The sequence below is a fragment of the Haliotis asinina genome, chromosome 6 (assembly GCF_037392515.1).
Source record: "Haliotis asinina isolate JCU_RB_2024 chromosome 6, JCU_Hal_asi_v2, whole genome shotgun sequence".
Classification (NCBI taxonomy): domain Eukaryota; kingdom Metazoa; phylum Mollusca; class Gastropoda; order Lepetellida; family Haliotidae; genus Haliotis; species Haliotis asinina.
This window is the reverse complement of record NC_090285.1, coordinates 49690373-49834551: the sequence shown is the minus strand read 5'-3', so window position 1 is coordinate 49834551 and position 144179 is coordinate 49690373. Positions and strand designations below refer to the sequence as shown.

Sequence of the window (144179 nt, the reverse complement as noted above, 5' to 3'; positions counted from 1 at the left end):
GCGACTATGCTTGTCGTAAGAGCGACTAACGGGATCGGGTGGTCAGACTCGCTGACTTGGTTGACACATGTCATCGGTTCCCAATTGCACAGATCGATGCTCATGTTGTTGATCACGGGATTGTCTGGTCCAGACTCGATTATTTACAGACCGCCGCCATATAGCTGGAATATTGCTGAGTGCGGCGTAAAACTAAACTCACTCACTCACTCACTCAGAAATCGAAGTTGATTTGTAATATACTCTCCTCTCCCTGGTCTATGTTATAAACGAAAAACCTACCTGAGACGAAAGTTATCGAAACCAATTCACAACTGAGAAATATGTGGGAATAACAAATATTCTCAGAAGATATTTCATTCTTAAAATATACTTGTCCTGATGCATTTTCCCATGTGTCAAGAGCCCCGTATGACGTCACGACTTGACAACAGCATAATGAAATTTCCGTTCACGGATTCCACGGTTTTCTCTTTCAAATAGATGTTTACGATTTGTGGCTTGGTGTGCTCTCAGTATTTTCGTGTGAAGCTTTGAGAACTAAACGTTATTATACATTTACTTCACATGAATATTAATTTTTCTTTTGTGTGTCAACATAGTACATATTCAAAAATAGTAACACAAAGTACCACCAATATCCATTAGCAGACAGGCGCTCTGGTGCTCTGTCCTGATACGCGATACCCCGTAACACCAACGGGCAAGAAGGATAGTCTCGAAACAATGGAGAACACGGCCACCGTTGACAGTTTCCAGCCACAGTGTATGTATTAGGGACCACGGTCCACCCGATGCGTCACAACCCGAGAGATGAAACAACCCGATAAACTCATTGTGAAGTAACTGATATGTACAGAGGGAATAAGCATAGCGTGTCTGGGTACCGATTTCCTTGGTTGCCATTGACTAACGTTGTATTGCTGGGTATGTTTACCCCGATTTCTCGACAGTAAGGCAGGCCCGGTGACAATTTGTTTCTAGGATTCACGTTTTATACTAAGATTTTTGTTAGCGAGTGAGTGAGTTTAGTTTTACGCCGCACTCAGCAATATTCCAGCTACATGTTGGTGGTCTGTCAATAATCGAGTCTGGACGAGACAATCCCGTGACCAACATCATGAACATCGATCTGTGCACTGGATTAAGACGACATGTTTCAACCAAGTTAGCCAGCTGGCCATCCGATCCCATTAGTAGCTTCTTACACACACACACACACACACACACACACACAACACACTTATGATTTATTTACTCTCCTGGCGTTACATTATCTGCTTTATCAATGTGTCAGTTGTTGCTCAAAACAGGAAAAATGGTTCGTGTAAATTGCCATTAATGTTAGCAAAGGCAAAAGAAATTTTGCCGTCATTTCTTTTCATATAGATTGTGAAACAATTAGTGGAATCTTGTCAATATATTCTACCGACAAGAAATAAGGGAACTAATGAAATAATAGCGAATTTGAAACTGCTTTAAATATCCACTAAATCAATTTTAGGCGTCAAGTTCAATATCTGGTGTGTCCACCATGTTGGGCAACATTCACGGCACCTTGATGGCATGCTGTTAATCAATTTCCGGATGGTTGCCCGTGGTATTGCCCGCCATTCCTCTTGGAGAGCTGCACAAAGCTGGGCCAGGTTGGCGGGTCCTGGGTCCCTGGCGTACACCCTTCGACCAAGAACGTCCCAGAGATGTTCAATTGGGGACAGGTCTTGGGACTTAGAGGGCCAGTCCAATGTCTGGATACCTTCTTGTCGGAGATAAGCGGAGACAATTCGGGCCCGATGTGGTCATTATCATCTTGGAATACAAAATTTCGGCCGATAACTCTAGCCAATGGAGCCACAACAGGACGCAATATTTGGTCAACGTATCGCTGACCAGTCATGGCTCCGTTAATGATGACCAACTCTGATCGTCTGTCATGTGTAATCCCACCCCACACCATGACACTACCACTTCCATATCGATCATAGTCAAGAATTGCTGCTCTGGCATATCACTCCCTGCTCCGACGCCAACAACGTTTTCTGCCATCTGTAAATCGTAGGCAAAACCTTGACTCATCAGAGAACATGGTGTAACGCCAGTGGCGCATAGCCCGTCCCTGATGCTGCCTAGCCCATGCCAATCTTTGGCGCTTATGGTGAGCTGAAAGGGTGACACCCTTAAAAGGCCGTCTTGCTTTCAGACGAGCTTGATAGAGTCGGTTTTTAACGGTTGAGGTTGAAATGCATCTTCCAGTGAGTGTGCGGAATTCTCTATTGATGGCAGGGTCCGATTTAAACCTATCGCGTAGAGCAATTAACGTAATGAGACGATCCTGTCGTGGTGTCGTTGATTTTGGTCTACCTCGCCCAGGTCGACGGTACTTATCCCACAGGCGTGAAAGTACACTTTTTGATTTACCCATCTACCCCCCCCCCCCCCCCCCCCCCCTCTTCAATTTCTTGCTTCCCTTATTTTCTGTCGGTAGTATATTATTGGAAAGATTCGGTTCGTGATGAATTCGAGTCGTCAGAAATGTGTTAAACGGTGGCTTTTTCCCCGCGGCCAAATCACAGTCGGTTGGACGTACAGAAACATGAAATGTTGTTCTTATCGAAATGAGTGTTTTATTATTGAAGTTAAGTGCTGCTGTCTATGTTACTTTGATTTTATTCTAGGATCGATGACATACCCGAATGGATACACATTCGCGAGTGAAATAATGTGAGCGGCCTTAACGGTGTACAGTCTACTACATGAACGCGTAACGGTAGGGAGGGTCGATATGAATAATATTTGTCTTGCTGCCGTTTTATCAGGTATGTCGTTTATTTTGTGAATAATTTTGAGTGAATATTCTATTTTGATAGAATTAGTTGTCAAACTGCCTACGTGAATATTACGGAGGGTTGTCATAACATGCTATGTTGTATTGTGATCGACCATCGCTTTCCCCTTGTACAGAAAACCTTTGAAATTGATCTCTTACACCGACACATGTACAAAGGTGACATTTATTTCTCAAAAGTTAAAAATTAGCATGATATGTGTACTTTTTATGAATTAATAGAAAACCCCGACGGTTTAACGGGGTCGATCGGCGTTAGATTTAGTTTCTTATGCTCATAAGGTGAATGAGTGAGTTTAGTTTAGGCCGCACATAGCGATATTCCAGCTACATGGAGGCGGTCTGTACAAAATCCAGTCTGGAGCAGATGATCTCGTGATTAGCAACCAGAGCATCGATCTACGCACTTGGGATACGATGGCATGTGTCAAAAAAGCGAGTCTGACCACCCGATCCCGTTAGTTGCATCTAACGACAAACATCGGTTACTGAAAATCAATTCTAACCGGACCTTCACCGATCTATGCTTATAATAGTACAACAATAGCGGGTAACGGCAAACACATATCTAATAATAGTTGCGAAATTGCAGTAAGGGTGTGGTTAATTAGCTCCTGCAACATTTGTGTTAATCGGCGCCTTTATGTGCATTTGAACATTCAAAACTAATAATGAAATATCTCATATTATATTTTAATGTCGATGCATTGCCATAAGCATGTGAAAATCCCACATATGCCGTATTAACTCTAAAAATAATCGTTCTGCACGGTTGTTTCTTTGATATATGACACCAAGTTCAAATAAGATCGTCTAATCCTGCGTTATCAAATTCAGCGATCAACCGGCTCTACTGAGATAATAGGGCAACCTATGGGCAAACAGAAGGACTCAGTCGATCCTACCAGGGATACTCTACTCTATATAGGCTCCCTGATCCTACTGCCGGTAATGCCTCGCCTGTATAGTAATATCTAGACTTGCTCCAAGGCTGCTGAGTGCTAAGCCCATGCCTGTATAGAAATTCGAGCCCCAGTCTGTTATTGATACTGAGCAACTAAAACGGGCTGTTCATTTATTAGTTCGTCGTTAAATCCAATATTACCTCACCTTTACTACAATGGTAATGATCTAGGTGTACGTGTTCGCGACAAAGCTATATCGAGGTAAAATGAATGGATGCTCTCGGTGTATAAATGAAATAACGCTTCCGTTAATTAAGTTGTACGTATTGGATGTTTCGAATAGTGACACTACTTTCAGTTTGTTCATATTGCGTATTTGAGCGTTTATGTTTATATCTATCTAAAATTGTCATTGTCCATTTAAGCAGTCGTGGTGAACACCCCTAGCAGCCATGGCACGTGCCTGTCCAGCGAGTGCGTGCCCAGCGAAGCACTGTCCTCTGTTCAGTCAACGATGGTTGGAATTTACACCGCAGCAGTGTGTGAGTGAGTAAAACTTGTGCAGATAGTATTCCATACAGTGAGTGAATTTAGTTTTTATGCCGCTTGTGGCACTATTCCAGCAATATCACGGGGCGGAGAACCAGTAACCTCCACAAATCGAACGCATAAGAGGAATCGAACCCGGGTCTTCGCTGTGACGAGCGAACACTTTAACCATTAGGCTACCCCACCGCCCACTAATTGTAGGTGTGTTACAAACCTCAGATGTAGCGACGACGGTGATGATAGTGATGATGATAGTGATGATGAAAGTGATGATGATAGTGATGATGACATCTGTATTGGTAATACATAATGCGAGGAATTCCATTCACCAAGCGAATGCACGTGTCGCTACTTCTGTAAACAAACCAACCAGAAAAGGACCAGTGTTTGCTCCGTGCTCATTCTCGTCTCCATGAGGAGTATACGACCCGAGGTTCATGTGAGGCGCCTTCTGTACCATTTGTGACTGGGTAAACAGAGGCTCATTCAGAACAGTCACCTGACTAACATGTGCATCCTTATTGTTGTTTCCCATGGTTAATGAAAACCGGAGCGAAAGGGTAGCCTATGGTGGAAAGCGTTAACTCGTCACACCGAAGACCGGGTTCGATTCCCCACATGGGTACAATGAATGAAGACCATTTCTGATGTAATATGCTGTGATATGTTGCTAGAATAATGCTAAACGCTGCGTAAAATACTTTTATGTTTTCAGTAATGTCACTCACTGGTGAAAACTGCATGTCATGTGCACGCGTGATTCGTGCTTCTAGTCGAATCGAGTTACTTATTTTACACAACTGGACCAAGGGAGACAACTCCAACTGGCATATAATCATCTTCAATCAGTATTGTTTTAATTGTGTTTCAAATAGTAGATAGATTCGTTAACTGAATACATCACCAGAAATAGCAATATGTGCTGCATTTGCCGAGGCGGTGGGGTCGCTGAATGGTCAGTGCGTCTGTTCGTCAAGCCGAAAGCCCAGGTTCGATTCCCCACACGGGTCCAATTTGTGAATCCCATTTCTGGTGTTCCCCTACCGTGATCTTGCTGAAATATTGCTAAAGGAGGCGTAAAACTAAACTCACTTACTCCTGTATTTTGCACTTAGTACTCTCAACTTTAGATTAAACTGAAGAGTAGGAATGCCCCAGAAACCCGTGTCGTTCTGATTGCAGAGACTTGAAGACCTACGTCCACTGTCTGTCGACGGAATTGCACGGGTGTGTTGGGGAGAGCGAGGAACGAACAACACTGCAGGAGCTGGCAGATAAAAACTACGCCACGATACTGTATAGATGTGGTAGGTTCGTTCGTTCGTTCGTTCGTTCGTTCGTCACCGGAGGATTAACAAATTGTGGTTTCATATTTCAGCGTTTGAAAGGATGCAGCAGCGATCCACATAATCATTTGTCATGTTTTCGACTACGATCACGGTTTTCGGAAAATGATGCGTGAAACAAACAAAACATTTAAATGCCGCGTGTCTGACGTCCGGTATTTTCGAGAGGTACAGGGTCGAGTTAGGTATAGAATGAGTGAGTTTAATTTTACTCCGCTTTCTGCAACATTCCAGCAATATCACTGCGTTCACATAGCAAGATTCACACACTGAACCCACGTAGGGTATCGAACTCGGGTCTTTGGCGTGACGAGCGCAAGCTTTAACCACCAGGCTGCTCCAACACACGAGTTAGTGAGCAAGGGACGCTGGCGTCTAACCTTTAGTATTCCAATACATTTCAACTACTTGTGTTAATATTGCAGACTACTTTGGTGCGAATGGCATCTGCGATGAGGCGGACTGTACGTTTGTGGCAGATCTCAGTAAAGGATATACCAAAAAGGCTTGTGAGTAAGTAACGCCTCAGTGTATGCGTGTGACGTACTGGATACTGACTAACACGTGGCTCAGGAGATGGCTGGGATGCGCGTTCACCGATAACACAAGTCACTGACGAAGGAAACCTAACTATTGTTTTGGATAGGACTAGCCATTGTTTAATCCAATTTCTTTCATTCTGTCGAATAACGAAAACTATGGCAATAAGTTCCCATGTCCTTAAAACATATTTATTCTGCTCCTGTTAGCGTTGATGTATTGAAACGGTAACCAAAATCACTACTGAACTACCTTGTACTGTGGGTCGTAGGGCCTCTATACAAATAAACCCTTCTTCTACATCACTGAAGGTCATTCGGTCGTTCGGTCGTTCGGTCGTTCGGTCGTTCGTTCATATTCAAAAACTGCTCTACGGGAACTCTACCGAATAACATCTGTGTTAACCGATCATTAATAGGTTATAGTCTATTGAAGAAACACGTCCATCTTTTGTTATATGTAAACTTAGTGTATAATCTGGCAGAAGGTATGATATTCAAAATATTTCTGTAAATTATTGTTTGTACTAACCAACCAGTGTTATCTTTATCGATAGATGGTATGGGATTTTAAAAAAATCAAACTAATGGTGCAGTTTGAGAAATGACGATGCAGTTTGAGAAAACAATTGAAATGTCTAATTACGGATTACTTATTTTCTGTTTTGAGTTTTTTGATTGATGCCTTAATGTCATTACGTTGTATAAGTCCCGAACCCGCGAAAATCCGGGTAAATATTGATTTTCAGCAATCCAAGCTTGCCCTAAGAGACGACTAACGGAATAGGGTGGTTAGGCTCGTTGACTTGGTTGACAAGTGTCATTGTATCCCAGTTACGTAGATCGATGCTTGTGCTGTTGATCACTGGATTATCTGGCCCACTCGATTGTTTACAGATCTTCGCCATTTAGCTGTAATATTGCTGAATGCGGACTAAAAGTAAACTCCCTCGTCCACACATGTATACGCCCTGTCAACACTATTGTAGGCGTCATTTGGTATTTTGTTTAATTAGCGAGATGGCGATGTACATTAACTGCCTGAACATAGAGCTGTGGGAATGTGGACCGAAGACTCTGTATGGGACTATGGTGGAGTCTCAGCTGGATTCCCTGACTTTAGACTCGGAACTGCACTGCGGTAAGTGCTCATAAAATCAGCTCTGACCACCAGACCCTTTAAAAGGCTGCATTGGACTAGCGAGAGTTTGACCCTTGAGGTTTCTGAATGCGTGTTAACATTATGAACGCGCATGGATCATTGCTCATGTTATCAACCTCTGGTTTTTCTGGTTCAGATTCGAACACTGACAGACCGACCATCACTGTCAGAACATAAATATTTATTTATGTATTTATTTATTCATTGAGTCATTTAGTCATCTAGTCAGTTAGTTAGTTAGTTAGTTAGTTAGTTAGTTAGTTAGTTAGTTAGCACCTACATAAAATCACCAGCTCTAAGGCAATTTGTTTTCCCCTCGATCATTGGATGTCACTCTCAAACGGCACAGTTATCAATCTCAATCTCAACTCCCCGGGGATCATACAACTCTTGCAGCAGCCACTTGGCGCACCGAGTTAATGTGGCTTTTCCATCCTTACATAATAACAACTGGGTTGGGCGGAGCCTACTGCCTGTAGCAGTCTAAGCGTTCGCTCGTCACAACGAACACCCGAGTTCTATTCCCCACATGGGTACAATGTGTGAACCCCATCTCTGGTGTCCCCGGCCGTGATATTGCTGGAATATTGCTAAAAGCGGCGTAAAACTATACTCACTCACTCACACAATAACTAGGATGATTCGGGCGTATCGTAGAACTTAACTGGCGGCATGTATTGCACGTGCTTTCATACATAATGAACAGTCTCGTTATATGAAAAACAACACGGTGTAATATGAGATGCTAAGCTGAAAACTACCAAAATCTGAGATTAATTAAACGCCGCTTTGAGGGTCATTTCGGTTAATTCATTACGTGTCTGTTTGGTGTGTTTGGTTGGTTTGGCCAGTTTAAAATACACGGTCAAACTATCTAATTGTTTATCTGGTCGGTTGTTAACCTTCAAGATGCCAGTTGGACATAAATGTCAGATGCAGTTGGTATGCCAGTGAGCCCTATATGTCCTCCATTAACCCTCACTTTAAAGTCCAGTGAAATTCTGAACATTCACGCAAACAAAAACAGTTTACAGTTTCGAATTTTGCAGGAAATTCCCTGTTTCTTGATATCATAGAGTTTTATCTTACACAAAGCTCAAGTGCTAAAAATGCCTCGAGCACAACATGTGGTGTCAAGTATTTATACTTTGTGACGGTACTGCCTTACCTTAGTCCATTCTTGACAAGCGACAGTTTTCAAGGTCGCAAATATTTCTTCGGTTTTCAATGATACTGAAAGGATGTCCTTACCAAATATTGAATTAGGTAGTTCTTGATGAAGAGCTGGCTGCCAGCTGCAACAGCTGATTATTCCCCACACAAATGCCTACACACATGTTTTCGTCACATATGGTGTCATATAATCGACATATTGATGGACGCTTTTCCATCGCGTGTCTTTGACAATCAGAATTAGAAAACTGACATTCTCGTTGGCATGAAAAATGGCCAACGTGTTTGCTCTAAATACAATGCTGTGAAACTCTACGGTGTCATATTTAGGTAGATACAATACAAACCTATGGGTTTAGACACAATTCAAGGTACGTGTGTGAGGTTTAAGTTACTTTTGGCGGCCGATTCAAATCGGACCGATCAGAAACAAAACACTTTTGATTGAGGCTATGTTGGGAATGGAGAGGGAAAATGACTTCAATTTATCGGACCAGTTATTGTTACATCTGGCATTTTGTAACATTGCAAAGCGGTATTTAGACAGACATATAGAATTCCCAGAAATTACTGATAACGTTCTTTCGGCATATATATAATACGTGTATATAAACTATAGAGGTTTTACTGAAATCAATATGTTGAGATATAATTCTCTTTTGTGAGACCTCCTCGTTCTGTATTAGGTGTCAGTAGTTCAAACGAAGGCACAGTTCTTGTCACGTGTCTATTCAATGTTTTAAGTTCATATAAACAGGCTAGTGCTCGCTGATTTCATTTGATCTTTGAAGTAAAGCCCACTATATGACGTGCTATGTAATATCTTTTGCATTGAATGTGTTGCCAGGAACTATTTACTCTGTTTTTTGTTAATATTTTCTTCTTTTCTTAATATAATCAATATACAATGGCAAAAATAATATATCATGATGAAAAATATTAAACTCAACTCCTATCTGCACTGCACACGAATTGTAAAAACATATATACTGAACAGCGAAAAAAACGCAAGTTTCGAAAAAATGAAGTCATATGAAAAACAAAAAGTAAGGGTTCATGTTTATGTCTTCTATTTAAAAACTTGACGAAGAAAACAGTTGCGTTTCTTTTGCTGTTTAGTATATATCATGCAATGCACTTCTTTGGTCATAGCGGACATCTGCATTCAGATATAATCATACTAAAGGAGCAATGTTTGTTTTTATCCATCATTGTATAATTGTGAAGAGAAATTGCCACAAAATACCGAACAAGGGTGTGTTTTAGACTGATAAAATATTTGTGGTGTTTGACATAATGTGTGATTTACGTGAAACTTCTACCAAACATGTGCACATGTTGTCCACATTAATGTACACGGTCAAACTATCTAATTGTTTATCTATTCAAGGGAGAAACCGTCATTTCAAGTTTGAAAGAGAATCAAATTCTGACTGACAAAGCGAGATATTTGACACTGTGAACGGACATTAGGTGAGATATATACTAATCAGGATATCTTCAACATCAGTCGGGGCACTGTGCTTTCACTCATATCTGTATACCAATAAAAGGCGGAGAAATGTCATATTTTTACAACACATAACAAAATTTCGGACATCACTTGGCAGTGTCAGCTTACATAATTGCACCTGGGTGTACACCAGTAGGATAGGACACTGAATATTCTATATTCGCGTGCAATTTTACAGCCGTTGGTAGATCCAATGCCCCGCTATCAAAATTCTTGTGCAAAGTTCACTTTTCGAAATTGAAAATGTGCGTCGAGATGAAAAAAGCTCGAAAACCAAAGCAACAAGATAAATAAATAAATAAATAAATAAATAAAAATAAAAAAAGAAGAAGAACAACAACAAACAACCCCCCCCCCCAAAAAAACAAAACAAACCCAAACAACAACAACAACAACAACAAAAAACAAAACAAACTCAGCATTTATTCCAGCTTCATGATATACATATGGTGAAAAATAACCAGTGTCATATATGCCATATATACTGGACATAATATGTTAGGGGTATAGGTATTTTTACGACTGATATTTAATCAGTATGTCAATGAATAAATGCATAATGTTTCATTATTTCAAATTTTACAGATATCCCTGACTATTAACAGTCCAGTATATATATCATCATTAAACAAAATTGAACGCGACACCAATTTGTACTGCACAAATGCACATGAATAAAATGGATACTAAAGTAATTATTACACTCCAGCAAGTGTGCAATATGATACATTTGCTCTTGTAATAAGCTCTATATAATATATAATAACTATCATAATTAATTTATTAAGCGCCTAGTTTCCAGGCATAGCCAGCTCAACGGCGCTGAGAATAGCTGCATAATAAAGTTGTTGGAGGAATATATTGAGAGTTAGTAACTGAAAAGGTAGGTCTTGAGGAGTCGTCAGCAGACTTTATGTTGATTGGCAGGAAATTCCATAGTTTCGGAGCGAACACAGAGAACGCATTTTCGGCAAGCCTAGTTCTTGCGGATGGCACGTGAAGCAGACACTGGTTGGATGGACGAAGAGTTCGTTGAGGCTGGTATGTAGTGAGGAGATCCTTCAGATAGCGGGGAGAGGTCTGGACAAAGAGTGCAGAGTACGTGAGGAGGAGCTGCTGGAATATAATCCTTTGCTGAACTGGAAGCCAGTGGAGCTGTTTGATGACTGGAGTAATATGATCAGTTGGTTTGGTGAGGGAGATAACTCTGGCGGCCTTGTTCTGAATGCGCTGGAGATTGGAGATGACAGTAGTACCGGACAACAGGGCATTGCAATAATCCAGTCGAGAAGTAACAAAGGAGTTGATGAGAATTTTTGTTCTCTATATATGTCAGCGATCTGTGAATAATGGAGTCTGGACCTGGTAGTCCATTAATCAGCATCACTGGCATCGATGTACGTTGTTGAGATACGATGGCATGTGTCAACCAAGTCAGCGGGCTTGACCACCCGATCTTGCTAGTCGCCGCTTACGACAAGCGTGGGTTGCTGAAGATCAATTCTAAACCGGACCTTCACGAGTACTTGGCGTGAGAGGAGGGTTGAAAGTAATGTTTGTTATTTTGTGTCCTAGCTGAAATGTTCCCATAAGCGGGGCCATACAAAACGTACACCATGTAGTGGGGCGCGCTGTCGAAGACGAGAAGCTTGTGATCCAGCGAGCTTGGAGTTTGCCGCAATCGAACCCACCTATTACCGGGTGGAAAAACCTTGGCGTCAACTTAGTGTGCAGACTCTTTCAGTGTTATAACAACCCCTAGTATACAAAACACAACCCTCCGCACTTAAAATAACCCACGAGTCCCATGGTAGATAACAAGATGTTCAAAAACACCCATTTGCGGATTTATCACAAATCACACACAAACTTCGGTAAAGTATTGTGACTATGTATTCCAGTCCACTTATCTGTGAATGGGTACCGCATTGGGATGCGCCAGTTAGGTTGCTCGGAGCGCCATTCATGCAGTTAGTGTTGTATCATCCCCAAGGAGTTGAGGTGGGAAATATGATGATTCCGTTGAGATGGACATTCAATGATCGAGGACAAACAAGGTGCCTTTGAGGAGTTGAAGTGGATGTTAGCTCTATACAATGCTCCAGATATGCGTAATAAGGCCCCTAAGTAGGTCACGACACTTCGCGGGACCTTAGTACTTCGGGTGACAAACAACATACACTTGGTCCGGACTAGTAAAGTCATGTTTGGCGGTCGCGCAGTTTGGAACCATAACTGGTTCTTGAATATACGCATGTCACCGGATTGTGGTGCAGGAGGTATGCTGGACCCCGTCTCGCATATCGCAAGCTGGCACGCTCATGGGGAGCCGGATTATTGAATTTTGAAAAAAAAGTCCTGTTAATGATCACTGATATCAGTTTTCCATCAAATCACCAATGGTTTTTCTGGAACGTTGCCGACTAACATAGAATGGGTTAGGATGCTTCTTTTGAAAATACACGTAAATACATATAGCTGCGTTGACCGGATGTTACATATGTGTTACACATATGCTTACTGCATCCTCACAGTAACATATAAACAAAAGGTCGGTGTGTATGAAACGGAATTTTCATATTTGTTTTCAGGGTCTACTAAAGCAGGCGTGGTTCCAGTCGTGGTTGTAATCCTCCTAACTGTGGCAGTTTCTGTCACTTAAAGCTGGAAATCAATTCTTCAAATTGTTATGTTTTCTATGCCTAAAGAGCATCTGGTTCTGATCACGGCAAAACATGCACTCAACACGTAGAAACCGGCATACATATGACGCAACGCAACGCAGCGCAACGCAACGCAACACAAGAGTCAGTCTTAAAAGAAAACCTCATACTACAAGATTAGACTCACTTTGACTCAAAGTGGCTACATTTATACTTGTGAGCGTAAACGTTTGATGGACAGTGTAGTATAACACGTACGTTAGTTGGTGTATTGTAGTGAGCTTTTGGAAGATTCTAAACAGCTGTCACAACCCGAGTCATAACTCTTTCAAAATTTGTTTTACTGCACCATAAAACTCTACATATATCTCTGCATAGCCATTTATCATGAATCGTGTTATCATCCATACAAGGTATGGATAATTACTGCCAGCCGAATTGTGTATAAATTTACTCATGTTTTATTCAAAACATACTACGAATACAAGATGAACCAGATGTCTGTGGTCTGCGAACATGAGTTTAAAGTAGGATTGTGTGGTACAAAAACTGTTTTGTGTTCATGTAGATTTTCCAACAAACTCACTACAACATATGTTTAATATATTCATAAAATGAATTGCTAACTCACGTGCTGCATTGTTACGCTGTTAGCCATATCTACCAGTGTGACGATATCGCTTTGCCTTTAGGTACAATGACACGCAATCAGACATATCTAGTAGCGAGCGAGTTTAGTTTTACGCCGCACTCAGCAATATTCCAGCTATATGGCGACGGTCTGTAAATATTCGAGTCTGGACCAGACAATCCAGTGATCAACAACATGAGCATCGATCTGTGCAATTGGGAACCGATGACATGTGTCAACCAAGTCAGCTAGTCTGACCACCCGATCCCGTTAGTCGCCTCTTACAAGCATAGCCATCTTTTTATGGCAAGCATGGGTTGCTGAAGGCCTATTCTACCCAGGGACTTTCACGGGTTCATATCTAGTAGGGTTGAGATTGCAAAACCATTCGTATTGCAATATATTGTGATGTATGTTGGCGTATTGCATCACGCTTTGCAATATACTGTGAAAGTGTAACACGTGGTTTAAAGTATTGAAATTATTGTTTCCTGTCTTTTGAACTATGCCACTGTCCACAGTCAAGAACCAGATGCGGTTGTATCAGAGATCAACTGATTTCTTTTTTTCCAAATAGAAGGCTTTGTTTGGAACTCGAGAAAAAGCGTCTGCAGTGGCTTTTACCATGTTGATTTATTTATCAGCAAGAGCTGGTGCCAACCTTTTTATTAATAAGGTTTAAAAGGCACGCAAATGCAGTTATACGATCAACAAACATGCTCAAAACTACTAATGTATAACAATATAAAGGAAATAATCACGAAAATTGCAGATCATGGTCACGGAAATTGCCGACTGTGAACCAGTTCGTGTAACGCGATATATTGTATTGTTAAGTTCGAATTGCTATATACCAGTTAACCGGTATCATCGCTCGCTTCTGTTATCTAGCAGTGTGACCATGTCAGGTTGCTGGAGGTACAATGACATGCAGTCAATCATATCTACCAGTGTGTCTATGGCGGATTGCTGGAGGTACAATTACATGCAGTCAACCATATCTACCAGTGTGACTATGGCAGGTAGCTGGAGGTACAATAATCTGCCCTGGAAGTGCTTCCTCCATCACCAGACCTAGTAAATGCTGTTGCCATGGCAAGGTTTACGAAAGGCCAAAATATCAAACTCCACCACATCACCCCAACACCCATTCATGTGCCAAGTTTGGTGACAGAAAAAGTAAGGCTTTCAAGATATGTTCGAGAAAAGAAATACCACGGACTGATCGGGCTGTGACTCTTATTTAAAGAACATATCTCCCTGACAAACGCGTTAGACCAGCAGTTTAAGTTCAGGCATCCAAAACCTAAAGTCATAAACAACGATTCAACAAGTTCTTGACGTACTCGGCACCACGTGACTGAGACAACAGATATTCATTATGCATAACCCGGAGTTTGCAGTAACATTTTGAGTGTGATAACCCATGTCTGGCTTAAACTGGAGTTGACTGTGGCCCTGTTACATCACCTGAAACACGTTTCGTGTAGCCGGTAAGCTCATTCAGTCTAAATGTTTCACATGTGTGGTATTGTTTTTCAAATGACATTTTCATAATCATTTTAACAATAAGCATCACACGGGTTATATTTTGCTAAAAGTATATCTATTTATTGTATGCATACTGTATAGTTACGCCTGATAAATATCAACTGATGGTTTCGAAACCTATGTAGATAGAGATATATTTGGAATGGCTCGTTGGAATATGAAGCTTGGTTCTGATGACACATACATTATGAATAGTACGCAGGTATTAATCTGACTGCGGTGTTTTGTGTAACAATTAGCAATTCCTATTATGATGAGCATTCAGTTCCCATGTCAAAACATTGATTACAGAACAGTCTCGTTTCCTGTTTACTTGGTTCTGTCCTATTGCGCAACTTAATGCGATAAACAGTCCAGTATTTTTAGACTATGTCAATTAACTGGATGCATAAATATTAATCAGTTTAAGTTGATAAGTCTGCACAGTTGTATATTGCAACACTAAGCTCCTTCTAATCCTAGTAAATACGTCGTACGGCTTGCTATGTCGTACAGCGAGCTCTGATAAACAGAAACCTGGAAATCGTGGAAATATCAAAACGAGGCTCTGCCGCTAGAAAAGTTTGGCGGTCTCTGACGGAACTGATATTACATCAAGCTCATTGTTCGTTACAGAACTACGCTCAATAAGCGCAAAACAACACATAAGAGGTTTAACCAGTGAGCCAGATGCATTGTAAATCGTTTTACGACCTCATCAGACAAGGGCAATCTGTGATTCCATAGTTAAGGTATGCTGCCTCAACCTCGACATAATGTAGAGAATGACGGTGCAATTAAAGTTTAAAAGTGAAATTCATTTGTAAATACCATTTTCTTATGAAACAAGGAATTGGAATTCAGTTTAACCAGAGTTGTTTGTGGTGTCAATTTACACTTTCACACGAGAAAATTCGGATCATCTGAAAAGTAGGTCATTGTCTGAATAGGTTAATGAGACATACGTTTCGGTATGAACAGAAGTAAATTGACGAATGTTGTATTAATCAGTCAAAGTCTAACACTGTGATTAAATGTAATACACACTTGGTATGTCTTTTTTATATCCTTTTATTTTCACATAATACTAGTCAGTTATTTGGTATAACTGTACATTGTTTCACGTAGTAGTTTAGTCTACTGGTAAACACATATAAGATGATCCACGACCTGACAAATGACCCCAATTTGCATACTTGGGAACGCCCCACAGAACGATCCACTTGAAACAAGAGGGACACAGGTTGTCTGATAAATATCGAGAAGTTCATTTTCCCCGTGCGTTTCACGCCTGAATTGTTATAGCACACTCGATTTGGGAACAGGTACAATCCCAACGAATTGAATAAACACAATATACTGAGCAAATATGTTTAGGACCACCGATCCATTTCACGAAGCAAATGACATTTTCCTGGGGTTTTTTTGACAAAATTGTTGAATATCTAAAATGCTTGTCAATGCCCCAATCATCTTTTTGTCTTCGTCTTAACTAAAGATTAGCGTGGAATATCAGTATCTTATGCCTGAAATTACAGTCTTATCATTCGAAGGAATATGCGGTGTTGTTTTAATGGGTAAAGTTGACTTTTCGTGTGCTAAGTATGAAATAGATAATAACTACATATAGTTAATTGTGTTTCATTTAACTTTTTAATATGTTAAAGGCTACCTGTTACTGAATGGTGGTGGCTAAATCAGAGTAGCAAGGGGGAAATATTTTTATCCCATAATTTTGTTCCTATTTCTCTGTACGGGCTGATTTTCGTCCATAATTCCGCTGCTGATCGACCGGGAATACGTCTAGGAAATTTATATAACCGGTTCAAGAGAAATGGTTAGTATTCAAACAATATTTCCAAATTTCTGTCATATTTTTATTATGGTCACCAAAATTGTGTACAGAAAACTGAAAATACCTTTTGACATTGATAAGTCAGTGACAAATATCTTTGTACACAAATTTGTTGGTTTGGGGATTACTCAGTACCAGATTCAGTAGATTTATCAGTGACTAAGAAAATGTAAAATACAGACAACTCACCAAAGATTACTCTTTTTTATGACAAAGTATGGGAACAGCAAAAACCTGATATAGTATGTGTCAATTATTATACAAGACACAACAATGCTGGAAAATTAGGCGGACTTACTGATTTATGCTTTGATTATCACTCTCTGAATCAGTCTCGGTGTCTGAATCACTTGCAAGTCCTAAGTCAATCACTAGTCTGCCAGTTTCCCTTTCTACTGCGATTTCGCATTGCCAGTAACCATCTTCAATTGTTTTAACATGTTTACAACATTCCGACCATTCTTTTGCACCGATTGCAGACATCCTTTCATTTATGGCAACTCCTAAGGAACTTTTTGTGAACTGCAAGTTTTGTGAAGCGACATAATTTTTCACATTTGCCCAAATTAACTCAATCGGGTTTAGTTCTGCGTGGTATGGAGGAAGACGTAGTGCATCATGACCATGTTGCTTCAACATCGTGTCTAGTCTGTAGACAGGGCCCGATTTGTTGGATTTTGCAAGAAACAATAGTTCGGCTTTAAGCATTTTCTCATCAAATGAGATATTGTGCCTTTGTAGCCACGCATTTATTTCATCTTTTCTGTTGGCGGTTGTCCACTTGCTTGCTATGATATGGTGCATTATCCATAACGATGACAGAGTGCAGTGGAAGGTTGGGATCAACTTTTCCTGGAGCCATTTGGAAAAAATATCAAAGTTCATCTCGTCATGATAGTCTGCTGATTTGAGTTTGGAATAAAAAACAAGCAAAGCATTTGGAACAAAACCGTTTTCACCCCCTGCATGAACCACAATAAGCCGAGGTCCGGTGCCAGACGGAGGTTGAACCCCATTTATTACGACTTCACCCTCAAGTTGCCAACACTTTGGGACAATGTGGTGTACATGCAGCCATGTTTCATCGATAAAGATGAGTGTTCGATTTTCTTCTCTGTATTTCTCTATTGCACGCAAGTATTGCAAACGCTTGGAAACAATGTCTTTACGTTCCATTAAAAGTTTACGGTTTGACTGCGTTTGTCGCAACCTAAACCCCATGTCTTTGAGATTTTTTCGAAAACTTTCCTTAGAACACTTGTAGTTCAGCTGGCACTTTGCCATATCATACATCGTATCCAGAGTGGGTAGTTGTGGTTTTTTTTACACCATATAAACTTTGTACAAATTGACGGACTGCACACCGGTCGAAATCATCAATTTTGTAACTGCAAGTTTTGGGTTTGCGCAACTTGGTGGGTCTGATAAATGTAGGTCCACTCGCACTCCTACCACCTTCTGCCTTAATGCGCTTTAAAGTTGCTGTTGAGAGTCCAATAGCAAGGCTACTTTGTAAAAGAGTCTGCTTTGGTTGCACAATTTTGTCCATATACATGATAACATTGTATGCTATTTCCCTTGCCTGAGGATGAACTATTTGCCCATGTTTTCCGAAGTTGGACATTTTTTACTACAATTGAAATCTGTTTAACTGTATAGAGACAGGTGTTCCACAGTAGCGAGACAGGTGTTAATCAGTAGCGGTGTTGATTTAATGTCACGGTTAGCATGTATTGCACGTGCATAATCGTCAAGCTACCTGTAGCACCCAAGAGTACTCGCCCTCTCTTGTCACAAAGTGCGCAGGATCATCTAATATGTGTCTAGAAGTATTATTTGATCTTAGTATAATTTAGAAGTATTTCACGTCTGATACTGGATTTTGTATTTAGGTCAGTTTTGGATCTCGGTATAATTGAACAGGGTTTCACGTAGTATTGGGGACGGTTACTGGATCTCGGTATAACTGAAAAGGGTTACATTTAGACTTGGACAGTTAACTGAGCTTCCCATCTAACAGTTTTTTCAGGTTGTTTTAGTAGAAACATTTCACAGAAATATCAAAGCAGGGGACGTCGGAAATGGACGTCACACATTTTACCCATATGGACAGTCGAACCCGGGTACAACCACTAGGTAACTGCATGTTTTAACCATTATTAACTGCTGGGGAAGAGTAGGCTGTCATCGTCACTACGTGGTTTAGAGTATGGTCTTACGTCGCTTTTAGCATTATTCTTACAATATCACGGCAAGTGTTACCAGAAATCCGTTTCACACATTGTACACTTGTGGGGTTACCAGAAATCCGTTTCACACATTGTACACTTGTGGGGACTCGAACTCCGGTCTTCGGCGGAGGAACGAACGTTTTAAACACTTGACTAACCCACCGCCCTGTTAATTCATAAGGACATGCTTATCACGTAGTCGTCAGACGATCCGTTAAAATATGTTTCTTACCAGAAAACAATCTTATGATTTTGAAAGCGTTCTTTTGCTCGTTTCCCCAAAATGACGAAGGATGACATCGGCATCCCGATAATTGGTTGATATGTTGAATAACGCCACATTCAGCAATATTCAAGCTATAAGGCGGCGGTCTATGAAAAATAGAATCTGGACCAAACAAACCAATGATCAACAGCATGAACACCGATCTAAAATGGGATACTGTTACGAGTGTGTGAGAATTGATGTTATATTTGTGACCCATTATTTTAGATTTCTAGTACAGCTGCATTGCACTAGAAACCTCGATTGTGAATCATTGTATTTTGCTCTTTGGTCATTACACATTATTGAATACTTTAGACTTGTCTTCGTTACATATTGCTGGTTATGAGGGGATTTCTTACACCTTTTGTCACGGCAAATTATTACCCGTAACAATACGATGACATGTGTCAACCAAGTCAGCGAGCCCGACCTCTCGATCCCGTCATTCGTCTCTTTCGACAAGTATGGGTTAGCGAAGATCAATTCTAACCCGGATTTTCACGAGTCCGCAGTCCTGATAACGTTTATAACAGCAAACATACCACTGACATATAACATACACAAACACGATGTGTACGTGTATATGCAGGAAAACTAGATGTCTGCATTGAGCAAATGGGTTTAAATTGGATGACTAATGCGTACTAAGTGACACGTAGTTCAGACATACACAAATAACGCAATTCACTTCTTCCATTTGTGAAAATCAAGCACAATACAGTGTCACTAATAGGTGTACCTGCCAAAAGGTGCGCGTTCATTTTATCTCCATGACAGCCTTCTAGAGAATTTCAGCTAGTGCAGTCAAACATTAAGTTACATGACATAGGCGGGTCCAGAGGTGTGTGTGTGCAATAGTGCCCATGCCCATCCCTTCTTTGTGTACTGAAAATTAATTATAACCATTGACACTCTCGTGAAAACGTGTGAAAATGGACTGTACTGTATTAAAAAGCTGTATTCGCCCCTACATGATGTTTATTACAACAAAAGATTCATGAGAGGAGAACAAAGAGATGGAAAGCTATTTCTACAAGCAGTTTATTATTATAAATATAAAACCGATAGAGTACATGCTCTATTTTCATATACCGTATATGTTTGAAAAAAAACACACACATGGTCCTTACTGCATAAATATGTTAACAAAGGCAACGTCATCATAATCACTGTAATCATTGCACAGATGGAAATACTTAACATGTTTAATATATTTGGAAATCACGAAAACCTTTCGAGATCTATGATGATATGTATATGACGTATACACGCAATATTATGACAGTTCTAGTTTATATGTACAATATAGATATCGAAATGCACGATGTTCTAAACAAAGAGGCATGACTTCATTGACGCAGAAGCAAGTGTAACATGGTTGACAGAAGTCGAAACACATTGCGGAACATTTGGGAGTATGTCCCCTGTCAGTATTGTATATATTGCTTTTGTACAACTAGCTTTTTGTACTTCATATGTTTATCTTTGTTTTGTTGTCTCAGAGTAAAAAGTATCTGATTAAAAGAATGTGACACATCTTCGTAAATACGGAACAGGTTGTGAAATCAGAACGAGCGGTGATGTATGGACCTCTTTACACGTCATGGCAATATGAAGCAGGAACTATTTTTCTAAAACCTTTTCCATCCAGACAAAATAATATCATCTTGTCATTCCTGCTATTTCCTTTTTACCATATGGATCAATACATTAAACGATGGTGTTTTTTTGAGACATCACATACAGTAGAAGCTATTTAAATCGGCACTCATCAGGACTGAAGAAATAATCCACTTTAGACAACATGCTGGATTGTAGAGCTGAAGATAAATGTACAAGCCACGGACGTGACAGATTTTACGCCAGTGCTGACAACGTGCCCTATTGGGCAGGTGTCGGTTTTGACAGCTTCCACTGTATATCATTTCGAAGACGACACCTTAGTATTCAGTATTCTGGATGACACGTGTCCATTTAAAAGCACTATATCACACCACGCTTCTCCAAACGTAAAAATGCTTTTCTCTCTGAAATACTAACTATCAGCCCTCAGGGAACCTACCATTTGATTTATTCCTATGATTTGTTTAGACTACAATATGAAATTACAAATTTTCAAATGAATTGCCATAAATCGATTCTCGAGTCCTCTACCGAAAGAGCATTATGTCAAGCGAACTACATAGAGTTTGCAAGAATTCTACCCACAACTTGCAAGCACCGACAACACTGCGCGCGACACTTTTCGATGTTCGGAGCATGTTTACATTCCACACGTGGCAAGTGTACTCTGCTTGGATGCCGTTCACTTTGAAGATTCATGTATCGATTTCAGTCAAGTCGTAAGGGATAATATATGTCCTATTGCTTCATTTGGGAGCTAAAGTGAGTGCATTTGTCCTAATATACATAATATAGTAAAATATTGTCGAAAATGTGTGATATTGTGCCTTTGATGGAAATTCTCAAATGAAGGGACAACTAATGCTTCTATATAACAAGGGGTTTATTAGTTTTCAGTACAACGGCGTTGTACAAGACTTCTTTCATCAACTGGAAGATTCATTGTCCAGAAACATGGATGGAGTACTGTATAGACACGTGTCTACTCGGTTTCAATTCAGGTCCAGTTGGATAGTCTACACGTCCTTCGCGATGGTGACCTTTGGAGGCAACACCATATCCTCTAGGGTTCCATATATGTCTTCGCGGGTTCAATACATGGATCTCTGAATTAGCTGAGTATCTACCTGGTATCAGCGTATGTTTGGGGGGACTTGCCACGCCGACTCTTGGTCTGAATAAACGTATGTCTGGACTCATGTAGACTCTACCGTTCCTGGGATAAGCTATGTCGTTGCCTGGAAAAAGTAAATTACTGTGGAATATTTCTTGAATCACTAAGTAAGATAGATTACCATCTATGCAGTTGGTGTAGATCTGTGACTACGATTTCAAGCCAACACTTTAGTTTCCTTTCAGACATAAGTGATAGGGTTCTGTATTACGTCATTCCGAATACTGAACACGACTGAAAATTCTGAAAGATGTTCATCAACAACTGTCAACCATTTTACCACCTTGATGCTGATGCTGGCATCAGTCATATCTCGCCTCCGCTAAAAAAGAGAAACCGTCAGGCATATAGTGTGAATAATATATATATATATATATATATATATAATAAGCCACATATATCACTGGGGCTTCTAAAGTAAAGTTTATTCGCGGACAAAGCCACAAAGCTGTCGTTGACGTAGCACTCATAGCAATGTTATGTCACATGCCATCAACATGAGAACAAATCAATATCAAAACCTTTCCCTTAAGCCAAAATTTCTTTCAAGCTTCACGCACACAATTATTTGCACACTTTTATTAATGTAGACCATCTTGCACCCATTTAACAGACACATTTATCCATATGTGTGAATTCTCAATATATTGGTTCTAGATTGGAGACAGTCAGAAATGGAATTATCACACTCAGGACTGTACCCAAATATCGTATGGTTCCAGAGGTGATAGGCGTGGTTGACCGTGGTCGACCTTCAATACCACCTTTGTCGTTTTGACCTTGGCCTCTGCTGGTAGACCAAAAATTAGGATCAGTGGTGATTGGAGTTTCGGAGTGTGGAAAGCGATCCAGTGTCTTTGGTACGAAGGAATTCCAGAATCTCATTCTCTCTGGCCAAAGATCTCGAAGAGCTCGAATAGTGGGCCCGAGGTCGATGTAGTCTTTTCTCGCGACGTCGAACTGTTCCCACTGAAGATGCCGAGATTCGGGGGTGCCGTTAGGATTCCTGAAATGGGAGAAGACTGTGTCAACTGTGCAGAGTAAGACACTCAAGGACTGAAAGCTAAACACTGTCCGTTACACAGGACCAAAAGTGGTGTATTGCACTATTGAAATAAACGGAAATACAGTGCAAGGACCGGATTTTTGTAAGTTTCCCGATATTGCGGATGAGGACATTTTTGAAACAGTGTATATTGGGTGGACAAGCACTTTTAATGTGTGCTGTAACCGGATTTGCAGACAACTCACAAGTTGATACTCAGTAAATGCCTGACCATTTCTAAATCTTTCCAAAGTTTATTAGCGATGCAAATAGGATTTAGAATATGTCCTTAGGTGGGGAAGCGTGTGGATGGGTTGGGTTTACTTTTAGCAGTATTCCAGCAATATCACGGCATGTGACACCAGAAATGGGCTTTAGACGTCGTTGGATTGTGTGGGGAATCGAACCCGGACCTTCGATGTGAGGTGATCGTAAATCCCATTGATCCGTGAAGAATTGGAATTTATCTTCAGTAACCCATGCTGGCCGCAAGAGGCGACTAACGACATCGGGTGGTCAAGCTCGTTGAAGTGGTTAACACAGTCGTGTTATCGTATCCCAGTTGCGTCGATCGCAGCCCATGATGTTGATCACCTGACTGTTTTACAAACCGTCACCAAATAGCAGCAATATTGCTGAGTGCGGCGTAAAACTAAACTTACTTACTCAAGTAAGTTTTACTTTTAATACTTATTATTAAATAAATTCAGTATAGAGAGTCGAACTCAACTATCTGCAAACTGTCTGTGGAAATGATGGTCTCCATGTCATGTGTTACCAATTCTCGCATAGCGTCACTGACTTGGATGCTGCGAGCTAACGAGGCATTGGTGGTAATATGAGTTATATTTCCGAAGCATTGAAATAAATATGAGTCACTATGGTGATAATTCATTTACCCAAGGCGAGCATTGAGGAGTGTATATGGTGTAACCAGAGTGCCAGATGCATTGTGGATGAAATACGACCTGATCAAACAGGGACAGTATGGGACGTCTTAGTTAAGGTCATGCCAGCTACACCTCGACATAAAACATAGAAATACGGCGTTACTGAAGTTTATGATAACATGTATTTGTAAATAATATTGTCTTATGGAACAAGAAATTGGAATTCAGTGTAACCAGAGTTGTTTGTGATGTTTGTTTTCACACTAGAAAATTCGGATCGGCTGAAAAATAGGTCACTGTCTGAATAGGTTAATGAGACTCATGTTTCGGTATGGTATGTCACGCACAGTGAGATTGATATAAGATCAATTCCGTACCAGATTGTGACAGGTTTTCACGCCACAGAGCCTCGTTTTGAGATTTCCACGATTTCCTGGTTTCCGTTTGTCAAAAATCGCTGTACGAGAGAGCACGCTGCACGAAGTGTTTGCAAAGATTGGAAGGAGCGTAGTGTTGCAATACACAAGTGCTGAGATGTATCAGATCATACTAATTAATAACTGTGTATCCAGTTAAAAAGAATTAGTGTCTAAAAATTCTGGACTGGATATCGCACTAGGTTGCTCAATAGGACGGAACCCAGTCAACAGGAAACGAGACTGTTCTGAAATGGGTGTTTTGACTAGTATGTCAATATCAGCGGTGAGGTAACCTCGTGGTTGAAGCGTTCGCTCATCACGCCGAAAACCCGGGTTCGATTCCCCACGTGAGCACAAAGTGAAGCCCATTTCTGGTGTCCCCCGCCCTGATATTGCTGGAATATTGCGAAAAACGGCATAAGTCCAAACTCATTCACATAATCAATATACATACCCGAATTTAGCGAAGTTGGACCAGTACTTCATCATCTGCAGCGACAAGGAAGGGTTGATGACCCTTCTCCCAAACACATACGCCAGTTCAGCTCCATGTCCGGCACCTACAAACCACCGTGGTCGGGCGGTATTGCTGGGCTGTTGGGAGAACAGATATAGGTAAGTGGAACGGCCATTGTTGTTGCGAGCGTGGATGGTGGTGGACAAGACTGTGGGGGCTACGAACATCATATCTCCGTACAGATCGACCACTCTACGACCTTGTTCTACAATGCTTCTGTTTGTGGAGTACAGATTGCACATTTCTTTGGCGATTTCCGTAGATCCGTTGAGATAATCATTGGATAAGCTTGGAGCTATATTTTGGCAAAGAACTCTGGTTGGGATGCCATCATCAATGTTGAAATTCAACTTCCTTTCAAAGCCCCGGAGAGGCCCAAAGACGAGGTTCCCTTCGGCGTTGTTGACCCCCGCCATGAAATCTATATCTGGCATTGGGTTGTAGAAATCGGTGTTCTCTCGGCTTATTAGGAACTCGGGACGTCTTGAGATCAACTCTCCGTCTACGGTAGGAGCAATCTCCAGTCTCCACACAAGGTCATTGTGACCTCTGGCGCGACTAGAAGCTGCGAGGATCTGCCAGGTATTCCTTCCTCTGAGACACGCCATGAAGGAGGTGGTGTTGAGACTGCCATCCCCGTTTAGAGTCGTGCACCTCAAGTTGTCACTGAGTCTTCTTGTAAAGTTGACGGGATCGAAGGCTATGGCTCGTGGGCTGAGGCCGACCCCGCTCTCACATATGACTCTTTGGAAGAGCCCCTGGCTCAAGGGGGACAGGGCGTGGAGTCCAACGCTGTATCCACCACCCGACTCTCCGAATATGGTTGTGCTGTTTGGGTTGCCTCCAAAAGCGGCTATGTTGTCTCTGACGAATCGCATTGCCAACTGCTGATCCCATAAGCCGTAATTCCCTAGAGAGCTACCATCTCCAGTACTGAGAAACCCGAACACATCCAGTCTGTAGTTGATGGTAACCACAATGACATCGCCAGTAATAGCAAGATTGGACCCATCCAACGACCGACCCTGTCCATTTACGAATCCACCTCCATGGATCCAGATCATCACTGACTTCGAAGCGTTAGGGGAAAGTGTTCTCGGAACGTATATGTTTAGCAAGAGGCAGTCCTCGGTTGACCTCTGGTTGCCCAGTTGAGCACATGGCGGACCAAACCTGGAAGCGTCAAGGGTCCCGGTCCAACGCCCCCTTGGGACCGGCTTCTTGAAACGGAGACGGCCAACAGGTGCCACGGCATACCTGACTCCAAGAAATTGGTAGACGAAATTGTTTCCAAACCTCTGAACTCTTCCAAACATTCGTCCCATGTTCGTCGAGACTATTGGGTCACCTTGATCTTGAGTCGACGTGACGACCACGACGATGAACAGAAGGACCCGTGTGACAGACGGCCACGTCATTTTGAGGGTTAGTATTATGCTGATAACACCTGAAAGATGAAGAGATCTGTGATTAGAATGTTACAAATTGTTCATCAGGTATGTGTATTTTAAATGTTTTCCGGTTATTTCTAACTAATCCAGATGAAATTTTAATAACGGTATCCACTGGAATATGGCTAAATATGGGCTAAAACCATATTTACTCACTCGCTGGCTCCAGATGGAAAGTTGAATTTAATGTTGTCATTGACTTTGATTACCCAGTCACAATCCAGTATTAACTTAAGTCATGGTAAAATGTGTTGTTGCTGATTTCAAAGAAAACATATATTCTTGGACGGAAATATTGGACGCATGCCGAGTGAACGGTGGCAATGCTTACAGGTCAGCTCTTCGTTTGTGCATCGACGTCACAGGTTGAAACAAGAGCCGCGACGTTAGGGCAAAGGGTTGCGAAAAGGTCACAGACCCCCGGTGTCCACATGGAGGGCAGGACAGAGAGCGAGGTGTTGACCTAAGGATTCCAGATGATCGGCCAGTGATTGTTTGTTACTTCCTAAGATGGCCTTCCAGTGCTGGCGTTAAACGCTGTATTTTCTTAGGAAAATACCATATTAGTTCGCTTAACGAAAAGCCAGCGTGAATGTAACACGACAATATTGTCCAAAACATGTGCCTCTTCTTATTTTATACTATATTTCCTCCGTTAAGAACTGTAGGGGAGTCCTGTTGTACAAGTAAAGACGCTTGTGATGGATGGGTTTTGACAGTGCATTGTGTTTAAACGTAGCCACCTTGGCCACAGTGGTTACAAATAGTGTTTTATTAAAGTTAACAAAAGATGCAGAAAATAGTAATATTCTTAAGGAAGGCTCCCTTTGATGTATCTTGTGCTGGTGATGTTGGTTGGCTGGTTGTACGCTATGTTGTTACTGTGTTGTAATCCAAGATACTCGCGAAGATCCGGGTTAGAACTGGTCTTCAGTAACCCGTACTCGTAAGAGGCGACACAAGGGATCGGGTGGACAGGATCGCTGACTTGGTTGCCATATGTCAACTTAGCCTAGATCGACGTGTATGCTGTTGATCACTGGAGTGTCTGGTCCAGACTCTCCTATTTACAGAACACCACCAAGTGGCTGGAATGTTGCTCAGTGCCACATAAAACAAGAAAACATCTACTGGGTCACATAGGTGTTCCCTGTTGGGTGAACTGAGTGAAGCCATTCTTCTTGTCTCATGCTACTAATTCATATTAGGAAACGCGACACTGAAATATATAGAGAACCTCATCCGAGTGTCTTTTCACAGGAAATATATCACCACGAGTTGATATTTTTTTACTTTATCGAGCATTGATATATTTGATGTCAGAGGACACAATGATGATGTATTTATTATCAAAACTCACTTTTCATTATGTTCCTGTGAAATATGAAATCTCTGAACACAGTACTCCTTTTAGACTTGTAGTGCATTGTGACGTCATCAAGTTCATGACGTCATAGCATTGTCAGGACATTGATACCACAAGCAATATCTCCTGTGGATAACAGTTTTGAACGATATGTACTCTTAAAAAAAGTAGGGGAACTGTACTTTCAGTATACGATTGTCGAAATGGAGAGATATATGAGATTGAATCAATGTCCATACAATAACAATGGATGTTTTGAGAATGCATCACCACATGGATTTAATTCAAAGCAAAGCTGTTCGTTCAGTTATGCCCCTTGTTGGGTGACAGGAGTATGACATGAAAATTTCAGGTTTACAATTTTCAGTCAGTAGTGTGTGATTTGACCCTGAAAACCCTGACCATGCACAGATGCAAGAAAATTATCGGAAAAATGGTCTACAGTGATTTATCGACCTGCCTGAAAAAACGTCAAGATTCATAATGACACAGCATGCACGTGTAGGAGGCTCCCACGTTGCGCACGTGCTTCCATGCATTGTGCTTGCGCGTGGTGATAACGTGAAATGATGCTGCATGCACAAGATGAATGCTATTGTAATGTTCCTCAATGGGTTTTCTTTCTACCAGACTTCAAAGTGTTGCATATCAAATCATGCCTGATTAATATTTATGAATCCAGTTAAATGAATTAGTCTAACAATTCTGGACTGGTTGTTACACTAAGTTGCACAATTGGACGGAACCCAGTAAACAGGAAACAGGAAACGAGACTGTCCTTTGATCAATGTTTTGACTTGTTTGTTTCTATTCGCCTTCCTTAAAAGAAGGAGTATGAAAAGTAACGAAACGAAATGAATGAAAAGTAGAAATGCTTTTTAAACACTTCGTGGTGTGACATTGTATCGATGTCACCGTCTATGTCACGAGGAATAGAACAAGTAAAGCACGATAGATGTATTTTCAACATTTCGTGGTGTGCTGTTTTACCGATGTCACTGTCAATATCACGGAGAATACAAATAAAGCACGATATATACATTAAAAACATTTTGTGGTGTGCTATTTTATCGATGTCACTGTCTATGAAATAATGAATATAACAAGTAAAGTGCCATGCATATACATATATTTAAAAAAAATCATAGTGTGCTATTGTATAGATGTCACCGTCCAAAGCACCAGGAATACAAATAAAGCACGATACATATGTTTCAAACTTTTCGTGGTGAGCTTTTTTATCGATATCATCGTCCATGTCACAAAGAATACTAAAAGTAAATCGCGGTGCATATATTTCAAACAATCCATGTGATACCCATATGTATTACACACACGACAATATAGTAATGATACAGAGACACTGAGGCATGATTGGGCATACTCCGTTTTAATAGTGCACGAGAATGACTGTAGAACCCACAAGTCAATGGTGGCACGGAATAAACAAAAGACACCCTCTCTTTTCATCTGATTGTTTCTTCTGTAGTGTTTGCTTCAATTTTAATACTAATGCAAGCACCGTGATTACGTACACTGCCTACCAAAAGAAACACCTATGTTTGATGGTGGGTAAATACCCGTGAAAGTCCCGGGGTAGAATAGGCCTTCAGCAACCCATGCTTGCCATAAAAGGCGACCATGCTTGTCATAAGAGGCAACTAACGGGATGGGGTGTTCAGGCTCGCTGACTTGTTTGGCATCGGTTCATGTCATCGGTTCCCAATTGCACAGGTCGATGCTAATGTTGTTGATCACTGGATTGTCTGGTCCAGACTCGATTTTTTACAGACCGCCGCATATAGCTGGAATATTGCTGAGTGCGGCGTAAAACTAAACTCACTCACTCATACTCACTGGCGGTGGGTAAAACAGAAGAAGAAAAGAAATAGTCATTCTATAGGGATAAATTTCATTTGGGTGAATGAGTTCAGTGTTAATTCGTACGCTTTCCAACATTTCGGCGAATGTTTCCAACCATTTGTATGACTTATAAACTTGTGGTCATTTTTTTCATAAACTAGATCTACGATAAAGCATGAACTTTTTTTTATTTTCATGCTTGTTTATTGTTAAACACCTTACTCGAAAATAAGCTAGCAATGTGACTTAGGCATATAGATAATGGATTCTCAACCAGACAATCCAGTGACTGTTATGAGAAACGGCTGATGTTCTATTTCATTTCATGTGTTATATGTTATATAATATGCCTCTTAATAACATTACCTTGAATATTTAAAGAAACGATGAGAAAAGGAAAATGTTTCTTTCTCTACAGTTCTCCATCAGCATACACGGGCAGATTAATTTGAAGGAAAAATACATTTGAGCTGTTTCCTTATGTCGTGATTTAACATTGTTTTCCCGAACACAAAGGACGCAGATAAATAGAATGATAAATAAATATGGAAAACTGAAACATAACGTATACCTGTATCAAATGCATCACAATATATATTTCTAATTCATTTCAGTTTTAGCCTCTTTCAACGTGCGTGTATGCTTTCTTTCGGCGTTTACGTAATAGTGTTACTGGTATGCGATTGAAGAAACTCTTTTCTGGTATAACATATACTTTATAAGAAAACGTTTGAACAAAACTAAGCATAAGAGCATGAATATCAACAAGTGTGACTACAAGAATCGTAATCATTATAATGAACGCTCTGTAAACTTTCGAAATATCCTGCCTCACCTAGCGTATACTTTAATAGTATGTTTTATTTGCCTGTGAGTATATCATTGTTTTGGTGTAACCACATTCGGGGATGATGTAATGATGAATCCTAAAATATTGATCGTAAACTCATTACATTATTGATTAACTTCAGAAAACGCTTAAATGATTAAATGATCAAACTGTATGTATGTATGTATGTATGTATGTATGTATGTATGTATGTATGTATGTATGTATGTATGTATGTATGTATGTATGTGTGTGTGTGTGTGTGTGTGTGTATGTATGTATGTATGTATGTGTGTATGTATGTGTGTGTGTATGTGTTTGTGTGTGTGTGTATGTGTATGTGTGTGTGTGTGTGTGTGTGTGTGTGTGTGTGTGTGTGTGTGTGTGTGTGTGTGTGTGTGTGTATGTATGTATGTATGCCCGTCCGTGTTTTATAATCATATGGAGAACCGATTCTGATCAATTTTATTATGTCATAAAATATTCCGTATCATGACATGAGGATAATGATAATAATAATAATAACAATAATTTATTTACATGTGCATAAAGAACTAGAATTATATTTGTCTTACCTTAGAAGGTGAGTCCAGTTTGCACAAATAAGACAAAACAGAACGCTCACAAATATGTCCTTGCTCAAAGTGATGTCCTTATCTTAAACATATCGCCATCTCAGTGGTTGCCTGGTGTTTGAAACATGTAGGAAGCTTAACAAGGCCTCTGTCCCTTATAAACCACAGCCTGTAGCTTCTAAGGAATTCCTACATCACAGAAGCCCAAGGGAGGTAACATCGCCGACATTTTCCAGTTAAATGTGTCAACACAACAACCTCATATACGATCTTAACAATACGTTTTGCTCCGCCTGCAGGGCGATGGCCTCCCTTGCTTCCTTAAGGTGGTGCGATGTTAGCGCGATTTTGGAGAAAGTTTTGTTGGTGGATTGTAATTGTTAAAAGCTGTGTCAATGTTTCATGTAAGTCTTATACTTGTTAAAACTATTTCAGACATTTCCTTTTAGAAAAAAAACATATGTTTGTACATCTTTGTGCAGTCGAACAATTAGAATTTCGTCATTTCCCAGTCTTGCTGCGATGTCGAAGGATATAAGACTCATAAAGGATTGTGACATTTTCTAAATTGCAGTTAAACCAGTAATTTTATCAACATATCAAATACGTTAAGTATATGTAGGGTGTGGTCCACACATGTACTTTATGAACTGGCGAAAGTGTATACAAAAGTTCAAAGTTCAGAAATCAAAGTTAAAAGGTCACGGGTAACTTGGACTTCAAGGGATGAGGGTAGGGGTCATGACACCGAATATTTCTTTAAATATTCTTGTGACAACTGGCATGTATGTGAAAAAATGCTGAAATAGAGTCCATACGTGAACATCACTGGTCTTCGTGCTGATTATCTGAACGTTATCGTGAATAAAGCAGCATGTTGACTTTTAAACTGTAGTTTTGAGGGGGTATTTAATTGTCAGAGAGTGTGGTCTTTGGACATTTAGCAATACTCCAGCAATATCATAGCGAGGGACAGCAGAAATGAGCCTCACACACAGCCGTCAAGAATCGAACCTGGGTCTTCAGCGTGAAGGTCAAACACTTTAATCACTGGGCCACCCCACCACCACTGAATATTTAGTACTATTGTATATTTCGTATGTGTTCTGTTCTCTTAATCTGGTTTATCTTGGAAAAATATACCTGCACGCTTGTGTCTAAAGCTGAAGGGTAGATACTGTTGTACATCATTAGGGCACTAAAACGATATTCATGAAACTGTCACCGTAGTAAACCTGCTAAGAGACAAGTGTCTGAAAATTTCAACATAACCCCATTCTCACATGGGAATCGGTAAATGCGAAGCTAATCCTAATATTTGTAGATAGTTTGTATAATTAAGAATTGTCCTGAATGTATCTGATAAGAGGAGGGAGGTGGGGTAGTCTAATTGTTAAAGCGTTCGCTCGTCACGCCGACGACGCGGGTTCAATTCGCCACGTGGGTACATTGTATGACGCTCAGTTCTGGTGTCCTCTGCTGTGATAATGCTGAAACGTGGCTAATAGCAGCTTAAGATTAAAACGAAAAGTGACTCACTCCTATAACAAGGCCAGTTAAAAGTAACGGTTAAGTTGTAGATTATTGCACTGAAAACAAAGCATAGCTATGAATCGCAATATGAAAGTTCTCTGCAATACCCACCCCTAACACCCAACCCCTCCTCCAAAGACTTGGATTCCCTCACTTGCCCACATACTCTAAACTCTCACTCAGTTGAGATCACATTACGAAAAATCAAACCATACCAACCTTAGACACACTAGTTAATAAAGAATAACACTGTACTTAAATGTGTCAAAGAAACGTGTTTCAATAAATTAACAAAACATGCAGTAAAAACAACTTTCTTTAAAAATAGCACCCCTTGTTGCTGAACAGGCGGCGTCTTATATGCAATGTTGGTACTGTGTTCTGATCTAAAGTACCAGTGAAGAAAGACCACTTTTGCGGCAATATAAAATCCTTTACAATTGAAAGGTCACAACACCACACTACAAACAAAACTGATCAAGGCATCCACACGTCCCAACCACACGACGTGGTAAACATTCAACAGCTATTCCCGCAGGGAGAGCTGACACCAGGCCCACGAGGTCCGCCACAAACGCCCCTGCTATGCACCAGTAGTGACTTACCCGAGTTCGACAGTTCCTTCTAATTTTCCTAATCATCGTTCGAGTGGGCGAGGCAGTGGCAATAAACGACTTGGATACGGAAGGTGGAAGGAATTCGAACTGTTCTAGCCGTGACTTAAACGAATTAGAAAGTCTTTAAACTGCAACGGCGATACACTGCACGGAACCTCGGACTTTAAAACGTTTGAGGTGTAAATTTGAAAATCGGTAGTAATTCCTCGAGTGTATAACTGTTACCGATGAGGAGTTTTGTGTTGTGAGATCCCCGTGTCCACGGTATTGGCGAGTGTTAATATTCTAATTTGGGGGACGTATGGAAGAAAGCGCTTGTGAACGAGTAAGCGAGTTTTTTGACGTTGCTTTTAGCATTTTTCCAGCAATATCACGGCGGAGGACACTAGAAGTATGGGTGAAGTATTTGTCCCCATGTCGGGAATAGAACCCGGTTTTCGACTTGACGAGCGAACACGTTACCCACCATGATACCCTACAGTCCTTTTTGAACGAGACATAATCCATGAAAGAAGAGTGCATGCTTTCCACGACATCGTAGGATTATTTCGGATACAAAATGAAAGAACTGTTTTAATGGCTATATTTAGTTGTTTGGATTTTTTAAATTTAATGTATTTCGTGGAAGTGATACACTATTTTTTTTCCTTTTCTGTAAGTGTGCATTCATGTTGTTTTAAATCAACAGTTTTATTTAAATTAAAAGGGATGTATCTATACGGAAATAGAGAGAAAAATATATACTACGGACATAGCTAACATTTTACCGCTTCCTGCTATGACGTTTCAAGGTAACTGTGTGCATGTCTAAACGCCGAATAACCTGTACCTTAAAACCGCTCAAAGCAGGTTTCATCTATGTAAGGTAAAACGTGACAAGTTGAACACAACATCATCATCATCATCATCATGTCACGCAACGTGCTGTTCTGTGCTGGACAAACACATGAAAATCAAAAATGATACAAGTGTTCGGATAAACGGGGCACGACTGTATTTTAGTATTATTTGCATGTATATGTCCTTGTTGTTTAAAAATAAAAGAAATTATTAAACCTACTGTTCCCTGGGTGAAAATATTATGAACTGTTTCCTTGTGAGTCAATCGTGAGTGACCATGGTTTTACGCCGCTTTTAGCACTATTCCAGCACGGCGGGAGACACCAGAAAGGGACTTCAAACATTTTAGTCATGTTGGGAATCAAACCCGGGCCCTCTGCCTGACGAGTGAAGGCTTTAACCACAATGCTGGAACATTGATATTGCAAGAATATCACTCCACTGATCAACAGCATGAGCATCGATATGCGCAAATTGGACAGTATTACGTGTTTAGCGGAGAAGAAGCCCGTGTTACAGCAGAGATGACATTCTAGTCCAGAAAGGATTGTAGCGGTTCCATTAATACTCATATTTTGATTTAAAACTGTGTGATACATGCAATTGTTGTATGAATGTTTAAATTATTATGTCAAACATTCTATTGTGGAGAGCAATGCAACATTTCATTTCACTACAAAATGTCTAGAATGTCTATACCACACGTGTAATGTCTGGCTGAAAGATAACAAAATTACTGTATGTGTCACATTTGGCATCTTTCTATGTTGGTCCTTATAAATATGTTTATTAAGGAAGTAATCAAAGTAATCAACATGTCATTATTACATTCTGATGACTCTGAGTGAGTGAGTCTAGTTTTACGCCATATTCAGCAATATTCCAGCTATGTGGCGGGGTGTGTGACTCCTTCCTCCTTTTGTCCTGAAAGTTTGATAAACCATAGAAGGATTGACAATCAGTCTCAGGTGAAAATGAACTGGAGACACCCCCACCTCCACACCCGTTCTCAAAAAGCTGTATCTTCACCTGTTGACCACAAAACTTGGTCAACGACTTTCAATGTAATTCAGTTCAATTTCTATCATGGATCAGCGACTGTTTGTATCAATTCAGCTGGCCAAGTGGTTTAGGTCAGCTTTTAAATGACTTGTCTGTGTTATATCAGAAGTAAAATCGTTATACTTCTCCAGTATTTGAATATGTTGGCCATGAAGTAATGAAATTTGATATAATTTATAACATTTTTTCTTTTGCCCTTCTATGAGTACAGCAATTTCAAGACATCACACGTTGTTATCTGAAATCTGAATTTTGAACTTTCAGAAAAGCTAGTTTTCACATCAAAAAATATTATTTTAAGTGTTTCACATTGCTTGGCGGATATTTGATTTTATGAACACAGTTCAAGCTATGTGTAACACCACTGGTGATAAAATCTGGACAAAACTTTGTATGTTCAAAGAGTGAGTAAGTGAGTGAAGTTAGCACTCAGCAATAAGGCCTCGATCTGTAACTAGTTGAGTCTGGACCAGACAATCCAGTGATCCTCAGCATGAGCATCGATCTATATAATAGGGATACGATGACAAAGTCGTATGTCTACTCTTACAAGCATGGGTTACTGAATATCGACTCTAGTAATAAACTTTCCAACGAAGAATTATGTGTCCACACAGGATATATAGTTCGTTGTTTTTGTCATTTGAAGGCAACCACAGGACAGTTCTATTGAAGTTGGAAATGAATCATTGGAAGACATATATACGTAAGTAGACTTGTCTTTGACTGATGCTCGTCCTGAACACAGCATTACAAAGAGATGGTCCGTCTAAACAGTGTCATATATTAAAGGAACGCCAGTGGAGTTTACGAATTGTAGACCCAACCATTTTAAATACAACCATACCAATTTCTTGTGTTTCAATGAACATTTGATCATTTTCTATGAAGTGTATGATAATACATTATTATATTAATATCATACTCTTTAAGTGTGAACGGAATTTTTATGATATTTCTGGTTACTTTTTTTCACGAAAAGGTTCGTACATAATGTGACCTTTATTCCACCATTCAAAATTGTAATGTGTAGAGCACAGTTTATGTGGTTCCAGGTGTTGCCATCTTGGTGCTCATTTCCTCGATCATTGGTTTGGTGGGGAAGGCTGCATATATATGTAAGTAGTAACTAGCCTTGAATAACAGTATCTTGATACATATGAAGCAGTAGAGCGGTACAGCACAAGCAGTTGAATGGTACATCACAAACAGTACTAAGAGAAAGCGAGATCCTTTGTGGATAACAACTTCAATATTACATAAAAATATGATGCGACCTTTGGGTATACTTCCTCATAACTTTGGCAAGCAAGAGTGAAACATTTCAACACAGAACGGACTTAAATACATCAACGGGGATTAAGGAAAACCTACATGTAGGTATGCATCAAAGTGCAACAACAACAATGGATGATGGTAATAATGCAGCGCCAATACGGGGAAGTCAACTTTGTCCATGAGGCAGAACGGCGGATCCAAGACAAATTCCGTTATGTTGAAAGCGTCTCCATAGAGATGAGATCGTATGTCGATGAAAGTGCGGAGACGCTGACCTTCTGTGTGTCGTGGCATGACATACGCACAGGTGAACGTGTTTTAATCAACAGTTCTTCAGTTTTCAGTACCAGTTATGTGAACTTCAGATTTCAAAAAGAATGCAAAAAGTGAGTTCATTGTGTACAAAGTGCACGTGCCACGCAATATACGTGACATCAAATTTTATACAGAAATTATTATTTATATTTATGACATTTCAAATAAAATATGCAATTTTATGTTATGCAAAGTTACTTAATTCCGTTAGTATACATGAACAAATTGTCACTTATTGAACACTGCATAATTAGACTGCCATGTGAAGTACCATTGTGAGATACCCATACATTTCAGCTCGGGGTGAGAGTCTTCGCTTTGCCGCTATACTTGAAGGGTATGCAAAGAAAACTAGGGGTATGTACACGTTAACTTCCAGAGGCTGCGGGGCGGTGGGGTAACCTGATGGATAAAACGTTCGCTCGTCACGTCGAATTCCCCACGTGGGCTACAGTAAACCCATTTCTGGTGTCCCACGCCGTGATGTTTCTGCAATGTTGTTTCAGACGGCGTAAATCTGAACTCACTCCAGTAGTTGAGGATAACATTCCCAACGAAATTTTCTGAACCGTTAAGTCGTTAATGAACTAAATATATTTATTTATTATATAATCTTCTGTACAATATTGAGTTCTGATCCACAAAATGACTTTTTTCGATATCCGCTGTTAACAACACGCCTGATTCTTGGCAATGCCTGATGTTTTCCGAGGTAACATAACAAGGAAACAACCCATCGGCTACGCTTCCCTTTCAACCAAAATTACAAACGAAATTTGTTTAAAAACCGCAAAGGTGGACATTGTATTTCGCATTGTTTAAGTTAATGAGTTTTACGCCGCTTTTAGCAATATTTCTGCAGTACCACAGCAGGGGTACACCAGACATTGTACCCGTATGGGGAATCAAACCCAGGACGTCGACGTGACAATCACACATTTTAATCACTATGCTTCCCCACCGCCCCATTGTCAAAGACTTTGGCAATATGTGAGGACCAATGATTGGTTCATGTCATTCAAATAAAGACATCACCATATGATCATGATTTATTAGTTACGTTATTTGTTTGTAAACATGCAGGCACTGTTTATTTTTGAGGCAAAATGTCATCTGGTTCTACTTGAATGTTAACTTTCATGGTCAAACAGATTTACAACGTGCTGGACAATGGAGGAACAATCACGTGAAAACATGTGACAAGGAATCATTTCCAGGTGAGTCGGGCTTATTTTGACTATTCACACTGTCAGTATCGTGTTTGCAAGTATACGAAAGACGGAAAATAATATTCACTCCTTGCAGGGAAGGCCTGTGTTCGAAATGACTGTCCAGTACCACAGGCCACAACACTGGAAGAAAACCTGAGAAGTGTCCTGTCCACCATGTCGGAACGAAATCTCTTGGATCTGGACATATTAATGAGACGGTTCCAAGAGCCCCCTACTGGCAAAAGAACAATGTTTGTCACAGCAACATCCAGCAACCACTTCTACGAGTCTCAGGCCTTGATCCGGAACCTCCATAGGAATGTCTTCCCTCTGATTAATAACTACACATTTGTGCTGTATGATCTGGGACTGGCGGTCTCTGAACGAACGCAGGTGAAACATAATACAAAAAAAATGACATAATGAAAACACTACAAAGACATCATGAAAAGGATACAATGACCTAGTGGACATAATACAATGACCTAGTGGACATAATACAATGACCTAGTGGACATAATACAATGACATAATGATGATAAAACAAGATAATGTAATAGTGAATACGCAGTTACATAATGGGCATATTAAAAAATAATTACAATATGAGCATTATACAATTACATAATGAAATAATGCGAAACAATTACAAAATCGATATAATGCAGTTACATTATGAACAAAATACAAATAATTAGATAATGAACATAATACAATTAAACAATGAATTAATGCGAAACAATGAATGAGTGAGTTTAGTTTTACGCCGCACTCAGCAATATTTCAGCTATGTGGCGGCGGTCTGTAAATAATCGAGTCTGGACCATACAGTCTAGTCCAGTGGCAATAACATGAGCATCGATCTGCGCAATTGGGAAGCGATGACATGTGTCAAGCAACTCAGCGAGCCTGACCACCCGATCCCGTTAGTCGCCTCTTACGACAAGCACAGTCGCCTATTATGGCACACATGGGTTACTGAAGGCCTATTCTACCCCGGGAACTTCACGGGTCGCGAAACAATGGCATAATAAACTTAATGCAGTTACATAATGAACAAAATACATAATAACATAAACAATATGTACACGCTATATTTTTGACTCCTTATATACGCAACATATATATTATCACCCATGCAATTATCTTTCAGCCAATAGGAATAATGTCTAAACTGTAACACACACATAAGATATTAATAAGCGTATATAGCAACGGATATATATTGTAGCAACGGATATATATATTTACTAGTTACAATCACAAGGGTTTGTATCACTTAAAACATGTATCAATGTATATACTGTCACTGCATTAAAGGATGTGACGAAAAAAACAGTAACAGTATACACCTTGATGCACGTTTTGAAGGCGTTACAAGCCCCTGTGGTAACAATGGCTCACTTGGAATGGCTTTACATGTGTTTGTGAAGTGTGAAGCAAATTGTCATCCATCATACAAGGGATCCTTATCATGTGAACTGCATGTGTTTGTGGTGCGTGAAGCAAGGTGTCATCCATCATACAACGGAACCTCATAATGTTTACTGTGTGTGTTAGTGATGAGTGGAGCAAGGTGTCATCCATCATACAACGGAACCTCATAATGTTTACTGTGTGTGTTAGTGATGAGTGGAGCAAGGTGTCATCCATCATACAACGGAACCTCATAATGTTTACTGTGTGTGTTAGTGATGAGTGGAGCAAGGTGTCATCCATCATACAACGGAACCTCATAATGTTTACCGTGTGTGTTAGTGATGAGTGGAGCAAGGTGTCATCCATCATACAACGGAACCTCATAATGTTTACTGTGTGTGTTAGTGATGAGTGGAGCAAGGTGTCATCCATCATACAACGAATCCTTATAATGTTTACTGTGTGTGTTAGTGATGAGTGGAGCAAGGTGTCATCCATCATACAACGAATCCTTATAATGTTTACTGCATGTGTTTGTGATGCGTGGAACAAGGTGTTATCCATCATACAACGGACCCTTATGATGTGGACTGCATAGTACCACAGACTGCACCTTTAGCTACGATTTATGGAAATTTCTCTGTCTTTCTTTCACAGATGGAGAAACATTGTCGTTGTGAAGTCCGGAGTTTTCCGTTGGAGTACATGCCTTCAAACTTGCGGGATCTTAAATGCTTCTCATGGAAACCTATTATTATACAGGTATTTTGGTGAGAAAGTATACACCATGTATTGAATGATACACACAGACACACACAGAGACACACACAGACAGACACACACACACACATATATATATACACATATTTACACACACACATATTTACACACACACACACACACACACACACACACACACACACACATATGAAGGCTTTGACTTCGACACCAGCAGCGTGGAACGTCAGGAAGAGATCGAGTGACCACACCGCCCAGGACAGGTTCACAACTACATCCTCTATAGTGCAGGACTCTGGCTATCTCGGACAAAACTGTCAGGAACCGCCATATTCCGTAATAAATCACGGTCTGGTATATGCTCTGGCATGTGTGTACAGACAGCGTCATGAATGGCATTCTCTCAGTTGCGGACACAATGTGTACAGACAGATTTGGTGACAAAAGTGTTATGGCTTGGGCAAGCAGAGGAAGAACCGACGTTATTCACGTCCAAATCAATGTTACAGGTGAAACGTCATTGTGATAACATCAGAGCTTCTGTAGTTCATTTGAGGAACAGTTCGAAAGTCTTTTTCAACCATGACAATGTTCATGCATGTTGAAAGTTTGTACGAAACAAAACATTCTTACACGAGCCTTTGACGTTTCACAGTCAGTAATGGGCAGCCTGCAAATACGATACCGAAAGGCAAGTACCTTGGAGCAGATGTCGATCGCCTACCCCTACCCCTACCCCTACCCCTACCCCTACCCCTACAAGCTGAGTTGACACTAAGTGTTTGCCTCTTCAAAGGTCATTTCATGAAAAACAAATTATCTCTGCAACCCAACATCCCTTTCCGGCCACTTCCTGCTCCGTATCACTGGCGGTACAGCCGGATGTGACAAGATATATCATAATAGGTCTCCCAGAGGGCGGAAGTCAAAAGACGTTTCTCTAGAAATCTTTGTACAACTATGACGGAACATGCGCGTGTTCATGACAAAGTCGAAACACTTCAAACAGTGAGGTGAAGGTGTTTAGATACAATGCAACAATTCCCGAAACTGCTTTCCAATACCATTAGGATGTTGCGCCGTATTAAATTTGGACAAATGTATTTTTTAAATGAAAACAAGTTTGACGAAACACACCAGAGGCGACCTTATTTGTCTTTTAGTTGCTGTCGTAGTTCTCATCACTTTTAAAGACTTTCTTTTGTCTAATGAAAATATTTGAATTTCAGGATTTCTTTCTGAATCGTATCCTTCAAAATGCAGTGCTGTTAACAGAGACAGGAGATTCAGTCATTGATAAATGTTGTTGACATTTACCAAAGAATACAATATGAAGATTGATCACTTGAATTTGACGCAGTACGTTGGTCTGTTACGTATAGGTTAAACTATATCATTTTCCATGCTGTCTTCTAGATATTTCACTCGTTCCACGGACCTTGGAGGCAAAGCCACGGACAGGGAAGATCATAATGAAAGTCCATAAATTATTTTTGCATGTTCCTTTTGTGCTAAAGCAGGGTATTCACTGACCACACTCTTTCTAAATTCATGACTTGAAACTGAATTAATTGGTTTAATCTGAATTTCATTTAAAATCATGAATTGGCCTTTGTAGGTTTTAAGTAATTGCTGAGGGATAACCCTCAATTTTACTTTTCAGTGGGTGCCATCTAAACAAAGGAGAAATTTAAGTTTGTTTTTGTTGTGTTTGTTGTTGTTGTTGTTGTTGTTGTTGTTGTTTTTGTTAGACAGGGCATTGCTATAGATACTGCGATACTGCTATCTGAAATTACAATGACTGAAGGAATTAGAAGTACCTTTGTATGAACATTACTATGGCTGCTGCAATTTAAAACGTATCATTGATCAAAGAGAGTGTTTTCAAACGTCATATATATGATAAATTAATGCATCTATAACAAAACGACCAAGAGTCCGATGTGGATCGTGCCCACCTTTAACGAACGATGATCACCTAGTAACTTACTGACTGTACCATCTTAGGATAGGTTTGCATCCAGTTGTACTTTCAATCTAGCCCACATGTGACAGACAAACTAGTGTGGATGAGCGCGTCTGTATCATCTTAGGATAGGTTTGCATCTAGTTGTTGTACTTTCAGGCAAACCTACATAAGACAGACATACTAGTGTGGGTGAGCGCGTCTGTACCATCTTAGGATAGTTTTGCATCTAGTTGTTGTACTTTCAGGCAAACCTACATAAGACAGACATACTGGTGTGGATGGACGCGTCTGTGAGGTTCTCCAACAATATCATCAAACCCCTGCTAGATGATGTAGAAAGACGAGGCTTGGTCATACGCTCAGGCACTAACTATGTGGGACAGCATACTCTACAGGTTACAATGAACTACATGAAGGAAGATGTCTGCACCTTAGCTCCTGTGTTTGAGCATGAAGCAACATTCATCATGTTTCACAACAAGCAGTGGGTACGAGAGGCTGTTGTGAAACCATGGGCAGTTTGTGCCGTGAGTGCTAAATGCATGTGTCCTCGGGAACCTAAACAAGTCATATACTGTAACGTGAACATCCGCAAATACCAAAAGTGTCATCGTTTTGATCAATCAGGAATAAACATCATCCTCGCCAAACTTTTCCGGGACCACACAAGTAGTTTTATTTCGACACACAACCATCGTGTTGCTTTGAAGCGTGACGATACATACAAATATTTTGATGAACTTGAGAAACAATAATCCGTTGCCGAAGGTCTCCAGTACGTCCAACTGGAGCGACGCTTGCTAGCACATTGTAGCAGGGGCAGTGTGGAATATTTCTGAGTGCGGCTTGAAACCACAAACAACCAACTTACTGTTATTTAGCAGTGTTGATCAACATATTTAGTTACGATGAAGTAGTGAGGTAGTCCCTATGTTTAGGAGTACAGACATCCGGAATATTCTAGTGTAGTCTAACCTTGATGAGAGAGCCTAGTTTTACGCCGCTTTTAACATTATTCCAGCAATATCACGACCGGGGACACCAGAAATGGGCTTCACGGATTTGTACCAAAACGAGGTAATACATTTAACCTGAAAGGGACTCCCAATGAGATGGGAGATTTTGTAAACACGAGGGGAGTCCAGACAGATCTGATTCTGAACACCTTCACAACAACGATGTTGTAGGGGTATACTATCGTGAAGATCCGAACAAGAATTTGGCTTCAGTACCTCATACCAGAGTCAGATACAACGTTTTGAGAAAGGGGTGTGCGGAGGGGATGCACACACCTGTGGAAAGGGAAGCACACACTTCTTTTTCACCTGTTTTCAATGGTCTTTTAGTAAACTTTCAGGATAAAATGAAGGTTGGATAGCGCCCCTACACACTCCCTCCTGGATTCGCCTATGTATGCAGACCCGTGAAGGTCCCGGGGTAGAATAGGCCTTCAGCAACCCATGCTTGCAATAAAAGGCGACTATGCTTGTCGTAAGAGGCAACTAACGGGATCGTGTGGTCAGGCTCGCTGAGTTGGTTGACACATGTCTTCGGTTCCCAATTGCGCAGATCGATGCTCATGCTGTTGATCACTGGGTTGTCTGGTCCAGACTCGATTATTTACAGACCGCCACCATATGACTGGAATATTGCTGAGTGTGGCGTAAAACTAAACTCACTCACTCACTCACTCACGCCTATGTATGCTTGTCGCAAGGGGCTACTAACGGGATCAGATGGTCAGGCTCGCTGACTCGGTTGACACATGTCATCGTATTCCATTTGCGTAGATGCTTTTGCTGTTGATCACTGGATTGTCTGGTCTAGACTCGATTATTTACAGACCGCAGCCATACAGCTGGAACATTGCAGGGTGCGGCGCAATACTCACTCGCCGTTGAGTCTGGTACACCCATAACTACACTAACCATTGCAAGGTTGTGGCATAGGATATACTCATCAGGATGTATAGGGAACTAGCAGCACCCAACGCAGTGAGAGGAGAAATGCGTGTGTTCCTACAACGATGATGTGACGACAAAGAGAAATGATCTTAAGTGTAATTAAAGTAATTGGCTGACGTGGTGTCTGTTTAGTTGACTGTTTTTAACACAACAATCAGCATATTCCGTGTTCATACTGCGGTCTGTTGCCAACGAGCAGAAACAAAATGGTGATTGATATTACGAGCAGCGTCACGGGGCAGTTGAGGCGATGGACTTGCTTTCCGCTTCAAGTGGGTTTCATGATTCGTGGTAGCCCTGCGCATTTTCATACTGCATGGATGGCTCTAGGTGAGCAGCTTCTATATACTGCACAAGATCATATGAATATTTTGATAAACTTTAAATATTTAAAACTCAAATCACAAAATTCGTAAGACAAAGTGGCATGTGTGCCAGCAGAAATGACCATGTGTTGTGAGTGAGTGAGTTTGGTCTTACGTCGCTTTTAGAGGGGGACACCAGAAATGGGTTTCACACATTGAACCCATGTGGGGAATCGAACACAGATCTTCGCTTCAACCACTAGGCTACCCCACAGCCCCGTGATGCGATGGAACCTTGGAATACCATGTCCGTTCAGGTGTCTTTTATGTCAGTGAATGGCGGCAGAAATGCGGATCCTGCCCCAGCATGGATTCCAGGGCCCAGATTTTCGAAGCTCTCTTATTATTTACCAGCTCTCTGGTCATTATTTACAGATCGCCGCCATATAGATGGAATTTGCCGAGTGCGACATAAAACTAAACTCACTGTGACATTAGTGAAAACAAATACCATTAAATTTTAGTTTATAGGCTTAATTGGCAAACAGGCTTCGTAACAACTAGCTAGAATGCCACGTGGAAACATCAGTTGAACCAGGGAGCCAATATATAGAGTTGTAAATTATCCCTGGTTGAACCGACGTTTGTAGCTGTGAAGACGTCTGTTTAGTCCTGCTTCGCAAATGCCTCAGTTGATTCACGTGACTGATCACATGATCTCTACACATCGTAATTGTAGATGGCGCTGGTGTTCAATGGTGGCACTTGCTGATCTCTGTGCAAAACTGACTCAGCAGTCGTTTCTGGACAGCATAATAAGCGATTGTGACAATACTGGTTCGTTGATTTGATTACCTTAAAGCTGAAATGTTATTTTATGTGAGAAATGTTTGTGTTTCAGTCTCAACATTTCGTGAAAATTACATTTTCTTAACGTGCGAAAAATTAAATCTGGCGCCATTTTGCTTGCTCCGAAGACGATATGACCCATGGAAGTAAAGATCACACGGTGTGAGAAATCCACGTGGTCTGACAAGTAACAGTTATTCCACTAATTCGTTGTTTGAGTGTAATATTTTTCAAGACGATCCTTTACAAGATTCTCATTACATAGCATCAAAATATAAAGGTATAACCATTTAGACGGATAAATACCGTGTGTTTATGAGACAAGTGATAAAGGACTGAAGGGATTGTTCAACACGTGCGCTTACATTCACAATGAATTGTGTCATTAGCGGGCAGTGTTGTCTGAATTGTAAAGATCAGAAAGAGGTTTGTTCTGAGCCAGTTTTGTAGAGAGTCAAACGGCTGTTATAGCCATATAGCACTTTGCCGATGGATTTCATTCATTCATTCAGTATCTGAAAGGAGCAGTTTATTTTCAAATTACTTGTAAACACTTAAACACCTTTCTCTAATTGAAATAACTGATTACAGCCTAAGTGTTTCGAAGGTTTGCTTGGAGCCACATAGACATTGCTATTGTAAAGTTTATTTTTAGCAGAAATTGTAGTTGAACCTGCTTGGCCAGATTTTTTTCTGTGAACATGAATTAATGTTTGATAATCGCAAACAAGTGAAGCAAGGTTCTTGCTGTCACTCCCAGGCTACCAGAGACCTAATATGCATGTAGATTTAGACAATGAGAATGAATGTTCTGTTAGATATCCTGAATGGTTCTAATAGGATTTTCTATTAGAGGCATGATGTCTGTTTGAGGCTGAATATTATTCATGGATTACTTAGCTTGCATAATGTCATTAATGATAACTGGAGGGCATGTGTCAGTGTTGCTTGATCCACAAATTGAATGCCAGTGAATTTCACTCTTTAACAGTTGGGTTGTTCCCATTTTCATTGTAGGGATAAGGAAGCTCCACTTATGTGCACTCAACCATTAATTAATGTGTTTCACAAATGGGTAGGTACTCATAGCTCAGCTAGGAAAACAATGACTCTGGTCACCAACATCACAAACTTCAGTTCATTACGCTTAGCTCAGCTAGTATGGTTTATACAAGCATTCATTAGTCTGCTGAAAACAGTGCTTAGCTTAACTCAGCTAGAGTAATCTATATAATCACTCATTAGTCTATTGAATATGATGCTACAGGTCAAGTTAAAGATTGTAGGGCTGAAAGGTTTTGCGAAAGAGTGTTATAAAATTTTATTGAAAGGAACATTTTATTTTTTTGACAGAATAATCCTGGCTAGATACTTGGGACCAGCCATGAAGTATATTTTGGTGACCGGTGGTGTCATTAGTGGAGTGGGAAAGGGTGTACTAGCTAGCAGCATAGGTACCATCCTCAAGTCCACCGGTGTGAGAGTCACTTCCATCAAGATCGACCCCTACATCAACATTGATGCTGGCACCTTCTCACCTTACGAGCATGGTGAGTTACACATTAGAGAGTGAGTGAGGTTCTTGGTACTTGGGACCAGCCATGAAGTATATTTTGGTGACCGGTGGTGTCATTAGTGGAGTGGGGAAGGGTGTACTGGCTAGTGGCATAGGTACCATCCTCAAGTCCACCAGTGTGAGAGTCACTTCCATCAAGATCGTACCCGTGAAGGTCCCGGGGTAGAATAGGCCTTCAGCAACCCATGCTTGCAATAAAAGGCGACTAAGCTTGTCGTGAGAGGCGACTAACGGGATCGGGTGGTCAGGCTTGCTGACTTGGTTGGCACATGTTATCGGTTCCCAATTGCGCAGATCGATGCTCATGTTGTTGATCACTGGATTGTCTGGTCCAGACTCGATTATTTACAGACCGCCGCCATGTAGCTGTAATATTGCTGAGTGCAGCGTAAAACTAAACTCATTCACTCACTCACCCATCATGATCAACCCCTACATCAACATTGATGCTGGCGTCTTCTCACCTTACGAGCACGGTGGGTAACACATTAGAGAGTGAGGTTCTTACTTTTATGCTGCACTCAGCTATATTCCAGCTATATTGCAGCGACCTGTAAAGAACCGAGTCTGGACCAGACAATCCAGTGATCAACAGCATGAGCACTGATCTACAAATTTGATGTATTTGGCTATTGATGTAGATAATGGAGATTGATGATTTTTAAAGGTCACATGCAATGTAAAACACAACTTTGCAGATACTGATACATTTCGGTATGCACTTACCGAAACAAATCATAAAAAATGCCAATTCAACCTATAAAGTTGAAAAAAAACACCATGAAAAAAAAGCCCGCAAAATCAGACTTCAAACGATTCACTAAATTTCCCCCAGCGCTGAGGAAAAAGTTGTTTCAGCAGCTGCACTGCGCCCATAACGCATACGCAGTGAATAGATACATTTAGCTTGAAACAGTATGCATGACCAGAGTATGAGGTCAAGAGCAGTAGTCTTATCTTGGTTGTGTACACAAACAAGTAAATGATCTACTTGTTACATGAATAAACTTGTTGATTGTGGTAAGCAGCCTCTCAGAGAAAGCTCAATGTCTGGTTTATTGACACCTATATGTCTGCCTGCCTGCTGCTAAAGACAATATGCAATACACAGCTTCAATCATTGACCACATACATTTAACTTAACACCTATCAGGCTATACGCCATAAACAAAATAAATAGATTATGACTCGTGCACCCAAGTCCTGTCTCTGCCACATTATGTAATTAGGCACACATAACATGTTTTTATTCTGTGGGTTGCAAACAAAGTATGTACATCCATTTTTTTTTTTTGATGACTGGATCTGACGGAAAGTGGTGCATACTCGTGTCAGTTTCAAGTCAAGCTATGTACTTGGACGAATGACAGTTTCTAGCCACTCGATAGTTCATCTCTACTGAGATCATTTTTGACTGGATCGAATGCAAATTCAGAGAACTTGTAGTTACAAAACCTAATATCTCTATATACATTCTTTATGAATAACAACTTCTTACAGATTTTGATTTTGTTTGGAAACGATATATGAATCCATTCTGAAACGATGCATCAAGTACAATAAAAGAAGTTGTTATCCATAAAGAATCTTACTTTCTTGTGACTCACCATACTTCTGAAATGCCCATCAAACAGACCATCTTTCTGTACACACAATGAGCCCTCAGCATGTCAGCAAATGAACCAGCCAATCGGAGGCTGTTGTTACACTTGAGTGCACACCCACCCGCTGTGACTGGGTTTGGTCTCCTGAAGGCTTCTTTTTGAGAGAAGTACAAAATATTGTACTTTTGAATCGTGATTGTAAGCTTATAATTTTGTTTATGTGTTTTTTACAAGCAACAATGTATATTATATGTCATGAATAAGTGAAAATTGTGTTTTAATTATGTTTGATTTTTTTGTTGCATGTGACCTTTAAATGGAAATCGATTCATTATTGATGAATATCAGAGGAGTTACTTTAAAAAATAATTAACAAATAAGAAAGCAATCAACAAATTTCCCATCAATGGTTTGTGGTGACATATTTGGGCTTGGATGACGAGCATCCTGAACAGCCAATGAATGAAGATCTAACTAATGTATTTTGTGAGTAAATTTTGAAGTCGTTTCATTGCGATACTCCATTTACGATATTATCAATTGCACAATTTTCAAGTCAGTGATCATTAGTAGTGATTCCCATTGACCATATTTCTGATTATCAATCTTTTCAGGCAGCCAGCCATTGTTTATCCTATTTAAACTTTGAAGTGGTTAATTTTATCAGAAAATATGTGTGTAGTATCACTGAATGTTTTTTTGCAGATGTTGAACAATCACAGTTGATATCCAAATGAAAGTGCCGTGCTAAAGTTGACTCCCCAAAACATGCCCATGACTCCTCTCATGACTCCGAAATTTTCATGTCAAGGCCAAACACAGGGCATATGCATATACATTTTTAGAATGGTATATTATGCATGAATAAAACTATTTGACTTGTGGAAGCAAATGACAAGAAAGACAGCACTGTGAAGCATCGGTGAATATAATGCTCTTTTGTTGTAGGAGAGGTGTTTGTACTTAATGATGGTGGAGAAGTTGACCTTGACCTTGGCAACTATGAGAGATTCCTGGATGTGACATTGCATCGGGACAACAACATCACGACAGGGAAGATCTACCAGCATGTGATCAACAAGGAGAGAAGAGGCGACTATCTAGGAAAAACTGTACAAGGTTTGTGTGTCAGGCTTGTAAATTTTAGGTTTCACTGCATTTTTGAAGATCTGTGTGTTGCTGTCAGGGGACAGTGGTGGAGGAGTTGCCTAATTGTTGTAGCGTTTGCTCGTATCCCAAAGACCCACGTTCGATTCCCGAGATGGGTACATTGTGTGAAGCCCATTTCTGGTTTCCTTGGTTTGCTCACTTTCTCCCTTTAAGCGGCAATATTTCACCCCAACCCTCCTGACAATATCAGAAAAGTGATACCTGAGTTTGAAAATGTCCTTGTACATGACTATGTTTGTGGTCTTTAATATGACCTCACCAATAAGATGGCACATCTATTGTAATAGTATCTCTGTGATGTTAGCTATAAATATTTTTGGTGACTCAGAGATGAATGGTTGTGTGATTGATAGTTGCTACAACCTATGATAGCTTGATGAACTGCCTTTTATTACATTGATATTGGGACTATTAAAGTTTTGAAAAATACCAGGATATGTCAATGAATGCCAGGGATAGGTAGTTTGGAATAATAGATATTCTGTGTAAGGGATGATGGGGCACCTTAGTGGTTAAAGATCTGTGTCGCTGAAGACCTGGATTCGATTTGCCACATGGGTACAGTGTGTGAAGCCAGTTTCTGGTGTCCCTTACCGTGATATATTTCTGGAATATTGCTAAAAGCTGTGAAAAATTGCTCAAGCAGTCTTTAGTCAAAAAACAAAAAAGAAATTGCCTTCAAATCTGAATGCTGAGTTGTTTTGCCATACGTACAGGTTTATGAATTGATGAACCTGTGAAGATCCAGGATGGAATTGGTCTTCTGCAGACCATGCCTGTTATCACGATAATATGACATTACTTGCTGCCTTGGTAGATGCATGTCACTATGTCCCAGCTGCGTTTGTCGATGTCATCACTAGATTGTCTGATCTAGACCCTGTTACTTATGTATCGCTGGAATATGCTGAGTGTGGTGTTATACAACAAATAAAACAAAAAACAGGATGAATGTACCATCCTCACTGAAGATTTTATCTTTTCCCTGCAGTTGTGCCACATATCACTGATGCTATTCAGGAATGGGTAGAGAGGGTAGCAAAGGTACCTGTTGATGGGGACAAAAAGACACCTGATGTTTGCATAATAGAGGTGAGTGAAAGTTAACAGTGGAGTTGCTCCCTTGATCTACACATTGTCTGCCATTGGTCAGTAGAGTGCGTTCCAGTGGAGATATAGAGGATACTAATCGACCTTCCATGTAATACTCAGAGCTCCAGATAATTTTTCAAGCAACTGGGTATTTACTCCCATGTCTGTTTATGTATGAGTAATTGCATTTTCATGAGGAGTAACTAGCATTTTGTGTACTAGTTACAAGAATTGAGTACTTTTACACGGAGTTTCTTATCCTTACTGGGTACTCATCTCTTCTAAATAAGTAAACAGGGTACTTAACTCTACCAAATATGTATATATAAATACAGCTCAATGGTCTTAAAGCTCTTAGTAATTGTCATATTGCCGAACATTCGGCAGCCATTTCTAAGTACTCAACATGGAAGTCATGTGACTATTTGAGTAACCCCGGACAGAGGCTTCGTCTATAATAGTATTTGTTTATATAAGCATTGCTTACCATCATCTAATGGTGTTTTAGAGTCTGTGCGTCGCAACAAATCATAGTTATGCCAATTTAGTTATTTGAGTAAAGTACACTGGGTTTTAGGTCTTTCTTATGTGTTTTTTGTACATCCAGATTTGCAATTAATGGAGTAAATGTCATTTTTATTGGGTAAAATATGCAAATACGTGCATTAACTGTAATTATGTATCTGTATTTCATGGAAGCGAGTTTAGTGTTCTGTTTATTACCCTCAAACATAATTCTATAGAAATTGCAACGACATTGGCTACCACAATGACTCTCGGGTTTCCATGCATCTAAGACCATCGCAAGATCTAACACCATTGTGTCTTTTGTGACAGAGGTAGCATTGTGACATCATTGTAAACCAGTATCACATCATACGTGTAGTGGTAACTGGTATTACACTAGTGTAATATTGACAAAAAAATATTGCACTGCAGTATCTGCCACGGGCGAGTAATAAAATATGCTAATCAACTAATGGGATAAAACATGTCTGAATGAAAGGAAGTCCAGAATGGAAAATGTGTGTGAGCTTTTATCACAGTGAAAGTGGTTTTAACTTTATCGTTTTGTTTGATGATATTACAGCTTGGTGGAACTATTGGTGACATTGAAGGTATGCCATTTGTGGAAGCTTTCCGACAGTTCCAGTTTCGAGTTGGGAGAGACAACTTTTGCTGTGTCCATGTCAGCTTAGTTCCACAGGTAATTCTGACAGGCTGTGCTTGTGTGGTATTGCCTGAAGTGATGTATTTGCCTACAGGGTAAAAGTGTAAGGGCTTAAGCAAGCATTGGGGGTATGAAGGTGAACACAACGTAAGTAAGGACTATTATATGATCTCTGTGGAGTCAAGGGTCTCCTTTCATGAAGCATTAAGGTCATCGTAAGTCACTAAGGTAACCTTAGTGTAATGTTAAAGAATGGGAGTTAGGTTAATGTTGGTAAAGGTTGCTTCGTGATGCTGATGTGGTTAGAATTGGTCTTCAGCAGCCCACGCCTGTCATAAGAGGCGACTAATGGGATCATATGGTCAGGTTCATTCAGACCTGGTTGACATGTCATCGTATCCCAGTTAAGTAGATTGTGGATCACTGGATTATCTGGTTCAGACTTGACTATTTACAGACTCATACTAATTTGTTAGTTTGTTCACATTTTTGTGTGTTAGAATATGCCTCTGGTAGTCTATCCGACTGAAGATGGGTGAAACTGCTGATTGTATCAATTTCCGATGCCTGACCCATGTTTTTGATTAACAAACCCAGTGATAAATGACCTTTCCCTAGAGTAAATCTGTTCCAATATGTTTAAAATTATCATCAAATAAACCTGGGGATTCTGAGTTCGAATAGAATGATATCACACGACAAAAACTTTCAAAACTGCAATCATTATTACAATCATTATTATCCAGCTCATTTTGAAATGGCATACACTGGGTATGAGATAAAATGCAATCTAAATTCCCAGGGTCACACCTTAACAGGTATATGAACAAGTGACATCTTGGACCAGAATATAACAGCATTTCTACTCAAAGTCGATGCGACCCGTGAAGATCCCGGGGTAGAATAGGCCTTCAGCAACCCATGCTTGCCATAAAAGGGGATTATGCCTGTTTTAAGAGGCAAGTAACAGATCGGGTGGTCAGGCTCGCTGACTTGGTTGACACATCATCGTTTCCCAATTGTGCAGATCGATGCTCATGTTGTTGGTCACGGGATTGTCTGGTCCAGACTCGATTATTTATAGACCGCCACCACATAGCTGGAATATTGCTGGGTGCGGCGTAAAACTAAACTCTCTCCCTCGTTCACTCAAGTCAATGCCACTGTTTAAGACTACACATTGTTTTGTAGCCACGGACAACAGGGGAGCAAAAGACCAAGCCCACACAGGCTAGCGTAAGAGAGCTACGTGGCTTGGGACTCTCTCCAGATCTGGTGAGTAGCACCCAGTTGCTTCCAGTGAACTTACAATATGTGTGTTGACAATGTAATTTCTTTCTGATGCTGCAGGAACTGTCTGTGGAAGGGCCGCTTCAAAATTTATGTTTTGGTTGACACTGTTTCCTGTTGAAACTTTGTATGCTTGTTTTATGGCGAGAGTGTCTTACGAAGTAAGTGACAAGACCAGTCATGGTGTCTGTATGTTTATTGAATTGTTTCATTTTCTGCAATATTTTATCATAAACTGGTTGACCACAAATAGATAAGACAGCATTTATAAGTAACATGTTAGTAGTGATCATCAATCAGTATACTTGTTGGTGTTATTTTTATTTTAAATTCAGAGACTTAAGAGAAAACCCATATGTCAGTGTCCTTATATATTATATATATTTCCTGTAGTATTGAATGAGACCCTTTTCTTTCCATCAGATTGTTTGTAGAAGTGCCAACCCCCTTGCTAATGAATCGAGGGAGAAGGTGTCACTCTTCTGCCATGTGGCTCCAGCACAGGTAGGTGGACAGTTCACAACACAAGATCCAGTGTCACCAGGAGGTATAGTGTTTGTTACATCTCAAGTAGTGTAGGTTACTGACATAAACTGTCATCATACATCTAGTGATCCCAGGTGGTATCAGTTATATACATCTAGTGATCCTAGGTGGTATCAGTTATCATACATCTAGTGATCCCAGGTGGTATCAGTTATCATGCATCTAGTGATCCTAGGTGGTATCAGTTATCATGCATCTAGTGATCCTAGGTGGTATCAGTTATCATGCATCTAGTGATCCTAGGTGGTATCAGTTATCATGCATCTAGTGATCCTATTTGGTATCAGTTATCATGCATCTAGTGATCCTAGGCGGTATCAATATCTACAATTGTCATACACCTAGTTTTCTCAGTCTTAAGATCAATATCTGCTATTTCTATGTGGGCATGAGAACGTTTCATTTACATGTTGTATTTCATCACCAGACTTTAGTCAAGCTTGTCGTGAAAGGCGACTAACAAGATTGGGTGGTCAGACTGCGTGACTTGGAAGCATCATCGTGACTGTCGAAGTTGCCCATCAAATTACCCCTGTGATCCAGTGTTCCAGTCCTGTATCTGAAACATTGGTCCCTTCTACCGTGTCATAGTGTGTTGTTTCATGTTATTCCCATGGGATTAGAATGGATCTTCTGTAACCCTTGCTTGTTATAAAAAGTGACTAACATGATAGAATGTCAACTCCAAGACATGGTATGTATCCCATTTGCTGAGATTGATGCTCATGCTGTTGAGCACTGGATTGTCTGGCCCAGACTTGATTAGTTACAGACCACTGCCATATGACTGGAATGTTGCAGTGTGCAGCATAAAACTAAACTCACTCAGTGTTGCTTGTTACAGGTGATATGTATACATGATGTGTCGTCCATCTACCGCGTCCCTCTTCTGCTGGAACAGCAGGGTGTACCTGACTTCTTCGTCAGCCGGCTCCATCTTCCAGTCCCCCGAGTTCAACCTCAGCGCCTCCTGTTGCGCTGGAAGGAGTTGGCGGACAGGTACGACAGACTACTGAAGGAAGTTACAATAGTGTTGGTGGGGAAGTACACCAAGCTGGAGGACTCCTATGCTTCTGTTGTCAAGGCTCTCAAACATGCTGCTCTTGCTGCTAGTCACCGACTTGATCTCAAGGTTCGTAACAAGCTAGTAATATTTTAGTATTTGAATTGCCATGTGTTAGTATAACAGTGCTGCGACCAGACTATGTAATTGCATTGGTGCTTTGTTTATAAATGTATCTTTTTGCAGCAATGGTGCATATTTATAATTTTTTACACATTGTTATACATCGGGCACGTGATTAATTTCAAAATATGACTATTTCCATGAGGTCATGTCAAATTTTCGGAAATCAAAATAAAAATATTGAGACTTTCTGAATTCAGAATAATGCTTCCTAGTCTCTGCACATAGCTAGTGCTTGGTACATCTAGTTGCATACAAAACTGTATCATTACAAGGAACTTGATGTACAGAGTTTATCATTAAATCATTTTGGCTGTCAACATGTCAAAGAGAAGGACTGCAGACTTTTCCACATTGGGTTATTGGCCCACATTTCCTAAAGTTAGAGGCCAAGGAAATCCAGGCTGCAGCACTGGTGTTACAGTGGAATGTTTTCCATGGTTGTATTTCACATATCACTTTCTCTGATTAATTTTGTGCTGTGTGTTTTAAATGTTTGTAGTTATTAAAAAATGTTTATACGGTTTCGTACAGTATATAGAAGCTGCTCACCTAGAACCATCCATGCAGCATGAAAATCCACAAGGCTACCACCAGGCATGGAGAGAGCTGGTTGGAGCCAAGTGAGTAACTCAGCACTGATTTTTGTCTTTTGTCCAAGCGTTGTGAAAATTAAATGTTACCCGTGAAAGTGGCACTTAAAATTTTAGAATTGATCTTTGGTAACCAATGCTTGTAAGAGGCGTTCTCTCTTCCTTACACCTCCTTGCATCTTCTCACTCACTTACGCATACATACACACGAATTCGCGCAAGCGCATGCATGCACACACAGAGAAAAAAGGGAGAGAAAGAGTCCCTTTGACAAGCATGATGTAACTCCATACATAAAACCTTTTTTTTCAGCGGTATCATCGTCCCAGGTGGTTTTGGTAGTCGAGGCACTCTAGGAAAGATCATGGCTGCCAACTGGGCACGGACAAGGAAGGTCCCATACCTGGGTAATAGTTACTGGTGTCATGCATATGATTATCTCCATGTTTCTACAGGGATGTGTCTTGAACTGCAGTGTACTGTCATGTGTTGTAGCTTGTCTTGCATTACCTCCATGTTTCTACAGGGATGTGTCTTGAACTGCAGTGTACTGTCATGTGTTGTAGCTTGTCTTGCATTACCTCCATGTTTCTACAGGGATGTGTCTTGAACTGCAGTGTACTGTCATGTGTTGTAGCTTGTCTTGCATTACCTCCATGTTTCTACAGGGATGTGTCTTGAACTGCAGTGTACTGTCATGTGTTGTAGCTTGTCTTGCATTACCTCCATGTTTCTACAGGGGTGTGTCTTGAACTGCAGTGTTCTGTCAAGTGTTGTAGCTTGTCTTGCATTACCTCCATGTTTCTACAGGGATGTGTCTTGAACTGCAGTGTGCTGTCATGTGTTGTAGCTTGTCTTGCATTACCTCCATGTTTCTACAGGGGTGTGTCGGGGACTGCAGTGTTCTGTCATGTGTTGTAGCTGGTCACGCATTATCATCACCCCGGCATGTAATGCAGGGGGATAAAGTCGATGCCTCATCCATCCGTAATCATTTTGTTTCTGGGGCAAAAGTCAGAAACCGTTCACTATTTTAAAACCAAACGTGATGGATATAATAATCTGAATTTTGCTATTTACAGAGTTTTGGCATTTTTATTTTTTTTGTTTTTCCATTAACATTTTGGTGTTAGTCTAATGTTGGGGTGGGCTTCGTTTCTGGAACAGAATTAAAAAAACGTTCAATATTTTTCTGCAAAACTTGGTAGACATATCAATCAGAACCTGAAGTGGTACTGCTTGCTATTTACAGGTTTTTGTGGTTTATTAATTTCTCGGTTTCCATGGAAATGTTTCGGACTTTGTCTCAAAATGGAAGGATGGGCTTCGTTTCCGGAGCAGAACTCAAGATCCGTTCTTTATTTTTCTGCAAAACTTGGTAGATATACCAATCAGAAGCTATAATGGTGCCTTTTTGGCTATTTACAGGTTTTTGTGATTTATTAATTTCTTGGTTTCCATGGAAATGTTTCGGACTTTGTCTCCAAATGGAAGGATGGGCTTCGTTTCCAGAGCAGAACTCAAAAAACATTAAATAATTTTCTGCAAAACTTGTTACATACATGAGTCAGAACCTAAAGTGGTGCTTTTTGGTATTTACAGTTTTTTGTGATATATTATTTCCTCGGATCCCCTGGAAATGTCTCAAAATGGAGGGATGGACTTTGTTTCCTGAGCAGAACTCAAAAACTTCTAACTATCTTTAGGCAAAATTTGGCAGATATGTAGGGGATACTCTAAAGTGGTGCCTTTTGCTATTTACAGACTTTTGTGATTTATGATGTTCTTGGTTTCCATGGAAACGTTTCAGACTTAGTCTCAAATTGGAGGGATTGACTTTGTTTCTGGAGCAGAACTCAAAAACTTCTATATGTCTTTCTGCAAATCTTGATAGATATGTAGGGGAGACCCTAAAGTGGTGCCTTTTAGTATTTACAGACTTTTCTGATTTATCATTTTCCCAGTTTCCATGGAAACAATTCTGACTTCTCAAAATGGAGAGATCAGCTTTGTTTGTGGTGCAGAACTTGAAAACTATTCAAGATCTCACAGCAAAACTTGGCAGATATTTGAGGCAGACCACAAAGTGGTGCCTTTTTCTACTTACAATGGTGGCACCCGTGGCGAGCCACCTCCTCGTGGTGGGTGCTGGGTAACGCCAAGAGCTCGCCGACATCCCCGTAGTGGACCCGGGAGGATATTTGGTCCACCAACCCGTTTGCCGTGGGTTGCAGCCCTGTGTCGGCGGAGGAGGGGATCCTGGTGGTTGAGAGCAATAGGAGCTTGCAACCGTGTTCCTGTTGCTCAATACACCACTTCGGCCCTGACTTCGCCTAGACGGGTGGTCGAATAGGCCCGGTTCGACCAATCGGCTGGTCATGCCAAGCCCTGTGCATGGGGCATTATTATTTTTATCAATGCACATATATCATTTGGAATCGTTGTAAATTTGGACTTGACTATATAATCTAAAACATTTTGAATTTGAAGTATGTTGTTCTGTAATTTGCCTAGAGTCCTATGCCAGAAGGCGGTGGCTCATGGGCCAATCTGGTAGAATTATTAATCTCTTAATTCTTCTGCTGGAGTATATCATCCGGGTATCCTTGGTGCTGCAAGCTGGAGGCCCGCTTGCTTTAGCATTGTCCTTGTGATACTCCATGGTGGGTGGGGAGCTCGGATGATGAATCATATGACACCAATCATGGCTTATGAAATACCCCCCAAAAAAACCAAACGTCCACTTGAAATTGATCCCGTTGATACTTCTCATAGACCGTCTCTATCGATTGAGTATTGGCCACGTTTCCTCGTTATTGAGACTCCGGACAAGACACCATTGAAGTTGAACCCTTTCGCAGTATCTAAGGGCATTCAAGGTATTGCTGGGGATGTCAAGAACATTAGACGCTTGCGTTCGGGTGCATTACTAATAGAGTGTAGCAAGAAACAGCAGACAACCAATCTGATGAACATTGAATCTTTTGTGGGCATTCAGGTCACGGTCTCTGCTCACAAGACCTTGAACACAAGTAAAGGTATCGTCAGAGATCGTGATCGGTTGTTTGCTGACATGTCCGAGCTTGATATAGCATGCGAAATGAAGGATCAAGGTGTGCTGTATGTGAAGCGCTTTTCCACCCGAAAAAACAATGAAACAATCCAAACAAATACCTATCTGTTTTCTTTTTCATTGCCAAATGCTCCCAAATCAGTAAAGGCGGGTTACTGCAATATCCAAGTTGAAACCTACATCCCCAACCCGCTCAGGTGTTTTAAATGTCAGAAATATGGACACGGTGTATCTACCTGCACATTGTCTGTTGTGTGTGCTCACTGTGGTGAGAAGACACACACAACAGAAGATTGTGACAGTGACTTTAAAAAATGCACTAACTGCTCTGGCGACCATTCATCTTCGTCAAAACAGTGTCCAATATGGAAAGAGCAAATGGCGATTAACAAAATAAAGTTCACCCAAAATATCTCTTTTTCTGAGGCAAAGAAACTGGTGAAGAGATCTGACCTTCTAGAAAGTTATGCTACAGTAGCAAAATCATCATCTGAATCCAACTCTAAAATAACAAAATCATCCACAGGATGCCAAACTACCTTGACTTGGGTCAGTTCCGACTCCCCACAGGTTTTATACCCTGCTATATCATCCCAGACTGAGGAATCACTTCCTACTACATCAAAGTCCTCTGATCATAAGTCATCTTCACAGTCACGCTCTGAGTCTCATTCAACAGCTGATAGACAACAAATTGTTAAAACTAAACCCAAACCTAAGTCTGATGCTTCAAAGCAACAAAGTGGCAGAGCTCCTAAGGGGTCACAAAATAAAATTCAATTGTTTAATAAATATGGGTCTCTTGAAGATATGGACGTTTCTGAAAACGTCCATTCTAGGGCACATAGCTTGTCGCCCTCCAAAAGAGTGCGGGGTAGATCCCCAAAAAATCCCCCCAAAAGATAGTTTATTCCAACAATATTGTACAATGGAACTGCAGAGGTTTGAGGACTAATTTACATGAATTACAGCTATTAGTCCAAGATTTCACACCTTCAGCGTTATGTCTCCAAGAGACATATTTAAAACAAACAGATGCATTTGACCTTCGCCATTTTAATGCATATCATTCTTTTTCACCTCCGGGTGATAGAGCCACTGGCGGGTCATCCGTTCTAGTCAGACAAAACGTTATTCAAAGCCCTGTATCACTTAATACTAATATGCAGGCTGTTGCTGTGAGAATTACTTTACATGTAGCGTTTACGCTATGCTCGCTGTATATTTCGCCGTCTTCGACGTTTGCCAAAACTGATCTGCAAGCTCTCTATGACCAACTCCCGAAGCCCTGTATTATAATGGGAGATTTAAATGGGCACAACCCTCTCTGGGGTAGTGTAAATATAAACGCTAAAGGTAAGTTGTTGGAGGACTTCTGTTCTGACAACGATTTATGTATTTATAATGATGGCTCCAATACGTATTTACACCCTGGGACAGGGACCTATTCTGCTCTTGACCTGTCACTCACAAATTCAGAACTACTTAATGAATTCGAATGGTCAGTCCATGATGACCTCTGTGGAAGTGACCATTTTCCTACTATATTAAAAGCTGTAACTCCATCCGATGTTCCTCCATCATCAAGACGGAATTTTAAAGAGGCTAACTGGACTTTATATGAAACACTGTGTGCTGAAAAGCTTAAACCTGAACGTTTTACTGACGTTCCTGATGCTATTAAATGTTTTTCTGATGAATTGAACTCCATAGCTGATGAGTGTATACCAAAGTCCTCTGCAGTTCCACACATAAGAAAACCATGGTTCAACGATGAATGCAAACAAGCTAGGAAGGCAAGGAAAAAAGCAGAACATTATTTCCGTCGCCATCCTATGGTGCATAATTTGAATAAATTTAAAATTTTAAATGCTAAAGCACGGCGTACTTTTAAACAGAACAAACGCCAATCTTGGCAAAATTATGTATCTAAAATAAATTCTCGGACACCCATGTCCAAGGTATGGAATATGGTCCAGAAAATTAAAGGTAAAGGTACTAAATCTACTGTCAATCATCTTAAACATGGAGATCAAGTACTTACCGATAAATCAGATATCGCAAATAAACTGGGTGAAACCCTTGCTAAACACTCTTCCTCTTCTAATTATTTACCTAAATTCCAGCAGTATCAAAAACAACAAGAAAAGAAAACTATTAATTTTAATTCTGATAATGGGGAAGATTATAATGAAACTTTTTCTATTCATGAACTCCATACTGCTCTTGATCAAGCTCATGATACTGCTACAGGAGCTGATAACATACATTATCAACTCCTGAAGCACTTACCAGAATCCTGCCTAGAAACTCTCCTAAATATTTTTGATGATATTTGGACATCGGGTAACTTTCCTTCATCATGGCGTGACGCCATAGTAGTACCCATACCTAAACCTGGACGTGATCATACCGATCCATCCAATTATCGTCCGATTTCGTTAACTAGCTGTGTTTGCAAGACCATGGAACGCATGATAAATAATCGACTTGTTTGGTACTTGGAAACAAATAACCTTATAACTGATATACAGTGTGGTTTCCGTAAAAACAGAAGTACTGTCGATCACTTAGTGCGACTGGAATCATTTGTTAAAAATGCACTGATTAATAATCAACATGCTGTGTCTATCTTTTTTGATCTTGAGAAGGCATATGACACAACCTGGAAATATGGTATTTTAAGAGATTTACATGACTTCGGCTTGCGAGGTCGTTTGCCTCAATTTATTGCCAACTTTTTAAATAACAGACAGTTTCAAGTTCGAGTGGGTTCTACCCTGTCTGATCATTACAATCAGGATCAGGGTGTTCCACAAGGCAGTATTCTGTCTGTCACACTTTTTAGCATCAAGATAAATAGTTTATCAAAAGTTTTAAACGATTCAATTGATGGATCGTTATTTGTGGATGATTTTAATATTTCTTGTCGTGGGAAAAATATGCATACCATTGAACGGCAACTGCAGCTTTGTTTAAACAAAATAAATAAATGGTGTCTTGAAAACGGCTTCAAATTTTCTAAATCGAAAACTAACTGCATACATTTTTGTCGTAGATATAAACCCCATAAAGATCCTGAACTGTCTCTAGATGGGACGCCCATTAAAGTTGTGAAGGAAGCCAAGTTCTTGGGTCTAATCTTTGATTCACATTTAACTTTTCTACCACATATTAAATCACTTAAAACTAAATGCCTGAAAGCACTTGACTTGTTGAAAGTTGTTTCAAATTCAAAATGGGGAGGGGATCAAGCTACCCTTCTCCATCTCTATCGATCACTAGTTCGTTCTAAACTTGATTATGGCTCAATCGTTTACGGGGGAGCCTGCAAAAGCAATCTTAAACTTCTTGATCCTGTCCATCATCAAGGTCTGAGACTTTGTCTTGGATCTTTTAGAACTTCACCTATTGACAGTCTCTATGTTGAGGCTGATGAACCTTCTCTTGAGCAGCGCCGTATAAAGTTAGCTTTACAATACATTACTAAATTATACTCTAATCATTCTAACCCTGCATATAACTGTGTTTTCAATCCCCTTTATGAGGATTTATACAACAAAAAGTCTTCTCTTGTCCCGCCTCTGGGACATAGAATTACACCTTTTCTTTCTGCTGCTGGGATTGAGCTGGAAAACATAGCTCCCTCCCGTCTTCTTTCTTCTCCTCCCTGGCAGTTGGTCAGGCCTCAAGTAGACCTAACATTGACCACATTTAAAAAATCAGAGACTAATGAATTACAATATAAGCAAAAATATAATCAATTAAAACATAAATATAGCAATTATAAATCCTTATTTACAGATGGGTCCAAGGATGGTGGCGCTGTGGCTTGTGCCACTGTCATTGGATCCAGAACAATATCTTCTCGATTACCAGTTAGTAGTTCTATTTTTACAGCTGAAGCTAACGCCATATTAACAGCTCTCAAATATATTCAAAGACACCCTAAACGTAAACAATATATAATCTATTCAGACTCTCTTTCTTGTCTCCAGGCGATTAAAAATTTATCATGTAAACATCCACTTTTAATTGACATTATTGAATTGTATAATAATCTTGCTACTGGCCAATACGACATCGTCTTCTGTTGGTTACCCAGCCATGTAGGCATTTCAGGGAACACAATGGCCGATCTTGCTGCCAAGGCAGCACTCAACAAATCTGTGACACCGCTTCTTATTCCCTACAGTGATTACAAAGCCACCATTAGATCTTATATCCGTGATCTGATGCAAAAGAAGTGGGACACCCAAGTGGGTATAAATAAATTACATGAGATAAAACCTTACATTGGTTATACCCACTTGGGTTGTCAATCCAGATTTGAAGAGGTCATACTACGACGATGTCGTATTGGCCACACTAGATATACTCATGCATACCTGTTGAAAGGTGAGGATCCTCGATTTTGCATCCCTTGTGATGAGAGAGTCACGGTCAAGCATATTCTGCTTGACTGTGTTGAATTCTCCATCACAAGGGATAAATATTTTACAGTTAAAACAATGAAGGATCTTTTTACCAACGTTAATTCTCATTTTATTATAGGTTTTTTAAAAGAAATTGATTTTTTGGGTGAATTTTGAATAGTATGTTTCTGTAAATAGATGTATCTTAATGATTGGTAGTTTGAATTAGTAACTTGAATTGTTGGTGGCTGTACCCTCAAAGGGGGTTGAAGTATTGTAAAATTATTGTCCTCCTGAGAGGGTACGTAAGTCCACAAACATTCACAGTAAATTTAAGTCTGCCAGGTTTTTAATTGTAGTATTCATGTTGTTTTAATTTTGGCTAACCTTTCGTACAATCGCCAGCAGCTGAGGGGATGATGTAAATCCAACTAGGGTCCATGCAGGTAGCAAAGGTACTGTAAGTCCCCATGGTCCCTAGTGTGGTGATCTACCTTCAGTTGTTGGCGATCTATAGTCTGTTTTTATTATGTATTGTCTAAATAGTGCTATTAGTTTTAACTTTCCATACTAGTTTTACTTAAAACTGTGATATGCTAGTTGTTTTACTGTCCTCCGTTGACAGATTTTTCCATATGCATATATTTAATTTAAATGTTCTCGTCACGATATGGCTGAGATATTGCCGATGTGACGTTAAACATTAACTCACTCACTCACTTACAATGGTTTAGCATTTTTATTTTTCCTGGTTTCCATGGAAACGGTTCTGACTTAGTCTCAAAATGGAGGAGTAGGCTTCGTTTCCAGAGGACAACTCGAAAACAATTTGAAATCTTGCAACGGATCTTGGCAGATATATGAGACAGATCTAGAAGTGGTGCCTTTTGCTGTTAACAGATATTTGGCGTTTATATTTTTCATGAATTCCATGGAAACAATTCAGACTTGGACTAAAAACACAATAAGTAACTGTCGGATGATTTGTCCTTTCAAATATGTGTGGGCCGGAGGGATATGTCATCTTCTGATGACTCTTGTCTTCATGTTTCTACAGGGGTGTGTCTGGGACTGCAGTGTGCTGTCATAGAGTTTGCCAGGAATGTGGTAGGTTGGGAGGATGCTCAATCTACAGAGTTTGATTCAAAGACATCTAATCCTGTGGTAAGTATAACTTATGTCCATGCTTAATTCAAACATTTGAAAAGGCGCTAAAATGACATGTCATGTAGCAAGCCTGACCACAAGATTCCATTAGTTGTCTGTTATGACAAGAATGGGTTTGCTGAAGACCAGTTCTCACCTGGATCTTCAATTGTTCCTGTTAATGACAATTCCAGGTGATCGAAATGCCTGAGCACAACCCAGGCCAGATGGGAGGAACCATGAGGCTCGGACAAAGGAAGACTATTTTCACAACAAAGGACTCGTTACTTAGTAAGTTACAAAAGTAATAAGACCACTTACACAGCACTGAACACCCAAGCTGTACAGAAATGATCTAAGCACATACATCATAACCAAATAGCCCAGGTAATCCAAGCTGCTTGATGGGTGTTTAAAGGTTAGTCATATGCCTTATTTCAAGGAAGTGTCTGGAGTCAAGCTGCCAAAGACAGCCAATTAGCCAAGGGGTACATGTGACCAACTTTTTTTAATGTCAGCTGATTTGGGTGTGTCTTTTCTGCCTATCAGTTATGTTCATCTGCGTCCTACTCAATTGTCTGTGTCAGCAGTTGATCCTCATGTATTCATACATGCTCAGAGACTGATATTTGGCACCAAGTCTGCAGCAAATGTCTATGAATATTTCCCTGAGAGAAATTTCTTTTCCATTTTCATGAAAAGGAAGTCATAAAAGCATGATGGCTTGTTAAGTATTCCATTGATAACAAGACCAGTGAAAATAAGGCTTAATTGTATCTCACCTTTTTTTTAATCTTTCAGGGAAGTTGTATCATAACAAGGACAGTGTTGACGAGAGACATCGGCACAGATATGAGGTGAGTCATTCTTAACAATAAAACAAAACATTACTCCACCTAATTACACAACCAGCTCAATGCACATCATTTCACTCTTAACTGTCAGTGGCATAGGAATGACAGGTCTTTATGGATAGACAACTTCTTTATTATGTGGTAGTGGCATTTCAGTATAGATACCTATACCGTCTTTAAGCATGAGGTGGAGAATGGATAACGCAGCAAATATGTAGGGTAGATGAGGCCTAACACTGATGATTGATGATAAACAATATGATTCACAATGAAAACAATCCGAGGCCATTAACATCAAAATGGATGTTGGAGGGGGTGGTGTGTTTTGTTTTTTATCTCTCTCTCTCTCTCTCTCTCTCTCTCTCTCTGTGTGTGTGTGTGAGAGACAGACAGAGAGAGAGCTGTGTACTGTCAGAGGTTGCTGCAGTGACCTCCATGCCGATATCTTTTGAGTATTTCTAGTGTATCAGATTCCATGTAATCAAATTGGTTATATGATGTGGCACATCTCATATACTGTAAACAGCCAAATTTTTGCAACCGTTTATGCTTTTTCATAGAGATCCTCCTTGGGGTACTTATAAGCATTTAAATGTTCTTTAAATTCTTGCGACAGCTGTAGCTATATTTTTTCAATAAAATATATACAAAACAAAAAACATCGTTTTTGTCTTGTGAGACCACCCCTACAGGGCCCCTGGCCCAGTGACAGCCAAGAGCAGGTAACTCTTCAGACGATAGCCTCCAGCAAAACACTTCCTTTTCTGTCGCCCGCCCTTGAAGACGTGCTACAGCGTTCAAGAGATTCTTACTTCTCAAAGACAAAAGACTCAAACTGTATGTATGGTTTCTTTATTAGACGCATGGGCGCATTAGGAATCATTTTTTACAGTTTACTTGTCAAAATGTTGTTACTTTTTTGCTGTCCCTGTTGGTAGCCACGTGGCTAGCATAATGGTGGAAGGCAAGCCTTTTTTCCCGCCAAAACTTTTAAGTTTTCAGGGCGGTCTTTTTTAAAAAATAAGCTTTAGTTAGCTATACTTTTTATGTATTGCATTCATACTATTCCATATTTGTATAAATTTGTTGTAAATTTTGGTGTAGTGGCACTTAGCTTTTACCTTAACTACGTGCGTAGTTTTAGTTATTTTGCTTTGCGCCCATGCGTGTTTTGTTTCATTTATTGTTTCATTACACAACACTAGGGGTTATTTGTTGTTTTACAGTTTAAATCCTATTCAACATGCAAATCCTCTATTCCGGCCAAGGACCTTCACGACGTTTGTCTAAGGTGCCTAGTTGAATGTCACCATGATGACCTGTCATGTGAGGTGTGTGCGGGTTTTACCCCCCAAACAAGAAAGTCAAGACACGCCGAGGGGGGTGGGTGGGGGAATTTGGGCTCAGGACCCTCCATCTAAGCGTTCCCACAAAAAGAAAGGCGCAGCTTCCTCTTCAGAGGGGTCGGCTAAGAAGGCCAGGGTGTCTAGGGACCCTTCCCCTTCTCCTGCCACTGTATCCTCTGCACCTACCCCCACTTCGCAAGCACCATTAATCTCTGTTGATTCAATTAATGCCTTGTTTCAGCAACAGTCGGGTTTCCGAACGGAACTTGACACCCAATCTTCATTGAGCGGTCATGGTGGTTCACTTGAGGGAGGCCGCGGCCCGAGTTTAGGCTCGGAGAACGCTCCTCCCTCTGGGCAGCCGTCCTGCGCTTCGGGCGCTCGGCCTGCTGCCCAGCTGCTGGGGGCATCGACACCCCTTCCATTTCCTGGGCTCTCGGGTCACCCTCCGGTTGGGGGCTTGCCTCAGTTGCCCAGACGAAATATTTCGCTCTCTGGCAGGGGCGAACCTAGTGGCTCGGCCCTTCTCAGTCTTTCGGTTCCTTCGAGTTCCGTCTCGGTAGTGCCCTCGACAGGCTCGAGGGTTCTCTGTCTGAGGAGCATGAGGGGATGGATATTGAGGAAGAAGGGATTGGGGAGGAGTGCGAGTCGGAGGTCACATACTCGTTCGGTTCGTCCCTCAAACAGGTTAGAGAAAAGATTGCCGAGGTCTTACCTCAGGTTTCTATTCCTGTGTCGGAGCCCGACCCCTTGGAGTTTCGGCTTCCAGGGGAGGTGTTCGCGCCTACAAAGGTCGCCGAGGTGAGGTTGCGCCTGCTCCCATCACAGGTTGGGGAGATAGTGAATCCGCTCCTTTCGGGTACCCGGTCGCGCTTTGATCTCTTGGCTTCATTTGCTGGGCACTATGGCGGCTACAGTGGACGTGGTCTGGCGTGCGAGGTTGAGGATGCGACCCATTCAACAGGCGTTAGCCCAGTTGTGGTCCCATGCGGAGAGCTATGAGACTGTGCTCGAGACTCCCGCTTGGTTGATTCCTCACCTGCGGTGGTGAACGGAAGTCGGAAATCTGTCCAGGGGGATCCCCTTAGAGACACCGACACCTTCCCTCTCGATTCAGACGGATGCTTCCCTCACAGGCTGGGGGGGCGAACTATCAATCTCGGGCTGTTGGGCCGAGGACGAAGTTACCCTACACATCAATGTGTTGGAATTTGAGAGCAGTCCGCCGGGTGTTCGAGAGCTTTGTGGAGTCAGTGCGGGGTCAAGTGGTTCGCCTAGAGATGGACAACCAGACCGCTATGACGTATATCCTGAAGCAAGGCGGCACAGTGTCTCCGTCCCTCCTTCAGGAGGTGTATCAGTTTCTGCTGTGGTGCGACCAGTTCGACATTCGGGTACTTCCCGTTTATCTCCCGGGCATAGACAATGTCCGCTCGGATGCGCTATCGAGACGTATACTAGCCCCACACGAGTGGATGCTGCATCGGGGGATATTCGGGATTATTTCCCAGTTGTTCGGGTCGTTCCAGGTAGATCTGTTTGCCTCTTGGACGACGAATCAGATTTCTGTGTTTTGCTCAAGGATACCGGATCCGAGAGTGATAGCCAACGACGCCTTTCTGCTCGATTGGACAGACAGAGTGCTGTGGGCGTTCCCACCAGTTCCTCTGATCTCACGAGTCCTCTCTCAGCTGACCGCACAACCGGCTCGGCTACTTGTGCTTCTGGCACCGCTTTGGTCGGCTCAAAGCTGCTTTCCAGTAATTCTCAGGTTTCTGACTCAGCCTCCTGTTCTATTACCCTTTCGACCGGACTTACTATCCCAGAACCAGCGCGCCACACCCCAATCCAAGGATTCAGTGGGTGGCTTGGCCACTGTCCGGAATCGCCTCCATGCGAGAAGAATTCCTGCACCAGTTGCAGACACAATTCTGGCTTCGCGGAGGGATTCGACGAACGTTCAATATGAGGATAGATGGGCCTGTTATGCGCGCTGGTGCGTCGACAGGGGGATTCTCGATCCCTTTTCTGCAGATCTAGTATCTGTGTTGGAGTTGTTAAAGTATCTGCTCATCACACAACCTAGGTCTGTTCCCCACATGGTACAATTTCGAAAGCCTGTTTCTGGCGTCCCCGGCTGGAGTATTCCCAAAAGCAGTATGAAACCATACTTTTCTGTTTCTTGTCCATTTAATCATAAGGTGATATGCATGTGATTTTTGCCTCTGTTGATGTAAGGTTAGTTCTCAGGTGTACTTGTTTTCTAGGTGAACCCCTCGGTGGTGGAGGAACTGGAGAAGAAGGGACTGATGTTTGTGGGACGCAGTGAGGATGGTGAACGAATGGAAATCATGGAACTTAAAGGTTAGCAATAATTCACTGCTGAGTGCATTCATAGCACTGTGAGCACATTGAAACTGCAGTGGTCATTAAGGGAGTTAACTCTGCTGGCCTGATGGAAAATGATACTTGGGCCCAGGTATGAATCTGAAGCATTTATTCAGTCAAATAAAACATTTGCTATGGTTGAATGGTGTATCAGCGTCTCATTTCATGTACAGTTTTAATGAAACTGTTCATCTGCAACCAGTTTCGTTGACTTTTTAAGGGTTGGCAGTATTGTTGCAGAATACTTTAGTCAGCCACGGAGCATTTTGAAATAGTATCTTTCTCTTCCATGATACAGGGTGGTAGCCTAGTGATTATGGCGTTCACTTATTGTGTCGAAGACCCGGGTTGAATTCACCAGATGGGTACAGTTTGTGAAGCCCATTTTTGGTGTCCCTGTCATGTTATTGCAGGAATAGAGCTGAAAATGGCATAAAACTATACTCAATTCACTCTCATGAAGATGTCACTGTTTTCAAAGCTGCTGCAGTAATTTATGATTTTACATTTATGTCATTGTACAGTGTGTGTAAACTGAATATACAGGTTAGAATTGGTCTGCTGAAACCTATGCTTGTCAAAATGGGTTGGTCAGATTCGCTCACTTACTTGGTGCACGGCAAAATACCCCAGCTATGTATGTCAGTCAGTTGCCTGATCCATATTTGATGGTTTGTGTTCTACAGACCAGACAATCCAGTGGTCAACAATACCAGCATCAATCTACCCAAGTGGAATACAATGATGTGTGCCAACCCAGTCAGAGATCCTGACCACTTGATCCCTGTTAGTCGCCTCTTCAATCATGGGTTGCTGGAGACCAATTCTAACACTTGACCTACAGCTAGCATATTTCTGAGTGCATTTCTATCAGCAGACAAACAAGCCTATGCATGTGGTGGTTGTATGGCTTCAGTACTGAAGTTTTACATTTCAGATCATCCTTACTTCATTGGCGTGCAGTACCATCCTGAATACATCTCCCGCCCAATGAAGCCTTCTCCTCCATATCTTGGTCTTCTGCTGGCAAGTTGTGGACGTTTACAGTCTTTCGCTAATCATGGCTTCAGACTGTCTCCTAAGATGTCCTATTGTGAAGACGAAGATGAACTTTCTGATGAAGAACTCACCAATATCACATCACAGATGAACTTGGACACCTCAAACTCAAACTCATCTTAGAAGTTGTTAAGTCCAACTTAAACAGTTTTGTGCGTTCTGGAGGAAAGTAGGAGACTCAGTAATGTAGGTCTGAATAAAAGATTACAGAGAGTTACCATGACAGCATCCTTGATATCTCCGGAGTATACATTCCAATAAATTTCCACCATAACCTGGATTAATATACGATGATTGTATTATATCCTTTTGCTGGTTCAGCATTCTCACAGCTAAGCAATTACAATTGAACTTGCCAGTGTCAACAAAGATAGCGGTTGCATCTGCGAAGGTTTGTTCGCAGTGGCTCAGATTTTGAGGAAATCATACAAATTGTCAGGTCTGAAACCTTAAAAATATATTTGCATAAACTTATACCTCGTATGTTCCTCTGCATGATTTGTGTTGCCAAGTTTCATCATTTAGATAATTTAAAAAGGGAAAGTGAGTTATGATTGGTCCGCTCAACTTCCAAGCATAGACACCTGATTGGATATAAAGCCAGGCATGGGAGGTAATAAAATTACTGGGATAAGCCGTAGATGCATCCAGGGTATAGTGGAGATTTATTGGAATGTATTCCCTGAAGATACTGAGGATGCCATGACAGGTGCTGTGAATTAGGGTTGGTGTCACTCTGGATTAAAGCAAGGAAATTAACTGATTTTCCGCCCAGTCTAAGTAAGTTTAGGCTCCGTATTATTTGTTACACTGTAATACAGACTCGCACAAACTCTGGTGGCAACTGAACTATTGTTCTCATGTTATGGGTTTTTGAAAGCCAAAGAACATCATTTGTTTTGATGATCACATGAACAATTTTAGTACATATCTCTAATTTATTAGAAACAACATTATCTTAAACACAAGCCATTGTCAGAGTATAACAATAACTAATAGCATGAGGAAACACTGCCATCTGAAGAAATGTGTGATCCAATGATGTAGTCCGTTAACTCCTTGTGAAGATAAACGTACGATGACAGTGTTATGGTGACTGTGATGTTTATGTGACAAGGTCAAGGACAAATTGCCTTCATATTTTGTTGAAACATTTTAAGTGTAAAGTGTACCTGTAGTGGCAAGCAATGACGAAATGTTATTAATGCTCCATGAATGTTTGGTTCCTCTGAAGTCATTCCATGTTTCCCTTCCGTACATGTACAAATTAACGATTGTATTCTTCGAGAGAAAGTTTTGAACATACATGGATATGTGATAGATTTAAGACATACTGTCTGCAAAATTGTTTTTTCTTCTTAGATTGTGCTATATTGTGTGTATATTGTAGTCTTGATGTTGTAACCTATCTGTGTTTAGTTTTATGAGTGGTTAGAAAGAATTAAGACTATATACTATTTGTATAAATATCTATAACAGATTTCATGAACTGGTATTGTGCCATAAGGGAACAGATCTCGGTGTTGAAAGAATGGCGTTGTAGAACTGGAATTTGTTTCCAGATGTAACATGATGCTGTCCAGTGTATTCTGTATATAATTCCATGCATTTATTCTTGGTTTACGCTGCTTTGAAAAGTACTTTAGTTATGACTTAGCTATCTGGAAAAACATTTTATGAATCGGTGATTCAAAACCCATAAGTATACTGGCAGCTTGTGAGTGAAGTAGCTTGGACCTTACAGTGTTATTGAATTAATATATTTTTGTCCAAAACCTGCATAATGAAGGTGCTCAGTATGGTTAAAACAAATATATGTTGTTAGAATGCACAGAGACATTTCAGGGAATTAAGTGTCAAATCAAGTATATGAAGACTCAAGAATGAGATGTGTTAATGACTGTTAGGTTCTTTCATGTAGACAGTTATTCTGTTGATCTGTTATTTATACATCCTCGATATCTCCAGGGTATGCATTCTGATAAGTCTCCACTATACCCTGGACACATCTACAGGTAATTTCATTACCTCCCTTTGCTGGCTCTGCATTCTCACAGTAGCCCATCAACTAGGCTGCCTTTACAACCGAGCTTGCCAGTTTCAATAAAGGTAGCAGTAACAACTGCGAAGGTTCTCAGTGTGACTCAGATTTGGGGGAAATCATACAGATGTATTTACATGTCTGAAACTTCAGAAAAATATATGCAAGGACTCCTACCTCTTTCAGAAAACCTCTGAATGGTTTGTGTTGTCAAGTTTAATCGGTTAGATAATTTAAAAAATGAAAGTGAGTTGTGATTGGTTCTGCACAACTTCCCTGCGTAGACAGCTGAATTGGATGAAAAGCCAGGCAAGGGAGGTAATCAATTTATCGGGTTGACATGTAGATGCATCCAGGGTATAGTGGAGATTTATTAGAACGTATAACCTGAAGATATCGAGGATGTTTTCTGTAGTAATAACAAAGAAAAGAGTGTTCTGTTACTTATTTGTTTTCTCCCCTCAGGTGTTTATTCCAAAGTTCATCTGACCCATGTTTGAAATGATTGTTTTGTGATGAAACTGGTCAACTTCAAAGTGTTAGATGAGTCATTAGGAGCAAGATCTAGTTTTGTGTTCACTTACTCTAATCTCAAAGAAAACTAGTATGGACAGTCCCTGTGCATACATATTTTACTGTTTTTATGGTGGATCCCAATGGTACCCCTAATTCATTGTTGGTATATATACCCTTAGGTGTATATATTTGTATTGTTGATGCTCAATTTACTCCCATCATGTGTTCACACTGCACAAACCATCATGCCTCCACTTGTTTCTTCCCCCTCGTGTTTAGACATGTGTGTTTTAATTTAAGAAATAATCATTCACATGATTAATGGTGAAATATAGAAAAAACACATTTTCCAACAACTCTTGACTCCTTATAAGCCTGCTTACTTTGTATATGTAAATTTATGCCAATAAACTGCCAATTAATTGTGTATTATACACATTGTCATCCAGAAGATTTGTTAAATTGTGTTGTGTCTGTTTGTGGCTAACCTGACTGAAAGTCAGGTGAAGGTTTTAGCATGTAGCCGGTGTGATTTGTTGTTGGTTTCTTTAACAACTCTCAACAATATTCCAGCTGTATGTCTGTGAATATTCAAATCAGAACCAGACAATCTAGTGATCAGCAGCATGAACATCAACCTGTGCAATATTGTTATACAGTGGGTTAATCAAGTCAGTGAACCTGACCATGCAATCCCGTTAGTCGCCTCTGAAGACAAGCATGGGTTGCTGAAGATCAATGCTAACCCAATGGTGAGCTCAATTTAGAACCAGGAAACAGTGCATAGGAGGGCTTTCCCCAATACAAGAATTTATGACATGTTTTGTCAACAGGATACTTTCAATTGTAAACCAAAAGTCACTGTGTAATCTGATTGGTTGAAAAAATACATGATCAAATGGTATTTGATTCCCAGAGAAACTGCAATACTGTACACTGCGTATTGACACATAGAAACATCGCAAACAATTGTTTTGTTGTGTCATCAACAGTGGTGACGTCATTCAAATCATATTGTGACAAAGAAACAGGCACCTGATGACACTTCACTGCTGTACTCAATGTAAACGAGAGCAGACAGCAAAAGCCTTTGGTTTACAATGTCAATAAACGTGCTGGCCAATTTCAGGGGGTTATTGGGTATTTGAAGCGCGGGAATATTTCATTTGAAACCTCAAGCTAACGCCGTCGGTACCAAATGTATTCCTGTGCTTCAAATACTCAATAACCCTCGGAAATTGGCCACCACATGATGTTTGTCTCCTAAAAGTACAATTCTGGAGGCTGGTCTTCTAAAATGACAAAATGTTAGAAGATATTTTACTTATGCATGACTAATGATTCTTCATTATGATGTTCAAAAAGTGTTGGTTCTAAAATTATGGAAACAAAAGCCTGTCAGTATTGACATTAATGGCATATTGAGATTCAACCCTTAACTGCTAACAAATAACATTAAAAGAATACTGAAAGGAGGCCAGATATAGGTGTACATTAACCACTTGTTTTTGTTGGGTTTTTTTGTTATTTATAACATTCCCCTAGTCTAAAAATATCATATTTGGACCAACTTATTTAAAAAGATAGACAATGTTCATGTTCTGCTGTGAAATACTTTCTTTTAATAAGAAGTTTAAGTACAGTCAGCCTTAGCTTTGGTTTCTCTAAATTTGTGAGCAAAGGGGTTAATGTCTAAAATGAGATTTATCATTTCCCAGATGAATGAAGCTCCCTGCACCAATTCAGACCAGATACCATGTTTCAGTTTACTGTTTCTCAGTAGGACCAATGTGTTAGATCAATTTCCAAATCTGACCAGTTGAAAGTCATGGCTATCTTAATGTGTGTCTTACAGCAGGAACAACACACTTTCAATGATTATTTTGTTGTATGCAAGCTTGAAAGGTCCTTACCAAATTCTCCAACTGCAGCATCTAGATGCAGGGATGCCAACCCCAAAATGGTGCAGGGTTGACTTACCATATTACCAATATAGCCATCAAAGAAGCCATTCACATCCTATCCACTAGACTGGAAACATCTCTACCAGACCTAGACACCAAACTCACAGCCCAAAGCATCGTCAATCTCGCAAGTAAATGCTTCGAGACTTCATATTTCAACTCGAATGGCCAGCTCTACCAACAGATCCATGGATTGCCAATGGGATCCCCTCTATCACCACTACTGACAGAAATATACATGACTGCCTTTGAAGAAACTGCCCTGAAAATAGCACCATTCACCCCAAAGCATTGGTTCCGCAAAGTAGATGACGTCCCAGCCCTCCTGGACGTCAACCAAGATCCAGAAGCCCTGCTGCAACACTTGAATTCCCAACATCCAAGAATTCAGTTCACAATGGAAGAAGAGACACACCAACACCGTCCCTTCCTGGACATCCTTCTCCACCGACGCCAACAATCCATAGCCGTTTACCGTAAACCAACACATACTGATCAGTATATTCATCACCAGTCTAACCATCACCCCAGATCAAGAAAGGCATAGTAGCTACCCTGGCACGAAGAGTAAAAGCGGTCTGCAGCCCAGACAGCCTCCACAGCGAATTAAAACAAGAGAAATCAAGCTTCCAAGACCTTAACGAGTACCCACCCCATCTAGTCAGCAACACTATCACAAAGACCCTGAAAGAAACTTCTAAGTCAGCTAAACCAGAACCTTCCCCCATCAGAATTAACATACCATACCATGGCCAGATAAGTCATTGCATTAGCCGTCACGTCAAGAAAACAACAGCAATAGGCGTCACCTTCTGTAGTGAGACCAACATGAAAACACTACTATCAGCTAATGGACACGGACCAACAAGACCTAAATGCAACAATCCAGCAGGATGCATCTACCAGATTCAATGTAGTTGTAAAGAGACATATATTGGAGAAACTGGTTGACCACTGGCTGTCAGGTTAAAAGAACACAAACGATCAGTCCAAAATTTGGATCTGAAGTCTGCTGTATGTGAACACATCATGCACAACCCCAATCATAAGACTGTTTTCGACAACACCTGGACATTAGTTAGGAATGCTAATGACTTGAAAAGACGAAAGCTCCTAGAAGCCATTGCAATCAAGCAGAACAAGCCCTCAATCAACAGAGACGGTGGTGTTTACCCACCCAATGTATGGAACCAACATATCCTCAGTGACTAACCTTTATCTAAACATCTTTACCTGTAACTCGTTAACCTAATCAATAGAAGCCTGCAAGTCAATCTGTACATCAGTAGAAGCCTGTGCATCAATCAATTGAAGCCTGTACATCAATCAATAGAAACATGTATATGTTGTTGCCTATTGTTATCTGTCAACTGTTGTGTATATATACTACTTCTCTTTAGTTTCACCACCACTTCACCTGAAGAAGAGACGAGGAACTGTCTCGAAAAGTTGTGACCTTGTATGATAAAGAAGCTGAACCATAAAGCATTTTTAGTTTGATTCCACCAACTTGTAAATGCCTTTGAAACAAGTAATTGCATAATGTGCGTCATTCTTTTAAAAAAGTAACTTACTTAGCCAATAGTGAGCAGTCAGTCAATGTATTGGCGGTTATTCCTTTTAAAGAAGGGTGTTGCTTTTACACAGACACAGACACGACAGAGTGTATTCAGTATAGATTAGTAAATGTACATAGATAAACACTACCTTTAGACAAATCCCCATTTAAAACCGCATAAAGTAATTAATCAATCAGTGTGTTATCGGTTAATCCTTTGATCGATCCAGACACAAGAAATGCCAAATAGGGACCTTTGTCGGGTAATCTAAGTGCCGTGACCACTAATTATACCTGTTATAAATTCATTAACTGAGCATCAAGTGAATGATGACAAATAACGCGTAGATTTATACCACCTAACACGGATTACAACCTAGCGACACCAAGTGATTTTGACAAAATTGTCTATGAAAACAAGGGTTGTAACTCAGAAACTAGGCAAAGCAGGAGACAAAACTAAATGATAGTAGATTGTGAGAATATATAGCTTTCATTTTTCACAACAGCTGCCGCGATTTCAGGTTTGTACAAACCTGTATATGAAACAGTTTACCCCCTAAAATGTAGATGAATTCTGCATAGACCCTCATATCTATACCTACTATTACGTCACGGAGACGCGCGGCTCTGATTGGTTGAAATTTCATGTGCGGCTGAGAATTGTGCACTGTTGTCAAAAAGGTCGATTTAAGGTAATTATAGATCGAGATGAGCAGTTTTAATGACGGGGTTTCATTTAGAACGATGTCAATGAGTGATTTATGCATTTGCACCCCGTTGAGTATACGTGATCTTTAGAACATGTAACCAGCCCCATATTTCATATTGGAAATTGAGATAGGGTGTTAAAATAATGTAATTAATGAATTGATGTGTGATTCTTACATACTATGAGAAAGGAACAACACTGTTCATTGGCTGAAAGCATTCTCTAGACCAGTCACAATTAGTGTTAGATAAAAAGCTATATAGGGTATATATGGTAGGTTTTTCTGTGGAAGTTACGGTTTGATTGATCATGAGCTGAACAGACATCATCTAGCTTCCACATTTGTAAATTATTTCCGATTATTATAGTCAGTGATATGGTCACACGTATACCTTTGGAAAATGTATTGGCCCACAGGACTGGCTATAAAATAAAGTTGTACGCCTGCCAAGTAAATAGGAAGCACCGAGCCGCCGGGGAGATGCTATTTCAAACTGTGACAGGGATTCTTATACAACTGAACCAGTTTACAGTATAACTTTTTTATCCTCATCCTCAGTTTTGAGTGCTCGACAGTAGTGTTTATGAATGTTAAGTGACTATAATAAATCCATGCCCTGTTTATCAGGCAGCCTACTCAAGTTGAGAACTTCCATAAATAATGTGTTGCTGTTATTTAACTATCATTATTTATAGTCAAAGATCATGCCAGCCCTCCAGTTAGTAAGACTATGGAATAGTCATATTTTGGAAAAATCAGAATGAATTTGCTTTGTCGGGATGGTGAAATCGGTATGCATTTTTTGGGAGGGTTTGCATCTCTGTAGATGAGGGAACTTCAGGTAGAACACAATTCCATTAAGTGAGGCAGATTGCACATAAAATTTACAATTTTTCACAATCGAACAACTGTTTTAGTTTTTCAAACACTTGACAATGGAACCCATCTTAGAAGTTGTCAGGGCCTGAAAGTGAGTTTAATTCTAAGAAAGGTCACTTCACTCACTGAAAGTTGCTAAATATAACAAAACATGTTATACTTACCTGCAATAACAAATTAAATAGGTGAATTCTTTGTGATGATAGCCCATTGGTAACAAATGAATCAGTTGTGAGCTTTCAGCTGATTCCCAACACTAATAATAATCCATTCAAATATGGTAAAACAAAAACAAATATCATGTGCATTATTTATTGATGGACAATACAGGATAGCAAGAGCAAGGCAGTTGTTCAGGCAGAAGAGAAATACACAGACAGACTTTTCATTACAAGCAAGTTTAAAAGATTTTTCTACAATAGATGTAGATTGCCAGTCCCCAGTTGGTGGGAGCTGTATACATTTCATATCTATTATTTGCAATTACATATTTACACAAGACCAACATCTATTTCTGGTGTACGTTGATGCACTGAAGGGGTGCTCGGACTTTAATAGCACCAGCCTCCTGCTTCGTGCGTGTAGGTTTCTCCTTGACACTGACTGCTGGCTGGGCACTGTCTGGGCAAGGTTCAGAGGAATGAGACCTAATGATAGGCTGGTCCTGGAAAATAGAAAAGACTTTGTCACATCATGAATAAGTGCTTCAGGAAATGAACAGAATCGCCACACTACAAACATATTTTAAGAAGCATCTCTCGCATTACAAATGTTGCCAGTCTATGTAAAACAATGGGATGAGTGAGTTCAATTTTTTACTGCACTCATCAATATTCTAGCTATGAGGAAGCAGCTTAAAACAATCTAGTACAGACCAGATAAGCCAGAGATCAACAGCATGAGCATCGATGTACACAAACGAGACACACTGGCGTGTCAACTAAGTCCGAAAGCTGACCCCCCAATCCCACTAGTTGCCTCTTATGACAAGCATGGGTTACAGAAGATCAACTCTTACCTAGATCTTCAGGGGTAACCATGGAAGGAACATTAACTGTACTTCTTGACATGATCACTGTTTTTAACCGCTGTCACTGAACTACATTGGCAAATTTTAAAAACTTAGTTAAAAATAACTTTAATCTTTTGACTTTTATCAAAGTGAGCGAAAAGGCTTACAATTGTGGTCATTCAAATACATAATTATTATTCATTCATGAACAGCACCTGATTGTGTCTGTTCAAAGGTAGATGACACTGGTGCAGCCACTGCTTTCTTTCTATGTGCTATCTACTCTGAAGATACTTAGTTTTCCTGAATACCATACAGCAATGAGAATAAACTGTAACAATCTTGTAGAACTATTTGTATTTACCGGTGTGAGAGGTTTGCTGGGCAGGGTACTCAGATCGATCTTTCCTCCAGTCTCCAACTGCTGCAGTAGTCCCTGAAACATCATGATGCATGTAACAGCACACTGGCAGGGCAACAACTAAATAAGTGACCATGCTGAATTCAATACTGTGAATTCTTTGCCTGGAGGAATTTGTCTAAGTATGACGGTCTCCTCACAGGAATAGAATATGTTCATCAAAACCATAATTTATTGTGACACTGTATTTCAACACAAATCATACACATGCTTCACCCCTAACAATATAACAATATGTACTGTTTAGTAAGCTCATATCTACAGAGAAAAACCTAAGGCAATTTGTACATCAGAAGATGACATATCCCCCTTGTCTCCCATCTGTTGAAAGGAAAAGTCATGTGACTGTTACTTGATGTTTTTTCACACTAAGTTCAAAACGTTTCCATGGAAATCATGAAAAATGTAAATGCCATACATTTGTAAAGAGCAAAAAGTACCACTTCAAGATCTATCTCATATATCTGCCAAGATCTGTTGACAGATATAAAATGGTTTTTGAGTTGTGCTTAGGAAACAAAACCCATCCCTCTCTTTCGAGACTAAGTCCAAATCGTTTCCCTGGAAACTGAGAAAAATTTAAATGACAAAAATCTGGAAACAGCGAAAGGCACCACTTTGAGGTCTACATCACATATTTGCTGAAAGATATTAAGAAGTTTTCAAGTTGTGCTCCAGAAACAAGACACATCTCTCCCTTTTTGAGACCTAAACATTTCCACGGAAACCAAGAAAATAATGAATCACAAAAATCTGTAAATAGCAAAAGGCACAGCATTCGGTTCTGATTGATATATGTACTGAGTTTTGCAGAAATATCGAATGGTTTTTGAGATATGCTCCAGAAACGATGCCCGTTCTCCCCTTTGAGGCTAAGACCAAAATGTTTCCATGGAAACAAACAAAAAAAATAAATAAAAATGCCAAAAATCTGTAGCAAAAGGCAGAACCTTAGGTTCAGTTTATCAAATCTACCAATTTTGCTCTAAAGATATTGATTTTGATTCATGCTCCAGAAACAAAATGATTACAGACGGACGGACGGACAAACAGACGAGGTGTTGACTATATCCCCCTTGCATTGCATGCCGGGGGGGATAATAATCATGCCTCACTATAATAAATGCCCCAGTAATGCACCCCGCTGATGAATATGACAAAGAACTGTGACTACGTGTCCCAGTCCACCCAGCTGTGAATGGGTACCTTGAAACAATGGGTAAGCCACAGTAACTCACTGCGCCCAGTGGTTGCAAGAGTTGTATGATGCCCAGGTAGTTGAGATTGATAGCCAATGATTGAGGGGAAAATTCCAGCACCTTGATCATGGAGTAGTTGTGTGGATGACTGAATGACTGAATGACTGAATGGATAAATACTGAGAGATGTTTACCTGAGTGAGAGACTGTGCACTGCGGGGCGAGGCATTGGAGATCTGCAGTAGGGCATCTTTCATAGCCTTGGTCAGGGCTAAGGGGGCTGTTAAACAGAGAAAAGAGTACAGATTGGTCCACAACACCACCAAACTTCTGAATAAGTTGGAGAATGAGAGTGACGGAATGCTATTTTATCTCCCTGCATTAGGGTAAGAGAGTCTGACCCAGGCATATCAATAAAAAATAACATGAGGAATGGACATTTTGTTGGAGTGAGATGACACACAATCAGACAGCTATTGAGGTCATCCAATCCTCATTTTATTTGTGCTGCAGGAACCCTTTTGACCTCTAATCTCCACAGGGTTAGAAGAGTATATTAAAAATTCAACCATTCCAAGGCTGCACAGACATTATATGGTCAAACAAGCAAGTATTGGCACAACACAAATATTGGCATTACCGGGGCTCTTTTCTTTCTCCTCCATCAGGTACGGATGGGCCAGCAGCTCCTCAGTGGTAGGTCTGGACTTGGGGTCTCTTGTCAAACATTTCTGAAACATTATAAATGAAACAGTCACAGTCCAATGTAATGTAAGCAAGAGAACCTGCAATGAGATAAACTACAGTATACATGTTGTATGGAATTATGGATGCATTCTTTACAGCCAAAATCAAAAGGGATAGAAAATGAAAGTTGGCTGTTTATCAAAAGCCACTTTTCAGGACAAGAGTTTTTCCTGAAAGTAAACTGGCAGTATGAGTGAGTCTGGTTTTGCATCACTTTCACCAATATAAAAGCTCACAGCAGTGTATGAAATAAGCAAAAAACCTAACCAGACATCAGGGCTGGTAGTTTTCAAAATATTACCAGCCCCAAATGGATTAAACCAGACCAGACGCAAAGATATGGTGAATATACTCGGAAGTATGGAACATATATAACTTCTACCAGACTATCGGATCGACTAACTGTAAATGTAGACCAAATTCAGAAAATCTAGCCCATCTCTGTATGAAAAGCATACAATAGTCTCACTGTTTACAGCAGAGGATGTATTTTTCTGAATCATACCTTGAGAACATCTAACAGATTCTTGTTGGCTATGTCTGGGAACTCTATCTTGTGCTGTGGGTTTGTGATGGCTTGTAGTTTGCCCAGCTGGTTGCGGATGTGTTGGAAGGGTGTCTTGCCGTATACCATGTTGTACAGGATACAACCGAGGGACCAGATGTCACTCCTCACACTGATCTGTAACAAAAGACAACATACACCACTGTCTACACAATAGGATGTCTCCTCTTGAACTAACATTCGGCATTATTTTAGACAGGTGATAATATTAGCCCAAATTCTGGCTGTTTTCAGAATTTCAACTTTAGCTGCAAAACAAACGTAGTTTGAAGGTCTTTAAGTATTCCCCATACCTTGATACTGAAGATAAACATTAACTCATTGATGCCTCACACTCTGTCTGGTTGCTGGTTTTTGATTGCAATGGACAAATTGCTCAGTCATGTCCCAGGTATTCATAGTAGGAGAGAGACAAAGCTAGCTGTTACAGCTCCTCGACTAACCACACTGATAATTAATGGGACATTCTTCTTACCTTATATATGGGTTTCACCCTGTCGCCAGCACTTCCACCATCAGATCCTTCAAAGGACTCCATAATGGCTTCTGGACTCATGTAGTTGAGAGTCCCCATGGGTGTGTTGAGGAAGATGCTGGTCTTGTCCTGCTGTACGGCGTTAGCTATTCCAAAGTCAATCAGTCGCAGATTGCCGGCCACCATCATGAAGTTGGCTGGCTTCAAGTCAGAGTGGATCACCCCTGAACAATACATCATCAGCATTACGAAAGTGACAGAGTGGCATTTTCTAGTTTCTTGCTAGGGATACTGAAAAGATGTTCCTTCATACACAAAACTAATTGAGTATCTGCATCAAGTTGCATGAGTCATATCTCCTGCTATAGTTTTAGACTCAGAGGTTCAAGACAGAAGTATGCAGTTAAGGACGGAGCGGTACCAAGCATACATGCACACATGTATATTGGTAGGATGAGTGAGTGAGTGAGTGAGCAAGCATAGTTTTATTCCGCTTTTAGCAATATTACAGCAATATCATGGTAGGAGACACCAGTAATATTCTTCATACATCATGTACATGGTACCCACGTGTGGAACTGAACCCAGTGTGACAAACAAGCACTTCAAACACTGGGCAACCCCACCACCCATCCGTTAATGATGCTCAGCTGACTACTCAAACCCTCTGCAATCTCACATACCTTCTTTATGGAGTGCATGTACAGCTGTCAGCATCTCCTTCCAGTAGAAGCGAATCATGTGTGGTTCTATCCCCTCACCACTCTGGATACGGCTCTTGAACAGTGTGGCCATGTCGGTCTCCCCAAAGTCCATCAGCACAAACAGTTTGTTGAGCTCCTCATTATGCTCACTGCAATCAAACAAAGATTCAAGTTGATATGCATAACTACTTCTTTAACCTATGAAAATTAGTTTTGCATTTATTGGATCTTGGCCAACCCTATATTCTTCAAGAAAGGAATAACCCAAACCTTTGAGAAGACAATGGTGCTCAATGTGAAAGAGACCTTATAATGTTTACTCAGTATTGGTATGGTATGTCAACACATAGGGAAAAATAATTCCGTTTTGGAGCTTATGACGATCGAAAATTAATCTGCAATCCAACAGATAAACAACAGTCATCAGAGGATGACGAGGCATTGACTATATCTAAAGACCAAAAGAGCTAAAAGCCACTATTGAGTGTAAGGAAGTAAAGGAGCATGTGAGAGATGGTAACACTCTTCCTGATCACAAGTCAAAACAAACAAATGTTTTACTTACAAGTCATACATCTTGATGACACTTTTACAATACTGAAGTTTCTTCAAAAGGCGCACCTCGTTCTTAAAGCCATTGACCACAATCTCATTGGCATCCTCCAAGTCAACACACTTTAAGGCCCTGGTGTTCTTCTGGGTGTCAAACACCTGGTATACCTACAGACGAAGCATCACCACGTAGAATTTTGTTTGAGAAGTACAGCTCTCTGTACCACCATGTAATAGTGTAATAAAGCTTTCACCCTTATTGTTTTAGTTAAAGCATGAGTACGCTTGTGCAAACTACATCTCTTTTCTAAGGTGCCAAACTTTTTCTAAGAATAATTACGATTAATCTGAGGCTGAAAACAATTAATTCCGTTCTGTGTCAGCTTCGAGTATTATCATAACAATGGACCTATGTGAAAATTGACGAAGACTGCATTAATACAGTGCCTATGTTTTATTGACACGACTGCCTAAGTGAATTTGATGAACGCTAAAATTAGTGATGTCAAGAATGGCCTTTATAAAATATTGGATAAACAGTCATGATCAATAAGTAATATTTCTTGAAGACATGTTATGTAATTATAGTGATATACTTTATTTTTCTTTGTTGAATCTGCTAACTGTATAAAAACAGATGTTGAATCATGCTGAAAGTCTGCTTTTATTTATGTACAGAAACAATGGTAACCCACAAATATGAGTATCAACACAATGTACAATCCTTACTCGTGACACATCAAAATTGTTTATCTCATTACCTTTGCTGAACCCCCACGTCCAACCAGCTTCCAGATGAAGTACTGCTGACCATTGACCTTCACAGTATCTACAGGGTTCTGTAAGGGATAACACTATTAGTGGCATGTCTCATTACATACAAGGTGGGCAACTGAATGAACACAGTTTTTGCATCCAGGCAACGCATGGAAGGTCACATGCAACATAAAACACAACTTTGCAGATTCTGTTCTGATATCTTTCAGTATGCACTTACTGAAACAAATCATCAAAAATGCCAGTTCAACATATAAAGTTAAAAAAAAAAATGCGATGAAAAACAGCCCGTGAAATCAGAGTTCATACAATTCACTAATTTTCCCCAAGGCTGGGGGGAAAAGTGGTTTCAACAGCTATGCTGTGCTGAGCATGCAGAGTGAATAGGTTTGTGGAGCTTGAACCAGTATGCCTTCCTGGAGTATGAGGTTGTGAACAGTAGTCTAATCTTAGTTGTGTACACAATCAAGTAAATAATCTGCTCATTACATTAACAAAAAAAAAACCCAGCATGTTGATTGTGATAAGAAGACTCTGTCACAATACTGCACTTCTGACAAGCGACTATATGCTCATAATTTTGATTATTTGTTTTTTCTTAATCAGGATTGCATTTTGTATATCATGAATAAGTGATAACTGTGTTTCAATTATGTTTGATTGTTTGTTGCATATGACCTTTAACCATGTTTAACTAACTTCTTGCCTACAACTGAATTAAGAAGGAGCATTATTTATCATAACATCCCTGCCACGTTTGAACAGCAAATATTTGTTGAACTGAGGGTGAGTAAATATCAAAAGTTTTCAGGTATCAGCATGGCTGTAGCAATCATAAAGCAGAGTTGTGATACAGAGTTTGATCACTGTAGCTTGTATATAATCTAGACCAGTTATACTAATGTTTGAAAAGTGAGTTTGACTACAGTGAGCAAAGATATGCATTATCCAGGCATGACAGTTCATATTGACAGTCAAATATATGAGCTGTTATCTGAAAACATCCAGCATGTAGTGTCCCACCAGACTCACCATGCTTGGTGTGAGTGATGCCATCTCTTCCACACGATTCTTCATGCAGGGTGTGGACACCTTAGACACAGCATCAGCATCAGCAGCACTACAGAGGGAAGATGAAACACATCAGTGCATCAGATCGTATCTAAGAGGTTGTTACAGCCTGAAAATGTGCTTGAGTCTTGAAGACTCAGGGAAGTTTAAGTCCATGATATAGATAGCAGTCATCATTTTGAAGTCACATCATTTTAAACTGGACATGAAATTTGCAATTTCCACAGCTTCTAAATAAAACCAAAAAAAAAAAAAAAGAAACGACCAAATTTATAATCTTAAAAATGATGCCAGAGCTCCAGATAAGGCGAGTATTTACGTATTTTATGCAATAAAAATCACATTTACTCAATTAATTACAAATCTGGGAGTACAAAAGATGCTTGAGAATCACTTAAAGCCCCATAGGTCTATAATACCTTTCATACTTTCCTAAATAAACTAAACTGGCCTGCGTATGATAATTTGAGGCACACGAACTCTACAACAGTGTTAGCGAATGTTAAGCAATGTCTATATATACATATGCTATTACAGCCCTAGCCACTGTCCACAGTTTACTGTAGTATTTATGTCACTTCCATGTTGATTGTTTAAAACTGGCTGCCAACAATTTGGCAATATTAAAATTATTATAAACTAGGTCTATTGAGAAGCATTTATTTCTATATACTTAAAAGTGCTATTTACCCATTAAGGATAAGAAACCATGTGCAAAAGTACTCAATTCTTTAAACTAGTGGGAGAATACTAAATGCTAGTTTCTCCTCAAAAAGTGCCATTACTCATACATAAACAGACATGGGAGCAAATACCCATTTGCTTGAAGAATTATCTGGAATTCTGTGACGTTAGCCTATTGTCTTCGATGATTGCACGTTAGTGATGAACCAATCATGAATTGTGAGATTTCAACCAATTCCCAATACAATCAAGACAATTATTGATAACTCACCCTGCACTAGCTGGAGTGGGAATGTTGGGGGTAGGCAGGGAGGGTGGCTGAATACGTGGTGCAGGGGGATCCTTCTCAGAAGATTCTGTCTGCTGTCCAGCACATATTGAATCACTGTCTTTTCTCTCAGTCACTTTCTTATCACACTCAACGGAGGACTTGGCACACTCAGGTGGTACAAGACGTTTCTTACAGTCTACACTAGACATGGCTGGCTTTGCTTTCTCTACTATACTAAGGTCCATGAAGCTTGCCGGCGTCACCTGGCTTTCAGGTTTGTCTTTGATGTTATGCTGAGTGGAAGATGCCAGCGGAGTCCGGTATTTCATTGGTTCCTTGAAGTCACATGACTGGGCAACCTTCCCATCTGTTTCCATGGGAACTGTCTCATCGATCTGTGACATTGACAGGTAACCGGAAGTGTGAGCATGGGAGCCAAAAGTCTCTGAAATAAGTAGCATTTGATTCAATGTAAAGGTCATGACTAACTAAGATTTAACCATATTAACAAAAAAAATACACTAAATATGTTTGAAAATCATACTGTAGTAACTTTCCAGTTGTTACAAATGGAAATTTTAACAACCCTTAAAATTAACTGGTCAAATGATTTGTTTGTATGTTTGTTTGTCTGGTTGGTTGATTGGTTGGTTGTTGTTTAAAGCTGCACTGAGCAATATTCAATGTGTCAACTAAATCAGCAAGTCTGACCACGTGTTCCCCTTAGTCGCCTCTTCCAACAAGCATGGGTTGCTGAAGACCAAATCTAACCCAGTCATGGGGCTGGTCAAATGAAGAAAAACAATGTCACTCTACTGTATTGTTGAGAAAAGGTGACATTTCACTGTCCTTTCTTTATGACAAAACAAATTTACTAGAACGCCAATAGAAAGTGTATATATTCAAATATTCAAAACTCAGAATAATTATCTGTAATCACATTGTTAACTCTTGCTTGCTGATTATATGTAATTATCTGAATAAAACTGATTCTATGCGAAGATAGTGGAACACTTGAAATCCCTTGAAGTTCCCTTCAATTTGAAGTGGACGTACAATGCACTCACCCACCGGAGGCCTCCCTTTCTCATCAATACCGTCACATGACTTGCCATACCTGTCACTCTCTCCCAAATCTCATAAGCCCAACACGAGAATTACTGTGAATTCAGCGTGCATGAGAGGGGTGGTTGGGAGGGCTCGACACCATGAGTCAGGATAAGTATAAAATATCAATTTTATTCAGAAAATTTACAGGTTTTTCCTTATACTGGCTCATGCTTCTTGTGCTTACAGAATCTGATGGAAACAGTGGTGGGTCAGGCCACATTGGATTCAGCTGAAGACAGTTGGTGAGGTAGTACGAACTGGTCCACACTTCATCTGTAATGAAGATGTTGGTACCAGAATCGCTTTGTCTTCCAATTGTCAACACTGTAAGTTGTGAGCAAGGTGTCCTCCATATGAAGTCTCACAGACATCCTTGAATACTGCCAAAAACACTATTTTCAGTGACTGTTTACTCACCGTTGTCATGGTTGTACGTAAGCCGTGTGCATCACAAAGTAGCAAGCGTAAGCTAAATAGCCTTTGGAATTGTTCATGTACGAACCTTTTCGAGATAAAAAGTTCAAAAGGTATGTGCGAATGTCCACTTCTGCGATTTGGTAAGCTGTGTTCTGATTGGTCAATGTCAAAGGTTATCTGACGCGACCTCCCATAAAGTTTTGTTAGTCTCAGTAGTGGAGTGTAACGAAAGGTACTGAGACTAAGTTTACTTAGACTGAATCTTCTGGCTTCAAATGCCAAATGTTAGTATGTAGATTCTGCATGCGTCAGTCTAGCAGAATAGTTCGTATTCCACGAATGCATTTGAGAATGCATGCATGCTGCTGTGAAGAATGTAGATCGGGGAAGCCTTCCTGCTGAACTGTTGTAGGTGCTTGAGTATAACCACCAAATCGATTGTAGAGTAAATCTCCGAGCGTTGAAGGACAGGATCTGTTGCTGCTGATACTTTGTTGCAGTATGACAAGCCGTAGTATTTTGTCTGTAGGTATAGGCGCAAATGGAGGGAGGGTCAAGATGTTGAAGTCGTTGATCATCTTGTAGACAAGGGCATCTTTGGATTCCTTCAAGTTCAATAGTGAAGTGAGGTCTAGCCCAGTCGTAATCAAAGATGTAGGATTAATCTCTGAGTCCAGTCCAAGAAGACAACTTTTTTTCCCTCCGATGTAGGCTGACAACTGTCCGATGAGTCATCTCAAAGCTTCCACATATTAAATGCGAGTGACGAAAAGGTCGTCCCTGCACCGAACGTCGGAGTGATCTTCCTGTTTGTGTGCACCCCTGGAAAGGTTGTCATTTCGCGAATGCTTCCATGTAGACTTGTGTGTGGAGTCCACATCCACTACAGATGACGATGTCTGTGATAATCGTGGGATGCAGTTGGTGAATCCTTGTGGCTGTAGTGGGATATTGGTATGCATGCACTCTCCAGGTCAATGCACGGTACGTCCTCCAAACTGCATCGAGATGATACAGCTGATGGTGATGATCTTAGAGAACAGAAGCGTTCACACAACGCATCCTCTTTATCCGACAAAACTATGGTAGCTGCCGAACCGTAACGCAAGACGACTGAAGTTGACAACTGTAGATTCGCAGAAGATGTATCTGATGAAGAGGAAGAACAACGACAATGTTGCAATGTCTCCGATGAACGAGGAATGCAGACGACGAATGTTGTGGCTGTAGTGGGATCCAACAATAATTACATATGACAATGATAAATACAATCCAAAACTGAATAAAACACAATTTAGTTAAGAGGACTGAAAAATAAGGAAAACTTTTCCGCCATATCAGCACTTGCAGTGCCGCCAACCATCATTGTAAGGCGATAAAGGAGAGAGTGACAAGCATGGCTGGTCATGCGACCACCCACTGTGAGAGCGGGAAGCCTCCGGTGGCTCCCATGTTGTACTTGTCAAGGGATTGACCGTAATACATTTATCGAAGCTAAACCACAAGTATTTTGCTATTCCCAACCTGAAAATGATATACATATACTTCACCACGCACCATTCTCCTGTGGATGTGAAGGAAGAGGCTTGATACTGTCAATATTTTTCTCTTCTTCCAGATCAATATCATCTTCCTTCTTGCTGAAAGGTAAACTCATCTTCTTCACTCTCATTGGTAGCCCAATTTTTGACGATCCAAGTGGCCTGTCAAAATCAGAACTAGTGTTTATGTATAGGAGAAATCACACATCCCAACCCCAAGGGTTTTACACTGAGAGATTAAAATAAACCTGATGTTTAATGATTGTTTAAATCATTGAGGTCACAGTTGGAAGATCATCTCCGGTGGTGAATTCAACTAGCCGCTCTAATACTTATCAGAGCATGTTTATTCAGTTTGACTGGCTTGACTACGTATCACAATGTCACACTCAGGAAATAGACAAGTTGTGCACAAAGTTTATTCATATTGTACTTCCAAACTTCTAAAATGGCACTCAAGTCAAAGATGTCTAGGACACACTTGTCCATCAAATACCTGAGGGTTTCAAAAATAGAAATGAAACAGAGTTTACCTCTTCCAGTTAGGGACTGAATCGGATGTCTTGGTCATCTGACGACACTCTGGAGTACTCTGAGAGTGTCGGAGAGGTTGCTTGCTAGCACTTTGTATGACCGACTTTAGATGAGACAGACTGGCTGCATCAGACGTCAAGTTACCATTCGGAGTGTCATAACTCGTAACGCATGAAGTGGTGTGTGACCTGTCGACAAATAGCATTGCAGGCCACTCGAGACATATTTAGATGATATAGGTGAAATAAACATGCTTTGCATGATCCCAATTTTCAGTTATCTACTTAAGTCACATATTACAGGGATTGTAACAGGTGAATTTCAGCTGAAAATCAACTGGGGGTCTGGGGGCTGCAGACCACTAACCGGGACCAGAATTGATAGACTTATATTTGAATCCACTGATTTCCACAGATTTGCAGAAAACTGCCATCCCTTATATGACTGGTGATGATATCAAAGGCATTATGTCACACATTATGCCAGTATATTTGGCCTATATTATATATAGTGGTGCAAATGCACTCACTTCCTATTGATGCAATAAATGACTTATTTTCCACTACAACTTGAGTGAAATCAATACATCAAGGCAAAGGGCTTCCAATCATGGAACAATCATGCCATATATGGAATGTAAACAATTGCTCTGTACACTGAAAACTGTTGCACACAGTCTGGTTAGTGTTTGCCAGACTGGTTTCAGTAACAAGTTGTGCGAGGGATATTCATGAAGAGTGCTCTATGGGACATAACTACGTGGATCGCTTAAAATAATGTTCAAATGTTAGAGGGCATGAGAGGCAATTTAATGCACAGTTGCATTCATTCATGAGAACTTCTGACTTTAATAAAGTATAATGATCTAAATACGTAATACTCTTATTAAAAAATTACAAGGTAGCTTCACTGAAGGCTGGCAGTATTACTGAGAGCATTGCATTATGTATCTTTTGACAAGTATGGTGTGATATATAGTGCCTTTCAGGTGTCTCCTTGAGGAGATATGAGAGGGCTGAATTGGTTAACTCCATTAGTGAAGACCACAATGAACAGATTAAACAGTGGGTGAATGTTGTTTTCTACAACAGTCAGCAATATTCCAGTTATAAAACAGCTGTCTGTGAATACGCAAGTAAACCAGTGGTCAATGAGTGATGATCCATTTCATCTTGGCATAATGATGCACAATCAGCCAAAGGGTTCATACATAATGGACACTAAGAAAAACAAGGGTCAGTGGGTAAGTAACCATGGTAACTATTCTGCTTCAACATCCTAGTAGGGATGCTGATACTGTAGAGGAAAACCTGGAGTGTGGTGCCAATATATAATGAAGTAGTGAACAGGGTTTCAATTATCATCAGAAATCTTCACCACTTACTGTGCTGACTGGTCAGATTTGGTCACTTTGGCTAGGAACACTTCATCTGTGGCATCCTTACTGTTGATGCCACTCTCCACGCTGTAGTGCTGGTGACTGTCAGCTGGATACACAGAAAGACCAAACTCATGATTAAAACAAATATTGTGCACCCTTCAATACAAATTTTCAGCTGTAACAAAAAGGCCCAGCATTAGATATATATTCCTTTAGCTATTTACATCACAAACCTTAAAATGTTCAATACCATTTACAAAACTCTGATAGACTTAGTGTTCAAAAACAGTGTCCATGTTTTTCTCCTTAACTTAAATCTGGGGAACTCCTTAGTTTTACACCAAACAGTCATAATGGTGAAAACATGACACAAAAGAGTTAAAAATTTCAATGGTCCTATTAATGCCTGGGATAGCGAAAGGAAAATCAGATGAAAACTAAATTTTGTGTCATCAAAAGGAGGTTCAGACAAATCACAAAATTGATCAGTTTGAAATAAAACCTTCAGAAAATTGCAATCCCTGTAATGCCTTAACTGTGGGCTAAGTTGGCAAAGACTAGTGCTAATTTCCATTTCTTTTTGGACCCAGTTCCTGACTGTCCTAAGAACCATGACACATTGCTTTTTTGAGAGAAAAGATTGTGACCATGTCTGAAATTCTATGTTTGTTTTCTAAATCCTTATCCTTTTGTAACAGAATCTGTAAGTGCAATGGAATGACTGTTTAAACTGAAATGTATAGTGAAGCAGTCACCTGGCACAGTACTCTCCACAGACGTCAGTTTTGTCTTCCCATTTTCTAGGTTCTTCAGAGCCTCTCTCACTAACTCCTTAGGTTCAGCTTCTATAAGACGAGCCTTCTCCAGAATCTTTTTGGCTTTTGATACATTGCCTAGAAATGCACAACTCACAATTAGGGTGATCTGTGTCTGGAAACAAGTCATGCCTTTTCATTTTCAACAGATAAACATGTGGAAAATGAAAGAATTTTGAACTGTCTCATTGTACTTGTATGTGAGTGTCCTAGTCTAACCCACCTTGTTTCACTTCAAACTCTGCTGCAGCTGTATGTACAATAGCAAATCTGCGTACAATTGATCTCGCATACGTCAACAATGCTTCCGCCTCGTCTGGGCTGTATTCACTGAAAACCAACAAAACAGTCATAAAAACATACACTTACACCTTACCGACAAAATGAGGAACCAATAAGCATTAGTTTTTACTTCAAACGATTTGTTACCATCACTACTGAAATTTTTCACCCTTCAAACTCATAGCATCTTTTCTCAAGGATTTTTCCTTGATCCATAAAATTTGGAATAATCCAGAAAAAATTACACCTTGATATTTTCACCAAACAAGAACTAAAAGAGCAGGCATTCTGCTTACATAAGTTACAATAGTTTTTCAGAAGACATTAGCGAAACAGCTTTGATCTCTACCATGTCTATTTACTATCAACTAACCTCTTGACTTGAGCATAGTCCAGGAATAGTCGGGCATAGGTTTCATTTCTCTTGTTATCTGCAGAAGATATGGCCTGAAATGGAGAAATACAAATCTCAAATAAAAATGACAAAATAACAGAAAGCCATGTTGCATTCAAATATTACTCAAAGGTCACATGCAACCAAAAAATCAAATATATCTAAAACACATTTATCACTTATACATGACATACAATATACATTGCTGCTTTTGAAAAAACAAATAAACAAAATTATAAGCGTACAATCGCGATTCAAAAGTGCAATATTTTGTACATGGGCTTACTTCCCCCGAAACGAAACCCTCGGGAGACCGAACCCACTCATAGCGGGTGGATATGCACTCAAGTGTAACGACGGCTTCTGATTGGCTGTTTCATTTGCTGAGATCCTGAGGGTTCATTGTGTGTACAGAAAGATGATCTGTTTGATGGGCATTTTAGAAGTATAGCCAGTCACAAGAGAGTAAGATTCTTTATGGATAACAACTTCTTGTTGTGTACTTGATGTGTCGTTTCAGCATGGATTCATATACTGTTGTCAAACAAAATCATATACACTAACAGAAGTCGTTATCCAGAATGTATATAGAGATGTTGGATTTGGAAAATTCTCTGAATTTGCACTCGGTCCAATCAAAAATCATGTCAATGGAGATGGTAAACTACTGTGTGGCTGGAATCTGTCATTCATAGAAGTACAAAGCAGGACTTGAAACTGACAAGAGTTTGCAGCAGTTTCCGTCAGATCCAGTCATCCGAAAAAAGTGAATGTAGTTTGTTTGCAACCCACAGACATAAAAACATGTCATGTGTATCACACGTGCCTAATTACATAATGTGGCAGACACGGGACTCAGGTGCACGAGTCATAAATCAACATATTTTCTTTATGTCGGATTGTCTGATAGGTGTTAAGTTCAAATTGCACGTGGTCAATGATTGAAGCTGTGTATTGCATGTTGTCTTTAGCAGACAGGCAGGCAGACATATAGGTGTGAATAAACCAGACACTGACCTTTCTCTGTGACAGAGACTGCTTACCACAATCAACAAGTTTTTTTCACGTAACGAGTAGATTATTTACTTGTTTGTGTACACAACCAAGATTAGACTACTGCTCACAAACTCAGACGCTGGGCATGCATACTGTTTCAAGCTCTGCGAACCTATTCACTGCGCATGCGCTATGGATGCAGTGCAGCACAGCTGTTGAAACCAGTTTTTCCCCGTTGCGTTTTATTCAACTTTATAGGTTGAATTGGCATTTTTTATGATTTGTTTCTGTAAATGCATACCGAAAGGTACCAGAATCTGCAAAGTTTTGTTTTACGTTGCATGTGACCTTTAATGATGACTTGCATACAAAATAAAGTTAAGATCAAGGACAAACATGGACACAGTTGTGAGCCAAAACAAATAAGAATCTCCTTCATCTACTGTCAAATAATACCTGTTGTATCAAGTCACAGATTTTGACTATAAACTAAATTATCCTGATAGGGTGCCACAATTCAGTGTGAAACAAATGTAAGTGATATGAAAGTTGTCTTCAGTGACATTGCAGGGACATAATTCATAACAGCTATGACGAGTAAATTGTCGGGTCAGTGCTCAACTAATACTTGTTTGCCAGTAACTTGTCAGGAGTGGAAACCTAACATTTTGTCAGATGACTTCCTTGCTTCAGGAAAGTGTGAACATCTTAGTATGTATTAACATACATAGGGAAATGGCAGATATGAAATTGAAATACCATCATCTTATTTCTGTTACTGTGATTACCTTAAAGGCCCTGTCATATAAACAGGAGAGCAAATTATGTCTTGCAACAGCATCCTTCATGCCAACTTGTGACTTAACTAGATTGATATAGTCATACCAATCCCTAGGCTTGTTACCAGCTTCTCCTATTCGGTTTATCCAGCTGGTGTGATCTGAAACAAACCAACCATTTGATCCATGAGAAAGGATGATGTGTCCCTTAATTACAGCAAAGGGAGGCAAACCCAAAATTTAGGATAATAATTCACCAATTTAAGAAATGTTGCGTGATCTCATAGAACTAAAAACTAAAATGTAATTTTCTGAAGCACATTGATATTTTATACTTATTCTGACTCATGCTTATTATGCTTATCTCTTCCCTCTATGCGAAGATAAAGGAACTAATTGAGGTGGACGTACAATACACTCACACATCAGAAGCCTCCATTTCCCGCCAATACGGTCACATGAACGATCCTCCTTGCCACCCTCTCCAAATCTCATAATCCCAACACAAGAATTACTGTGAATTCAACGTGTCTGACAGGGGCGGTTGAGACGGCTTGACGCCATGAGTCAGGATAAATAGAGAAAACTATGTCCCGTGTAACATCATATCTATGAAAAGAGCAAATGGTTTGGTATCTAACTCGCTTTCGCCCGTTATGTACCAAACCCTTTACTCATTTGCGACCCTTCATTATGTACATGTAAATGGTTACCGATACCATTCACGGGTTTCATAAATATGGTGTTACATGGGACGTAGTTTAGTATTTTATTTATTACTCACCTAATGTTAGCAAAATAATATTGAGCGAGAAATCTAAGAATTCAACAAGTGTGGTGACAGCTTTCGAGACACAATGTGTAATAACTTTGTAGAATTAATAAACAGTGATATCTTCAACGAGTGAGTAATGAGCATAACATATCAATTTTATTCATGAAATTACATATTTTTCCTTATCCTGTCTCATGTTTATTATGCTTACAGAATCTGATGGAAATGGGGCTGGGTCAGGCCATGCTGGATTCTGTTGACTGCCATATGAATACATCCAGTACTTCCCCCTTTGGGAACTATACTCATCGGAATTTGAACCCACACCCTCAGAGTCAGGTGCCTAATCCCCAGCGCACAAAGTCAGCAACTTAATGCTTAGAGTGCTGGCGATTAGGTGCCTGACTCTGTGGGTGTGGGTTTGAATCCTGGATAGGAATCAACTCAGCAGTACTATAACTTCAATAAGGAAGTGTAATCCCAAATATAACACGTTACATTTGACCACTTTCTAAATTGTATTGTGTAATCATAGCTTTTGGTCTTGGGAGCCATGCCAAATAACACTTACCAGAAAAGTACACAAAGTACACAGTCTAGACTACCAGTTGTCCGACTTTCATTTTTGTGAAAGTCACAGTGGCTGAGCAGGTTAGGTGGTTGACTTTGTGTGTGCTAGCAATTAGGTGCCTGACTCTGGGGGTGTGGATTTGAATCCCGGATGGGTCTCAACTCAAAACAGTACTAGAATTTGTACTTTACTAAGGAAGCGTAATCCCAAATAAAACATGTTACAGTTCAATCTTAGCAGCGCCATCGGTACAGTGGCACTAATAATTTTGACCCCTGTGTTCATTGTTCTGTGACAAGTGGCCTGAAGTGTTGAATGCCACCGACGTCCTCCATGGCAATGTCCTGTAGATAGTAGTTGGCAAACACCATATTTGATTTCCAAAAGCAGCCCTTCATTATAGTTTTTAGTGATCAGTTTCAATGTAGTGCGAGGGTTGACGCCAAGACTCTCACTTCTGGAGGATTGGAAACTCTCAGACATTGGAGTCCTGCTACTTTGTAGACCCTCAGTATAACGGCTCTCATCCATACTAAGATATTGGTGCAGGATACTTCCATAGGTGCCTAAGTAGATATTGGGATGAATGTTGTCTCCTTGTCTTAGTACGTTGAGATATTTTTCAACTGATTCTGACTGGGCATAATGATAAATCCTGTGTATTGTGTGGCCTGAGGACTGTAAATAATCCTGGGACGTGGAATTGTCTGTACGATTATACAGACAGCTGACTTTTGCCGATGAAATCCCATTTCAGTCCTAGATGTACAATCTCACGATGATTGGAGTCAAATTGTGTGCAATTGAAGTCCAGAGCATGTATTTCTGACATCCATGCTGTTGTTGCTTGGGCAAGTAGGACAAGCATTTTCAGTGTGAATAATTCAAGCGATGTCTGGTGTACTGATTTGTAGACATCACATGTTAGTTGTTGTACAACATTCAGATCCCAAGCTGGAGGCTTAATTCTGTATCTTGGTCTTCCAGCTAGAACGATCATAGTGAGGCGTGTAGGATAAATAGGGATCCAAATGTCTGACTGATCAGTCGAAACACCTCTCAGTTTAGCATCCATTTGGCTGGAGATGGTTGAGGAGGGCATGACAGCATGTCGGCCAGGACGTTGCATGCACCTGCAATGTGACATGCCTTCATGGGGAAATTCAAGTCATCGACAATGTCGAAGAGCTGAAATGTTAAAATGTTAGCTGTAGCAGTGTGTGAGATTGAGTTGGTCCCTGCTTGTTTCTGTAGAACGTTAGTGTGGAGTTGTCTGTATGAACCATCAGTACTTTGTGCCTCAATGCTATCGACCAGTGCCGTACTATGTTGATTACAGCTTTCATCTCAAGGTGATTGACATGCTGAATGCTTTTGTTCTTCACCAGGTTCCTGCTGCCACCTCGTTTAGGTGAGTACCCCAACCTTGTAGTGACACATCTACGTAGGGACGGTTGTTGTAGACCGGCTCTAGCAAATAAGTTCCTGCAGAGAGATTTGATCAGTAAGTCCACCATAACAGATATGGTCTCAAGTTGTCTGGCAGCGCTATCTGATCCAAGGTGTTGAGGTGCTGAATCAGGAACCGTAATGGGTATAGTTGTAAACCTCTTGGTCTGGTCTAATCCTGTGCCTATGTGTGGAGGGAGTAGAGCTTGTTCTATCATGGCTTGAATTTTGATGCACCGATCCTCTGGGATGACAATGCCAAGAAACTGAAGATCTTGTTGGGACTCCAAGCCAACGAGTTGAGTTAGCAGCCTGATGGTGAAGTTTAACTGTAGTCTAAGTCGACTTGTCTCATGATGAGCTTGAATGTTGTTGTGTAGGTAAAAGGCACTGCGAAGTCCCTGCTGACGTAGGCAAGTGATGATGGTGACCTGTGTAAATAGCCACTGGACCGAGGAGTGCTGACTGTTGAATAGTAAGCAATGATGCTTCCTGGAGTCCGAATGAATCAGAATGTGCAGCTAGGCATCTTGTAGATCGATGCTGGTCAGATAATTCACTGGACAGATGAGATGTGTGGTAGATGGATCATTCTGAACCATTCTGGTTTCAGTAGATAATCCTAACTCTTTCATGAATTTTTTTTGGGTACCAGAAAGATTGGGGAGTAAAATTTTTCAACTGCACCTATTCCTAGTAGATATGATATGGCATTTCTGGTGTACATGGGTCTCTTGTGAGGAGTGGTATTGTCTGTAGCAGGACCTTGTAGCTGTCTTGTAGGATGGTCATGCAGTAATCGTTGTTGAGAAGTCCCCAATTCTTCCAAAAGCGCTGTAGACATCCACCCACTCATGACTGTTGTAGGGGAATGGCTGGGGGTGGAAGACTCCAGTCGTTCCGATCCTGATCTTTAGCACTTTCAGCACCAGAAAGGCTGGTGATGGTAGATATCGGCACAATCAGCATAAACAGAGTGTCGATGTCCTCGTTAACATCTTATTGGTTTGAGTGTTGGAGTCCTTTAATCTGTTTGTAATCCATGACCTGACCTCTGAGTCAAAGAAGAGGGCTTCCTCCGGTGATAGAGATCGACGATCTCCATCTCCGTCCTTCTGCAAGTGCATTTACAAGTGGGAGCTGATGTCCATGCCACGAGTGTCATCATAGTCCTCCTGACTACATGAATCCCTGGAATGAATAACATTCCATGAGTGTCTACGCTTATGCCTGTGAGAATCTGTATCTGATGAAGATGAAGTGCTCGACAAAGATGGGAAGTAGATAGGGAATGCTTGGGGCTGTATTGAGATCCATGAGTGCGGGTACTCTGCAAGAATGCGCATCATCCATACTGCGATGTGAAGATACAGTGGATGGCGATGGTTTCCATGAACGGGAGCATGCACATAATGCTTGCTCTTCATGCGACAGACCCTGTGCAGTCAGTGAACCATTACAACCAGGGCGACTGTAGTTGTAGCTGCTTCCTCTTCAAAACAGTGTTCCATCAGGTTCATCATATGAGAGGTGAACTGTTGCATAAAGAGGCTGGTGTCAAGTGACTGCGCTGCAAACAGCGGCAGTTGACTTGCAGAAGCATCTGACATGTAAAGTGTAGACGTAGATCATAGATTCTCTTGAAGGATACAGCAAAGTTGTCGACATAGTTGATGAAGGCCTAGTAGATGTTGAGCATGACAGCTGACGATCTGTACCTCAGAAAGTAGTAGTGGAGGTCCGATATGACAGTCGTCGGGAGAGATTATATCATTGCTGAAGGACTTTGCAGAAGCTGTGGAGTGTAGTTTCAGCGTAGGTGTAGTAGCTGAAGACTTAGTCTTTGATGATGAATACTTCAACTTATTAGGTTGATATTGTCCCGATTCTGATGACGACCTCTTCTGTGATTTAGACGAAGTCCCATTGGTATCTTGACCATGCCCACGGGGTATGTCAGGCTGATCACTAAGTAAAATTATGAATGTTAGCTGTTAACAACTGGCGGGAAAGGGAAGCTTCCAATGAGTGAGTGTACTGTATGTCCACTTCAGTTAGAAGGGAACTTCAAGGGATTTCAAGTATTCCATTATCTTTGCACAGAAGGAGAAGATAAGCATTATAAGCATGAGTCAGGATAAGGAAAAATTGTCAGTATTTTCAGTCATCGATTCGCTCTTAGTCTTGACTCTGATGAACTACAACAACAGAACAATAGTGAGTGAGTGAGTCAGTCAGTCAGTGAGCAAGTTTAGTGAGTGAGTGAGCTGTCAACATCACAGCTGGCTTCATACGTTGTAACTACATAGAGAACTGAACTTAAGCCATTGATCATGTTGGTGTGACAAGCAAACACTATAACCATGAAGCAAACTGGTGTTAACTGAAGTAACAATTTGGATCATCCATGCTTACCAACCTAACGCATCCAACAGAGCAATGAGTAAATGTTTAACAGTGAACAACACACATCTGTTACACACCTGTTATGGTAATACTGTCTGTGTCATTTTTTTCAGATTTGACTGGACATGAAGTGGTATGGGTCTTAAGTTTGTCAAACTGAGACTTGAAGGCAGTCCAGCTACTCATGGTTTAACCTGCAAAACAAAGTCAAATATATTCAGTCATTTGTAAACTTGCAAGGATGGAAATTTGCACTACCCAAGACACTACCTACTTACCCGTTGTGAGTAACTGCCATTCAACAACATGGATAACTTTATGCCATAAATAACAAGTTCTTATCCACTAATCTGTATGTATGCTTACCTGAAGTTCATTTTGCTTGTTAAAAATATCTAAATGGCAGATAGCCTTTTCAAATTTTCAAGTGGGCATTCCCGTATCTTACCACTGTTTAGATATTCAAAATCAATTTCTGTCCCTGCAACCATGGTAATGCATAAATGCAAATATCATAAAATAGTGATTACTAAATATCAAGTATGGTTAATGTTGCTGCCAAAGCCAGTTAAATATATTGAAATGAGTTGACTGTAACTTAAATAATATACAGTCTAAATATAACTTAATCTCAGTGTTATTCGTTACATTCCAAAGCCTAATAGAAGGTCACGCTTTGAGTGACCTATGACCATCCAGTCAAAAGCGAGATGGTTGAATAGATTTAACCAAAAAGACAATGGCTACTACTTAGGCTACTACTTACAAAATATTCAGGTCACTGACACAGATCTCTCCACAAACAAAAATCCGCATATAACACAGTTAATTGACCTGCAGTATATACGCTTTGGGGTTTCTGTCGACATGGTTACCATTAGCTAATATTTCCACAAGATAACATATTGAATATTGTCAAAACACTATTTTCAGTGACATATATAAAAGAAAAGCGCGCGAGAGCGGGCTGATCTCCGTTAGGAAGCATTTTAGACGAATTTAGAGGTCATTTTCGTGTTTACTGGCAAAAGTTTAGTTTAAAACTTCGTCTGAAAGACGAGAGTTTTAAACACGAATTTTAGTAATACTCCAAAACATTAATCCAATCGTTAGTAATCAAAGGGAAATCCTCATGATGTTCCTTTTCTCTGATTGGTCAAATGTGGACACACGTGTCGAATGTTCCAAATAAGGTAGTGGGTTACTAGGAATGCCACAACTTAAATGAGATGGGATATGTGCATGCGACAGTAAATCATAGTAAGGAATTTGTGAATGCAGAGAATGGTGTGTGCACAAATAAAACTGAGAGTACGTGGAGAGTGGTGAAAGCGTCCCTGCCCAGGTATGGAACTGCGAAAGGATTGTTTGATAGTTCATCGTGAGGTAAAAATATTTACGTTGTTTTGATGATCCTTTTGTAACATTTCTTGCGTTTATCCGCCGTGCGTTTGACCCCCCCCCAAAAAAAACCATGCATACTTTAATGATTGAAATTGAAAAAAAAGAAAATGGTGTTCAGGATTCAGATAAATTTAGTGCAAGCGGAGGTTTGTTCTTGTAATGTAAGTGAAGCGTTTTGATATTAGACATCAAATAAACTTACCTCTTTTTGTTTATTAGGAATAGAAAAGAAATGATAAGTAATATGTAAAAATAATGTAGGGGGGCATCTGCCCCCTAAAACCCCCCATTCTGTTGAAATATGAGATTGCAAAAAAATCATACATTCGGTTAGCACTGGGAAATTGTATCGTGATCTTAAAAAATGAATAAACACTGCAATTGACAATACCATGACATAATACTGACCCTAAAATAATGTTGAGGAATGAAGGTCTTGAGCTGATTCTCGATTATAACCCAAAGGTAATTTAATAGGTCAAACAAGGCCATAAAACAGCGGCAGTTACTCGCCGGAGTAAACAAAAAATGGCGTCAGCGTTAGTGCTCGCTTCGATGTAAATAAGGCTTCTGCGCATGTCTGTCACGTACACTTCCGGGGACCCGTAAAGTGCAGTTTACCCTTTTATTGTTTACATTTCAAACAAGCGCAGTCTTTCATGCACAGCATTCGTTTTCATACCCAGTATCTTTCGTTTCATTTTTCTAGACAGTTGGTAACGGTGACAAAGAAAATTTGTAAATTGTAATTTGATTCTAAGATGTGTGGGGAATTCAATGATGCATTTGTACAGCTGACTATGAAATATATGTGACGTAATATAGGCGTCTCAATACCGGCCTTCTTGAAACAGGATTTTGTAAACACTATCCAATACGATGGAAAGCGCATTTTAGCTTTCATGTAAGTGTATTTTAGAAAACATCCCAACCGATTCTGGGTTCATCAGCGACGTTTCAGAGGTGGTGGTGGTGGTGGTTCTTGAGTGGGGGGGGGGGGGGGGGGGGGGTCAAGTTTTACAATGGGAACATCAAGAGGAGGCGATGAGTTTTCTTCTGTTAAACATGTTAAATGCTCAGTTAAACGAAATCGTCGATATCCTGTTGTTTCCTGTCCCCTGTAAAGAGCTGGTATATCAAGCTGACTAATTTGGCTTGGACTAAGTTGGAGACGGCATCGCCTGTCGGGAACACTAAGTCCATTGACTACTAATATTAACTGACAAATGACAGACGCATTAAAAATACAGTAAACTGAGGTGTACTTACTATGATCCATCAAGGGTAATTCCATATATTCATTTAGTAAGGGTTACAATCTAACTCTTTACATAAATATATCGAGACAAATGTTTTGAAAATACTTCTTTAAAATGGCCGCTTCTCATCAAATATGTTAGCATCAATTTGATTGGTCTACAATGAGCTCATCCCTAAAGAGCGATTGGATGGTACTTCTGAGCTCCGTACACGGGTATCGCGAGTTCTAACAAGTACATTTAATGGTGTTCAGGCAATGTTGTTAGTAATTCCCTTTCCAAGTTTATTTCTATTTCCTGGAAATCCCGTTTAGGAGGTTTGCATGCCTTCGCGAAATGAATGTTGTCAAAGAAGTGCACGACTCACAAACCCCTACAAGATCTTCCCTGATGTCCCAATTTACGGATACAGCTTAATGCACAGATTTCAGGTATTGTCATCTAAGTCTGGTCTAATATGTTCGTTTGTTGGTGTTAGGCTAAACGGAGAAAACGACTTTCTATTTGCTGTCTGCCTAAGTGCCTGTTTGTCAACGGAATGACTCATGGTCACCAAAATGATCTTTGGTTATGTTTTGTGGGAACATGACTGATAATATTATAGTTACTTCGTATCGATATCGGTGTATATAATCACAGCTGTGTTTAAAATAATGAGAAATAACTCCAGGAAGAAAGTACTAAACTTGCATCATGCGTTTAGCAATGGCATACCAGCATGATTGATTATATACACCTGTATACAAGTGTAAAGGACGTAGTATGATGATAAATATACCAGGTAGGCCATTATAACCTGAACCGTATTGAATAGCATTTGATCCTTGACTTTATGAAGAAAATTCAACATCTTTCTGAAGACATGGAGGTGTGTGGTATGTTCAAAAGAAGTGACATGTCATGGAAGGACTATAATACTATTTGTGATAGACATCAGGAAAACATTCAGCAGTGTTTGTGATCACAGTGCTCATAGATGGAAAGGGGTTTTTGAATTCAGGAGATGAAGGACTACATGTTTAAGAGCCTTGTGTCAATGGCATTTTGTATGTATTTATTATATACTGTTTGAAATGGTGTTAACCCAGCTCTATCATTCAGTCTTATTTAGGTCAGCATGATGTGTTATGTGAAGTTGTGTGATTTTGTCTGTGAGAATAGTGGTCACCGACAGCTTGATTCATCTTACATTAAGTATTATTAGCAGATGAAAATGTAATGATTTTTCAGCAAACAGTTCAGCTTTCTAGAACTTTTAAGTGACTCCAGTAGTTGCAATGGCATATTATTTAAAGATCTAGTAACTGTTGACCTTTCTATCCTGCAATATGACTTTCATGTCTTTATCTATGAAATAGATGAATATTCTTGTACTTGTGAGTTAATCAGTAAAACTTCAAAGCTTGGCTGCTTGAGTGATCTCTTGTCGTTGAAATGCGTGATGAGGCAAAATGGAAATATATTTGTGTGGTTTCTTGATAGTTAATCATTGTGTTTAAAACTCATAATGATGCCATTTCAAATGCAAAATAGAGTGTTCGTCTCATAGGTGTGTAGTTCTATCAATAATAAAATGACAACAGGGTTGCAGATATAAAGATTCCTCTGGGCAACACATAATCATAAACATCACCTCTGGGAAGTTCTTAATCTTTATACCAGGGGTTAAAAAATCCCATCGCCTGACGTCCGAGACAAGTCAGTTTTCATTTCGGGCAATCAAATAATGGTATCTTACTTGCCTGTGGACTACTAGATAATTTCCAGTTATGGTTTCAAACTGCAAATAATCTTGGATTTCATTTAATATCTGCTCTTAGTGAAGCTATTAAATGTCACTATAATAACAAAGTAGAGCTAGTAGAGAAAGAAATTGTCACTCTTTCATAAATAGCAAATAAACATTAACATCAAGCATGGTGTCATAAAATCAGGGCAAGTGGAAAATTAGTCAGGATAAGTTACTTTCTTGAAGTCACTTGCTTTGTGGCAAGTGCCTTTTCAACATATTTTTGTACCCCTGTATACAGGCATGATTCATCGTTGCAAAATAAATACTTTCTGTCATATTTGACAATGTCAGAACCAAGTTCTCTTTATAGCCAAACCAATTCTACATTTTAGGTAATTGAACTTGCAGAAACATTTAAATAAGAAAAAGATTCTAGGTTATTCTCCATTCTGGGTCAGTTTTGAAAAATAGTTATTAGGAAGAGCTTTAGCCTGTTTTTGTTGCTGAGCCGATTTGTGAGGTGTACGTAAGATCATCCGGCCGGCAAGAAAGGGAATTACCTGGAATTGTAGTCATGTGACCATGGCCTGTTATCTTCTGTTGACACTGTCAGGGAATGTAGGGCACATTATGAAATTGAGAGGCGTTTTATGTCTGAATGAATCAGCAAATGTTTGTGTCCATTTTCGTAGGATCCCCTTTTAAATAACTTGACTGACATATACAATGTGGTAAAATGGTGAAGATAATTTCGACATGTATGACCTTTTTCTTGGAACAAACCAGCAAAATTGTAAGAATAATTTTCATTCTGAAATTATTTGAATCCAGCATTTCCTTAAGACATTTACTTGCAGTAAAGAGGTGTAACAGATTGCACATAATTCAAATTCATGAGCAAATTTCACATCTCTGTGGGTTGACTAGTATGTTGAGAACATAAGTATCCTGGAGTCTTTACGATAAATATAGTCAATACTTGGAATGAGTTTGTAGTGTGTATGAAATGTAACAGACAAAACCAAGTTTATGAAAAAAAAGTTGTTAATGCACTCAAGTGTTCCAAGATTCTTTGGATTCTGAGAAAACATGATCGATTGCTTCATTGTTGTGACCAATCTTTGAATATTTCAATCAGCTGGAACACCACTGTCTATATCTGTTGGCACCAAGTTTTGGTGTGTTTCTGTTTCTAATGCCTATCATGAGAATTGATTGACTTGCCATTGTGTTATATTGACCCAAAGGCATAATTAACATAAATCTATTCAGCTGAGATGGCATAGTGATATATTCGGATTATGATATTAGGAACATATAATTTATGGATGAAAAATATTAGTTTCACTATAATCTGTATTGAAAGACACCAGTCCAGATTAATAAATACTCGTCTCACAGACATCTTATTTTAGAATGGTATCAATTACGACTAAATTGAATTGGTATTTTAGATGTTATATTAATAGCCTAAGGTAAGGAGGACTCCTCTCTTAGACATACTTTTTTCACATTGTCCACTAAGATTCCTTGATTTGTTGAATAAAGTAAACATGTCATCACCTTTTTGTTGGAAGTCTAAAATTATATTCATATATTTGATAATTTATCTTGAAATTCTGTGGGAATCTTGACCTGACAGATCTTTTCATGAAGATGCAAGTTTTGAAAAAATGAAATTTCAGAGTATATAAGTGTTCATGTTCAAGTTTTCTATTTAAAAAGCTGACGAAAACACAGACCTGGACTTCTTTTGTGTTCAGTATATTTGCTGATCCATACGGGAATCTGTTGGCAATATGATACTCTGTCACCACTACGCAATATTGGATGTTTGCCAAGTCTAGTACATATTTGGAATAGCGTGACATTGATGCCCATTGATTCTGCAAAACAGAGCTATTTTGACCATGACTATGAAACTGTATTGCTATTTCCACGATTAATGTGGGCTTTTCTGCATTTTTCTGCACAGTGGGAAAGTTTTCTTGGGTTGGCGTGTGCAAGTGCAGTGGAATAGTGTCACTTTGAGTTCATACAAATATGGAAAGTGTTTGAATTGGGGGGATATAGTCAACAACAACTCATCTGTGTGTCCGTCAGTCCGTAATCATTTTGTTTCCGGAGCATAACTCAAAAACCGTTCAGTATTTTTAGACCAAAATTGATAGATGTAGACCTAATAATCTGAACCCATGGTTGTGCCTTTTGCTATTTACAGATTTTTAGCATTTTTATTTTGTTGTTTTTTCATGGAAACATTTTGGACTTAGTGTCAAAATGGAGTGATGGACTTTGTTTCTGCAGCAGAATTAAAAAACCGTTCAGTATTTTTCTGCAATCTTGGTAGATATATCAATCAGAACCTAAAGTGGTGCCTTTTCTATGTGCAGGTTTTTGTGATTTATTATTTTCTCGGTTTCCATGGAAACGTTTCAGACTTTCTCTCAAATTTCAAAATGGAAAGATGGGCTTCGTTTCCAGCGCAGAACTCAAAAACTTCGTAATATCTGCCAGTAAAACTTAGTAGATATGTGTGGCAGACCCCAAAGTGGTGCCTTTTGTTATTTACAGGTTTTTGTGATTTATCATTTTCTGGGTTCCATGGAAACGATTCAGACTTAATCTCAAAACTGTTTGATATCTTTCATTGTAAACCAAAAGTTACTGTGTTCTGTAATCTGATTGGTTGAAAAACATGATCAAATGGTATTAGATTCCTGGAAACTGCAAGACTATTCACTGCGTATTGACCTCGCAAACAATTGTTTTGTTGAGTCATCAACAGTGGTGACGCCATTCTAATCATATTGTGACGTAAAGTCAGAATGACATCACAAATGAGCAACTAAAGACGCTACCATGGGAACCAGCTGAAAAGGCCTGCTAATGACACTTCACTGCTGTACTCATACTCGATGTAAACGAGTGCAGACAGTAAAACCCTATGGTTTACTTTTGTGTTTACAATGTCGATAAACATCATGTGTTAGCCAATTTCCGGGTGTTATTGAGTATTTGAAGCACGTCTGACGCCGTCAGTACCAAATGCATTCCCGTGCTTCAAATACTCAATAACACCCAGAAATTGGCCAACACATGATGCTTATCACCGAGGTATATCTTGGCAGAAGTCTAATAAGACATCAAGTAACTGTCAGATGATTTGTCCTTTCAAATGTGTTGGGGCCGGGGGATTTGTCATCTTCTGAGGACTCTTGTTTATCATGAATTTGCAGAAATTTCATTGACAGTATTTCAGAACTGCTGATATATGAAAACATTGGCCTACATTTGACAAAGCTGACGTTGCATCTTATCATCAGTTGGATTTCCGTGTACAGTGTATTTCTTATTTTCTGTTGTGAACAACATTAGGCCCTGGTCAGCTAGTTCCTGTGTACCATTTCCCATTCAAGATGCACTTTAAGATGAATACAATTGTCCTTGGTTGCCCTAGGCAAACTGTAGCACACATAGGGTTATGCAAGAGAGAAAAAATGATCAGTCTTCTTATATGTTAGCGAAGTGAGCAATGGTTGGCATCATACTTCCCTTGCTTCAATTCGAGAAATATTTTTTATATCAAAATAAAATATTACAAGCATCAAATGTACACACCCATTTTTTGCTTGGTTGTGCAACACATGAAAATATATTTTATTCAATATTATTAGCTCCACTCATGGTATATCAGATCAGTCGTTGCCTCCATTCCACCTGCCAGCTGCCGGTTCAACAGAGTGATGGAACAGGGGAGTTAAATCTAAATTTGTTGAATTACAGGTCTACCATATGGAATACTTGTGTGTTTACCTCCCCTGCTTCATTCACCTACTACGCCAGAAGTGTTTTTATGTAAGATAAATGTTATGAAAATTCTGACAATAACAATGGCAGATAACAAAAAATAAACTCAACAGTTTCATGGTATAATTAGGCAATATGGTATTTCTTTTTAATTTCTGCTTATTCTTTTTCAAATTTGGTGAACCATTGAACCAAAAGCTGGCAGGGGAAATTCAGGTGAAGAGCTATCTGACATACCACAAGTGGTGCATAATATGTTGAAAAAAATATATTTTGCATTAGCAATTTTTAAGTATGGGGTTGGAAATCTGAAAGCACAACCCACTGAGGAAATGGGTGTGAACCTTTAGTTGTGGCAATATTTTATTTTGACATGTAAAATATTTTTCGAACTGAAGTGAGATAAGTAAGTTGCCAGACTTTGCTCACTTCATACGCAAAATTGCACTACAGTTTGCCTGTGCAACATCACATGGCTGAAATACTCTTCACATCAGGGATTTACCTTGAGTCCTGTATTTGAGGGTCCCTGGAACTCATGCTTATAATTTTCAAGGGTCCTGGGCAACAAAGTGGGGGTCCTAGACGCTTAGATGTTATTGATAATACTGTTATTGTAATGTGTATCAGGATTGTCACATTGTTACAGTAATGAAATTGCATATGATACCATAACCCAGCTAGTAACAAACTCTGAGATAACTTACTTGCTATGTGATTGGATTTTTTAAAATAAGTATTTGGACTTTTACAGTAAGTATTTGGACTGATAAATTTCATTGCATCAACAATCGTTTTTTTATGCATATAGGACACAGGAATTCGCATCCTGTAAATCCCGACATATACTGATCAACATGACAAATCCTAGTCTTACTACATAGCCTTGAAGTCAGTATTTAAGGAAGCTTTAATTTATAAAATGGAGGGGATTGTTATCATGATAGGGTCAGTGACCTAAAGCATTGGTTTTCCGTGTTGTTTGTGCAGGCATCCTTGAGACTGGCTTGTCTAATCTTGGCAGACATCAAACAGAAGGAACAGTGGGCTGTTTGTATCCTATCACCATTGTCTGCAGGTCCTAGTTTGACTGAATTCCGTTATTGAATACATCAGTGTCGATTTATTGGTGGTTGTGGTCGTAAAGGATGAACAATATCTAACTTTGTAGATATTTCAGGGTCTGTGCCGACTGCTTAAGAACAGTAGGCAACCGTTAAGTGTATCATCATAAGCATGTGCCTAATATCAGATTCGGATCTTTCTAAATGCTGCATTTACAGGAAAAGGACATGTTCATAAAAACTGCAAGTATTAAAAGTAATTCAGAAGTTAAAAGTAGAAATAAGAACATTTGTATCATATTTTCGAGACATTCTTTTTACGTCCCAGATGTGAAATCACTCATGTCACCACCTTTCTATCAACACTTTTAACAAGTTCTGTGAAGTTAGAACTGTGATATATGATCACTTCAAAAGTGATACATATCCTAGGCAGTGTGCTTGGAATGCCTATATAGTTATGAATATGCTCGAGTGAGTGGAGTGAGTGAGTGAGTGAGTGACCCTTTTAGCAAATATTGCAGCAATATCACAACAGGGAGCACCAAATATAGGCTTCACACTCTATACAATTCTACAGGTCTAGGCAAGACAAGCAACATCTTTAATCTCTAGGCTATATCAGACCCCCTACCCTTAAAGGTCACATGCAGCATAAAACACAACTCTGTAGATTCTGATACCTTTCGGTATGCACTTACGGAAACAAATCATCAAGAATGCCATTCAGCCTATAAAGTAAAAAAAAACACATGATGAAAAAAAAAGCCGCAAAATCGGAGGTCAAACGATTGACTAAATTTCCCCCAGCACTGGGGGAAAAAGTGGTTTCAACAGCTGTGCTGCGTTGCGCCCATAACACATGCACACTGAACAGGTTTGCGAAGCTTAAAACAGTATGCATGCTTGGAGTATTAGGTCGTGAGCAGTAGTAATCTTGGTTGTGTACACAAACAAGTAAATAATCTACTCGTTATTTTAAAAAAATCTTGTTGATTGTGGTGTCACATAAAGGCTCAGTGTCTGGTTTATTGACACCTATATGTCTACTTGCCTGTCTGCTGAAGACAATATGCTTCACAGCTTCAATTATTGACCACATATCAGGCCATACGCCATAAACAAAATAAGTTGATTTATGACTCCTGCACCCGAGTCCTGTCTCTGCCACATTCTGTAAATAGGCAGGTGTGATACTCGTACACATGACATGTTTTTATGTCTGTGGGTTGTAAACAGTCTACAACCTAATTGAAGCAGAAATGATCTAGTAGTCCATGGACAAGTAAGATACCATTATTTGATTGCCCTATATGAAAACTGACATGTCCCGAGTGATGGGATTTTTTTCTAACCCCTATATATCAGCACATCAGAAGGTTTTCAGTTGAGAAATACAAGCAATAGCTTGGATGATAGTGTGTAAATTCATTTGCGAAAATAAACGGTTTTCTTAGGTTATCACTATAATATCAGACATGTTAATTTTAATTTCTTACACACGCAAGTTTGTTACAATTTTACATATGCATGATATGCCATGATCAAGCAGTTAAGTATTGACAATGTTTTGTCATTATGAAAAGTTCTGAGACATTTTGGTTTCATTTCAGATTGATGGCGTCTTCTCATTCTCACCAATGTGTAATCAATACCTGGAGCCACAGCCTACCTTCCACAACATTTAAACGTAAAGGAGACAGCAATATCATGGAGCACCCATAACTAGCTGCAATTAGGACCATCAGAGAGAGTCGGAATGTAGAGTGGGATTATGTCTGCTTCGGAGGAGGATGGTCCTCCAAGCTACATTTCCATTGATGAAGCTGATGCTCATGTCCTGTCATTTGAAAACAGCAACCTTCAAAGAAACTTGACCCAGATACCTCATCAACTTGCAAGAAACCTAATATCTGGGAGGCAAGCCATAGTTAATCCAGTGCTACCATTTCAGCCCTGTTCAGCAATGTCTAATGCTGTGTCTACTTCTTCAGGACAGTTGGATGTCCCAAACTGTGTTAAGGAAATGTTGAATGATGACATACATGACCAAGAGAATGCCTCATCGGACAATGCGACATCAGAATATTATAGTGAAGAAAATGGACACTGTTTGTCTCATGGGGCTGATGAAGATGATCAGAATATGACTCAAGGGAAAACACATGGTGATGAAATGGGTGAAGAACAAGTAGATCAGTTCAGAAACAGAGGTGAGAGTGTTTCATCCCAAATGCCAAGGTCATCTGTCAGTGAAGATCTCCAATCAAAAAGGGCATCCCTATTAGAGTCGAAAAACAGGTACTGCTCTGTTGAGTACGACCCATCAAGAAGAGAGTCAATACCTGTTATTTCACCAAGACCAAATCTTTGTCATGATGACAGTGTCTTTTCAGACGATCAGCCGGCCATACCAAGAAGGAAAGTTTCCAGGGAGAGACTGGTGAAACAGTGGAGTAAGAGTGCTCCAGATCTGCCTGATTTGTTACAGTCCGTGAATCCCCCTGAGGCTCTCTCACCAGACATAGTGGAGTGCTCAGGACCCATGTTGAACACTTCTAGACTACGGGCTCACTCAGAGGAGATTCTGAATACAGGAGCTGGTGATGATCCACTGTTCAGTTCCAGTAGCAAGGAGGAAATCGAGGGGAAAGTGTATGATGGCAAATCCAGAAAGCACAGTTTGAAAAGGTCTGTCAGCTTTCAGGACAGCCCATTAGTTTACAGCATCCCGCAAGAGAAGAGTGAAATGCAGAATCTCTTCTCACCTCAGGGTGAAGAAGCTCGAGAGTTTTTTCGCCACAGGTCGAGTGGATATGGCACTGGAAGCTCATCTAAAGGCTCACTACAGTCTGAACTGAGTGATCAAACTAACTTCAGTGACTCTGTGATAACAGACAATAGTGTAGATCAGGAGGATGAAGAAAATAACCACACATTGACCAGTGAAAATCAAGCAGATCTGGTGCCTTGCTTGAGTATTTTTCAATCAGAGTCAATAACTCAAACATTTTGCCAGGTTCTGAATCCTTCATTACATGTGGATGGTTTGGAAGACTCCATCAAGAACAACTGTGAAGGTGAAAAGAAGGGTAATGTGCCAAATTTTGATTTGCTGGAGACAGGAAGTGTTCAGTTGCCCTCAGATTTGCCAGAAGGACTGACTTCAGAAACAGCTGTAAAAGATGTAACTCGAGGTGCTGAAGGGGGATATTTGGAAGATGTAACTCAAGGTGCTAAAGGGAGATATTCGGAAGGTGTAACCCAAGAACCTGAAGGGGGATATTTGGAAGATGTAGCCCAAGGCACTAATGGGGGATATTTGGAAGGTGTAACCCTAGAACCTGAAGGGGAATATTTGGAAGATGTAACCCAAGGAGCTGAAGGGGGATATTCGGAAGAATACAGTCCAGCTGATAAAATTCAGACCAACCATAAAGAATATGCGTTGATGGTGCTGGAAGATTACATCAAAAGGAATGACCCCAAAACATTGTCATGTGGTCGTTCACAAAATAATTGTGCCACCTCAGCATCAGGTAGTCTTGGACTTTACCGAAATGAACCATCCCAAGAGCTGATTCATCAATACTTGATGACTCTGGAAAATCATTCTGATATCGACTCCATTCTTAACCATGTAAGCAATATGATAATCCCATCTGACAGTTCTTCACCATCTCCTAACCTTCAGACAAGGTGGACTTCAAGTAAGTGACTCGGTTGAATCATCCCATGAACATCTTTCTGGGTTAGAATTGGTCTTCAGTCACCAATGCTTGCCGTAAATGATGAATAATGGGATTAGGTGGTCGGGATTGCTGACTTGGTTGACACATGTCATTGTATCCCAGTTGAGTAGATCAATGCTCATGCTGCTGATTGCTGGATTGTCATGTCCAGTCTTGATTATTTACAGACTGCTGCAATATAGCTGGAATATTTTCTGAGTGCAGCATTGAGCAGCAATCTGACTGGATATTGTCCTTGGTGTGATAGTTGTGGGGGATCTGGGTAAGAATTGGTCCCCAGGAACCCATGCATCTTCTGATTGAAACTAACAGGATATGGCTGTCTTATTCATTGATCCAGTTGATGCATGCCATCATGTGAAAGTTTTGTAGATGTGTTCTCATAATTTATTTCACTGAATTGATCAGGCTTGCTTATAGATTTATACTTAGAAAGGAAAGTGCCAATATAGGCTGTCTGGTAGAAAATTTTTAAAAAGAACCAACCCCAAGTAGGTGTACAAGATTGCTGTTGTTTGAATGTAATGGGAACAAATTTCCTTCTCAAGTCATAGTGTGCATTTATGAGATGAAGTGATGCAACTGGAAATCAAATGATGACAGCTGTAACAGGGAATGGTCAGGACTGACAGGTACTTTTATTTATGCATAACATTCGACTCATCAGAATTTCACTGAATCATAATTTGGTTTAGAACCTTTCATTTTAAAAACAAAAACCAATATTGAAATATCTTTTACATTAAACAGAGTATATGCGCTTTTGGAAAATTAAAAATCAGAAATGAGATAAGGACAAAACTTTATGGATGAACAACTTCTTTGACAACGATACAAGAAGCTGTATCGAAACGTCACTCCACCCAAATAAAGAAGTTGTTCATCCATAAAGTTTTGTCCTGATTCACCAACTTCTAAACATGCCTCTCAAAGAAGTTATCAGAAATGAGAGTAACATGGTCACATGATTGTCATCAGATTGCTGGCCCCAACGGAAACCTCGACAAACTTGTAGCCAAGGGTCTGACTAAACGTTCTCTACAGTACACGGTCTGCTCGATCAGTCCTACTTAGTTTAGTAGTATATTGAACAGGATAGGAATAGCATTTTTGCTTTAAAGAGCAGTACCATTACATTTTTGACATCATTTCCTTTAATTATTATTAAATCAGTTACTTGATGAACCTTCTCTAAGTATGGATTCGTCTTCCCAATTATTTCAGCCTAACATATCCCTAGCATGACATGTTAGTTTTGAAATAGACTGCCCCTGAACTTTTTATGCTGGGTGTATTACTGGAAGGTTGCTTAGGGTGCAGTGTTAAACATCAACACTATGAAGATCATGCAGCGAATAATAGTATTATTGGTATGTCTGCTTGTTTCCTCATGAAAACATTTCCTCCCATCCTCGATATCACCAGGGTATACGTTCCGATAAGTCTCCACTATACCCTGGAGCATCTACGGGTCGGCTCAATAATTTTATCACCTCCCTTTGCTGGCTCAGCATTCTCACAGTAGCCAATCAGCTAGGCCACAATTATAACCAAGCTTGCCAGTGTCAACAACGGTAGCAGTCACAACTGCGATGGTTTGTACCGAGTGTGACTCAGATTTTGGGGAAATCATACAGGCAAATTTATAGGTCCGAAACTTTAAAAAGATGTATGCAAGAACTCCTACCACTTTCAGAGAACCTCTCCATGGTTTCTGTTACCAAGTTTAATTGGTTAGATTGTTTAAAAAGTGATAGTGAGTTGTGATAGGTTGGCTCAACTTCCCAGCATAGAGACCTGATTGGATAAAAAGCCAGCCAAGCTGTAGATGCATCCAGGGTATAGTGGAGACTTATTGGAACCTACACCCTGGAGATATCGAGGATGACTTCATCCATTGCTCGTCATGCTTAACACCTGGATTCATTTCTCCACATTGATTTGATGCTATGTATGATGCCCATTCTTGGTGTCCCATCCTGCCATTGTGTTGATGCAATATGGCATAAAGTGGCACTCTTTCATTATCAAGAGGCCATAATAATCTACCTTAACACTTGTAATTGCTGATTGATGAATATTATGAATCTTAAGCTTTTTTACAGCTATTTTTTTGTTTATCAGCGTTTATGAATTGAACAGCTCACCCATGATAATGTTTTCGATGGGCATAAAATATGGGTTTTTCTTATTCATACAGTTTGATTTACATATTGTGAGTGTCATTGATTTCTTGGATATTTCAGATTTGCAAAGCCCTGATGTCTTCAAAAGCTTTTTCCCAGTTTTGTCCAATATTAAAGAGCAGGTACGTCTTTGAAAACATTCCATACCTTATGGCAAGACAGATGTGTCTTAATCCTCCCAAACTTGTGGCTAGACAGATGTTCCTTAACCCTCCCATCCTCTTGGCTAGACAGATGTCTCTTAATCTTCGCTACCTTGTGGCTAGACAGATGTCTCTTAATCGTCGCTACCATGTCAGAATCTTCTCTTGAGCCATCCTCCCTTGTGATCTCACAGAAATGTCTCTTGAACCCCCCAACCTTGTGACTAGTCAGATACGTCTCTTAACCCTCCTTACCTTGTGACTAGACAGATAGATCAAGACTTGCCTACTGCACCCCTTGATATGGTTGGCTGTTTTGATAAAAGGTGACTCTGCTTGTCGTAAGAGGTGACTAACAGGATCGGGTGGTCAGGATCGCTGACTTGGTTGACACGTCATCGGTTCCCAGTTGTGCAGATCGATGCTGATGCTGTTGATCATTGGAGTATCTATCCAGATTGATTATTTACAAATCGCCAACATATAGCTGGAATATTGCTGAGAGAAGTGTGAAACTAAATTTAATCACTCACCCACTACAACTGTAAATTTTAAATGCTGATTATCTCACCTGATGCAGGAGGAGAGCATTGATCAGAAAGTGTTCCAGCATAGCAAGCCACCTATTGACTGGAGACTCATAGAGAAGCTGGAGAGAGCATCACGGTGCCAGGAGGATCTGTGTCAGGACAGAGATTGCATGAGGGTATGTCATGATAGAGATAGTGTGAAGGTATGACATGATAGAGATAGTGTTAAGGTATGTCATGATAGAGATAGTGTGAAGGTATGACATGATAGAGTGAAGGTATGTCATGATAGAGAGAGTCAAGGTATGACATGATAGAGAGTGTGAAGGTACGTCATGATAGAGATATTGTGAAGGTATGTCATGATTGAGTGTGAAGGTATGACACGATAGTGATAGTGTGAAGGTACGTCTCGATAGAGAGATTATGAAGGTATGTCATGATAGAAATAGTGTGAATGTATGACATGAAAGAGATATGTTAAGGTATGTCACTACAGAGATTGCATTAAGGTATGTCACAAAAGATATTGCATTAAGGCATGTCAGGATATCTTGACACAAAATCATCTAAATACTTCATGTGAGATGTAAAGAATGCAAACAATATATCAAGGAATTCCAGGTTTGCAGTACTGTTGCTGAAATTGTCTGATAGTGCAAATATATTGTTTTCAGTCCAAGAAGATGCTGACAACGTTTGAGAACAACATCCAGCTGCAGTCAAGTCTAGACAAGGACCAGGAGACAATTCTATTGGCCTTGAGATGCCACGGAGAAAGATGTGACAACATCAAGTGCCCTATGCCATACTGTGCCTTGCTGATTGATGTGTATGTAGCCAGTTGTAACCAGGGTAACACAAACTTGGAGACTAGGAATTATATATTCCTTAAGGAGAGATGAAAAGGAGATTCAGAAAATCACAGTGGAAAATGATTAAAAATTTGTGCTTGTTGTAAGAGATGACTAATGGGATCAGGAGGTTTGGCTTCGGTGGTTAGATGACACATGTCATCATCACCCAGTTATGTTGATTGATGTTCATGCTGTTGATCACTGAATTGTGTGGTCCAGACTCAATTTTTAACAGAGTGCCATAATATATGGATTATTGCCAAGTGCCACATGAAACAAACAAACAAGAAAACAACCAGTTATTCACAGGGAAATTAAGCAATATGTTGCCCCATATGTGATTATGAGATGCATGTGTACCATATGTTGACTGTTGATATTGCAGGGAGCCATGGGATTCAATAGAGGCTATATCTCGTATCCGTCAGCAGCTGGACATCATCCTGGAGATGACTGATAACAACACAGAGCCGGGACGATTCCTCCGCGTGAGTCCATACCTCACTCTGATATGGCATTGCAGATACTGAAACTGGTCCATAGTCCTGGAGTAACTGATTGAAATATCGCTCAATCAATCTATCTCTTTTGCAAATTAAACTTTAGAAAGTATTTTTTTTTGACAGACAATGCCAATATTCATATAATATACTATTATAAGTTAGCAACATATTTAATACTTGTTCGAGCCATGAATGATTGTTCTAAAGTGGCCCCAAACCCACAAGATGAAGATGTAAAACAGCCCGATATGCACATGGCAGCAACCTTGATTGTAGTATTAATTGGTGACTGTTTTCTTAGCACAATGTTATGATTGTCTTCTTGTTGACCACTTAATAAGTTACAATGAATTCTTGATCGATTACTGATTATCGATCTGCATATTGTGAGCGATAACCAGCACTAATAGTCTGTATTCCATATCCATCCATTCTGGGTGTAGCACCATGAACAAATTACTTATTTAAAGGAAATCTACTGAAAAAAGTTCAAACAAAATTGAATTCCTTCCTTTTTGATTTTTTTGTTGATACTGAATTACTTTTTTTAATTTTTTCATAATGATTTATGGCAAATAGCTAACTCTTAATAACATGTTTTATGGCAAATGGCATAGTCTTTTTAACATGTTTTATGGCAAACGGCATACTATTGTACTGATATGTTTTTGACCAACCCTTTGTTGTCTTGTGGAAATGCAGCAGACTCCTACCCAACACTGAAAAATTTGCCTCCCTAATCCGTGAGGAAGTGGTGGTTGGGTAGCTCAGTGGCTGAAGTTTTTGCTCGATATACTGGTTTGAATACCACTTAGGTACAGTGAAGCCCATTTGTGGCATCCTCAGATGTGTTACAGCCCGAATAGTCCTTATTTGGTGTATATCTGTGCTGACTCATTTACCATGCTTACCTTTCTTGTAGTAAGAAATACAATGCGGGCGGTATTGATGACTCTTCTTGTTATCTGCACATTTCAGTTGAGTCCCAACTGCCAGTACACTGGCCCAGCGCGAGAAGGAGAGGATTGGATGGTGTTATCTCCACTCAGTAAATCCCACAATGTTGTCCTCATTACGGACATCTCCCCTTCATCAAGGGCACCAAGCGTTCTGAAAAAGGTAAGCCATTTCCCTGCTTCTTCCCTGTGTTCTTCCTGTGTGTCAAGCTATAGTTCATGGTGTGTGAAGAGCTTCAGCCATCGCTACATTTCTTGAAGCTGTTGTGTACTTTTTATCCCCCCGCATTACATATAGTCGACACCTCATCTGTCCGTCCGTCGGTAATCATTTTGTTTCCGGAGCATAAATCAGAAACCATTCAATATTTTTTTTACCAAACTTGATAGATGTAATAATGATAGGTATTCAATGTTTTCATACCAACCTTGATAGATGTAATCTCAACCTATAGTTATGCCTTTCGCTATTTACAGAGTTTAGGCATTTCTATTTTTTTTGTTTTTCCATGGAACATTTTGGTGTTAGTCTAATGGTGGGGTGGGCTTCGTTTCCGGAGCAGAACTCAAAAACTGTTCAGTATTTTCCTGCAAAACTTGGTAGGAATATCAATCAGAACCTGAAGTGGTGCCTTTTGCTATTTACAAGTATTTGTGATTTTTTGTTTTCTCGGGTTCCATGGTCACGTTTTGGACCATTTTAAATCTTTCAATAGACCTTGGCAGATATATGAGACAGATCTTGAAATGGTGACTTGTGCTTATTACAGGTACATGGCATTTATATTTTTCATGAATTCCATGGAAACAATCCAAACTTGGTCTAAAAACACAATAAGTAACTGTCAGATGATTTGTCCTTTCAAATATGTGGGGGCCGGGGGGATATGTCATCTTCTGATGACTCTTGTTTTGAAATTGTCCAACTATCCGAATTTTCAGATATCTTAACATAAGCACCATTTGTTAAAAGATATACATTACATTTTATTTTATTTGGATTTTTTTATTGTTTGTTGGTTGACTTGCCATTTTGACAGACAATGCTTCTCTTAACAAAAAAACTCAGTTTATCAGCATAAATATAGTAACCAACAAATTGACACACCTCAAAAGCAACTCAGAGTTAACTCAATGTCACCTTGCTAATTACAGTTTAAAAGCAGTATATATATATAAGTAGATAGTTTAACCCCACCACTTTGTCAGCCTACGAATTGTGATTCCAATCTCGCCTGGGAAGACATTTGTACTTTGAACATAAACTTGCTTGATATTTTTCAATTGACTTTAAACACTCATGTATTATTTGAATGTTGATTTCACATAAAGTTAGGAAAATTAAAACCTGGGAAGTGGTCTTACTAACAAAAAGTAAACCGCGGGAAGAGGTCCTTCCAATGAAAGTAAAACCTGTCCCTCCAAATCAAAAACCTCTGGGAAAACAAGAGATGACCTAATATATAGTGAGAAGCACATTTTAGGTTTATATGATGGTGTATATGTGGTGTTCACATTGATGATGTTCTAAACAGGAGCATAGAAGTTGTGATAGTGTATAAATGGTGTTTAGATGTTGTGATGGTGTATAAGTAGTGTTCACATTCATGATGTTGTAAAACTGGAGTGTAGATGTTGTGATGGTGTAGAAGTAGTGTTGACATTGATTATGTTGTAAAACTGGAGTGTAGATGTTGTGATGGTGTAGAAGTAGTGTTGACATTGATTATGTTGTAAAACTGGAGTGTAGATGTTGTGATGGTGTAGAAGTAGTGTTGACATTGATTATGTTGTAAAACTGGAGTGTAGATGTTGTGATGGTGTAGAAGTAGTGTTGACATTGATTATGTTGTAAAACTGGAGTGTAGATGTTGTGATGGTGTAGAAGTAGTGTTGACATTGATTATGTTGTAAAACTGGAGTGTAGATGTTGTGATGGTGTATAAGTAGTGTTGACATTGATGATGATGTAAAACTGGTGTGTAGATGTTGTGATGGTGTATAAGTAGTGTTCACATTGATGATGTTCTAAACAGGAGCATAGAAGTTGTGATAGTGTATAAGCAGTGTTCATATTGATGATGTTCTAAACAGGAGCATAGAAGTTGTGATAGTGTATAAATGGTGTTTAGATGTTGTGATGGTGTATAAGTAGTGTTGACATTGATTATGTTGTAAAACTGGAGTGTAGATGTTGTGATGGTGTAGAAGTAGTGTTCACATTCATGATGTTGTAAAACTGGTGTGTAGATGTTGTGATGGTGTATAAGTAGTGTTCACATTGATTATGATGTAAAACTGGAGTGTATATGTTGTGATGGTGTATAAGTAGTGTTGACAATGATGATGTTGTAAAACTGGTGTGTATATGTTGTGATGGTGTATAAATGGTGTGTAGATGTTGTGAAAGTGTATAACTGGTGTTCAGATGTTGCAATGTTTAAGAGGTGTTTCACAGGTGTTTTGCTGTATTGTGATAGAGTATAACTAATGTTAAGATGTTCTGAAGAAATTTATGTGGTGTTCATCTGGTGTCTAGATGCCCCTGCTGGACATGGACCACCAGTGGAATGTGTATGAGAAGCTGCGGAGCTTGTCCCACCCCAATCTGGTGGAGCATCTCTGGATCATGGAACAGGGGAAGGACATCCTCATCTGCACACAGTTCATGGGAGGTAAGCGATGACTTGCAAATACCATCAGACAGATAAGTGTACTTGGTAGGCAGATTGGTCAAACAATAGTGACATTTGATGAAAAATTTGATTTTTTGTGTGTTGTCGTTTATTCCAAGGAACTTGGAATTTTTAGTTTGCAATCGGTAATATTTACGGTGGTTTGCTGCAGACTTTGGGGTGAATACTAGCCTCTGACCAGTTTGAGGTAACACCCTGAGCTTACTAAGATTGCAGAACGTTTAGATCATCTGAACATCAAATTTCAAGGCACTCTGTATTACCAAATACAGCTGTGCCCCGTTTATCTGAACACTTGTGTTTTTATGGAAATTGTCTGGATAAGCATATTTTCGGATATCTGAAACACGGAACATATGTACAAAGAAACGTACAATAACACGAACATAGTAGACATCAGACATAATCTTTATTGAGTACACATAAATAAATATCAGTGCATACAATGTCTCATACCTGTTCATGCAGTTATGCCCGCTTGAAGAAATCAGTCATAGCCTTTTTGCACTGGCTGTGTAGAAAAGCGAGAGGACTTTCGCCAGTCAGTTCGTCACTGTCGACATTCACAAGAACATCAACAGTGACAGTCACAGTTGCAACTTGTGCATAGGATCGTAGTGCATCGCAAAAGCTGCGACAAGGCCATATCTTCTTGTGGGTCCTCGTTTGATTGGATAATATCCACTTGACGAAAGCAGTTAGCAATTGTCTTTTCGCTCACACCTGGCCAGGCTTGCTTCTATTCGGATTAATTAATTATAGGTACCCACAAATTGACACGCCTCAAAATTAACTCAGTGTCACCTTGCTACTCAGAGGTAGTTAATCTTCTCATGCTTCAAAGACTGCCGACTTCTTTCATGTTACGGCACACGAGGCCCTTGGTAATCGCGTGTGTAAACATACAGGTGCTCAACCATCTGGATATACAATACAAAAAATGCCCATAATTTAGTGTTTTGTATGTCAAAATGACCGTACGGTTACAGAAACCGGATTTCCGGACGTTGTGAATTCATTTTAAGGAATTTTCGTTCAGGCGGCCAGTTTTCTGGATATCTGAGGTTCTCATAAATGGAGCACGACTGTAGTTGATAAAATGTCACTTTTCTCAAGACACACAATATTGTGTTTTGGGAAGGATTTAATTTAGGCCTATGGTCTTGAACTCCTTGTTAAATTGTTTTAAAGTTTGCTTTATGAACATCATCCAAATTGAGGAGTGATTTGTCTAATGAAATGTCATTCAGTGTTATGCCCTTTTTGGAGATACTCCTTTCAACCTTTTTGAACTATTGACTAAACTTGCTAAAACTTTCAGGTTGTATGTCATGTAAGATACATAAATATTGTTCTCATAGCTCCCTCAGATGCACAGATGCCTCTAATTATACCCCTGCTATGCAGTAACTTTACTTTGTACCAGGGGTATATAGCGATCATTCTGTCTTTCCCTCCCTCTTCTGTCTGTGCCCGTCCATCCCGAAACTTTGTATATTTCTTAAATTTTACATACTAGGTTCACCAAACTTCATGTACATGTCAGTCATTACCTAATTGATGTGCCTTTTGCTATTTTAAACTTGTCAGAATTTTGTTTTGTGCTGTTTCCATGGAATCACGACTTAGTTAATCAGTACATGTCAAAACTATTATCTAACATGTATATACAGTTTAGTAGAGTCTTGTGAGCTGCTGAACCTTGTCATATTATATATATATATCAATGTCAGTCATTTCCATGTCCCAAAGTGGGAAGCAGGGGGTATGTGAGCTGTGGTCACCTCTACACTTGTTTGCAGCTGGGAGCCTACGCCAGCTTCTACGGGAGAGGGAGAAGAAACTGCCTTGGAGGACAACCGTCAACTACATGCAGCAGATCATCAGTGGTGTTCTAGCGCTGCACGAAAGAAACATCGCCTACATCAACTGGACAGGTCAGTAGAGACGTTGCACCACCCGTGGGATGAGGGCAGTTTTAATAATTTCAGAATTGTTCCATGTTTGGTTTCCAAAGCATAAACTGCCTAAAATACAAAAGATGAATATGCTTCTTTTGTTGGTATGTTTACACTAGATTAGGAACGAGTTTAATTTCAGTATAAGAGAGTAGATATGTTTGTTTTATTTCCTGACTCATTGTACAAGCTTGTTGACTGGCTTGTGTCTCTGAATCGGGGTAAAGTACTGTAGTTTAATGGACCATATTACATGGTTGACAATTTGTTTTATTTTTTTTTTTTTTGTATAAATTCATGTAAATCAATGTAAAATTTTAATGTCCAAATGTTAAAATTCCTGTTCTGAAGATCAGCTAGACAAATATAGTTAGTGTCATTTTGGACATTGTATCAGGTTGGAGTGGTGGATACAGGCGCATCATAAGTGTCCATTATTATATTATACATGTCGGGAGGATATAGTCGACACCTCGTCTGTCTGTCAGTCCATCCATCCGTCTGTTTCTGGAGAATACCTCAGAAACCATTCAATATTTTAAGACCAAACTTGATAGAAATATTAATCTCCACTTATAGTTGTGCCTTTTGATATTTACAGAGTTTTTGCATTTTTAATTTTTTTTTGTTTTTCCATGGAACATTTTGGTGTTAGTCTAAAGGTGGGGTGGGCTTTGTTTCCGGAGCAGAACTCAAACACCATTCAATATTTTTCTACAAAAATATGTGTGGCAGGCCCCAAAGTGGTGCCTTTTGCTATTTACAGGCTTTTGTGATTTATTATTTTCTCGGTTTCCATGGAAATGTTTCGGACTTAGTCTCAAAATGGAGGCATGGGCTTCATTTCCAGAGCATAACTCAAAAACCGTTCAATATTTTTCTGCTAAACTTGGTAGATATATCAATCGGAACCTAAAGTGGTTCTAGTTACAGGTTTTTGTGATTTTCTAGTTTCTTGGTTTTCTTGGAAACGATTCAGACTTTGTCTGTAAAGTGAGAAGTGTGTTTCGTTTCCAGAGCAGAACTCAAACATTTCTTAATATCTATCTGTCAGTGTTATTTGGTAGATATGTGTGGCAGACCCCAAAGTGGTGCCTTTTGCTATTTACAGGATTTTGTGATCTATTATTTTCTCGGTTCCATGAACACGTGGCAGACTTCGTTTCACAACTCGAAAACCATTTCATGTCTTTCAAAAGATCTTGGCAGATATATGAGACAGATCTTGAAATGGTGACTATACTGATTACAGATATATGGCATTTATATTTTTCATGATTTCCATGGAAACAATTCAAACTTAGTCTAAAAAAACAGTAAATAACTGTCAGATGATTTGTCGTTTCAAATATGTGGGGGCCAGGGGATATGTCATCTTCTGTTGACTCTTGTCTTAGATTGTTTTTTCCCAATATGGACTTCATAAATTGCCAAAAGTGTCAACCAAGACACAGAGCTAAAGCACCTGATGATGTTAGTCATGTCTTTTGACCAGTGTTGGTTGCTGAATGCCAGTTCTAACTATTTTTTGTTCAATGCCCTTGAAAGTGAAAAAAGAGCAAAGGAATTAGTGCTGAATATGTTTTGTATATGTTTGTTTTCAGCTTGCAACATCTTGCTGGATGATACGCGCCAGGTGGCCAAGGTGTCAAACTTGTCCGTGTCAACAAGCCTCGAGTCCCACGCTGTTGACTATGGAGGGATGAAGCATGCATTGCCAGCAGCCATCTTGCCACCAGAGGTAGGGCCAGCATCGCCAGTTTACACAGACCTGTAACATTGTCTCTCAGTGAATAGAGATAAAACAGACACACACACACATGCCTACATGCTGTTATATAAGTAGGAGAATCTTGAATGTGACATTAGACGCTTTTCTAACAGATCAAAAGCACCAACAGTACTTAATCATTTTTTTTTTGCATTATATCACGTTTTGACGTTACTATACCATTCTAGTGTGGACCATTTGTAATCAGATGTAGGCTTGGTAACCAGCATCATGGTGAATATCAGTTGTCACTATAGTAGTTTTATTGTGGGTAGGGGGTCCAGCATGTCAAGAGTTTGCCCTGAATGAGGATAGTTAATTTAGGTCACCAACACCTTTTCTGTTTTTGATGGTGCAACTGTTATGGTTACAATGTTTTGGATGCTCCAACTGTTTTTGTGACAATGTTCCTGATAGTACAGCTGTTATGGTGACAGTGTTTCTGAATATCCAGCTGTTACGGTGACGAGGTTCCTGATAGTACAGCTGGTATGGTTACAATGTTTCTGATTATACAGCTGTTACGGTGACAATGTTTCTAATAGTCTAGCTGTTATGGTGATAAGGTTTCTGATTATCCAGCTGTTATGGTAACGAGGTTCCTGATAGTACAGCTGGTATGGTTACAATGTTTCTGATTATACAGCTGTTACGGTGACAATGTTTCTAATAGTCTAACTGTTATGGTGACAATATTTCTGATTGTCCAGCTGTTATTGTGACAATGTTTCTGATCGTCCAGCTGTTATTGTGACAATGTTTCTGATTGTCCAACTCTTATGTTGACAATATTTCTGATAATCCAGCTGTTATGTTGACAATGTTTCTAATTGTCTAGCTGTTATGTTGACAATATTTCTGATAGTTCAGCTGTTATGTTGACAATGTTTCTCTCCTACAGCTACTTGGGCCAATACCACAGGTCTGCCCTCTGTCTGACAGCTGGGGCTGTGGCTGTCTTCTACATGAACTCACAATGGGACACAAGATCTGGTATCGCTATCGCCACGAAAGTAGAGACACAGTGTGGAAGAAGGTATGACATTTTTAGACTTTGACAAACATGTATTTTTATTGCTCTGTATCATCTGCAAGAACTTCAAAGCCAATTTACATTTGTGAGAGAGGTATACAGTCTGCAGTCAAGACTAAGAGTTGGCTGGATTCCATGAAAGAGGATGCCATGTCGGCTGAGTAGGTTAGATTGGTGACTTTGTGTGCTGTGTATAATCTGCATTACATTTAATCACTTTCTATATGACGTCTGTTCATCTCTATAGTATATCACTGGAATATTAGTGAAAAATAAATGTCTTCCCTTGAGTCCGGACATGTTGGATAACATGTTATTCAACATGTCTGCATGTTATTCAACATGTCTGTGTTTAGCATGTGTTCAGCATTCATTTCACCATGCACTTAAGCATAGGTCCATGTTGATCATAGTTTAGTCCTCAGCAATGTGTTTCTGTGTTCAAAAGTGGTTTCTGATTATTTTTAACAAGAGATACAAGAGATGATTATATTTTTTCTAACCATCATATCAGGGCAGTGGAGTAGCCTTGTGGTTAAAGCATTTGCTTGTCAAGCACGGGTTCGATTCCCCACATGGGTACAATGTGGGAAGCCCATGTCTGGCGTCCCATGCTGTGATATTGCTGGAATATTGCTAAAAGCAGCATAAAACTAAACTCAGTCACTCATTTGCCACTGTTGCCAGTCATGATATCATTTTTGCTCCCCAGCTCCAGGGCAAAGTGCCACCTATACCGAGGGACCTCACCAGATGGCCACATATATTTCAAGCCTGTTGGCAGGTAAGTCTTGTTCCAGCTCTATGTTTATGCAGGTTCAAGAGCATGCAACATCTTAAACAGGAAACTTCATGTGGTGAAATTCTTGTATGATGATAAGATTTGAATATCTTCTAGTCAAGAAACCATTTTTTTCAGAATTTATGCAGTGGTACTTATTGACATGCTGTGTTCAGAGTATGAAATGGCAGGCTGTCTTGGGTGCAGTAATATGAGTCTGGAGTCTGGTTCAAACATGGAAATGGTATATTTATTTGCTAGCAGTCCCCTCTGACCTCACCCTACCTTCTTTAAGTTGCCTATTTAGAAGTTGGTAAATCAGATAAGGAGAAACCTTTTTGCTAAACAACTTTTTTATGAGGTGGTGCAAGTTTCAATACAGATTCTTGTGTCACTGTCTAGCCTTTACATACTTGCTTGATAGCAATATAAGAATATGTATCAAAATGTCACTTCACCTTAATGAAATGTTGTCCATCCAAGAGTTTCTCTTTATCATGTTTATCATCCAGGTGATAAAACTAGGAATAGCCTAGTGGGTATAGCGTTTACTCATCACACTGAAGACCCGGGTTTGATTCCCCACATGGGTACAATGTGTGAAGGTCATTTCTGGTGTCCTCCTCATGATACTCCTCATGAAACCGGTATAACTATACTCACTCACTCCTTATCTGCCCCATCATACCAGGAACACAGTTTCTAATGATGTCACACTTGTGCGTTTTGCTTCAGCCGGGACTTGGGATGAGGCACCCACTGAAGCACATCCAGCAGATGCTGATGATGACACTGATTGCCAGGAACTAGACCAGACACCAGATGTTTTGGGGATGGACAGACTGACCATCCACTGACTCAGTCACTTCTGAAGCAATTGTCTTAATCTTACACCAAACATCATTGAAAAGTGTCAGAAACAGTGGTATGATACAGAGTGTCAGTTGGTGTTCTGGAAGGGATCTGTGGAGGCCTTTGGAGAACTTCTAGGGTGCTATACATCTTTGCATACTTTCCATCCAGTATAATTAAATCCTGGAAAAGGTACCTAAGTGTCACTTAGGGTAAGGGACAACTAGATTGTGATTAATGGATGCCTTGCTGCCTTCTTGGATGTACATTTTTGCATACTCACCATCCAGCATCAGTGGTTGCTGGAGATTGTACCTCAGAATCACTTGGCGTTTTTGAAGGCTTGGCAATCTTCTAGGGTGGTATGGATATGTGCCTTTGATCATATGGCATCACTAGCTCACACAGAAGTTACCCCAGAATCACTTGTGTTGTATTATCTTTGAAGGCTTGGCAGTCCTCTGGATATGTAACTCTTATCAAACGGCTCTCATAGTTCCCAGAGAAGGTATTTCAGAACTGCATGGTATTGTGTAAGGAACAACTTGTTTGTGATCTTGGAAGGATTGGCACTCTTCCAGGATGTAATTAGTATGTGCATGACTAGCTTCTGGTGCCAGAGAAGCTTTTGTAATGTTAGGAACCACTAGTTCATGACCTATGGATGCCTGCCAGTGCTATATACTGAACAGCAAAAGAAATGCATCTTTCAAAAAAATGAAATTTGATAAAAGTAATTGTTCATATTTATGTCTTCTATATAAAAACTTGACAAAAAAACAGTTGCCTTTCTTATTGTTCAGTATTGAAATGTGCCGCATCAAAAATGTGCATCAATAATTTCTAGAGGCATTACCTTTATGAATTATGTCATGTGTGTGTGTAGGCTGAGACACTGTAAGGCCATGACAAAATATGTTTCCAGTGTTGTGGTTAGACCCAAAAGGTCATGGTTATTGTCAGTGGAGGATAGTACAAAGTAATAATCAACTCTCACCTCTTTTTTTGTTTTGGGAACGATGGTTAGAGTAATCTGCCCTTGGATAAAATTATTTTGGATAATTGCCTTGAGACTTGCACTATCCTGACTTTAGTTCACGCAAATGAACGGTTAATGGACTTGATTTAACAACATTTATTTCCTAGATGGTGAGCTGCATTTTAGTTTTAGTTGTTTAGAATTTGATCTTCTTCAATGTAAATAAGAATATATGAAAAGTGCTAAAAGTCTTATTGTATTCCACACAGCTGTTTTGGAATGTAAATATAATCAGAAAAAAAGAAATAACCATACATTGTAGAAAAATATGTGTTTTTTATATTGAAAACTTATATGAACTGTAGATATTACACTGTTTGTTCAGTGTTTTAAACTGTTGATTAATATAATAGATTGTACATAGTCTTTAATGCATTTATAATGCTGTTCCTACCCATCTTTGCATTTCACTGATTTCTGTGTTTAAATGGGCATTTAATGCTTATAGTATGGGTGAACTGAGTGTGTTCTTGTATTAGCATTCAATATCTTGTGTGCCCTTGATCAAAATTATTGATGATGCCGATGAATCAATTTCATGTCAAATGATAATTAGAAATGTTGTTCAATGTTCATGAGCACATTTTATCATTAGTCGCATAAATTTTCATTTATGTACTAATTACAAACCATTCAGGAACAACTTGTTCTTTCATAAAGTTGAATGGTCCTGATGTGATAAATTAACTGCAGAAATATTTGTTTTCTTATGGTCCTTAAGATTTTGATAAGTGCTAATGAATAAATGCTAAATTTAAAAATCAGTAACTTAGTCCAACAGTAAAGTTCAGATAAAGGAAAGTCATCATCAATAAATAAGTACCTGAAACAAATGTTTTCACTAGTGATTTAAGATGAAATCCCTGTAGTCTAGACACTTGTGTTCACAGTATTTCCTGCACTGCCATTTGTTTACTGTACTATCCCATCATGCATCATTTTATGAGGATTTAGTTCTGTTGTTGATTTTTATTAAACATGGTGCTTCTTCATCGTCAGCCTTGTGAGTGGTTAGGAAAATAGCACATGAATATACATATTTAGTGCTTAGAGCATCATAACAGAGCGTAATTTTCATTGGTCATTTGTAAACATGGAATGTCATGCAGTCAGGCTATGTGTCAAGAGAAAATGTCACTTTTCACAGGCCAGGTGTCAAGAGAAAATGTCATGCTCACAGGCCATGTGTCATGATAGAATATCAAGACAATGCAGACGTCTATGCAATACTTATATGTGCCATGAGTTCCTTTTTGTTTTTATTTTGTTCCATGTTTTGGGGGGTTTTTTTTAAATGGTGAATAATTTATGTGTTACAAGATGATAGTGACTGCACTAGGCATGATGCAGTGTTTCTCCATTTTTCTACAGTTTCTGATATCCCCAGCCATGATATGTTCAAGGATGAGATCCATGGAATTCAATGTATTTGATGGCACTGGTGTTGTAAATGTTCATGATGTATTGTTTCAATTAACACAACTCCAAAGAGGCTTAGCCTGTTTTCCTCTTTTTCATACCCACTCTCATCCCTGGATATTCCTGTCATAGTGCTAAAAGCAGCGTAAAACAAACCCACTCACTCACTCTCACTCACTCACTCACTCACTCACTCACTCACTCATGCCATAAGAGTGCAGTATAATGTGCTGTATACGGATCACTGTGAAATGATGATACTCGGTAGCAGTAGCATGTCTCACAGATGTCCCATTTGTTACCATGAATGGTGATTGTACAAACCAAATCATAATACATGTGTTCTGATGTTTTTGTTGATTGTATATGCTTGTTATCTGTTAAAGCATAATCTCTGTGATATACTTCATCTGTGTGTCTTTAAATGCGATAAGTCTCGGATCCCAAAGTGCCCATGGCAGAAAAATAAAAAAAAGATGTAACAGTTGAAAAGGTACTAAGAATGTACTTTATTTTTGTTTTGTTAATCATGATACAAAGGCATATTTCAAATATTTCTGTCCATTTAAGATACAGAGACAGATAATGGAAGCAATCTATTACATTATGTCATTCTGGAATCTGTTTGAAAAAAAGGCATAATCACAATGTGACGTTGCTTGGTTAAGTAATGTAAAATCCCAAACATAAATACAATGTAAAAAGCACCAATTGCTCACCACATGTATGATAATTGCAGCTGTGTGTGTCTGTAGATTTGTCATCCACCAGGACAGTAATGTATTGTTTTCTTCCATTGTCCATTGTGAAAGTGAATACTTGTATCATTGATTTAAAAAGATTAGAAAACAGATGAAAAAATCACTTTTGATATGAAGGCATTCTGAGAATATTAAGTTGCTTATTGTTAAGTATAAGATAATGTCACACCCTCAGATTATCATCCAGATAACAAGGCCCACAGTAACATGTAGCCCAAACCAGTGTATGTTGTTTGAGCTCATCCATCTGATCATTGGATTGATATGTCCAGACTCGATTATTTACAGAAAGCCACCATATGGCTGGAATATTGCTGAGTGCGGCGATAAACAACAAACAAACCAACCATTGTCTGGGCATTCAGAGACTGACTTGGAGCACAGCTGGAAAAGAAAATGCCTGTATCTTCAGAATGTGTAGAATCTCGTGCTTGAAATTTGTATTATGTTTTTTCAAGGTAATGGCTTTAGTATTGTATATGAGAGAGCATGTAAATGTTTGACATCAACATAAAGCCACAGATATAGAAGAGATGCCAACCTCAACAATTTTATCTTCTTTGTTACTACAAGTTTTGGCCTCAGACTATGATTGCCATAGAAATTCTACAAAATTTGAAGAAAAATTGTTAAAATTTGGATAGAAAGACTAAGACATATCTTTTCGTTGAGTAAGTACCAAGAAGAGACAAGAAGAAAGATAATGCTGATAATTTGGAAGTCCGCTGATGAAGGTATATGAAATTGAAGCTTTACTCTGGAATAGTATCATATTATCTTTTCAGTATCGATCATGACTTTGAGTATTTCACTGCTAATTTTATGGTCAAATTACTATTTTGATCCTTGAAACTACTGTTTGCAACACTTTGGAGTTGGCATCTCTGATATAACCGTGTCTTATAATTCTGGGATGAGTCTTTGTTGTGTATGTCCCCACTCCCTTGTCACAATATCGCCATTCATCGATGGGTTCGATTCCCAACATGGGCACAATTGTTAAGCCCTTATCTGGTGACGTGTTGCCTAGGAGGGCAGGGAAACACACCTGGCCAAAATGATAGACTTTGGCACCAACAGTAATGATGGACTCATCTTTGCCAGAACTGTAGCAGGAGGGACTCCTGTTAGCCAAAACATGTCTGGAACTGACATATATTTGAACTAACTGGGAATTGGTAAAGACAAGTCCTTCCCTATTTACAAGTCATAGTCTTTTGTTTGTAAAGCTTGCCAACTGCTTCCAGTAGGGAGAAGAATCAGTGGATTCCTTGCAATCTCAGATTATCACCCAGCCTTGCCAGATTATGGTAGCAGTATGATTGAGATTAGAGATATAGAAAATAAAACCAACATATTTTATGCCATTGTGGTTTGTTTGTGTTACACAGCGTAATGAATGATTGCCTTGTTTGTCAACACCTATATTACTACACATAACCAGTGTATGAAACTCCTAAAAAAGCCAGGAAGCCCACAGGGCTGATAGCCAAAAATGTTGCCGGCCCTGTTATCATGTAACCAGCTGTGAATTAAAAATAGGAAATTGAGATATGTGTTAAAAGAAAGTAATTAATGAATTAGTGAGTTAAACTTAAACATGTGCAAAAGCAAATACAATAAAATCATAACTTGGTGGTCACCGTTGATTCGTTACTTGTCACTTCCATATGAATCAGAAAAGAATGACATTATTCATGAGTGGAAAGCATTCTCTAAACCAGTCACACTTGCTGTTAGATAAATGGGTAGGCTGATCAGTGGAAGTTACAGTTTGATTGATCATGAACCACATTGTATACAGACATCATCTAGCTACAACAATTGTAAACTATTTTCAAAATCAATGACATGGTCAAATGTATACCCTTGAAAAATGTATTGGCACACAGGGCTGGCTATAAAATGAAGTTGTAAGCCCGCCATGAAACTTGCAAGCAGCGGGCCTCTGGACAGACACTATTTCATACACTGACAGAACTAATGCCTAGACTAAGATCTATTCTCTGAAATGAAACATATTTTACAGATAAAAACTTCAGAAATAATAATGATAAAATATAATGAAAAGGAGCCCTGACACTTTTCATTTGCAGACATCAACATATTCTAGACCAGCATGAGCTTTCTGGACATATTCTGAACAGAAAAAGAAATGGAAGAGTTTTTTGTTTTTTTCTGTTGTTTTTTTTTTGGACAAGGTTTTAGATAGAAGACAAACAAGAAGGCTTTTGTGAGATTTCACTTTTTCTACTTTTTTTAAACTTGCATTTATTTCGCTGTTCACTATTTGTGTCAGGGTCTGTATGTCTGGGTCTGTATGACAGACTAAACTAATACTGTTCTGCATGACTGGCTCACACCTAACACAAAGTCACATAAATATGGAATGGCGATGTGGGTAAAATATTTGCACACAGCTTGCGGATTCGATTCTCCTCATGAGGTCATTCGTAACTACTCGTGTCATCCCAGGAAGGTTTCTTGTTGGTCACGGAAAAAGACGCGTAGTTTCGAACCATATCTAGGGTTGGTTCATCATCTGTCGCATCATCCGTGTTTTCCCTTAATCCCACTGGGGATAGGTTTTGAGTGAGTGAGTTTAATTTTACCCCGCACTCGGCAATATTCCAGCTGTATGGCAGCCTGGAAATTGAACTGTTCAATATTTAGACGACAACCTGTTTCCCTCTTGTTTCAAATGGAATGTTCTGTATGGCGTTCCCATATATGAAATTGGGGTCATTTGTCAGGTCGTGGCTCATCTAATGCCTGTCAAGCAGTAAACACACGCTGATAAAACTTTTCAAATGAAAAATAACACTGTTTACGCGTAGAACTGTCGACGCTGGAACTAACCCGCAATTAATACATTCTAGATGATCCTCGAATAGACCAATTCATACAATCTCAAAGCGAAGCAGTTGGTGCAGGTGTGAGAAAGTAAATCATGACAGTTCTGACATAATACCACATGTGTGCCACGTTCTCTCAGTTACTGCCACACTAGTGAAACTGTTCTTGTTTCCATTCGTAACTACTCGTCTCTTTCCGTGACCCACAAGAAGACGCCATCCGGCTTGCCGGAATGACATGAGTAGTTACGAATGTTCTTGTTTCCTGTGAAAATGATTTTTGTATGGAAGATGGTCTAACATGTAAATGTTGAGCAAACAAGTAAAGCATGTTTGTTTTCCGTTTTGTTTTCCGTTCTGTTTTTATCCCCCCCCCTCCCCCGGCATGTTATGCGGGGGGATATAGTCGACGCCTAGTCTGTCCGTCCGTTCCCCCGTCCGTCCGTCCGCCCGTCCGTAATCATTCTGTTTCCGGAGCATACCTCAGAAACTGTTCAATATTTTCAGACCGAACGTGATAGATATAATAATTTCAACCTATAGTTGTGTCTTTTGGTATTTACAGAGTTTTGGAATATTTATTTTTTTTATTTTTTTTATTTATTTTCCGGAGCAGAACTCAAAAACCGTTCTATATTTTTCTTCAAAACTTGGTAGATGTATCAATCATAAGTGGTGCCTTTTGCTATGTACAGGTTTTCGTGATTTATTATTTTTCTCGGTTTCAATGGAAACGACTCTGAACTTAGTCTCAAAATGGAGGGATGGGCTTTGTTTCCGGAGCACAACTCGAAAACTATTCAATATCTTACAACAAAACTTGGCAGATATTTGAAGCAGACCACAAAGTAGTGCCTTTTGCTATTTACAATGTTTTGGCATTTTTATTTTTCCTGGTTTCCACGGAAACAATTCTGACTTAGTCTCAAAATGGAGGAATAGGCTTCGTTTCCAGAGCACAACTGGAAAACCATTTCGTATCTTTCAACAGATCTTGGCAGATATATGAGACAGATCTTGAAGTGGCGCCTTTTGCTGTTTACAGATATATGGCATTTATATTTTTCATGACTTCCAAAAAACGATTCAAACTGAATCTAAGAAAACATCAAGACACTGTCAGATGATTTGTCCTTTCAAATATGTTGGGGCCGGGGGAATGTGTCATCTTCAGATGACTCTTGTTTTATTAAATGGAACCCGGCATATACAGACCATAGACCTACACACACACAATATAAATTGAGTAAACATAGACCATAGATCTATATAGACACACACACACACACACACACACAGAGAGAGAGAGAGAGAGAGAGAGAGAGAGAGAGAGAGAGACAGACAGACAGACAGAGAGAGAGATTCAGCTGGTTGGATAGAATTGCTATAGCCCATAGATCTTTAACCATCTGAATAGAGTGGCCCACTCTGGTGCAGATCAATGGTCTATGTTTAACCTACATTGCGATAACTGGTTACTGTGCTCTATTAGCCACACATCCCCAATCAGTCACGTTTGGTCAGTCACGTATATTCGTCAGCATATGGAGCGAAACTCTCGTCTCTCCGAATTCATGTTTCCCTTTTTTCACCTGTTGGTCTTATTTTACTAAGACCCGTAACATCTAGGTTAAATCAGGTCTTCACCAATCCCGGCATGTCGTATGAGGCACTAAACGGGATCGGGTGTTCAGAATCGCTGACTTGACTGACACATGTCATCGATGTTCATGATGTCGATCACTGGATTATCTTGTGCAGATTTTATTATTTACAAACACCTTTATAAGTGCGTCCTTAAACAACAAATGTTTCGTTATAATTGGTTTCGTCATTTTGGGGTCCCTGGGGTTTGCCTGCAGTTACAAAACTTTTCACAATCTTGTTATCAGATGATCTCTTTATGTCGATTTCACACTGTGGGTAATCTAAAATCCGATACGTGCTTTAAAATATAATACATAGTAATTTCCACTCTTAAAAAAAATTAAAAAACACATTAAAGATGACAAAAAACGAAGAAAATCCTTTATCGACTTGCCATTGTGTCTGCGTAGACCAAGGCATGACGTCTTAGCCACTTCCGCCAACGAGTACGTCACAATGCGATGACGTCATAGACTGTAACCTAGGCATAGTTGCTGAAAGACAATCAGGTGTACGTAAACTTGCAGGATGATGGAAAGTTCACTAGTATACGTTGAGTTTAGACTCTGGAATTTAGAGAACCGAGGCGACGTTGAACTTGTGTTAGTGGGCAGCAGCCCTGATTTAGGTCTATGGAATCTTGAACACGGAACCAGAGCAAGATACATGAAGAAACTGGATTTCTGGTCTGTGGAGAAACGCCTCCCTGTTAATTCCTCCCATGAATGGAAATGGGCGATGGTTCGTAAAAACGAAGGCCAAATTGTTTGGGAGGAATGCCCAAACAGAAGACTCGAACTAGGAGTTATCGGAGGGATTGCTGATTGTGACTGGAACAGCGCGGGAAGATTCCAGCAGTCTGAATGTCTCCTATTCGCTGCAACAAACTACAAGACAGACAACCCTTCTGATGCCTTAGCGCTCATAGGTTCCACTCCGTCCCTTGGGGAATGGAATCCTTTTAGCGGGGTAGTTGCTGTAGAGTATCCCTTGGGATCTGGGTATTGGGTGGCTCGGGCTGTGGTTGAGAAGGGAACACGACATCAGTGGAAGTGGGCGGTGATTGATGAGAACAGGACTGTGAGGAGATGGGAGGAGAGAAGCAACAGGGAGTTCGAAGCGTCAGACGATATGGTGGAACTCAACGCCCAGTGGAACTGTGATTCTCTTGTAGAGGATTTTGGTAAGCCAGTTTTCACGTTCTGCTGGACAGCCTCTGGAACAAGGGCTTTTATGGACTTTGTTGGACTTGGCACACGACTGAGAAAGTGATGCATGATTACGCAACAGAGACAGAACTGTTTTATTATGGCATCGCCGTTTTACTCCGTTACTAGTCACCCGTGACGATCCTTGCTTGTCTTAAAAGGCGATGAATGGGATCAGATGATCAGGCTCGCTGACTTCGTTGACACATGTGATCGTATCCCAAATCGATGCTCATTATATTGATCATTGGATTGTCTGGTTCAGACTGGATCATTTCCAGACCGACGCCACACAGCTGGAATATAATATACAATATACAACCAACCAACTGAAAGTTATTGTACAACATGCACCGGTCGAAAATAATGAAGAAATAACGATCGGGCATGTTGGATGGTAAAAGTCGAAAAGTGAGAAGCAAATATGATTTTCGTTTGAGGCGGTTAAATGGATTGGGTGGCCAGTTTCTATGACGTGGGTGAATGCGTACCATACGTTTACATGCATGGGTATGTCCTGAAATATACGTCATGGAAAACAATACCCACTCACTCTGGCTCGCAGAACTGATGTTTAAAGCGTTCACTCATCCAGCCGAAGGCGCCGTGTTGAAGTCCCCACATGGGTACAATGTGCGAAGCTATTTCTGAGGTCCCCCGCCGTCATTTTGCTGGAAAAGTGATAAAAAACAGGGTAAAACTAAACTCACTCATTTATACTTCCAGAAGGTGACGTGGAACCGCTTACAAGCTGCTACTACAAGGGAAAGGAAGCTATTGACAGCAATGAGCACATGCAACAGTACGGGTACTGATACGGGTAGGGCAGCGGGTACCCAACAGAACTGATTCAGAAGACCAGGGTTATGTTATGTCAGCTGTTCTTGAACTTTGAAAGATTATTTCCGGTGGCCACGCTTTCGCGCACATTGTATGCGTTGTTTTCTTGTATCATATATATCATAGCGTTGTTTTGTACAATTTATGATAACATATGATAGTGTTTTTGTTTCCCGTTGATTGATTATGTCGTGTTTATTCCATGGTTGATTATTATTATATATATACAGAGCAAAAGCATGTAGGGATCGTAAATATGTTTGGGATAGTTTTACAAAATTGTGTACTCAGCGTTCTCTATCCATCAGACATCCCCCAAGATACTTACATGAGCCTTACTACTTTTGTTAGCGTTTCCTTTTTTTCAGCAGCATATACATGTTTTATACAGGTGTGTATTGTTATACCGTCCTGATTGAGAACGTTATTTTCGATGTTTATGCAGTATTAAAGAAAATACACTGTTTTTGCAACTCGTTGTTTAATACATTTTGAGAGATTCTGAATATGGCTTTAAAGGAAAATGGTGAGGTATACAGTCTAAGTAAACTTAGTCTCTGTGTATTTCGTTACACTCCACCACTGAGTCTAACAAAACCTTGTAGAAGGTCGTGTCAGGTAACCTTTGAGCGACTTATAACCGTCCAATCAAACGCGAGACGGTTAAATAGATTTAAGCAATCAAACAACGGCTACTATTTAGGGATCGGAGGGACTTTCAAAATATTCAGGTCACTGACACAGAACTCTCCACAAACAAAAATCCGCATATAACACAATTATTTGACCTGTAGTATATACGCTTTGGGGTTTCTGTTGACATGGTTACCATTAGTTAATATTTCCGCAAGATGACATCCTTGAATATTGCCAAAAACACTATTTTCAGTGACTATTTACTCACCGTTGTCATGGTTGTACGTAAGCCGTGTGCATCACCCGGAAGCGAGCGTAAGCTAAATACCATTCGGAATCGTTCGGGTACGAACCTTTTCGAGATAAAAAGTTCAAAAGGTATGTGCGAATATCCACTTTCGCGATTTGGTAAGCTGTGTTCTGATTGGTCAATCTCCAAGGTTACCTGACGCGACCTCCCATAAGGTTTTGTTAGACTCAGTTGTGGAGTGTAACGAAAGGTACAGAGGCTAAGTTTACTTAGACTGGTGAGGTATAAATCTTCCATCATTTTTTGTCAATGAGGAATATGAAAATCGGTATTCAAAGGGAGTTAGTGATTTTGGTTATTGCAGTTGAATGGCAGTTTGAATTGGGAGAAGCACCCAAGGGAGTCTGGTCTTAGAGATTTAGAGGTGCCATAAACATGTCTGTTTGTGCTATCGATTCAAGCTGTATTTTACCTGAAACACGGGCAAACTGTAGCGCAAATGTAGTTGCGCAGCGTAGAGAATGTGACCAGTCTTCATACATGCGAAGAGACTGGTCATATTCTCTACGCTGCGCAACCCCACTTGCGCTAGATACAGTTTGCCTGTGCCTGAAATGACGAGCAATATTCCGACAGTATCACAGCGGACACAAGGAATGGGTAATCGAACCCAGCCTTTCTGTGTGACCAGTGAAAGATTTAACTATTAGGCTATCATACTGCTCCTAAATGTACCATAAAACCTTTGAAGTTTACAATCATGGTCAGTAAGGGGTTTGAACCCTACATCAGCAGAATGTTCAGCAATACAAAACAAGGTGAGATGAGCATGGGCATTTACACTGTTTTCCTAAACAGGTTGATGAATGGATTTGATTTAAAAGATTTTTATTCACAAGAAATGCACGTGATAGAATGGGCATGTTCATCTAGCTTACATAGGTGAGGTGAGGTGAGGTGAGGTGAGGTGAGGTGAGGTGAGGTTTAACGTCCTACTTTATTTCGCTCATATGGCGACGTGCATGCGTATTTATACTAGTCACATAAAGAAACCGTGCATATAAAATCTAAATTTATCACACCTGTGTAGCCACATGAGGATTTAAACTCAGTGATTAGTGACATGTATCCAACATGCATGCACGTGCCACGTTCCGTGACGTCAGTGGATTCGTCCTTGAGACGTGCAATACGTTGTTGCACGTGAATTCTGTGAGAGACACATTACTGCCACTTTGGAAAGCTCAACCCCCTTCCCTTGCGATCGTTCAAAAACTTAAACGGCTATTGAAACGCCTAACATGCCAAGGCTAACGTCTGCACAACGTCATGAGGCCAATGGGCTGAACATTTCCACTGCCACCGGAACACCATTTCTGCACTGATGAGACGTTACCAGAACACAAATCGATCGGCCACGTTCTGGACGTCCACGTGTAACAATGCCAAGACAAGAGAGACGGATAAGGATGACCCATCTTCGCCACATGCCAAAGAACTCCTTTGGTGATTGTTCAGGGCAACTTAACTGGTGTTGGCTACAGGGATCAGATTCTTCGACCTGTGGCAATTCCTTTTCTGCAACGTCACGGCCCTGTGTTAACAGTCCAACAGGACAATGCCCGCCCTCATACGGCAAGGGTTGCTATGGCTTTCTTGCAAATAACACGACAACGTTGACTTACTGCCTTGACCTGCAAATTCACCGGATCTCTCCCCGATAGAGCATGTTTGGGACGAGATAGATCGCCGTCTACGCCGTCTTCTTCATCTGCCAGGTAACTCCCTTGACCTAGCAACAGAACTTGAGAAAATCTGGCGTGACATCCCCAAAGCTTTCCTTGCACATTTGATAGGCTCTATGAAAAACTATGATGGGCTCTTTACGTCGTCGATGCACTGCTGTTCTCAATGCCGATGGCGAACATACCTGTTATTGAGCTCGTGACATGGTTGTTTGACCCTTGTCCCGTTTGTGGACTCGTGACGTCATTGTGATTGACCTTTCTGTTGAAATTCTCCGGACTTTTTATGGTCTCATGATCCGTCCATTAAAGTTTAAATGTACCTTTCACATCCTTATCGTACTTATCAACTGGGATAATATTTCGTCGATGAACAGTTTGTTTATGTGGCTAGTATACTTGCCCAGACTGGTTTATAGTGCCTGCATTTACAAAACATTTCACAGTCTTGTCATTAGATGATCTCTTTATGTCGATTTCACATTGTGGGTAATCTAAAATCCGATACGTGCTTTAAATACATGGTAATTTCCACTCTAAAAATAAACACACATTGAAGATGTCAAAAACAACACGAAAAGAAAGCCCCATTATCCACTACATCACATACTTTCACTTCTCGACTTGCCATTGTGTCTGCTTAGACCAAGGTATGGCGTCTTAGCCACTTCCGCCAACGAGTTACGTCACAATGCAATGACGTCATAGACTGTAACCTAGGCATAGTTGCTGAAAGACAATCAGGTGTACGTAAACTTGCAGGATGATGGAAAGTTCACTAGTATACGTTGAGTTTAGACTCTGGAATTTAGAGAACCGAGGCGACGTTGAACTTGTGTTAGTGGGCAGCAGCCCTGATTTAGGTCTATGGAATCTTGAACACGGAACCAGAGCAAGATACATGAAGAAACTGGATTTCTGGTCTGTGGAAAAACGCCTCCCTGTTAATTCCTCCCATGAATGGAAATGGGCCATGGTTCGTAAAAACGAAGGCCAAATTGTTTGGGAGGAATGCCCAAACAGAAGACTCGAACTAGGAGTTATCGGGGGGATTGCTGATTGTGACTGGAACAGCGCGGGAAGATTCCAGCAGTCTGAATGTCTCCTATTCGCTGCAACAAACTACCAGACTGACAAACCTTCTGATGCCTTAGCGCTCATAGGTTCCACTCCGTCCCTTGGGGAATGGAATCCTTTTAGCGGGGTAGTTGCTGTAGAGTATCCCTTGGGATCTGGGTATTGGGTGGCTCGGGCTGTGGTTGAGAAGGGAACACGACATCAGTGGAAGTGGACGGTGATTGATGAGAACAGGACTGTGAGGAGATGGGAGGAGAGAAGCAACAGGGAGTTCGAGGCGTCAGACGATATGGTGGAACTCAACGCCCAGTGGAACTGTGATTCTCTTGTAGAGGATTTTGGTAAGCCAGTTTTCACGTTCTTCTTGACAGCCTCTGGAACAAGGGCTTTTATGTTGTTGGACTTGGCACATGACTGAGAAAGTGATGCATGATTACGCAACAGAGGCAGAACTGTTTAATCATGGCATCGCCGTTTTACTCCGTTACTAGTTACCCGTGAAGATCCTTGCTTGTCTTAAAAGGCGATGAATGGGATCAGATGATCAGGCTCGCTGACTTCGTTGACACATGTGATCGTATCCTAGTTCGATGCTCATTATATTGATCATTGGATTGTCTGGTCCAGACTGGATCATTTCCAGACCGACGCCACACAGTTGGAATATAATATACAATATACAGCCTACCAAGTGAAAGTTATTGTACAACATGCACCGGTCGAAAATAATGAAGAAATAACGGTCGGGCATGTTGGATGGTAAAAGTCGAAAAGTGAGAAGCAAATATGATCTTCGTTTGAGGCGGTTAAATGGATTGGGTGGCCAGTTTCTATGACGTGGGTGAATGCGTACCATACGTTTACATGCATGGGTATGTCCTGAAATATACATCATGGAAAACAATACCCACTCACTCTGGCTCGCAGAACTGATGTTTAAAGCGTTCACTCATCCAGCCGAAGGCGCCGTGTTGAAGTCCCCACATGGGTACAATGTGCGAAGCTATTTCTGAGGTCCCCCGCCGTCATTTTGCTGGAAAAGTGATAAAAAACAGGGTAAAACTAAACTCACTCATTTATACTTCCAGAAGGTGACGTGGAACCGCTTACAAGCTGCTACTACAAGGGAAAGGAAGCTATTGACAGCAATGAGCACATGCAACAGTACGGGTACTGATACGGGTAGGGCAGCGGGTACCCAACAGAACTGATTCAGAAGACCAGGGTTATGTTATGTCAGCTGTTCTTGAACTTTGAAAGATTATTTCCGGTGGCCACGCTTTCGCGCACATTGTATGCGTTGTTTTCTTGTATCATATATATCATAGCGTTGTTTTGTACAATTTATGATAACATATGATAGTGTTTTTGTTTCCCGTTGATTGATTATGTCGTGTTTATTCCATGGTTGATTATTATTATATATATACAGAGCAAAAGCATGTAGGGATCGTAAATATGTTTGGGATAGTTTTACAAAATTGTGTACTCAGCGTTCTCTATCCTTCAGACATCCCCCAAGATACTTACATGAGCCTTACTACTTTTGTTAGCGTTTCCTTTTTTTCAGCAGCATATACATGTTTTATACAGGTGTGTATTGTTATACCGTCCTGATTGAGAACGTTATTTTCGATGTTTATGCAGTATTAAAGAAAATACACTGTTTTTGCAACTCGTTGTTTAATACATTTTGAGAGATTCTGAATATGGCTTTAAAGGAAAATGGTGAGGTATACAGTCTAAGTAAACTTAGTCTCTGTGTATTTCGTTACACTCCACCACTGAGTCTAACAAAACCTTGTAGAAGGTCGTGTCAGGTAACCTTTGAGCGACTTATAACCGTCCAATCAAACGCGAGACGGTTAAATAGATTTAAGCAATCAAACAACGGCTACTATTTAGGGATCGGAGGGACTTTCAAAATATTCAGGTCACTGACACAGAACTCTCCACAAACAAAAATCCGCATATAACACAATTATTTGACCTGTAGTATATACGCTTTGGGGTTTCTGTTGACATGGTTACCATTAGTTAATATTTCCGCAAGATGACATCCTTGAATATTGCCAAAAACACTATTTTCAGTGACTATTTACTCACCGTTGTCATGGTTGTACGTAAGCCGTGTGCATCACCCGGAAGCGAGCGTAAGCTAAATACCATTCGGAATCGTTCGGGTACGAACCTTTTCGAGATAAAAAGTTCAAAAGGTATGTGCGAATATCCACTTTCGCGATTTGGTAAGCTGTGTTCTGATTGGTCAATCTCCAAGGTTACCTGACGCGACCTCCCATAAGGTTTTGTTAGACTCAGTTGTGGAGTGTAACGAAAGGTACAGAGGCTAAGTTTACTTAGACTGGTGAGGTATAAATCTTCCATCATTTTTTGTCAATGAGGAATATGAAAATCGGTATTCAAAGGGAGTTAGTGATTTTGGTTATTGCAGTTGAATGGCAGTTTGAATTGGGAGAAGCACCCAAGGGAGTCTGGTCTTAGAGATTTAGAGGTGCCATAAAACATGTCTGTTTGTGCTATCGATTCAAGCTGTATTTTACCTGAAACACGGGCAAACTGTAGCGCAAATGTAGTTGCGCAGCGTAGAGAATATGACCAGTCTTCATACATGCGAAGAGACTGGTCATATTCTCTACGCTGCGCAACCCCACTTGCGCTAGATACAGTTTGCCTGTGCCTGAAATGACGAGCAATATTCCGACAGTATCACAGCGGACACAAGGAATGGGTAATCGAACCCAGCCTTTCTGTGTGACCAGTGAAAGATTTAACCATTAGGCTATCATACTGCTCCTAAATGTACCATAAAACCTTTGAAGTTTACAATCATGGTCATTAAAGGGTTTGAACCCTACATCAGCAGAATGTTCAGCAATACAAAACAAGGTGAGATGAGCATGGGCATTTACACTGTTTTCCTAAACAGGTTGATGAATGGATTTGATTTAAAAGATTTTTATTCACAAGAAATGCACGTGATAGAATGGGCATGTTCATCTAGCTTACATAGGTGAGGTGAGGTGAGGTGGGGTTTAACGTCCTACTTTATTTCGCTCATATGACGACGCGCATGCGTATTTATACTAGTCACATAAAGAAACCGTGCATACAAAATCTAAATTTATCACACCTGTGTAGCCACGTGAGGATTTAAACTCAGTGATTAGTGACATGTATCCAACATGCATGCACGTGCCACGTTCCGTGACGTCAGTGGATTCGTCCTTGAGACGTGCAATACGTTGTTGCACGTGAATTCCGGGAGAGAGAAACAGAGCAAACACATGCATGCCACACATTACTGCCACTTTGGAAAGCTCAACCCCCTTCCCTTGCGATCGTTCAAAAACTTAAACGGCTATTGAAACGCCTAACATGCCAAGGCTAACGTCTGCACAACGTCATGAGGCCAATGGGCTGAACATTTCCACTGCCACCGGAACACCATTTCTGCACTGATGAGACGTTACCAGAACACAAATCGATCGGCCACGTTCTGGACGTCCACGTGTAACAATGCCAAGACAAGAGAGACGGATAAGGATGACCCATCTTTGCCACATGCCAAAGAACTCCTTTGGTGATTGTTCAGGGCAACTTAACTGGTGTTGGCTACAGGGATCAGATTCTTCGACCTGTGGCAATTCCTTTTCTGCAACGTCACGGCCCTGTGTTAACAGTCCAACAGGACAATGCCCGCCCTCATACGGCAAGGGTTGCTATGGCTTTCTTGCAAATAACACGACAACGTTGACTTACTGCCTTGACCTGCAAATTCACCGGATCTCTCCCCGATAGAGCATGTTTGGGACGAGATAGATCGCCGTCTACGCCGTCTTCTTCACCTGCCAGGTAACTTCCTTGACCTAGCAACAGAACTTGAGAGAATCTGGCGTGACATCCCCAAAGCTTCCTTGCACATTTGATAGGCTCTATGAAAAACTATGATAGGCTCTTTACGTCGTCGATGCACTGCTGTTCTCAATGCCGATGGCGAACATACCTGTTATTGAGCTCGTGACATGGTTGTTTGACCCTTGTCCCGTTTGTGGACTCGTGACGTCATTGTGATTGACCTTTCTGTTGAAATTCTCCGGACTTTTTATGGTCTCATGATCCGTCCATTAAAGTTTAAATGTACCTTTCACATCCTTATCGTACTTATCAACTGGGATAATATTTCGTCGATGAACAGTTTGTTTATGTGGCTAGTATACTTGCCCA

At 40.0% G+C, this 144179-nt stretch overlaps 8 protein-coding genes across 10 annotated transcripts; 6 read left to right on the top strand and 2 right to left on the bottom strand.

Moving 5' to 3' along the window:
• Positions 1-21698: 21698 nt before the first annotated feature.
• Positions 21699-28267, bottom strand: LOC137287543 (carboxylesterase 1D-like). Its single transcript, XM_067819892.1, has 4 exons — positions 28156-28267; positions 24816-26325; positions 22709-23013; positions 21699-22071 (listed from the first exon to the last, which is right to left on the bottom strand). Exons 1-4 carry the CDS (start codon positions 28232-28234, stop codon positions 21773-21775), a joined length of 2193 nt encoding a protein of 730 aa, XP_067675993.1. The 5' UTR covers positions 28235-28267; the 3' UTR covers positions 21699-21772.
• An 8169-nt stretch (positions 28268-36436) lies between these two features.
• On the top strand, positions 36437-40011 carry LOC137287940 (uncharacterized). Its single transcript, XM_067820311.1, has 5 exons — positions 36437-36599; positions 36905-36964; positions 37759-37824; positions 37913-38211; positions 39895-40011. Exons 1-5 carry the CDS (start codon positions 36437-36439, stop codon positions 40009-40011), a joined length of 705 nt encoding a protein of 234 aa, XP_067676412.1.
• Positions 40012-40164: 153 nt separating this feature from the next.
• Positions 40165-42699, top strand: LOC137287938 (uncharacterized). Its single transcript, XM_067820310.1, has 2 exons — positions 40165-40311; positions 42175-42699. Exons 1-2 carry the CDS (start codon positions 40165-40167, stop codon positions 42697-42699), a joined length of 672 nt encoding a protein of 223 aa, XP_067676411.1.
• A 2243-nt stretch (positions 42700-44942) lies between these two features.
• LOC137287094 (CTP synthase 1-like) lies at positions 44943-72592 on the top strand. 3 transcript variants are annotated; one of them, XR_010957013.1, is made up of 16 exons: positions 44943-45050; positions 46416-46612; positions 49191-49361; positions 50404-50504; positions 51595-51711; positions 52867-52950; positions 53389-53469; positions 54356-54643; positions 55232-55320; positions 55603-55697; positions 63836-63942; positions 64119-64215; positions 64726-64781; positions 68392-68488; positions 69450-70223; positions 71969-72592. XR_010957013.1 is itself a non-coding variant. In XM_067819226.1 (15 exons), the coding sequence occupies exons 2-15, from the start codon at positions 46447-46449 to the stop codon at positions 69692-69694; spliced, it is 1794 nt and encodes a 597-aa protein (XP_067675327.1). In that variant the 5' UTR covers positions 44943-45050; positions 46416-46446; the 3' UTR covers positions 69695-72590. The 3 variants fall into 3 exon arrangements, 1 of the variants encoding a protein (XP_067675327.1); XR_010957012.1 differs by having other exon boundaries at positions 69450-71586; positions 71931-72590; XM_067819226.1 differs by having other exon boundaries at positions 69450-72590.
• Positions 72593-77540: 4948 nt separating this feature from the next.
• LOC137286556 (dual specificity protein kinase TTK-like) lies at positions 77541-101997 on the bottom strand. The gene is made up of 20 exons (XM_067818480.1): positions 101844-101997; positions 99248-99364; positions 93979-94130; positions 92174-92247; positions 91742-91848; positions 91459-91596; positions 90707-90809; positions 89322-89510; positions 88805-88950; positions 85721-86165; positions 84727-84814; positions 83679-83756; positions 82931-83085; positions 82345-82514; positions 81662-81885; positions 81127-81303; positions 80515-80605; positions 80069-80154; positions 78619-78690; positions 77541-77906 (listed from the first exon to the last, which is right to left on the bottom strand). The coding sequence occupies exons 2-20, from the start codon at positions 99354-99356 to the stop codon at positions 77751-77753; spliced, it is 2760 nt and encodes a 919-aa protein (XP_067674581.1). The 5' UTR covers positions 99357-99364; positions 101844-101997; the 3' UTR covers positions 77541-77750.
• A 116-nt stretch (positions 101998-102113) lies between these two features.
• On the top strand, positions 102114-127742 carry LOC137287060 (uncharacterized). Its single transcript, XM_067819176.1, has 13 exons — positions 102114-102264; positions 110053-112149; positions 114438-114499; positions 115101-115226; positions 115728-115882; positions 116293-116395; positions 117389-117529; positions 119906-120041; positions 121865-121999; positions 123625-123761; positions 124693-124827; positions 125537-125608; positions 126341-127742. Exons 2-13 carry the CDS (start codon positions 110214-110216, stop codon positions 126413-126415), a joined length of 3213 nt encoding a protein of 1070 aa, XP_067675277.1. The 5' UTR covers positions 102114-102264; positions 110053-110213; the 3' UTR covers positions 126416-127742.
• A 6964-nt stretch (positions 127743-134706) lies between these two features.
• On the top strand, positions 134707-136201 carry LOC137286996 (uncharacterized). The gene is made up of 2 exons (XM_067819072.1): positions 134707-135361; positions 136113-136201. The coding sequence occupies exons 1-2, from the start codon at positions 134707-134709 to the stop codon at positions 136199-136201; spliced, it is 744 nt and encodes a 247-aa protein (XP_067675173.1).
• Positions 136202-139620: 3419 nt separating this feature from the next.
• Positions 139621-141111, top strand: LOC137286997 (uncharacterized). Its single transcript, XM_067819073.1, has 2 exons — positions 139621-140275; positions 141023-141111. Exons 1-2 carry the CDS (start codon positions 139621-139623, stop codon positions 141109-141111), a joined length of 744 nt encoding a protein of 247 aa, XP_067675174.1.
• The last annotated feature ends 3068 nt before the right edge of the window (positions 141112-144179 follow it).

What these genes read in the sequence shown, in the direction of transcription:
- LOC137287543 (XM_067819892.1), bottom strand. Translation starts at nt 28,234, where the DNA reads ATGCATGGAAGCACGTGCGCAACGTGGGAGCCTCCTACACGTGCATGC. An exon ending in TCCAACTTCGCTAAATTCGG is followed by an intron (nt 23,014 to 24,815) that starts GTATGTATATTG and finishes CTCCCATTTCAG; the next exon opens with GAATCCTAACGGCACCCCCG. An exon ending in TGGAACCATACGATATTTGG is followed by an intron (nt 22,072 to 22,708) that starts GTACAGTCCTGA and finishes TACTTTTTCCAG; the next exon opens with GCAACGACATAGCTTATCCC.
- LOC137287940 (XM_067820311.1), top strand. Translation starts at nt 36,437, where the DNA reads ATGCAGCGCCAATACGGGGAAGTCAACTTTGTCCATGAGGCAGAACGG. An exon ending in GTGGCATGACATACGCACAG is followed by an intron (nt 36,600 to 36,904) that starts GTGAACGTGTTT and finishes CATACATTTCAG; the next exon opens with CTCGGGGTGAGAGTCTTCGC. An exon ending in CGGTCTCTGAACGAACGCAG is followed by an intron (nt 38,212 to 39,894) that starts GTGAAACATAAT and finishes TTTCTTTCACAG; the next exon opens with ATGGAGAAACATTGTCGTTG.
- LOC137287938 (XM_067820310.1), top strand. Translation starts at nt 40,165, where the DNA reads ATGAAGGCTTTGACTTCGACACCAGCAGCGTGGAACGTCAGGAAGAGA. An exon ending in GTCAGGAACCGCCATATTCC is followed by an intron (nt 40,312 to 42,174) that starts GTAATAAATCAC and finishes TTTTGCATCTAG; the next exon opens with TTGTTGTACTTTCAGGCAAA.
- LOC137287094 (XM_067819226.1), top strand. Translation starts at nt 46,447, where the DNA reads ATGAAGTATATTTTGGTGACCGGTGGTGTCATTAGTGGAGTGGGAAAG. An exon ending in CTTCTCACCTTACGAGCATG is followed by an intron (nt 46,613 to 49,190) that starts GTGAGTTACACA and finishes CTTTTGTTGTAG; the next exon opens with GAGAGGTGTTTGTACTTAAT. An exon ending in GCCATGTGGCTCCAGCACAG is followed by an intron (nt 53,470 to 54,355) that starts GTAGGTGGACAG and finishes TGCTTGTTACAG; the next exon opens with GTGATATGTATACATGATGT.
- LOC137286556 (XM_067818480.1), bottom strand. Translation starts at nt 99,356, where the DNA reads ATGAGTAGCTGGACTGCCTTCAAGTCTCAGTTTGACAAACTTAAGACC. An exon ending in AGAGTTTGAAGTGAAACAAG is followed by an intron (nt 91,597 to 91,741) that starts GTGGGTTAGACT and finishes GTGCATTTCTAG; the next exon opens with GCAATGTATCAAAAGCCAAA. An exon ending in ACATGCACTCCATAAAGAAG is followed by an intron (nt 81,886 to 82,344) that starts GTATGTGAGATT and finishes TGTATTGTTCAG; the next exon opens with GGGTGATCCACTCTGACTTG.
- LOC137287060 (XM_067819176.1), top strand. Translation starts at nt 110,214, where the DNA reads ATGTCTGCTTCGGAGGAGGATGGTCCTCCAAGCTACATTTCCATTGAT. An exon ending in CTGCACACAGTTCATGGGAG is followed by an intron (nt 120,042 to 121,864) that starts GTAAGCGATGAC and finishes ACTTGTTTGCAG; the next exon opens with CTGGGAGCCTACGCCAGCTT. An exon ending in CAGCCATCTTGCCACCAGAG is followed by an intron (nt 123,762 to 124,692) that starts GTAGGGCCAGCA and finishes TCTCTCCTACAG; the next exon opens with CTACTTGGGCCAATACCACA.
- LOC137286996 (XM_067819072.1), top strand. Translation starts at nt 134,707, where the DNA reads ATGATGGAAAGTTCACTAGTATACGTTGAGTTTAGACTCTGGAATTTA. An exon ending in TTCTCTTGTAGAGGATTTTG is followed by an intron (nt 135,362 to 136,112) that starts GTAAGCCAGTTT and finishes TTATACTTCCAG; the next exon opens with AAGGTGACGTGGAACCGCTT.
- LOC137286997 (XM_067819073.1), top strand. Translation starts at nt 139,621, where the DNA reads ATGATGGAAAGTTCACTAGTATACGTTGAGTTTAGACTCTGGAATTTA. An exon ending in TTCTCTTGTAGAGGATTTTG is followed by an intron (nt 140,276 to 141,022) that starts GTAAGCCAGTTT and finishes TTATACTTCCAG; the next exon opens with AAGGTGACGTGGAACCGCTT.